Source organism: Gigantopelta aegis, chromosome 13 (assembly GCF_016097555.1).
Source record: "Gigantopelta aegis isolate Gae_Host chromosome 13, Gae_host_genome, whole genome shotgun sequence".
Classification (NCBI taxonomy): Eukaryota; Metazoa; Mollusca; class Gastropoda; order Neomphalida; family Peltospiridae; genus Gigantopelta; species Gigantopelta aegis.
The window spans coordinates 16677929-16822107 of record NC_054711.1 but is presented as its reverse complement, the minus strand read 5'-3'; the positions used below and the strand labels follow the sequence as shown (position 1 = coordinate 16822107).

The following is a 144179-nucleotide window of genomic DNA, read 5'->3' as shown; positions in this document are numbered from 1 at the left end:
TGGTTGATTTTGACAAAGTGAACAAAGTTAAACATTATTTCATCATATCGATCGTACATTACAATGCGCGTGTGCAGAAACCATCTCCTGTTAATAGGCCGGTTCACGGCTACTCAAGCATACATCAGTAGCGAAGTGTTCTAAAAACATTGTACACATTTTAGCTTCTCATGTTCTATTTTGTTGAGCTATGATTGTTTGAATGTATTTATAGCTAAATATAGTTACAGCTATATATTAGTGATTTTACGTCTCTGTTTGAAAAAATAGTAATTAAGTTACGACAGGACATTACGAAGTTTTCCGAAACCTTACGAAGTTTTCCGAAACTTTACGAGGTTTTCCGAAATATAACGAAGATCACCGAAAACAGTAATGATTTCAAAATGTTTATTTGCGTTTTGTTATTGTAATGTATGGTTTCTCTAGTGATGAAAACTAGCGTAAACTATTGCCAGAACTATTTTCTTCATAATATTACTGTTATGAAATGTGTGATTAATTATAATGTAACTAAATATAAGCATAATATGCTATGATATTAATGGTTGTAACTATTATTTATATATTTCTATCCACTTTTAAAATGTGACTGAAGTTCTGATGTTATTTTATTTATTATTGATTTATATACTGGAGACGTTGTGTTGTTGGTTCTCCTAATTCAAAATGGCTGAATGGATCTACGTCGTTGTGATATGACAATGAACTAAAAAAAAGTGCTATTTAAAAACATATATTTGATGATAGTCAAACATTTTCTATTTACAATTTTTATTTATGCTATGATTTCGATGCATATATTCATAATATTATATTTGTTTTAGACCAAACATAATTTCTAAGTCTGGTAAAATATAGCTGATGTGTTCAAACAAAAAAGTAATTATTAAATAATTCTTTTAACAGCTTAATCTCCATTTACAACATGACATGGTATTTCGTAATAAACTTAAGTTTTTTTCATGAAACAAATATTTTTTTTCACATTTGGTCAGCTGTACTTTATTTCCGAGTTTATAATCACCAACCCAGGCCGTACCCTCCGGGAGGGGGCAGGGATTGATCAGTTGCCCCCTGAGAATCTCACTTTTTTTCTCGTTTTTTTTTTAATCCAGAAAATAGCATACACATGTCAGGGTTTAATTTGTATAGTGTTTAATTTGTTTATTTTCAATATATGGAGTTTTTAGTTAATAACTTTATTAAAGGTGCATTATCATAGTTGCAAGTTCTATATTTTACTGTCTTTTTTTTAACATTTGTGATAAATAATTATATATTTAATTAATATATCAAAGACATAATATTTGCATAATTAAATCGACAATATTGAAATTTATATGTTCTGTTACCCAGCGTAAATGGCGACTTCCTTAAGAATTCTGGGCAAAAGCAAAAACAGAAAGTAACCAAAAGTCGGACATCAAAAAAAACCCAAGATTTTCTTTGCGCTTAAAGAATTATGGGTAGACATCATAGTTCCATCTGATTAATTTTGTTTTCTGGTATTAAATAACATCTGGTTCTAATTTTCGTCGGCATATTTTTCAAGGCATAATCTTTACATTTTAAAAGAAAAGTTAATACTTTTGGCAGGGAAGCAGCCATTATGCAACCTTTATATTAACCCTTTAAAAAAGTCTTTGAAAAGAGGTGGGAATGGTATGGTCTAACACTTTTATAAATTTGTACTTTTTGCTACATTTTCATAACTATTTACACTTTGAACTGCATCCGGTAGGGTTAGGATATATATATATATATATATATATATATATATATATATATATATATATATATATATATATATATATATATATATATATATATATATGCGTGTTTTCTGCACCTTGACGCTACTCCAGTACTGTAATCCATTCTGACCTCATAAAACAATTATATAATTACAAAATCTGTGATTCAGAGGCATAAATACATTATAAGACATAATATTTTTCATACTTATATTAGAAGCAGATGAGGTTTCTAAGTGAAGGATCTGCTGTGTGTGTATGTATCTGCATCCGGTATATGACAACGGAGTAACTATGTGATTTTATACTATAAAAAAATGGAGGGGAAGGGGTCAGTAATATATTAATTCGCTTTTCAGATGGAGGGGGGGGGGGGGGGGGGGGGTCAATGCATAATCTTAACATTTGAAAGCGAGACTGTACCCTTTACCCCACCCACCCACTTCCGGTTCCGGCCATATGTCCGAGGAATGAACTTGATTTGGAAGCTTTATTGACATGCCTGTTATCCAAAAGAGGTTCAGGTACTCTGAAATCATTAAGAATCATCCCATCCTTGTCTTGGATAGAACTTGCTGGCGCAAGCCAAGAGGTTGTGTCCACGACAGGCGTACCTGAATAGTTATCTGATGCTGGAAGCATTCCAGAAAAATTACCATCACCCACACACCCACAACAGTCATCTCGAGGTAGGCTACAAGTGATCATGACATTGTGATGTTTAAATTGACGTGGTCTCACTACAGACTTCTATTTAATAGCAAGAGTATGGATTATAATTCATTATAGCTCAGCTGTATAATTTAATTTAATTTTTAACTATGGGAGGCAATGCATTATTTTGAACTGCGGAAGAGCCCACCTATCCCCCACACCCCACACCCCTCACCCCGCTTCTGGCGCCTGTTATATTATCCCCAGCTTACTTCTGTCATTAATTATTAAAAAAATACAATATGCCGGCGGACACATACATTTGTGCAGTCCTCAAACTTGAAACTGAAACCTCAGTGGGTTTGTGTTGTTTACATTTTCTACTGGACAAAAAAAAAAGAAGAAAAAAACACAGAGAGAAGTTATATTATATTATATATATTTTCTATTAAAATAAACCCTTGTAAATATACACCACGCCTACTTCCTCGTGACAAGTGAGTCTTGTTCGCCTGTATATGACGTACATTGTGACGTGTGCATTGTGACGTGTACATTATCTGCCAATTTTATTATTATCTTCATACAGTGTTTGACACAATTGTTGTACTTTTTTTACTGTTTTGAAGTCACATGATGCATTATATGCGCATATCGATGCGCACAAGAGTTTTGTGTACGCTATTCAAATTTAAATATCTGTATACCCGGTAAATGGATTGTTGGTTTTTATGACTACCCCCGCCCTATCTTCCTCTCCGTCTGGCTGTCTATCTGTCTCTCTGTCTGTCTCTGTCTGTCTGTCTCTCTGTCTCTCTCTCTCTCTCTCTCTCTCTCTCTCTCTCTCTCTCTCTCTCTCTCTCTCTCTCTCTCTCTCTCTCTCTCTTCCCCACCGCTCTCTCTATCTTCCTGTCCATGACAACTGAAATGAAATCCATTATACTTTGTATATTTGCACTATGAATTTGATGTAGTGTTTTTGCAGCCAGTTATTTAATTTTGAAGTTTCATAATGTACTTTTAATGGCAATGATCGTTTAAGCAAAGCTTAAAGGCATCCCTGAATTTTGTACAGATAACATGGATGAGAAATAAAATCACAAAAGAATCCGACTTTCTTTGTTTGTGTTTATATACATGGCATGTTATCATTTATTTGTACACTACGTATATTTGTAGTAACTTATATTTGGTTGCTTGAGGTGCTTGCGTCGCAGAATCTAACCACCTCAGTGGATCCATTCATCTGATTGTTTTTTTTCTCGTTCCAACCAGTGCACCACAACTGGACAAAGTCCGTGGTGTGTGCTTTCCTGTCAGTGGGGATGTGCATATAAAAGTTACCTTGCTGCATTAGGAAAAATAATTTTCTTTGATGAGTACGAGTCTGAATTATCAAATATTTGACACCCAATAGCCGATGATTAATTAATCAATGTGCAAACAAAAACGTTTTACTCGGTAGGCACATTGGGCTATTCCTCGTTCCTGCAAGTGCACAACAATTGATATATCAAAAGCCGTGGTATGTGCTAGACTGTCGGTGGGATGGTGCATATAAAAGATCCCTTCTTACTACTGGAAATATGATGCGGGTTTCCTCTCTAAGACTATATGTCAGAATTACCAAATTGAATGTCGAGAGAGAGAGGAAGGGAGCGAATGGAGAGTGCGATATGGAAAGAAAGACAACCAAAGTCAACAATTCTACTCATCTCTTTGCGTTAATTTTCACCTTGGTCAGTAAAACACCACTGACGTCATTATGAACGTGTTGTTTCTTTAAACAAGCTGTGACTTCAAATGAGTAAACATGAAAATTGTTATTCTATGAAACGTAAATTAATCAATATCTGTCTGTCTCTCTCTCTCTCTCTCTCTCTCTCTCTCTCTCTCTCTCTCTCTCTCTCTCTCTCTCTCTCTCTCTCTCTCTCTCTCTCTCTCTCTCTCTCTCTCTCTCTCTCTCTGGGACGGGATAATAAAATGGTCCGGCAGGTGTGACTATTTTGTCACCGGTGACAAAATGGATCCTGACAGTGCTCACATTCTTATAGGGGTGTAGGCTGATTTTTGCCCGAATTAAACGAAAATGCCCGTGTTAGCGTCATTGGCAATATTGTGGGTAGAATGATGGAACTACGTGGAAACAAAATAGTTTCAAGCTGGAAACTTTTGCCTAAATATCTATATCGTTTTTGCCCGAATTATTTTACGATCAATTAGTTGTTGGGAAATCACAACGCAACCGTCGAGGTGGCCATCTTAGTCTGAACCTGGCGTCCCTAATTTAGCGCTAATTAAAGACCCCCACCACCACCACCCAGAACGTACGCGAGCGTTGTCCTTTACGTAGACCTACGTATGTTTGAAGGATTGGCTATTAAATGATGTTGGTATATGACGAATTCAAAGGGAAACAAAATATTACTTTTAATCCGTTTATATGTGTTAATTTAGGGATGGTAACATATTACTGATGTTGTTATTCTTCATCTTCGTCGTACGCGCAGACAGGGACCCCCCAGGAGTAGGGTCTCTACGAGTACTCGAGTACTTGGGAACGGGTCGAGTCTAGCAAGACTTGAGTCCCTTCACAGGACTTAAGTACCCGTACAACCTTTTTTTTTTTCTTTTTTTTTTACCCGTACAACTTGGAATACATTGTCATTGACCATCTATTTTGCAATGGACAATGTAGGATAATAATTTCAGCTGTAAATAATCAACGATATAAGTTACACAATAATTATATGGTCATATGCTAGTTTCTCTTATTAAACTGGCCGGCCGTCCGTCACAATATATCAGCCAGTTTCTAAATGCAATACAATGGCTTGATTTGGCACCCATCTTCAGCGCTGGAATTAACATACATAATGCTATTTTATTTTTACTCCTTAGTCTCATCATGTAAGTGTCAGGTACTCGGGTCCGGGTCGAGTTTGACCCTTGAGTACTCGAGTCCACTAGTTTGAACTCGTGGGGGCCCTACCCAGTGGCTCGAGCAAATGCTGCTGTATTCCGTAGGTTCTCCACGGAGCCAAAGAGTTTCTCCTTCAGGATGTTGATATAAAAGTGTTAATTCATCTAATACATTACAGCTCCAACTGTGATATTAAAAAGAACAAACAAAACATGTGTGTATGTTATGTTGCATGTAACTGGTATGATGTACGTGAATTTCAAGAACTGTTAAAAGGAGCAGCACAATAATAATAATAATAATAATAATAATAATAACAATATAATAATAACAATAATTTTTTTTTTTTAAATAAAACATTATATATATATATATATATATATATATATATATATATATATATATATATATATATATATATATATATTATTATTATTATTATTATTATTATTATTATAAATAATAATACTAATAATAACTGTTATATTAATTAAGAGCAGCAGCCAATTTATTTATTTTTAAATAAGAAAGGAATATAAATAAATAAATAAATAAACCACCAACAAATTTACTGAAGGCGACATCACACGATACGAATTTCTTCTACGACAACAATTAATATGACTATTATTAAGAGTAGTACTAGTAGTATTTTAATATTTCAGGGTGTGGTTTTTTAAATTATTATTATTATTCCTTTTGTTGTAAAACCTTTGTTAAAATTTTCAAAACCAATATTTGATATTGTAAAATACGTTTTATTAGTGCCTTATATTACACTGCGTATGGTAGTTTTCAAATAAAACCCCAAGTTGTGACCGGCCTCGGTGGCGTCGTGGTTAGGCCATCGGTCTACAGGCTGGTAGGTATTGGGTTCGGATCCCAGTCGAGGCATGAGGTTTTTAATCCAGATACTGACTCCAAACCCTGAGTGAGTGCTCCGCAAGGCTCAATGGGTAGGTGTAAACCACTTGCACCGACCAGTGATCCATAAATGGTTTAACAAAGGCCATGGTTTGTACTATCCTGCCTGTGGGGAGCGCAAATAAAAGATCCCTTGCTGCTAATCGGAAAGAGTAGCCCATAAAGTAGCGACAGCGGGTTTCCTCACTCAAAATCCGTGTGGTCCATAACCATATGTCTGAAGCCATATAACCGTAAATAAAATGTGTTGAGTGCGTCGCTAAATAAAACATTTCTTTCTTTCTTTCTTGAACGTTTTTCCTCACAGACATGGCATATTTGTTTTGAGGGGGCGGGACTTAGCCCAGTGGTAAAGCGCCCGTTTGATGCGCGGTCGGTCTAGGATCGATCCGCATCGGTGGGCCCATTGGGCTATTTCTCGTTCCAGCCAGTACAGTACGACTGGTATATCAAAGGCCGTGGTATGTACTAATCTATCTGTGGGGTGGTGCTAATCGAAAAGTGTAGCCCATGAAGTGGCGACAGCGGGTTTCCTCCTTCAATATCTGTGTGGTCCTTAACCATTACTGCAATAAACACTTGAATACATTGCTATAGATAGATAGATATCTAGTTTAACGTGCCCATATACCACTAGGGTTTCGAACACGCCCATCCCGAGTCCTGCCTCCGATAAGATCGATGGCCTGACTCGGGATTGGGGGGGGGGGGGGGGGGGGTAGAGTTGGAAATGGGCAGAAGTTTGAAAATAGCAATTAGTAAAAAAGTTAATAGAATTTTTTTAAAAAAGAAAAAAAAGAAGTTACAAGCCAAAAATAAAAAGAATTGACTGCTCGGCCAAAATTAAATAAGAGAAAGAAGAGAAGATCGGTCTATTTAATAATATTAAAAAAAGAAAGTAATTTCGACATAAACTTTTGAACGAAGGTCTAAAAGGTTAAAGTCCGATCTATATGTCCACGTGAGTGGCCTCGTTAAGGCCGTTTGCGTGCATAGCTTATAGGTACGAGATGGGTTGCATCCCGTCAAGAAAACCCCTGGATTGACAGTCATTAGAAGTTGAAGGTGTAGTGCTGTGCTGAAATACAGATCTTGAGAAGCCGGATCCGTCTGAAGGAGAGAGAGTATCAGACGGATATAGTCCAGTCGTCATGGGTTGGTATAGTGGTGCGGACGGGCTCGACTCCGGAGGATACGGGATGGTATCACTATAAAGCAAAGTAAAGTCTAGAAAAGAGTAGTAGGGGCCGACCCCGCTTCCTATTTCTTCTTAGAGTGGGGCGGTCAATCTTCCAGCGCTGCTAGGACAGGCTCGGATATGTAGAGACTAAACGCGAACAACCGTGGCGTTCTGCAGAATGGCCGTCATACGAGTCACGAAAAAACAAGTCGACATAGTCAGCCGGAGAAATGACGTGGAGGCAAGGAATCTCGCTAAAAAAAGAATCCAACCTGCTGGTGTAGGCTGTCGAAACGAGAAGCGTTCCAGCGTTCAATCAGTTCCAATGGCCACATACATCTCATTGGTATAATTACTACGGTTACAGGGTTGAAAATTATCAGTCGCCCGGTCGTCCGTGGCGACCTTTATTGGCTAAGGGCGACTACGAATTTTACAAAGGTAGTCCGTTGGGCGACCATCGATTTTAGAGTCTGGCGAGTATGGTACTACCAGTTAAAAAAGAAACGCACTGAAACTGAACCGAATGACCAATGTGACAAGACACCGCGTCTCTGCTGGCGCGAACAACAAACCTGGCAGGAGATATTATTGCACATATTCTATATTTTGACAGCGCAGGACTGACCAGACTCAGTCTTAGCTTCTACGATTTTGGTCTAGGGCTGTAAACAAATATAGTTCAAAACGCATTGCAGACACTTGAATTTTGTTTTTTAAATTTGTCGGCTTATTGTAATAGACTGGATACGCCATAAGTATCTAGTAGACCTACCTTTTGACATTATTTTATGATACAAATTAATCCTATTTAATTGGGTCACTAGTATATTCTGGAACAAAATCAAAATTTATCTTGTAGTTTAACTCACACTAACAATGACATTTTCCAGTAAATATAAAATTCATATAAAAACATATCAATCTATTAAATTGTAAACCCATACCATCTGAAATAACTGTTTTCAGTGTAAATAATAATTTTAAAATATCTATAAAACTGCATAGGTTAATTTGTTTCTGATACAGGTTTTAAGGCAATTGATGGCACATCCAAGGTAATCTGAATGACAAAATCATAATACATGATCAGGGCCGTATCTCTGCCGAATGACAAAATTGTGGATGATTCCACCAATCGTTGTCTAGTGCCTACAGGAGGACAGCCACTCCCAAAGAAATCCTTTACTGAAGAGTTCATCCCTCTTACATTGTCATGAAGAGGACTGTCACTTGTATAGTAATTTACTAAAACGCGAAGTTCTATCTTTTAAGGCTTCAGACTCTTTGTACTGCATTATCGAATACTTCAGCGACAATGCAAGTGAAGCTGCATACATTGGCTGTTCTAGCATTTTTCTTTACACCTGTATTAAAAATTATATTTAATCAGTATCATTTAATGGTTAGTTTGACACCCAATAGCCAATGCATTTTTTGTGCTGGGGTATCGTTAAACATTCATTCATTCTATTCTATTCATTTAATAGTAATTTGTAAAGAATTTTTTTTTTTTATATAATGGATTTCTTTTTACAAAAATGTTATTTGGGTTGGTATGGGTTTAAAACTTAATAATATTTTTTTAATATGAATTTTAACTTTATTCATTATGAAGTTACCTGTCAATTCATCGTTTTCCTTTTGGCACAAACGGACTATATGCATGGTTATTATTATAATAAAGAAAATTCTAGTTTTGATTTTCGCTAGTTAAATTTGAGAAGGGCCAGTAAGATATTTTGTCAACTGGCCCTGCTGGCGACCATGGTTTTCATGTTAATTTTCAACCCTGCGGTTAGTGTTTTGGCGTTAGCATTAGTAGTTTGTCTTTCGTGCTGGGGTGTCGTTAAACATTCATTCATTCATTCATTCATTCATTCATTAGTAGTTTGTCAACAATGTACATCGCATGCTTTAGTAACAGCGCTTTTACATGATATTTCTCCTTCTTTCAGTATTGGGTGCACATTAGGTTTTAACCAATATAGAACATTCAGCTTTGTTCTCTGTCCAATTACAATTGTTTTTGGTAAAAATATTAAAGATTTTATGATTTTACGGAACATTTTATGACAAAAGTTTTTCTTCATATGCAATTAACCGATATTTGTCTTTATAAAACTTTTCAATTATGCGATATAATTTGTATTGGTTTAATGCTCTTAGAGCATAATAATATGCAAATAACCGATTTATACTATAAACTGATATGCAGTAAAGTGGATTCGACTATATGGTAGTCTTCAGCTGAAACCCCAAGACCACTAATATATTACGCCCCCCAACCCCACCCAACCCACCAACACTCCCCACTAACAAAATACAAATGCAGTTCGAAACACATACAATGTAATTCTGGTCGTTCTAAAGGCGGCGCCACACGATTCAGCTGCCTTGTACGATAATAATTGACTGACGAGACACAATTACATTCGGCCATTTACTTACCAGGCACTCGTATCGTGTCATTTACATGTACTAGTATATATATTAATATATTTTAGTACGTACATACCTTTTGCGAAGTAATATTCAGTTTCAAAGTAAATATATATTTTTTGTATATACTTTAATTATATTCTTTCACCGGGGGCGGGATTTAGCTCAGTCGGTTGAGCGCTCGCCTGAGGCGCTTCCATGGCAGGATCGAACCACCTCCATGCATCCATTGGGTGCCTATTTTATTCTCGTTCCAACCAGTGCTCCACAACCAGCCAAAGGCCGTGGTATGTGCTTTCGTGTGTCTAGGAAAGTGCATATAAAAGATCCCTTGCTGCTAACGATTCCTTGCATATACAGACAGTCCTATTATAAGCAAGAAAATGTATTTGCTGTCTAATTATGGCTGTTAAAAGGATTTTAGTTAATCGACAAACCTGCAACACACATTGAGTACGGTTATAACAGAGAGAAGCTAAAGTATGTGATGTTTAAACAGGGAAATACCATAAAAATTTTTTAATAATAATATATATATAAAGAAAAAAAAGAAATAGAGCTTGTGTCGATAACGTGCTTTTTTTTTTAGAATTATCATGGAAAAAATGCATTGTGGGATATTGCTAAAACCTGGATGACCAGAACCACTTCATCTGTACGAAAATTAATATTCAAAATAATAAAATTTAAGTACTTCTAATTTAAATAATAAAAAAAACCCTGGCTTTAATAGGCTTACCTTTTATAACTAGGCCTACTGCATTGTCAGGATGGTTGACAACATCCAACAAAAGATAGATGCGGACAAATAAATAGTTTTAAAGTCACAGACCTTAGTCTCCAGCCGTGAAGATGGACACAAAATGTTGTTAATCTACAAACCTGTAACACATTTGGATAAAAATACAACAGCATCTTCTTCTTCTGTGTTCAAGCTATAGTTGATCATGCTTTAGATTTGAAGTCCGGTTGTGGTGATCGAAAAACCGCTAAGTCTTCTTTGGAACCCCAAAACTTGACAGCCAGTGTTGCTCCGTTCGGCCAGTGCTTTATCCTGGCTTCATCGTAGAGGAGGCAGAATTGCAGGATGTGATCTGGGGACTGTGGTCCTGTTTGACATGGACATTCATCAGTGCCTGCCAGTTTCAGGTGGTACATATGGGATTTGAGATGGCAGTGACAGGTTCTTAGCCTGAAAATGGTTGTCTCTTGGTATCTCTCCAGATGATGAATTGGATCCTTAGTTGTAGCGTGGGTGCATTGGAACTTTCTCTTAATTATGGTCTCTCTCTCTCTCTCTCTCTCTCTCTCTCTCTCTCTCTCTCTCTCTCTCTCTCTCTCTCTCTCTCTCTCTCTCTCTCTCTCTCTCTCTCTCTCTCTGAAGGAGATTGGATGATCTGGCTGTTCCAGTGTGCACAACAGAGTCAAACAAGAATCTGTGACGTTGAATCAGAGAGATAACATCTTTAAAATAGAGGAGCTTGTCTGTGATTATGGACACAATAGGTTGTTTACCTACAAACTTGCAACACATTTGGATAAAAATACAATAGATCGAAACAGAGAGATAACCTCGTAAAACTAGACGAGCTTGTCTGTGATTATTGACACAATAGGTTGTTAACCTACAAACCTGCAACACATTTGGACAAAAATACAATAGATCGAAACAAGAGTCTGTGACGTTGAATCGGGGAGATAACATCTTTAAAATAGACGAGCTTGTCTGTGAAGATGGGCACAAAATGGTGTTAACCTACAAACACATTTGGAAAAAAATACAATAGAGCGACACAAGAGTCGTTGACGTCTCCATAACCGTTACTTTTCAGAGGTACATGCGTGTTTAGAATTATAGTTTTTTAAACACTACGGCGTATTTTTTTTTACTGATAGAGCTGACCGGCCTCGGTGGCGTCGTGGCAGGCCATCGGTCTACAGGCTGGTAGGTACTGGGTTCGGATCCCAGTCGAGGCATGGGATTTTTAATCGAGATACCGACTCCAAACCCTGAGTGAGTGCTCCGCAAGGCTCAATGGGTAGGTGTAAACCACTTGCACCGACCAGTGATCCATAACTGGTTCAACAAAGGCCATGGTTTGTGCTATCCTGCCTGTGGGAAGCGCAAATAAAAGATTCCTTGCTGCCTGTCATAAAAAGAGTAGCCTATGTGGCGACAGCGGGTTTCCTCTAAAAACAGTGTCAGAATGACCATATGTTTGACGTCCAATAGCCGATGATAAGATAAAAAATCAATGTGCTCTAGCGGCGTCGTTAAATAAAACAAACTTTACTTTTTTTGATAGAGCTGTTTTTAATGATTGAAATCAAACATTACCTAGATTTTATTCTGTGGGAGGTCGTCTACCTAGGCACACCTAAGCATCGCAAGTCTCACGCTATATATGACGTATGTTTACAGGATTGGCCAGATAAAATGGTAGAAGACCACAGTTATTTCTTAAAGGGACATTCCTGTGTTTGCAGCAATTTTTAAGAATAACAGAGACTTTTTAGCGATTGTAATTGCATATCAAATATATTTTTCTGCATAAGATATTAGTGGCTGTATATTAAACGTGTTTCTGATCGTTCTAATATTTGTACTAGGTTAAATTTCATTTTATTTCCTAAAAGATATTTTTTTCGTACGTACGAAATTATTTGAAGACAAAATCCAGTTTGGGATTCTTACAAATATTTTGACAACCAGAAACGCTTTCGATATACAGACACTGATATTCTAAACAGGAAACTACATTTATCATGTAAGTTTAATCGTAGAAATATTTTATTAGTCGGAAACATTTTACAGTGCAGCAAATTCAGGAATGTCCCTTTAAGGTTACACACCACCATTAATTACTCCATGCAGTTCAATACACTTTCTATGTCAGAATACATTCAGTGAAAAATACAACACTGACGAGAGGGTCATGTGGCTACTAATTTTAGGGAGTGCTCTCAACTGACATGTACAATGTAAAAACAAAATCAACATAGGTCGACTACGAATTTTTTCAATTAAGTTGATAATCATGTAATATTTATAAAAAGAGCTATCCTTTGCTGCCAATCGAAAAGAGTAGCACATGAAGTGGCGACAGCGGGTTTCCTCTCTCAATATCTGGGGCGAGACGTAGCCCAGTGGATCGATCCCCGTCGGTGGGCCCATTGGGCTATTTCTCGTTCCATCCAGTGCACCACGACTGGTATATCAAAGGCCGTGGTATGTACTACCCTGTCTGTGGGATGGTGCATTTAAAAGATCCTTTGCTGGTAGTCGAAAAGAGTAGCCCATGAAGTGGCGACAGCGAGTTTCCTCTCTCAATATCTGTGTGGTCCTTAACCATGTCTGATGCCATATAACCGTAAATACAATATGTTGAGTGCGTCGTTAAATAAATGCCAAGACATTAGTTCACACATCCAAGGTGAACACTGGCCAGGTGAAGCCAACTGTGACATGTCGGGCATCGTGTTATGAGTCAGTAACTCGTATCGAACGCGACCTTGTCACACTTTCCGAGACCTCGTTCAGAACATCGACTGTACTGTCAACAAAACAAACGATCAAGCCAAACAGCTTACCACCCTTAAAGATGAAATGTCCGAACTCGTTCAGAACATCGACTGTACGGTCAACAAAACAAACGATCAAGCCAAACAGCTTACCACCCTTAAAGATGAAATGTCCGAACTCGTTCAGAACATCGACTGTACGGTCAACAAAACAAACGATCAAGCCAAACAGCTTACCACCCTTAAAGATGAAATGTCCGAACTCGTTCAGAACATCGACTGTACGGTCAACAAAACAAACGATCAAGCCAAACAGCTTACCACCCTTAAAGATGAAATGTTCGAACTCGTTCAGAACATCGACTGTACGGTCAACAAAACAAACGATCAAGCCAAACAGCGTACCACCCTTAAAGATGAAATGTCCGAACTCGTTCAGAACATCGACTGTACGGTCAACAAAACAAACGATCAAGCCAAACAGCTTACCACCCTTAAAGATGAAATGTTCGAACTCGTTCAGAACATCGACTGTACGGTCAACAAAACAAACGATCAAGCCAAACAGCGTACCACCCTTAAAGATGAAATGTTACCACCCTTAAAAGAACTCGTTCAGAACATCGACTGTACGGTCAACAAAACAAACGATCAAGCCAAACAGCTTACCACCCTTAAAGATGAAATGTTCGAACTCGTTCAGAACATCGACTGTACGGTCAACAAAACAAACGATCAAGCCAAACAGCGTACCACCCTTAAAGATGAAATGTCCGAACTCGTTCAGAACATCGACTGTACGGTGAACAACAACAAACGATCAAGCCAAAACAGCAGCTTACCACCCTTAAAGATGAAATGTCGTTCGAACTCGTTCAGAACATCGACTGTACGGTGAACAAAACAAACGATCAAGCCAAACAGCACCACCCTTAAAGATGAAATGTTCGAACTCGTTCAGACCATCCTTGTAAAAAACAAACGATCAAGCCAAACAGCGTACCACCCTTAAAGATGAAATGTCCGAACTCGTTCAGAACATCGACTGTACGGTGAACAAAACAAACGATCAAGCCAAACAGCTTACCACCCTTAAAGATGGAATGTCCGAATTCGTTCAGAACATCGACTGTACGGTCAACAAAACAAACGATCAAGCCAAACAGCTTACCACCCTTAAAGATGGAATGTCCGAATTCGTTCAGAACATCGACTGTACGGTGAACAAAACAAACGATCAAGCCAAACAGCTTACCACCCTTAAAGATGAAATGTCCGAACTCGTTCAGAACATCGACTGTACGGTGAACAAAACAAACGATCAAGCCAAACAGCGTACCACCCTTAAAGATGAAATGTCCGAACTCGTTCAGAACATCGACTGTACGGTGAACAAAACAAACGATCAAGCCAAACAGCTTACCACCCTTAAAGATGAAATGTCCGAACTCGTTCAGAACATCGACTGTACGGTGAACAAAACAAACGATCAAGCCACACAGCTTACCACCCTTAAAGATGGAATGTCCGAACTTTAAAAAAAACCCCGCTTACTGAGCAAAATAAACACTGCATGTCACTACAGCAAGAAAACAAACGAATGGAAAGCAAAATTAATTCTCAACAAGACTGTTTTAAAACAAACTCTTGCAGAATTTTAAAAAAAGACTAGACCAAAATAAAATGATACGGTCCGAATTTGAATCTCAAAATAAAGAACTAAATCGCCTCACTGGTGTGGTCAGTATCCTGTCAGAAGCAACAGAGCCGTTGAAGAACACACCACTCTTATTAAATAAATTTAAAACGGGCACAGGACGCCGTCAAGACAAATTCTGACCTTATTAAAAAGCAAGGTGATAACGGTTGTCTAAATATACATTGTCTCGATGACGAAAACAGCTTAGGTATTTCGTCCCTAAAATCAAAAGTGTTATTAATAAATTCAAAAGTGAAAGACATTGAACAAAGTATTGAACGCATGACAGATTTAATCAAATCAGACACAACATCAATTACCGATATAAGGAAACGTTTATCAAACGTTGAAAAGGATATTAAATGCGACACAAAAAAAGAAAACGTACTCTGAGGCAACGACCTCGATAACCAAATCACCCCAAAGTTTAAAACACCTTTGAACTATACACTGGACCAACTTACACATAATGTCCAGCATTCTGCAAATTACGACGGAGTCGCCTAACCACGCTATTTCAACAGACAGAAATCTTAGCCCTGACGATAACGTAGAAACTGTTACCAATCCTACGCAGACTGAGTTAGACATACCCATTTATCGCGACAACAACAGTATTGCAAATTCGCCTGATCCATCTAGACCTAAAGTGACGCCTGCGGAAAACAACGGTACAACACGATGAGATCACGAGAAAACGGCCACCGAGATTGGCAAGAACATCGGGATGTGGATCCCTTCGGACCAATGCTGTGCAACTCTGCCCTTACAAAGGGAACTCAGCGGGGTATCAAAACAATTGGCTATTTCTCGCTCCAGCCAGTGCACCATGACTGGTACACCAAAGGCCGTGGTATGTGCTATCCTGTCTATGGGATGGTGCATATAAAAGATCCCTTGCTGCCAATCGAAAAGAGTAGCCCATGAAGTGGCGACAGCGGGTTTCCTCCTTCAATATCTGTGTGGTCTTTCATCAAATGTCTGACGCCATATAACCCTAAATAAAATGTGTTGAGTGCGTCGTTAAATAAAACATTTCCTTCCTTCCTTTTTCAAAACAAAGAATAGCTCGGTATTACATCGGTGATATAAACAAGTCATCTACTAAGACCGTACTACGAAACTTTCTCAGCGACAGAGAGGTCAAAATAACCCATCTTAGATTTTTCAATCGTGAATATAGAAATTCGGCTTCTGCTCAATTAAATGTGTCTGTCGAATATCGCAAAATTGTCGAACATTAAAAACTTCTGGCCTAAAGGTGTATTTGTTAAACCATGGCTGTTGAAACAAAAGTTTCTCAGCAAATTCAACAACCACTCAGATAATGGTTTAGAAGAATATTAATTAACATTATGTGCTGGAACTGCCGTTATATAATGTCAACCACTCCTAATTTAGTCAACTGCTTAAAGTAGTATAGCATTAATATTTGTGGTATTAGTGAGCACTACTTACAGCTTTATAACAGTAACTTCTTAAATACAATAGATAGCAATTACTGTGCGTTTACAAAGTGTGCCACAGAACGTGACCCCACGCTATACCGAAACGTGACCCCACACTACACCGCAACGTGACCCCACGCTATACCGCAACGTGACCCCACGCTATACTGCAACGTGACCCCACGCTATACCGCAACGTGACCCCACGCTACACCGCAATGTGACCCCACGCTATACCGCAATGTGAACAGAGGCGGCGTAGCTCTTCTTATTCGTAAAGACGTGATTCATTGCACAAGCTTATTAGAAATAGATAGTAACCGCATAATAGGTGTTGAAGTTGTGCTTAGTGATTCTACAATTGTTTATGTTATCTGTGTTTATCTCCCCTCTCCCAACTTATCTGACGAATTATTCCATGAATATTTAGATATGTTAGAGGAGATTTACATTGCATACAGTTTAAATGATACTGTAGTGATCATTGGTGATATGAATGTAAAACTAGCAGGACCTAAGTATGTGTTCATCAGAGATAAAAGAAGTGATAATGATAATTTCAAAACGTTTATTACCAAACATAACCTATTATCGGTCAACGTCCAGACGTATTGCAGATGGCCAGCTTATACATACGAGTCATATGCCGGTGGGCCATCGTCGGCAATTGGCCACATCTTAGTTCCATGTGGCCTAATTCCATTCATTGTGTATGCTACTGTAGATAATGAATGTTCTCTCTCGTTGTTAGACCATAAACCAGTTATATGTTCAATATCAGCGAGTACGTTACCATGCAGCCAATCCAACCAAAAAGGGAAACCATCGTGGGAAAAGGCCATGAGATTAAACATAATAAGTGACTATACTTTCGCTGTCTCTCATATGTTATGGCCATTAAATATTCCAAAACGGAACGCTACCAAAGCTGAAATTATAATTTTTTATCAGAACATTATTAATACTTTACAAAGTGCAGCCTGAGAAACCATACCTACTGTCAAATTTAATAAACACACTAAGCCCTGCTGGACTAAGACTGTTAAAGAAATAAAGTAAAGTTTGTTTTATTTAACGACGCCACTGGAGCACATTGATTTTTTTTTTTATCTTATCATCGGCTATTGGACGTCAAACATATAGTCATTCTGACACTGGGTTTTTTAGAGGAAACCCACTGTCGCCACATAGGCTACTCTTTTACGACAGGCAGTAAGGGATCTTTTATTTGCGCTTCCCACAGACAGGATAGCACAAACCGAACCCAGTACCTACCAGCATGTAGACTGATAGCCTAACCACGACGCCACCGAGGCCGGTAAAGACAGTTAAAGAATGCCATGCTTAAATGTCTTTTGGTAGGAGGGTGCGGCAAGCTGAAGGCAGACCTCGTGGGATTCAATTCTCCACCTTTCAGATGTACAAGCAATCAAAAGACATATTTCGATCAAATCTAAACAAGGCGTACTTGAGCCACGAGACAGAAACATATGCGACCTTAGATGAAGCGTGTAGTCTCAGTCGTAAGTCGCTTTGGGCTAAACTGAGGAACAAAAAGAAAAGTAGTTCTATCATGTCTCTCAATATTGACGACAAAACAATTACTCACCCCGAAGATATTTGCAATCCCATGGCAGATCACTTTAGCAATGTATTTAGTCATACGACAGAAAACCATTTTGATGACAACTTCATATCGTACTTAGAAGAAAAGGTATCCGATTTTAAACGGCACGCATTAACCTCCGATGAAAAATTCTATATGTCTGCCTCTCTAGTCAAGAAAATATGCTCTAACCTACCAAACGATAAAGTCTGTGGTTCGGACGGAATATTCTATGAACACATCAAATACGGAGGCTCTTATCTTTTCTTTTGCCTGGCACGACTTTTGTCACTTATTTATTAACAATAATTGTATTCCCGATGAACTCAGTGTCGCTCTTCACAATCTTCCCGATTCTGTTTTTATCACTAAGATATTATCTTGTGAACCTACAGTTAATGTTGATGACTCGATAGAAAGTACTTACTGTGTGAAAGCGTTATCTATTACATTCATCTACTAAGCAAACAATACTTTGAAGTCACCAACAGCAGGCGATAATTGTATTATCCCATAAACTGTATGTGCTCGTATTTGAATCACTATGTACTCATGGTTCGATGCATGCTTTACTTACCCACATTTATCATAGTTTTATTTATTAATTTATTGTATGCTTGTATGTTGGTACATGTATGTATATAATGAAATGTATTTATATGTTACACCTCTCTGTTTAGAGGAATAAAGACTATATATATAACAGAATACACCAAAAATGCCAACTTATCCCGACCATCTGTCAAGGACCTTTAAATTATATTTTCAAAAACAACAACGGCTTTTGGGCCCCCTTTTAAAAAATCCTGGATCCGCGCCTGGGATGTGCATTTTTCCAACATATAAGGCTCATGTTTGAGTTGACTCTTCCGCTAAGGTCGTCGTTAGATGATAACTCAGTCTTCATATTACATTTGTATCAACTAAATATGGCGCACGGGAATGGTGTAGCGTTTCATAATAAGGTGGACAAAATTAAAGTTTGTTTTTATTTAACGACACCACTAGAGCACAATGATTTATTAATTAGCGGCTATTGGATGTCAGGTTCAAGTTCAAGTTCTTTATTGCTTTAAGTTTTTACAACTTATCAGCTGACTACAATGTACAACAACATAATATATATATATATTGGATATGTACAGGATTATGATGGGTAGTGATTTAGTAAATAATAATAATATTAATAATCATAATAACCATAATCATAATAATCATAATCATAATAATTAATTAATTAATTAAGGTTCTATTGACTTATATTATTTAATACATATATGTCATTATTAAGTATACTGGGAGGTACATGTATTATTGGTTTAATATACATGTAATCGAATAGTACTATACTGAATAAATAGAAGTAATGTTACTATTAACCAGTTTGCTCCAATAGCTGATCTCTAACGGCATTTGCTCCAAATAAATATTTCCCGAGATTATTAAGTTCTTCAGACACTGATAGCTGGGTAAGTTTGAAAACGCTTGGACGTCTATGGTAATATGTTTTAATACATTTCATTCTTACCATTCATGTCAAACATTTGGTAAAACATTTGCCGCCACTTCATGGGCTACTCTTTTTCATTAGTAGCAAGGGATCTTTTGTATGCACCATCACACAGACAGGATAGCACATACCAAAGCCTTTGATATACCAGTCGAGAAATAACCCAATAATCCCATCGACGGGGTTCGATCCCAAACCGACCGCGCATTAAGCGAGCGCTTTACCACTGGGCCACCTCCCGCCCAAGGCCGTGGTATGTGATATCCTGTCCGTGGATAACTACTAATGGAAAAATGTTGCGGGTTTCCTCTCTGAGACTATATGTTAAAATCACCAAATGGTTGACGTCCAACAGTCGATGATTAGTAAATCAATGTGCTGTAGTGTTAAACAATACAAACTTTAACTTTCAAACTCTATTTCGGTAAAACATATAATATATACACACTGGCGTAGGAAGCGCGGTGGGGGTAGGGGGAGTGGGTGGGCAAGGGAACATGTGCTCCCTCACTTTATAGCAGCAGCGATGGTTTATATGTATTTACACACACACACACACACACACACACACAACACAAACACACACACACACACACACACACACACACATATATATATAGAGAGAGAGAGGCAGAGAGGGAGGGAACCTTCCTACGCCCGTAATATATATGAGTTATGAGGAATAATTGTCCAATTAATATTTTACAATGACAACATAACAGCAGTTCTTCGTGGAATACATTTCCATACAGACATAATTCAAAATAGCCAAACGCACAGCCGTAATTAAAATGTGTACAGTGAGTCGTCAAATAAAACATATATCTACCATCCACTACTGGTCAGGTTACCAGGGCCGTAACCTGATCAAAATCCTGGGTGTGGGGGGTGGGGGGTGGGGGTGGGGTGGCACTACGTTTTATAAAGAAATGAAACACTATACAAATTAAACCCTAAGATGTGTATGTTATTTTCTGGAGTAAAAAGAAAAGATTCTTCGGGGGTAATTGCCTCCCCTGCCCCCCCCCCCCCCCCCCGGATGGTACGGTCCTGGCTACTCTACTATCTACCTACTAGCTCGTGAGTCCTCTAGACGTGATCTACTTAAACGTCTACTTACACCACGACTAGTGAACACTCGAGCTATCTACGTACATGTACTGCACTGTGCTTCTTCAACGTTGTGAAGGCGAGACGTAGCTCAGTGGTACAGCGCTAGCCTGATGCGCAATCCATCTAGGATCGATTCCCGTCGGTGGGCCCAATGGGCTATTTCTCGCTCCAGCCAGTGCACCACGACTGGTACAACAAAGGCCGTGGTATGTGCTATGCTGTCTATGGGATGGTGGATATAAAAGATCACTTGCTACTTAATCGAAAAGAATAGCCCATGAAGTGGCGACATCGGGTTTTCTCTCTCAATATCTGTGTGTGGTCCTTAGCCATATGTCCGACGCCATATAACCGTAAATAAAATGTGTTGAGTGCGTCTTTAAATAAAACATTTCCTTTTCTTTCTTCAACGTTGTCTCTAAATACATCTGTATTTCAGTACAGCACTACACCTTCCACATCTAATGACTGTCACTTATGGGGTTTTCTTGACGGGATGCAGCCCATCTCGTCCCTACAAGCTATCCACCCTAACGCCTTAACGAGGCCACACATGTGGACCTATAGATCGGACTTTAAATTTTTAGACCTTCGTTCAAAATGTTATGTCGAAATTACTACTTTAAAAATATGTATTATTTAATAGTCCAATCCTCTCTTCTTTTTCGTATTTATTTTTGGACTCTCCTAAAATGTCCCAAATTGTAATCAATATTCAGCCGAGCAGTCAATTCTTTTATTTTTGTTAATTGTTTATTTTAATTTTTTTAAATATATTAACTTTTTCACCAATTGCTATTTTTTAAGTTCTGCTCATTTTCAACTGTAACTCCCCACCCCTTCTGTCCCGGACCCAGTCACAGGCGAAGTCAGAGATTGTGCCCGGGAGAGACGTGCTTGAACTTTAATTGCATATAGGCACGTTAATATGTTATCCAATCCAATCTAAATACATTTTATGTGGGGTATAGCAAGCCAAATTTTGCGTTATGTAATTGTTGACAGGCACCTCACGGTGTAAATTATGCGTTAAAGTTTGTTTTGTTTAACGACACCACTGGGGCACATTAATTTATTAATCATCGGCTATTGGATGTCAAACATTTGGTAATTTTGACATAATATTATAGTCTTAGAAAGGAAACCCGTTACATTTTCCCATTAGTAGTAAGGGATCTTTTATATGCAGACAGCGTAGTACATACCACGGCCTTTGATATACCATTCGTGGTTCACTGGGTGGAGCGAGAAATAGCCCAATGGGCCTACTGACGTTCAAAGATATATGGTTAAGGAACATATTAGGCGTGTGTATGTGTGTGTGTCAAAACCCCTCTCTGCTAAAAAAAACAGAAAAGATAAAAGATTTTCTTTGTTCTTGATATATTTTCCGAGGGAGCATGTCTCGACCCCAACCCCTATTTATGAATGTTCATCGCCATAATGTCCTCACACACACATACACACATGTATAAATATATATTAAAAAACATCGCTGCTGTTACAAACTGCACCCCCGCCCCCCCCCCCCCCCACTTCCTACGCCAATGCTAGTAGTATATAATATATATCATGGCGTTAGTGTAACCTACGTTAGTGTAGGGAAAGCTTTCTCCCTGAACATTGTAGTTAACTTTCATTTAAAAACGTACTACCTCTCTGCGTCTACCCCTTGTTTCAATCAATGTAAGGGGTGGGGGTTTGGGGGGGGGGGGGGTGGCGTAGGGGCAAAAAAACCTGGCGTTGACAATGTATACATGTTCACATTTAATATGCGTTCAAACATAGAACAGCAATTAATTTAACGTCTCTAAACGTCCAGTAGCCTACATCGATAATCTATCAATTACTGCAAAGTAACTCTCGCACGTAGGCCTACACACACGCACGCACGCACGCACACACACTTTATATGGATAATGGGGGTAGCAACCACACTATTTATGTTTATCAATCAATCTTTAGCCTATTTCTTTATAATAGCCTATGAATAATAAAAAGAAGAAGGAAGGAAATGTACGTTTTATTTAACGACGCACTCAACACATTTTATTTACGGTTATATGGCGTCGGATAATAAAAAGAATATGCCACATTTTAAAACATAAGTAATAATATTTAAATAAGAACAGGTATATATGTATAATTTTATCAAATTTAATACAGTAAAAATAGGGTTTGATGGGGGAAGGGGGCGCATGGACGTACCCGTGCACCCCCCCCCCCCCTCCGCCACCCCACTGCGCACACCGTGACATAACGCACGCACCCACCCACTGTGGCTTCTTTATATTATTATTATTATCTTTATTGCTAATATTTTTTACGTTTATTATTATAATTTATTTCTCTATTTTATCGTTATTTATTATTATTATTATTATTATTCAGTTACTGAGTAAGTTTTACGATCAAGTCACGTTTGATCTTGGCGACAACAGAAATTCTGTTATACGATTATCACATCAAGGGAGATAACAATGTAAAAACAAGGTGAGTTTAGTTTTTTCCTGTGTTTTGATTGGCTATTGTGAATGACGCGACTGCCGCGGTTAAAGGTCAGGGGTCGAAAGGGGTCGAGGTCAATAGAACAGCCGTACTTTGAGCACATTTCAGTGTTTGGATACGTGCTTATTGCAGCATTTTTATTTTGTACCGGTCTTCTCATGTATTAATAATTTTTCGAAATTGTTGAATTGGGTTTTCACAAAGGCACAGTTATGTGTCGCGACACTAAAATAGAAGACACGTTGCCAATTTATTCGTTGGACGAAATCAGCAAACACAACTCGAAGACTGATCGCTGGATCGCAATCGATGGGCTAGTGTATGACGTCACACAGTGGAGTCGGCGGCATCCCGGGGGTGAGAAACTATTGGCAAATCATGCGGGGGAGGATGCCACGGTATGTTTTGATGATTATTATTTTTTAACGCTAATTTTATCAAACTTAGAAATTGATCATTTAAAAAAAATCCTTATAAAAATATTTTTTAAATTAAGAATTAGGCTAAAAGTAAAATAGGGTAAAATGGCCTTAGAGTTAGAATGCATCTTGATTGACCCAGCGATTAAAAAATTGTAAGAACAATTTCTGATCTTGTTTAAAGCTGCAATCATCCCATAGGCCCATTGGGGGGGGGGGGGGGGGGGGGGGCACAAATATGCTACCCCATCTCCACTCCAGGATCATCTGAGGATGAAATTGTAAGTTGTATTTTGTATCAATAAAGATAAAACATGGCTCGTGACCCCCACCCTACCCCATTTGAGATTAGCCCACCCCCACCCAGATGTCATTCCTACAGTATTATATTTAATCATTTAGAATTTATATTGATATTTAAGTTGTGTGTCATCCACACTACCTCCCCCGCACCCCGGATATAAAGATACATTTTATTTGCAAAAAAATTAGGTATGATAACCAATTATTCCATTTTACGTAACCCATGTAAATAATAGACCCCTGAGAAATGAAAATTTTTGTAAACCATTTATGGGTTACACAAAAACAAATTCAGGTAGCCCATTTTGTTTTTGCGTAACAGTCATGACCATGTAAATGAAAAATTGCTGAGGGTGGCCGCTCATGTCCGACCATTCGCCAACATCAGGCCGATGATGCATGCTTGCTGGGTGTCATAAATACAATGTACGAACAAAAAACGGTTTACACAAAACTATATTTACGCGAGCGACGCGTGAACGAAACTATCGCTCTCACAATTTTCAAAGGCCTGAAATAATTACCTAAATTTAAGCATGAAAAATAAAGTAGTAGTACAAAAAAGTTGTTTGGTTCTGGTTACCGGACTTACCCTAGATTTTTGGTGCCGACCCTATACTTTTTTTTTAACCTTTTTTCCTTTTGTTTTTTACCAGTTTTATTTAATTATCCATTAAAATCAATCCTAAATTTCGTCGATTCTAAAAACAACAACTGCAGAGAGATGCCACGAGACCTGGAACACTGTGCGATTTTACATATAATCTTTAAGCTTCCCAGAAGTTCCGAATGAAAAGCTTACGATATTTAATGTTTCTGCCAGAAATTTATGGGTATGACGCTATGGAATCGATTGCAACCACAGTCAACAGGAGGTATGGAGGGCCTCCTCAAGAAAGAAAATGGGTTGGGGTTAGGGTTAAGAAAATCATACATACAGTAATGACAAAAGTAATTAATTTTGTCAAAAGGTTAACTTTAAAAAAAACAAATCTGCAAAAGATTTGGGTATGGCGCCACGTCCGTTTTAGCCTCTGGCAGAAACCCTGATATTGAGAACCATTCGGCTGATTCACAAGTTCCGAGTCGTTCCGAATGAATTCCGAGAACAATGGTGTCTTCCAGTTCCATTTACAGAGTAGAATATTATGAAATGTATACACGTATAATATACCTGTATGCTCATGCTGACCTCCACTGATTCATTACCTTTGTCAGATTTCATATTTAACTTTTTTCCAGTGAACAAATTATAGTGTTATTCAGGGCTCGAACGGCAATTGCCGTCGTTGAGATATAAATTGCCGTAGGTAGAGTGCATCACCTTTGGCACTTTTGTGCCGTCTGTAAAGCAGCTCAACAATGGCGAAATATATACACCTGGTGTACATAATCTGCCAATATTTAACATTTGCACATTTAAAAGATGTCTACATATAACACGATGGCCTTTCAGTCAGGTTTATTTACTGCAAATGTCACTTTTTAAAAAAATGCCATAGGCAGGCTCAAAATTGTTATCGGAGGACTGTTTCACCCATGGCAATTCTTATAAAAATTGCCGTGGGAGACAAATTCTTAAGTTCGAGTGCTGGTTATTTTAGTGTCATCGTAGTTTAATTATTAGACTTGGGTGGTGTTTACATTACCGATTGTGGTTGGACTAGGTTTGGACATGTTTTGTTTTTTTGTCTCGAAAATAATTAATCATTCTGATTAGAGTTTGTATTGTCAATTGCACTGTAACACAAAGAAAAGAGCTTTTAAAATATTAATCTGGAATACTATTCAGCAAATATTAGCTCGAAAATGGGGGACCTTTTTTAAAAAAAATAAAAAGCTTTTCCTACCTACATGTACCTACCCTAATTGTTTTTAGCATGTAACAGGAACCAAACATTTTAATTTTTTTACTTGGCCTTATCCTGTGCATTTCCAAATTAGCTAATTTTTATACAAAATGGCTACAGCATTTAAAATGTTCCTTAATGTGACGGAACATGCTCTTAAATTTGTTTTCGCCTGTGGCGATTTTAATTGTGTTAGAGGGCCGTGTGCAGTTTCATTGCACTTAAGCCCAGATGGGCAACTTGTTACGTAATACTTCTGCGCGACAGTCCTCGATCGGTACGCCTAATACACTCCCAGCCAGGTGCGGAGGCCATGTGGCTAGTAGTTACGTAATATCTCCGGTAGTGCTGTTTATGGCCAGGAGATTGCTCGCGGTTGGCGACAGCCAGACTGACGATCAGAGAGAAACATACCGACTCTAGTAGAGGTAGAATATGAGATGATACGTGAGGTACCGCCTTGTACCCCCAGGCAAAATCCTGATTTATAATAAATAGCTAGTGTTTTAGAGATATCGAGGAGAAACATTTGGAAGGCGTCCAGGGGAAACGTTGTCCGTTTGGACTGGTAAATATATTATTTCTGCTCAGTGTATAACCTTGATGTGATTGATGTGACTTTAAATATTTTGATACTGTATTATACCAATATTCTTTAGACAGTGTCTTCGGTCATCTGACGAAGTAAATCGTAGACTTTTTGTTCTAACATTATATGAGTATTTGGTAATATAAAGCTTAGCCAGTCATCCTAGCGGACCTAGGTACACTGTAGGTTATTGTCTTTATTGTGATAGGTACCAATATTAATTCTGTGTCACAAGGTTACTGAATGAGTAGTTAGGGTTAATAAATAATTAACCAGTTAGGAATGGTGTTGTAATTCCTTTATTAATTAACTTCTCCTGGAAGCGTTTCTCAATTATCACACGTGTGGGTGTGGTGTAACGGTGAAGTGATTCGCATATTGTGTAACTAGACACCTAGAGATCAACTAATTAAGTGATCAGTTCTGGGTTGTTATTATTGCTGTTATTAATTATCTACTACGGCTGTACATTTGTCAGCGTAGATTAATACAGATTCCAAAGTGTATTGTGTTTTTGTTGTGTTTCTAGTGAGCTAAACGTGCTATAATAATATATACTTTATATAAGATCGTATCTCTGATCATACCTAGAGACGAGCCATACTAGGGTTTAACAGCCTGTTACAGAGAGATCTAATAGATATACAGTTAGGAGAGATATTTTGATAATCGTGTTTTATTCAGTTATGGGAATTATAGAATCCCCGTGACAGGAGTAGAAAATTGGGGCGCTCGTCCCGGATCTGAAACGGGACATGCATATTTTAAAAAAGTATTGTTTGTAAATGGGGGCTTTATAAATTATGTTTACAAATTTACCAGAAGTAGCACGTTGTTCACTAGAAAATTAATTAATAATAAGTGCGTCATATCTAAACATGGATAAGAATTTGCTGGATAGGCCTACGCTCAGTGTAGTGGAGATTAAGCGAGCACGTAAGGCCGAGTTAGTTGAAATCGCGGGTGAGCGAGAAATTGATTTAACATCAGCTAAAACCTTAGGTGATATAAAGACAATTATTATCCAGGAAGTTTTTGGTGATAGGCCTGTTATGGAAGACAGTGAGATTGTTCCAGAGATAGAGATAAGTGACTTGAGTATGGAACAACAGTTAGCTTTTAAAAAGCTTGAGTACGAAAGAGAAGAACGTGCATTAGATAGAGAGAGAGAGAGAAAGAGAAGAGAGGGATAGAGAGAGGGAGAGAGAAAGAGAAGATAGAGAAAAAGAAGATAGGGATAGAGAAGATAGAGAGAGGGAGAGAGAGAGAAATAGAGAAGATAGACATAGCGATAGAGAAAGAAGAGAGGGATAGAGAGAGAGAGAGAGAAAGAGAAGAGAGGGATAGAGAATTCCAGTTAGAAAAATTAAAAGTGGAACATGAGTTAAAGTTGAATACTGAAGAAGTTAGACGTGAGGCAGGAAATGGTTTTAACATGTCGGAGGCTTATAGATCAGTGCCTGTATTTGACGATCAGGAGGTAGACATGTTCTTCCAACTTTTTGAACGGGCCGCTAAGCAGCTAAATTGGCCGCAGTCTAAGTGGACATTGTTAGCCGTGTCTAAGTTTAAGGGGAAGGCTAGTATAGCTTATAATTCATTGAGTGATGAGCGAGCAAGTCAGTACGACCTAGTTAAGGCTGCAGTGTTGAGGGCTTATGAATTACGACCTGAGGATTATCGTTTACGGTATAGCGAGTTGAGAAAAACGCAGGGTCAGTCTTAGGCCAAGTAAAAAAAATTGTTTGGTTCCTGTTACATGCCAAAAACAAATAGGGTAGGTAGGTAGGGAAAACATTTGTGTTTTTTGTTGTTTTTTTTCCCCCCCATTTTCGAGCTAATATTTCCTGAATAGTATAGCAAATTAATATATTAAAAGCTCTTTCTTTGTGTTACAGTGCAACTGACAATACATACTCTAATGAGAATCATTAATTATTTTCTATAAAAAAAAAACATGTCGTAACCTAGTCAAACCACAATCGGTATTAATGTAAACACCACCCAAGTCTAATACTACACGGTAAGGTTATAAACTACGATAACACTAAAATAACACTATAATTTGTTCATTGGAAAAAAGTTTTAATATCAAAGGTCTGATCCACAACATGGTTACACCCCCTCACAACTACAGCAACAACACTGATCTTCCCGGCCTATTTCATTGCCAGTATTGCAGTAACAAAATGTACATCATGAACACAACGAAGATGTCAATAAAAATTAACAAAATAAGTTAACAAAAAGATCTCCATACTAACTATCCTCATAGCAGAGATATCAAAAGAAAACAACTATTTTCAGGAAAACAGTTTCCCTTTTGGTCGTCCATAAGGACACTGCACAGTATCTTTGCACTGTTGACAAAGAGGTAAAAACAGGTTTGTATTTTTGCTTTTAAAGGTCTGATCCACAACATGGTTACACCCCCTCACAACTACAGCACTGCAGACGCTATTAAATGTGAAAAGAGTTGTCATTTCTTAAGGTTTTGGGTACTACCAGTTCATTTCAAATGCCATGGATATCATATTTAATAATAAATACAGGGGTTATTTGTCAAACAAATGCAAAATATTGATAGAGTTGATGTCTAAATATTTAATTTAAGTAATCTTTTCAGCATAATCAGCTATTTTCATGTTTACTCTTTATGTTTAACATTGAATCGTAACTCGGTATTTCTAGAAGTTCGATTACGTTTTAGGGAATTCCCCTACCAAAATAGACTGGACATTTGTATCATTCTGCTTTTTAACAGTAAACTAGCGTAACATTTTGAAGATTGGATTCACAAGTTCCGAGTAGTTCCGAATGAGTACGAGAACACGTCCGAGAGCATGTGGTGTCAATGGCGTCTTCCATTTACAGAGTAGAATGTCAAAAATGTGCTCATTCAAATCAAATAATATTACACATGTATTTAAATCAATTTCAAATGAAACGACATTCAAGGAATCGGAACACCTCGTCACATTCCGCTACGCTTATATTTCGTGGTAATGTACAAGGAGTTCCGAATGGCTCTCGGAAGCTTTTCATTTGGAACTCTTCGGAAGTAAAATTGCGCGAAGTGTTCCGGGTCTTCTGGTAACGAGATCTTGGACTGACAGATCTCGTGGCATCTCTCTGCAGTTGTTGTTTTTAGAGTCGACGAAAATTAGGATTGATATTAATGGATTATTAAATAAAACAGGTGGAAAAAAAAGGGTGGGGAAAAGGTTAAAAAAAGTTTAGGGTCGGCACCAAAAATTTAGGGACGGTCGGGTAACCGGAACCAAACAATTTTTTTTACTACGCTTTATAGTGAGTTTGTGGCTAAGAAGGCAGGGATGTTTGATAAATGGGTGGTGTCTCATCAGGTAGAGTCATATACCGAGTTACGGGAGTTGTTGATCTTACAGGACATTAAAAATGGATTACCAGTTAGCTTACGGATTCATTTAGAGGATCGTGATGTCAAAAAGATAGAGGAGGCAGGCATAGTGGCAGATGATTACGTGTTAATACACAAAGCTCAGGCAGTACCGGGTAGCTCTTTACATCAGGGTGATAAGAAGAAATTTCAGCCAGGTTTTTCCCGGGAAAGTAACTATCGGGGAGAGTCATCTAGTTGGTCAGCTAGTCAGGCAAGGAATGCACCTGGTGGGCAAAGTAAGGATAGACCTGCATTATCAGCCAATGCACGAACTTTTCGTCCACAGTGCAGTTACTGTAAAAAGGATAACCATCTTATCGGAGACTGTTTTAAAAGGAAACGCGATAATGCGCAAGTGGTCGGTTTAGTGAGGTCAGCTCCGTTAGCGAGAGAGTTAATGGTTAGTCCCATGGCAGAGAAAATAAACCCGTATGTGTCCACGGGTATGGTTTGTGATGTGAAACAAGAGTTGTGTCCTAAGCCAATATCAATCTATAGAGATACCGGGTGTAGTCAGAGTCTGATAACGCAAGAGTGTTTAGCTGGTATTGAAAATTCAGACATAGGACGTAGTTTGGTTTTAACCTCGGTTACTGGAGAAAATATGGTTGTCCGGTTACATAAGGTTTTCTTGTGTTCGAAGTTTGTGACGGGACCAGTCGTTATGGGTGTTGTGAAGGACTTGCCTTTTGAAAACATAGGAGTTTTGTTGGGTAATGATTTGACTAGTCAATGTTGTCAGCCGCAATGTGACCAATTGTTAATTGAAGACAGCCCTTTACCCATAGAAGAGTGTGAGGTTGATGAGACTAGATATCCTGCGTGTGTAATGACTAGGGCTATGGCCAGTAGGTTAGCACGTGAGCCAGAGGATATTTGTGATTTGTCTGATACGTGTGTTAGCCATGAAATTGGAGTGGATGAGGTTATCAGTAATATGGTAGATAAGTCAACTGAGGAATTAAATGTGGTGGAACCTGTTGATCTCCCGCAGAGGGTAAATGAACCAGTTGTGTTTGATAGAGGGGACGTACCTTGTAATAGACAAGAGTTAATCCTAGAGCAGGGGGCTGATCCAAGTTTGTTGGCAGCTCACACTACATTGTTAACTGAGGGTGAGATGAAGGATCAGATGTCAGGGTATTATATGGACATGGGAGTGTTAATGAATAAGAGTGTGGAAAAGGTTGTGCCTGATAGTGAGGAATGTGTGACAAGATGTAGAATTGTGGTGCCTTCTAAGTACCGTCCGTCATTGTTACTGTTAGCACATGAGGACGTGTTTGCTGGCCACTTAGGGCGGAATAAAACTCATAGTAAACTTGCCTCAGAGTTTTATTGGAAGGGAATGTTTGCAGATGTCAGTAAGCATTGTATGTCATGTCATGTGTGTCAGGTTGTGGGCAAACCAAATCAGCTAATTCCTCCCTATCCCCTGCAGAAGGTTCCCATAGTTGGGGAAGCCTTTTCAAAAGTGTTGATAGATGTCGTGGGGCCATTACCGAAAACGCGTTCAGGCAACCAATTCTTGTTAACAATTATGTGTTTAACTACGCGCGATTCCCTTAAGGAAGGTTACTGCGTCGGTTGTAGCTAGTGCGCTGCTTAAGTACTTTACGTACACAGGTTTACCAGGTGAAATTCAAAGCGACCGGGGTACGAACTTTATGAGCAAGTTAATCCAGCAAGTACTGTCTATGTTAGATATACGACAGATTCGTTCTGCTGCATTCCACCCTGAGAGCCAGGGCGCCATAGAACGTTTCCACCAGAGCATGAAAAGTATGCTCCGCTGCCATTGTTTCGACAATGGTACTGACTGGGACCAGTCAATTCCTTTCGTGTTGTTCGCAGCACGGGATGCTAAGCAAGAATCCTTAGGATTCACCCCATTTGAGTTGGTCTATGGGCATTCAGCCCGAGGCCCTCTCAAATTGGTAAAAGATAGTTGGTTAGACAAGGATAATGCCGAAAACCTGCTGATTTATGTAGGGAGAGTTAGAGATAGGTTGTGGCAGGCGACCGAACTGGCTAGGAAGCATCTGAGCTATGCTCAGAGCAAAATAAAATCAGTGTTTGATAGGAAGGCTAAGAGTCGGGAATTTAAACCAGGGGATAAAGTGCTGCTGTACCTTCCCATTAAACGGGGTTCATTACAGAACAGGTATTTCGGTCCCTATGTTGTGCACAAACGGGTTAATGAGACAGGGTATGTGATAAACACTCCTGATAGGGTTAGGAAAAGTAGGTATTGTCACATCAATTTGCTAAAAGGTTATTTTGACAGACTGCCGATAGTTCCAGTGTTGCCTGTCCAAATTGAGAGTCACTCAATTTCCTGTGATGACGTCAAGACTGCGGACATCAAATTAACCAACAGCCAGATTCTAGCAGACTTGAGTTCCTATCTACAGCACCTTGACAGCCCCCAGCGAGCAAAGCTGACTACGTTGATACAAGACAATGTTTCCATTTGTCAGGACTTTCCAACGGTTACCAATACTTTAATCCAGGATGTGCGCTTGGAACCCAACGCTACACCGATTCGACAGCATGCCTATCGGATAAATCCTGTAAAACGTGCGGCACTAAAAAAAGAGATAGATTACATGTTGGAACACGACATTCTGGAACCATCAAACAGTCAGTGGGCATCACCTGTTATTCTGATTCAAAAGGGAGATAACAGTTTCCGGGTGTGCGCTGACCTACGTCGCGTGAATCAACTCATCAAGGCAGATGCCTACCCTCTACCCCGCCTTGACGATTGCATCGACCGAGTTGGACACGCGCAATACATCACCAAATTGGACTTACTGAAGGGTTTTTATGCCATTCCGTTAACGGAGGAAGCTAAGGACATTCTGGCGATCATCACACCTGACGGCCTCTTCCAATTCCGAGTCATGCCGTTTGGTTTGAAGACTGCCCCTGCTGCCTTTCAAAGGATGATGAACCAGGTGTTATCTGATTTAGAAAACGTCAGTGTGTATCTGGACGATGTGGTGTTAGCCACCGACACTTGGGATGAACATTTAACCGGGTTACAACTAATATTCAGTCGCCTACAGAAAGCTAACTTGACTGTGAACCTGGGCAAATGCGAATTCGTGAGAGCTTCAGTGACCTACTTAGGTCATACTGTCGGACATGGTTGCGTCGCCCCACTGCAGGCCAAGACACTAAGCATCAGCCAGTACCCTGCACCGACCAACCGTCTTGAAGTTCGCCGGTTCCTTGGCATGGCCGGTTATTATCGTCGTTTCTGCGCTAGATTTGCGACGGTAGCGGCCCCCATCACCTCGCTACTAAAGAAGGAAACGAAGTTCCAGTGGTCAGATGAATGCGAGAAGTCATTTAACCGTCTCAAGCAGATGCTCTCCTCGTCTCCCGTGATGGCAGCACCAGACTACCGAATGCCGTTCAAGCTAGCTGTGGATGCAAGTGACGTGGGAGCTGGAGCTGTGCTGTTCCAGGAAGACGAAAATGGACTGGACCATCCTGTAAGTTTCTTCTCGAAAAAGTTTGACAAACACCAGGTGAACTATTCCACTATAGAGAAGGAAGCTTTGGCCATGGTACAAGCTCTGAAGCATTTTCAGATCTACGTGAAATCGGCAGTGCACCAAGTGGTGGTCTTTACTGATCATAATCCGCTTACTTTCATTCACAGGATGAAAGCCACCAACCAGAGAGTTTTGAGGTGGAGTCTTCTTCTGCAAGAATACCCAATTACCATTGAACATATCAAGGGCACATCCAATGTAATCGCTGATGCCCTGTCCCGAAGTTGAACGTTATGATAATGTGTTGACATTCTTTATTTCTGTTTTGTTTATATATATTTTATTTGTATACCAGGGACTCAGAGACTCAGTGTGATTACTGGTAGTCACCTTATTATTACATGTGTTATAAATGCCCGTATGCGTCGGTTAACGCACCTTTTTGTTTAATGTAGTATATTTCCCTATTCCTAGAGTAGAGGAAATATCCCTTTTGAGGTGGGGGTGTGTGACGGAACATGCTCTTAAATTTGTTTTCGCCTGTGGCGATTTTAATTGTGTTAGAGGGCCGTGTGCAGTTTCATTGCACTTAAGCCCAGATGGGCAACTTGTTACGTAATACTTCTGCGCGACAGTCCTCGATCGGTACGCCTAATACACTCCCAGCCAGGTGCGGAGGCCATGTGGCTAGTAGTTACGTAATATCTCCGGTAGTGCTGTTTATGGCCAGGAGATTGCTCGCGGTTGGCGACAGCCAGACTGACGATCAGAGAGAAACATACCGACTCTAGTAGAGGTAGAATATGAGATGATACGTGAGGTACCGCCTTGTACCCCCAGGCAAAATCCTGATTTATAATAAATAGCTAGTGTTTTAGAGATATCGAGGAGAAACATTTGGAAGGCGTCCAGGGGAAACGTTGTCCGTTTGGACTGGTAAATATATTATTTCTGCTCAGTGTATAACCTTGATGTGATTGATGTGACTTTAAATATTTTGATACTGTATTATACCAATATTCTTTAGACAGTGTCTTCGGTCATCTGACGAAGTAAATCGTAGACTTTTTGTTCTAACATTATATGAGTATTTGGTAATATAAAGCTTAGCCAGTCATCCTAGCGGACCTAGGTACACTGTAGGTTATTGTCTTTATTGTGATAGGTACCAATATTAATTCTGTGTCACAAGGTTACTGAATGAGTAGTTAGGGTTAATAATAATTAACCAGTTAGGAATGGTGTTGTAATTCCTTTATTAATTAACTTCTCCTGGAAGCGTTTCTCAATTATCACACGTGTGGGTGTGGTGTAACGGTGAAGTGATTCGCATATTGTGTAACTAGACACCTAGAGATCAACTAATTAAGTGATCAGTTCTGGGTTGTTATTATTGCTGTTATTAATTATCTACTACGGCTGTACATTTGTCAGCGTAGATTAATACAGATTCCAAAGTGTATTGTGTTTTTGTTGTGTTTCTAGTGAGCTAAACGTGCTATAATAATATATACTTTATATAAGATCGTATCTCTGATCATACCTAGAGACGAGCCATACTAGGGTTTAACAGCCTGTTACAGAGAGATCTAATAGATATACAGTTAGGAGAGATATTTTGATAATCGTGTTTTATTCAGTTACGGGAATTATAGAATCCCCGTGACACTTAATTTAACCACATTTTTATAATTTTCAGTGAAATACTTTATTTAATATATCCAAAAATTGGTTAAACCAAAATTAGATTTGTGTAAGCCAAAACGGATCATTCTCGAGGCCTGATATGAACATTAGTTGGATGTTAATTAAATCATTATCTTAATAATTTTTCTGTTTTAGGATGCTTGGGTTGCTTTCCATGACAACAAGGAGAAAGTTCAAAAGTACTTGAAATCGCTGCAAATTGGGGAAGTCCGACAAGAAGACCAAAAAGAAGTATGCAGCAGATATTTTTGTTAAAAAAAAAAAAAAAAAAAAAAAATCAGGGACACAAACTAATGATTGTTCACTCACCCTAGGCTAGCAGAAATCACTAAAAAAAAACCCAACCCCAAAATGATAATAAAACAAGGCTTCTAGAATTTTTGTTAAATCCACTAGCCATGGGATAAGTAATTTAAAACATTTACTAGCCACGATTAAAAATCTACTAGCCCTACTTTACTTTAAAGTAAATACAATTTTACTAATAGTAATAATCAGATATGTTACCTGAAGAGGGAGAAAAGAGTTTAAAAACATTAAGATTTGGGAGGAAAGCGGGGGGACAGAATATTCATATTTACACAATAGACTTAAATGCAGCATTGGACAACTTTTTTTCACTATGTTTTTCAGGCATGGTAATAGTAGTTATTCACTAGCCCAACATTGAATATCACTAGCCACGGGAGTGGGGCTGCCATAATCTAGAAGCCCTGTCAGGCATGGCAATAGTAGTTATTCACTAGCCCAACATTGAATATCACTAGCCACGGGAGTGGGGCTGCCATAATCTAGAAGCCCTGTCGGGCATGGCAATAGTAGTTATTCACTAGCCCAACATTGAATATCACTAGCCACGGGAGTGGGGCTGCCATAATCTAGAAGCCCTGTCGGGCATGGCAATAGTAGTTATTCACTAGCCCAACATTGAATATCACTAGCCACGGGAGTGGGGCTGCCATAATCTAGAAGCCCTGTCGGGCATGGCAATAGTAGTTATTTACTAGCCCAACATTGAATATCACTAGCCACGGGAGTGGGGCTACCATAATCTAGAAGCCCTGTCGGGCATGGCAATAGTAGTTATTTACTAGCCCAACATTGAATATAACTAGCCACGGGAGTGGGGCTACCATAATCTAGAAGCCCTGTCGGGCATGGCAATAGTAGTTATTTACTAGCCCAACATTGAATATCACTAGCCACGGGAGTGGGGCTGCCATAATCTAGAAGCTCTGTCTGGCATGGCAGTAGTAGTTATTTACTAGCCCAACATTGAATATCACTAGCCACGGGAGTGGGGCTGCCATAATCTAGAAGCTCTGTCTGGCATGGCAATAGTAGTTATTTACTAGCCCAACATTGAATATCACTAGCCACGGGAGTGGGGCTACCATAATCTAGAAGCCCTGTCTGGCATGGCAATAGTAGTTATTTACTAGCCCAACATTGAATATCACTAGCCACGGGAGTGGGGCTACCATAATCTAGAAGCTCTGTCTGGCATGGCAATAGTAGTTATTTACTAGCCCAACATTGAATATCACTAGCCACGGGAGTGGGGCTACCATAATCTAGAAGCCCTGTCTGGCATGGCAATAGTAGTTATTTACTAGCCCAACATTGAATATCACTAGCCACGGGAGTGGGGCTACCATAATCTAGAAGCTCTGTCTGGCATGGCAATAGTAGTTATTTACTAGCCCAACATTGAATATCACTAGCCACGGGAGTGGGGCTACCGTAATCTAGAAGCCCTGTCTGGCATGGCAATAGTAGTTATTTACTAGCCCAACATTGAATATCACTAGCCACGGGAGTGGGGCTACCATAATCTAGAAGCTCTGTCTGGCATGGCAATAGTAGTTATTTACTAGCCCAACATTGAATATCACTAGCCACGGGAGTGGGGCTACCGTAATCTAGAAGCCCTGTAAAAAGCCTGTGGCTTCTCCTCTCAGGATAGACCAAAGATGTTGCTGCATGCACATCTCCAAATAACAGCCACGTGGATTTTGAGTCTACCCTAGTTAAGGGGGTATGGATGGGGAGGAGGTGTCTATTCAAGGGTCAAATTATTTATTTTGGGGTAGACTAGTAAATGTTTCTATGCTACTAGTCCCCAGACAATGGAAATATTCCTTTATTTCCTACCCCTGGTATTCAAATCCAGAATATGGAAATATTACATGAGTTTCTCAAAATTGCAGACCGTTTGAATTTAACAACTGCACCTGTGGCAAATGCCTTGGTTGCCCTCCTTCAGGGCTTCTAGATTATAGTAGCCCCACTCCCATGGCTAGTGATATTCATTGTTGGGCTAGTAAATAACTACCATTGCCATGCCCGACGGCTAGTGATTTGTTTTTGCCAAATGCATCATTTAAGTCTTATTTTGTAAATATGAATATCTTGTCCACCCCCACCACCCAATCTAAGGGTTTTTAAGCTCTATCTCCCTCTCTAGGTATTATATCTGAATATTACTTAAAGTAGGGCTAGTTAATTTTGAACCATGGCTAGTAAATTTTTAAAATCACTGATCCCATGGCTAGTGGATTTTTGTACAAATTCTACAAGCCCTGCCTCCTTGCTTGTCATTGCATCTAAAAAATCGAATGTTATCGACGACAAGAAAAATGTGGTGCTCCATCTGGTTTTCCATATATATCACATACATGTATATTCTTAATTGTTAAACATAATTTGTTACAGAATTAACAGTTTGGCAAAATACAGTTTGTGAAAGTCTTGTATACATATGTTGATGTGGTATTGATTTTTAGTAATTAAACACACCAGTTTCGTTTTAATGCCTCTCCAACTTGCCTTGGAGCCCTAATTTGTGTTATTAAACACTTACCATGCCCCCAAATACAACCCCTGCAATTAAAAAAAATTCTGCAGTGAAAAAGAAATCAAGTATAGTCCACAACAAAAAAAGTGTACAGACAATTTAAAAAAAACCTCCACAGCATGGCATGTTGCCATAGGGAATTGCAGGGGCTGGAAATGGAAATGTCATTCATCATTATTCTAGACTATTTGGCACTAAGCAGAACTCTTTCGTTGTTTTACAGTCGGAGTTGGATCGTGACTGGCGCGAGCTCCGGAGGAAGTCTGAAGAGATGAACCTGTTTGATCGGAGCGTTCCATTCTTCCTCGTGTACGGGGGACAGATCTTCTTCTTCGAGCTTCTCGGCTGGCTCACCCTCTACTACTTCGGCACTGGCTGGATACCGTACATTGTGAGCGCCCTCTTCCTTGTCACGGCACAGGTGAGTTAACAACAAGACAATTTAAATGTTTTGGAATCTTTTAAATTCCATCCAGAATTAATTGTAAAGTTTTTAAAAGGCTTTGACTTCTATACAAAGTACTAAAATTTACTTACCTTGATTTTTGTATTGTATTATACTTTTCCCCACAGCGCCTTACACTGCATCTTCATAAATCAAGGCTAATATTCGTTCCTCGTATTCAGCCTTGATACATGTCGTCAAGAAATCGTGCCACAAAATGCTTAAATTTCATTGGATGCGATGAGATCTGATTGCAACGAATCGCAACGCTCCTAATAGATTCCCTTGTTATTGTAAACAAAGATGGCAGCGTCAGCGTCTGGCGGTTAATTTTTGATATTGCTTTCAAGATTGTCACATGTTACCGATGCTGTGATTGGTCAGCGATGTCATCGTGTAAGGGACATAATCGGTGTTACAAATTTTCTTCCAATAGAGGGCGCTAGTAGTGGATATCAGTAATCTTGACTACATGTATCAAGGCTGAATACGAGGAACGAATATTAGCCTTGATTTATGAAGATGCTTACACTGTGGTTAAACATAATTATATGTAAATAATATATTCATATACTTAACATTTGTGACATCCAATAGCCGATGTGTATTTATGCACTGGAGTGTTGTTAAACATTCATTCATTCATTCCAGAGTGACTGATTTCTTTAGTTTGTTTTGTTTAACGACACCACTAGAGCACATTAATTAATCTTTGTCTATTGGATGTCCAACATTTGGTAATTCTGACTTGTAGTCAACAGAGGAAAGCCACTACATTTTTCCTAATGCAGCAGGGTAACTTTCATATGCACTTTCCCACAGACAGGAAAGCACATACCACAGCGGTTGTGCTGGTTTGAACGGGAAAAAACCAACTCGGTCGTACAGATCCAGTGAGGTGTTTTGATCCTGCTACGCAAGCCCCTCAGGCAAGCGTGCAACTGACCCTGATGTTATTTTTTCAGTGACTATAGGTTGACTATTGTTGTCATGCACTGTACAATAAGCCAGCTATGGATCACAAGTTGACTTTATTGTGATGTGTACGGTACAAACAAATCAGCTATCTGTCTTTAATGTGAGATGTATTGTATAAACAAATCAACTATAGGTCCTTAGTTCACTTTATTGTGACGTACTGTACTATTGTTTTTATTGTTGTGCCAGATACTTGTAACAGAAAAATCAACCTCCACTAAGGAGATTCGTACCATATTCTCTCAGTAAATAAAATGTGTTGAGCACGTCGTTAAATAAAACATTTCTTTCTTTTTTCTCTTGTTTCAGCAACAAGCCGGTTGGTTACAGCATGACTTTGGCCACCTGGCCGTGTTCAGATCACTCAGGTGGAACCACATAGCGCATATATTCCTCATGAACTACTTTAAAGTGAGTCAGTGGAGGGGAGGGGTCCAACCATATACAGTGAAACCCCTCTAAACCAGACACCCTAGTAACCAAGACAAATGTCTGGTTATAAGAGGGATCTGGTTTAGAGAGGTTAAGTTCTGTCCTGGTTTTTAAAGAGGGACTCTGTAAAACGTCCAGTTTTCAGGGAATTCTGGTTTACAGAGGGTCCGGTCTTGAGAGGTTTCACTTGTCTATTTACTGTTAGCCCTTTTAATCAAGGAAATTGGCTTCACTAAAACTGTTAGTTTGTTTGTATTGTTTAAGAATACCACTACAGGGTTTCATACTTTTGACATGGGGGGGGGGGGGGGGGGGGGGGGGGGGGGGGTGGGGGGGGGGGGGGGGGGGGGGGGGGGGGGGGGGGGGGGGGGGGGGGGGGGGGGGGGGGGGGGGGGGGGGGGGGGGGGGGGGGGGGGGGGGGGGGGGGGGGGGGGTGGGGGGGGGGGGGGGGGTGGGGGGGGGGGGTGGGGGGGGGGGGGGGGGGGGGGGGGGGGGGGGGGGGGGGGGGGGGGGGGGGGATATCCCACCCATCAATCTGCAGAGCAGTGTTTTTGTACATCAGCCAATCGCATGAATGACATGCCTCCCGCGTCGTGCATTGCATGCTAGACTACTAGCACTACAACGAAAAGCATGTTCCTGGACATAGACGCAGCTCTGTAAACGATCGTCAGATGTTGATTTTGGATGAATTACACACCTCACCCACGGGTGCTCCAGTTTCCATTCAGGCTGGAACAGTATCTAGGTCAATGGCCATTGGCGGCTCCGCCTCTGAATCCGAATTTGAGGACAAGCTAGGTGCAGCAGAGTTGCTGTCGCTCAAGCGTGGTCTTTTGAATTTGATAATGAATTTATGGATGTTCTTTTCTTCATATGCAAATGGCGGAATGAATGAGCTACACGTCGCAGAGCGCGCCGCTGATTCATATAAAAGTATTTGTATAAACTGTTATATTTGTGTACTAAATATTTATTAGATGACAAGGAAACAAAAACACGATAATTGTATACAACTGATTTTATTTCACAAGATACATGAACAGTAACGATAATTTGTGATTGTAAGTAGAGAAACTAAAGGCGGCAGAGAAGTAAATCAACCAATGAGCGTTAGGTTGTATACGAATGTAGGATGATGTTAATTCAGCTCATTTAAAAAAAAAATTACCAATGTGGTTTGCAATTGAGTAAGAAATTTGATTTTGACAATAATTACACCTTTTTGCTTTTATGTTAATATAGTCGACAGTATATTATTATTTACTTCTCCGCCAGAGGAAATTTTTAAATGTATAAATTATCAGAATAAAAGTTATAAGATGGAATACATAATTTATTTTGGCGAAATTTGTGACGATTTTCACGGTTAGTGCATCAGAATCGATCAATTTCGCCGACTGTTTTGGCTGCTGGATTGTGTTCCGAGATGCCAGGAAATCGCATCTCCGGTCGTCTAAAATCCACCCTGTTCGCGATGCGCCTATAGCATGCGGTCCAATCCCCCACCTCCCATCATTTTTTTCTGGCGGAAACCCTGCACTAGAGCACATTGATTTACTAATGATTGGCTATTGGATGTCAAACATTGGGTAATTTAGATATATAGTCTTACAGAGGAGACTCGCTACATTTTGTCCATTAGTAGCAAGAGATCTTTTATATGAACCATCCTACAGACAGGATAGCACATACCACAGCCTTTGATATATACCAGTTGTGGTGCACTGGCTGGAATGAGAAAAAGCCCAATGGGTCCACCGACTGCGCATCAAGCGAGCAGTGTACCACTGGGCTACACCCTGCCTGACTAAATCAGATGCTAAAGCTTAAAATTGTTTCTGGGAAATAGACTCTACTTGAAAAAATAGCTCAGCCTTAATTGTTTTTTCTTCATTTTTCTGTCTCGTATCGGTTATGTCTTGGCGTTTTTCCATATCTTATACTTCGTTCATGATCCAGCATGATTTTAAGTACGTTTATTGTATTTCTTATGGTGCTAAAAATTCTTAGTGATATCATTTTAATTGCATTAACATTTTGGGGTGGGGTGGGGGTTTCATGTCAAGATAATTAAATGGTATACTAAGTATTGAAATGCACTGATCCATTCATCCAGCGTTTAGTACAAACAAAAGAAAGAAATGTTTTATTTAACGACGCACTCAACACATTTGATTTACGGTTATATGGCGTGTCGGACATATGGTTAAGGACCACACAGATTTCGAGAGGAAACCCGCTGTCGCCACTACATGTACTACTCTTTCCGATTAGCAGCAAGGGATCTTTTATTTGTGCTTCCCACAGGCAGGATAGCACAAACCATGGCGTTTGTTGAACCAGTTATGGATCACTGGTCGGTGCAAGTGGTTTACACCTATCCATTGAGCCTTGCGGAGCACTCACTCAGGGTTTGGAGTCTGTATCTGGATTAAAAATCCCATGCCTCGACTGGGATCCGAACCCAGTACCTACCAGCTTGTAGACCGATGGCCTAACCACGACACCACCGAGGCCGTTGTGTTTAGTACAAATCATTCTAATTGGCAACCTGTTTTGGCTTCTAGTTGAAATTTCAAAACTTGAGTGATAATCGAATTGGTAACAACTGAGAAATACCACGTAACCGGTTAAACAGAGGACAATATTTCAAAATCTGAGGTAACCGGAAGTCTGTTCACATGGTTTTTACCTAGGTAACCAATTGTTCGGTTACGTGAATTATATATGCGTAACCTGTGGGTTAACTGATCGGTTACCTCAAAGTTACATTGAAATTATATTTAAAATGCATAATTTTTAGCTCAAACAATAAGTTAAAACAACATAGAAAAGAAAACATTTGATAAAACAGTTTCTTTAATGCTGGCTAAAGTTAACAATATTGTAAAAGGACTAAATATCCGCCCAAATATTAAAACAAACTAGATTCCAGATTCCTTTTCTCGTTTTGTGATGGTCAAGTTACTTTCACTTTATCGATGGTACTTCTATACTACAGTGATGTTCCAAATGTTTGTTTTTTAAAGCTCATTATGCGATGTTAGTATTTTTCAACTTTTGCGACACTTTTGGATTCCTGTTTACGTTAAAACAGTTTTCAACATTTGTAAAATAGTATGGCTAATATACATTCCTTTAGAGATTAAATATCAGTAGATAATGTTGTATTAATATTAAGGTGGAAAAAAGTACATTATAACATTTTATCTGGACTTTTAGGGATGTTTGTAGTTTTAAAAAAACAAAAAAAACAAAACAGAAAAAAAGCTAATTTACCCTACCTAATTTTTCCCAGCAGATAACTGAAAACACATTTTTTTTCAGGCCTGAGGCCAAGACAAGTACTTAATTTGGAATACCCCCGGTATGCTTTGCCTATATGCCTATATTGTTAATGATATTCAGTTGGGGTACGATATTTCACGCAAACCTGCCACATTATCAACAAGTGATCTTTTGCATACACAGAACAGTACATACCATGACCTTTGATATACCAGTTGCAGCCAGTGATCCACAACTGGTTTAACAAAGGCTGAGGTATGTACTATCCTGTCTGTGACAACAGCGGGTTTCCTCTCAATATCTGTGTGGGCCTTGACTATATGTCCGACGCCATATAACCATAAATAAAATGTGTTGAGTGCGTCGTTAAATAGACCATTCCTTCCTTGATATACCAGTCATGGAGCACCGGCTGGGACAGGAATTAGATGATGGATCCTCTCGGGATTTGATCCTACAACCAAAGCAGGGCTCAAATCTAACGGCGACACCGACGACAATTGCCGTCGTTGAGATATAAATTGCCGTAGGTAGAAAGCATCACTTTGTGCCATCGGTTAAGCTCCTCAACAATGGTGAAATGTATACACCTGGTGTACATTATCTGCCAACATTTAACATTTGCACATTTAAAAGATGTTTACATATAACAAGATAGCCTTTCAGTCAAGTTTATTTGCTGCAAATGTCACTTTTAAAAAAATTGCCATAGGCAGGCTCAAAATTGCCGTCGGTGGACTGTTTCAATGCAAAGGGCCTAACGGCCCTTATTTACCAAGACTCATGCAATTGCAAACATGGGATGTTGTATAGAAATATAAATTGCTAAAAAGATTATAGGTAGAAAGCGTGTCTTTTCTGCCATCGGTTTAAACTGGCTCAAACAGCATTTTGGCACTCTGCCTATGCACTTTGGAGTAATGATATGAAAGCCAGCAAACCGATTTAACAGGTCATTAGCAGTTGACATAAATATTCTCAATATAACCACCACTAAATGGCTTTCAGTTCACCAATTTATTTCTGTCAAATGTCACAAAAAAAAAAATTGCCATTATGCATGTGCATAATTACTGACAGTTCCAGCTGTGATGTTTCACACAAATTGTAATTAATTCATATGAGTACTTAAGACCTGAATGAACAATGTACCGGCCAGTATTTATTGTGAAAATCTCTCTGTCTGTCTGGTCTGTCTGTGTGTGTGGGTCCTCTCTCTCTCTCTCTCTCTCGCCAAAAAAAAAAACTCCTCTCCTCTCTCTCTCTCTCTCTCCAGATTATAGGGTAGGTTTTTCGTGTCTCTCTCTCTCTCTTTCTTGCCACCCAAAGGAAAATGGCTCAAACAGCAATTTATGGCACTATCCTAGCCACAAAGCACTTTGTACAGTAATGATTATGAAAGCCAAAAGGGTACAAAATAACCGATTTTACAGGTCCTAGCAGCTTGACATAATATTTTGCAATATGTACACATCCACCACGGTTACATGGCTTTTGTGTTCACCAAAGTTCTACAATTCTATTCACCAGCCACGTGCAAATCAAAACCACTGCACGTATTATGTATGCACGTGCATATGAACACTGACAGTATCCAAGTGCAGGGTGTTCGCTTGCCTGGCCTGTGTATCTGTAATTAATATCCATATCTCATGTACTAGATAAAGATTGCCATCGAACTAGACGCAATGTAATCCAGCCCATAGGGCATTCCATGTGAAAGCACCTCTCCAGACTGTGGACCTCCCTCTCATCTCAACACTCCCTCCCTAGATCCGGTCGACCACCACTACCCCCGGGCAGCTCTACACGGGGTACGCCATTCGGGTAACGATTATTTACAGCCGCATTACCAGGTTTGCGCAGGATAGTCAAAACTTACGGTACATAATATAGGTAGGAATGATGCCAGACGTCCATTACCCACGTGTCATCAACACCACAACACCGTGGTATGCAGTGGTGCCAGATTCATCACAATTTATTTTTTGCTTCTCAACTTGTGTGGTTCAGTGAACCTAACTACACACGTATGATGGAATTATTTGTATTCATATAAACGTTTGCGGCATGCGTGCAGAAACATTCTATAGGTATATACTTCAAATCTCAATAAACAGACCTGGTCCACGTGGTAAAACCTGAATCAGGGACATTGATAGTCCCCCCAAAATTAGGCCAACAAATGTTCCATCATTTCAACGCCATTATAGCATTCTCGAGGTTGAATTGGCTAATATAGCAAATTGCAGTTTTTGATATCTTTGATTATCTAACGGTTGCCCGAAATCACATGACACAGACGCAAATGTCACAAATGGGGCAACCAGGACGTCATCCGTACTCTGGTTGCTTGATCAATGGGCAGGCGGTAATTTGTCAAAACTAATTAGAATTTGACCCTAAAAAAAATTGGGACTTGCAATACCTCCATTGATTTCCTGCATAATTATCGGAAGTATCAAATCTCCAAATGTTACGACAATGTGGTTTTAAAGTTTTCTTCTTTTGAAAATATATATAGCATGATGCCCGGGAACCTCATGGTCAAATTGACCCTGGTATGCAGGTGTACCCTCTCTCAATTTACTCTCTCTCTCAACTCTCTCCTAACTACACATCCCTCCACACTTCTCTAAGTCGTTATATCGTTCTATGGGTATATACTAACATCAAATAACATTTGTATCTGTGGTAAATAATCAGGGAGTAATAGTCCCCCAAAAGAAAATATTTTCCAGATAAAAACCTAATTAATTAGGGTGTTTTTGGTCACCCTTCTCTACTAAAAGATAGTACAATTTAGATTCTCAAGCATTGACTTGGCTAATATAGCAAATTGCAGTTAGGTTTTTATTATAAACGGTACCCGAAATTTGACACAGTCAAATGTCAAAATGGGACAACAGGCCCTACATTTGGTTCAACGTGTCTTGTGAAACAATTAGAACCCTACTTTGCAACCTCCATTTTTAGGTTCCGTGAAAACAATAAAATTTGTAGGAACCCATTTTGGTACCAATTGATTTGGAATGATCGATTTTCACCAAAATCTCATACAAAGAGACATTTTTCAAACAATATAAATTGATTTTTGACATGCCCTCATGTACATTATATTAAAAAACATGCAGGGTTTGAAAAACTAGATTGAATTACCATGGTCCATGGTCGCCAGCAGGGCCAGTTGAAAAAAAATCTTACTGGCCCTTCTCAAATTCAACTAGCCCTCCAATTTTCACACTGTAATTTAACTGCAAAGCTAAAATTAAAATTAGAGTGCTTTTTGTTGAATAATAACTGTTTGCGTTAAAGACAACCGATGAATTGATGTTTAGCTTCATTATGAATAAAGTAAAAATTCATTAAAAAAGAATGTTATTAAATTTTAAACCCATACCAACTCTAGAAAAAAAAAAAAAAAAAAAATTAAAAAGAAATCCAGTATATATAAACATATTTCTTTACGAAGTACCATTAAATTAAACGTATTAAATCTCATTTTCAATACAGGGTAAAAGATAATGCAAGATGGATGGAATAAACTTTGTGGTGATGCAAGAGGGGTGAAATTCCCAGCAAATTATTTCCTCGGGGGTGGCTGTTCTCCTAGATAGAGATCCATGGAATCATCCACTGTTTTACACAAATGCCCATTCGACTCTGCTTTGTGCAGAGATACAGCCCTGATCATGTATTACTGCTGTGTTATTCAGATTACCTTGGATGTTCCATCAATTGCCTTAAAACTTTTATCATAAAAAAGAGTTAACCTATGCAATTTGATGGTAATTTGTAAAGAAAATCTGTTTTAATTTACACTGCACTTTTACCCCCTTTAAAATGTTATTTGAGATGGTATGGGTTTAAAACTAAATACATTAAAGGGACACACCCTAGTTACGGCTAGTTGTTAACCATTACGGCGTTGTTTTTCGCTATTAAACTCATTTTTTCACAAATAAAATTGCACATTTACATACCATTTATTATTTAGAATATACATTTCCATTCACCTGAAGTGTTTTTTGGTAATCCTGGTTTTTTTAATACCACAAAATGCATTTTTCGTATTTCATAAATCGCACGCACGTCTGAGAAAAAACCGTTGAGCAGACAAGGTCTAATCTATTTTTAGAGGGGATATTTCCATTTCAATGTCACAGACGTTGGTATATCACGTGACCGTTATCATTTTGGTTCGGTTTGTTTTCTCAACATTGTTTGCGCAATCAACATCCGATTTGTTGTTGTTCATTTGTGAGATTTTTCTTCACAGTTCGTGAACATTTTCAGTAACAATAAAGTTCAGACAAGTAAGTGTCTCAATACAAAACGTTACAAACCCTTAAAACCAATAATTTTGCTAAGTCTTTCGATATCTGGAGAGGGGATACAACCAGGACAGAACAGTTGGAACATGTCCAGGAGAGGTGAAAGAAACGCACCCCAAGTCTGTGAAATTTGTCGTGACGTAGGCATTGTTGTGCTTCGAGCGACATCTACCGGTGACATCAGAATACTAACTTTCAAAATTATTTCAAGCAATTGGGACATGTGGATTCCCATGGTATTTATCGATATAAAACCTGCTTTTTCACTCCATTTGATAGAAACGTGATCTAAGTGTGTTACAGGTTTGTAGATTAACCAAATTATAATTTATTTTCGCTGGATGGAACTAGGGTGTGCGGCTTTAATATGTTTTTATATGAATTTTATCTTTATTCATTATGTTGGCTCTGTCAGAATATTGAACATGTTCTAGGTCTTCTGCTGCCAGATCTGTCGTGTGTTTTGTCACATTCGATTCAGCATAAGTGTGTTTCTTTTTTTAACTACCATACTCGCCAGACACTGAAATCGCTGGTTGCCCAACGGACTACCTTTGTAAAATTCTTAATCGCCTTTAGCCAATAAAGGTCACCACGGGCGACCGGGCGACTGCTAATTTTCAACCCTGCGCATGTTGATATAATAATCATGGGGAAACAAAATTTCGGTTTTGTGATTTTACCGACACAATTCCGGGTACGATTGTTACTGTGAAATCCAAACGCCTGCTTGTGCTGTCTTGTTTGTAGGGTGGTGCATACACATGTATAAAAGATCCCGTGCTACTAATAAAAAAATTGTAGCATGATTTCCTCTCTAAGACTATATGTAACAATTAGCAAATGTTTGACATCCAGTAATCAATGATTAATAAATCAATGTACTCTAGTGGTGTTGGTAAACGAAACAAACTTTAACTTTTCATAATTTCGATACACATATGTTAATTTTCGTTCTACAGGGTGTTTCTTCCGAGTGGTGGAATTACAGACACTACCAACATCATGCAAAACCAAACATCGTGAGGAAAGATCCTGATGTTCGACTCGAGATGGTCCACATGATAGGGAAGACAATCCCAGTTGAGGTCAGCATATTTTTTATTATTTGTGTTATTATCATTTTAAGTTGATAGGGGAGACCATTGCATACTTTTTACTATTTATGTGATATCATTTTAAGATGATAAGGGAGACAATTCCAGTTGAGGTCAGCGTACTTTTAATGATTATTCATGTTATTATCATTTAAAGATGATGGGGAGACAATTCTATACTTTTATTTGTATTTTATTGTCATTTTAAAATGATATGGGAGACAATTCCAGTTGAGGTCAGCATACTTTTAATGATTATTCATGTTATTATCATTTTAAGATGAAGGGGAGACAATTCTATACTTTTATTTGTATTTTATTGTCATTTTAAAATGATATGGGAGACAATTCTATACTTTTATTTGTATTTTATTGTCATTTTAAAATAATAAGGGAGACAATTCCAGTTGAGGTCAGCATACTTTTAATGATTATTCATGTTATTATCATTTTAAGATGATGGGGAGACAATTCTATACTTTTATTTGTATTTTATTGTCATTTTAAAATGATAAGGGAGACAATTCCAGGAGACAATTCCAGTTGAGGTCAGCATACTTTAATGATTATTCATGTTGTTATCATTTTAAGATGAAGGGGAGACAATTCTATACTTTTATTTGTATTTTATTGTCATTTTAAAATGATAAGGGAGACAATTCTATACTTTTATTTGTATTTTATTGTCATTTTAAAATAATAAGGGAGACAATTCCAGTTGAGGTCAGCATACTTTTAATGATTATTCATGTTGTTATCATTTTAAGATGATGGGGAGACAATTCTATACTTTTATTTGTATTTTATTGTCATTTTAAAATGATAAGGGAGACAATTCCAGTTGAGGTCAGCATACTTTAATGATTATTCATGTTATTATCATTTTATGATGAAGGGGAGACAATACTATACTTTTATTTGTATTTTATTGTCATTTTAAAATGTCGTTAAGCATTCATTCATATATGGGTGCAGGATGTAGCCCAGTGGTAAAGCGCTCGCTTGATGCGCAGTCGGTTTGGGATCGATCCTCATCTGTGGGCCCATTGAGCTATGTCTTGTTCTAGCCAGTGCACCCCATCTGGTATATCAAAGGCCATGGTATGTACTACCCTGTCTGTGGGATGGTACATATAAAAGAACCTTTGCTGCTAATCGAAGAGTAGCCCATCAAGTGGCGACAGCAGATTTCCTCTCTCAATATCTGTGTGGTCCTTAACTATATGTCTGACACAATATAACCTTAAATAAAATGTGTTGAGTGCATTGTTAAATAAAACATTTCTTTCTTTCTTTCATTTAATTTTAGTTTGACAAATATTGAACAGCAGTTCTGTTACTAAAATTTTGTAAAAATTATTAAAATGTATCCATTAATTTTCAAGATTTTAGGATACCGATATGAATTTGTTACCCTTTGTACCCTTTGTATGAGCAAAATCTGAGATGGTGTGGTCACTGGTTGATTTGATATGGAATGGCCTATGTATTAAAAGTGTAACACAAATTTAATATGACTTACTTGGCATACTTGCTCATAATTATTAATCTCTTTTTCAGTGGGGGAAAAAGAAGAAAGGTTATTTGCCTTATCAACATCAACATAAATATTTTTATTTCAGTAAGTATATTTTGGGTTTTTTCAATTTAATAATGAAAGTTACAATACACGACACACAGAGGTGCAGAAATGGAAAATATCTCACTAGTCTGTCAGGTCAATACCAACTAAAATATACTGGTCTAACAACATTGCTTAGGTCTCACTACACAGATGTCATCTGCCATTGAAATCCATGTTAAATTGCCCATCTTCAAATGAAGATTCCCAACATACACCATTGCGAACATACATGATGTAAGCATTTATTTTCACTCCAAAATTGAGAATATTTCCATCTCAGTTTTTTTGCTATATGACCGCATCTGGCTGTAGTACCGGTCCGAACAGGTGGTTCATTAATTATCCAATTCATTCCGGCTGTCTCTTCCGCTATACACCCATGTCCCAAAAAGTCAATGCACAATATTACAAAATAACATGGGGGGGAAAAAAATACAGCCAGCAGGTTACCATTAACCTTTAGACTACTGGATTAATTTTTAACAAAAACCACGTTGAATGGGTACAAGTTTATAATTTTTACTCACATATATTCACTTAAATGTTTCATAAATACATGAAATAAAGTTCATATATGAATCGGTAAGTATTATTTTCGTGTCTTTTTTTTGTAATTTTTATTATTTTAGATCGGCTAATGGTGATTAAAATTAGGCAAAAAATCGAAAAAGTTGCGTTTACGTACGGGCATTTGTGGCCAGCTGTCCAGTATTTATGTCCATTATTCCCGATAACAGTGGTTTTCTGACCAGAATTTTTTTTAAAACCCGAACTACGATTCATATTGCAATATTTGGTAATTTTCGTTGTTGGTAAAACGATCAAATTTATTATCAAATTAGCTGTTACAATCAGCTATCGATCCCTGAAAATTACCGCGACGTGCCGCCATTGTTGTCAAGCGAAAATACTTGCCGAAAACCACTTTTTTAACTCAAAATTTCAAGGTATTTTCAATTGAAAAAATCAAAACAAAAACCACCATTTTGAAAAAAAAACTTTTTTCTTTAATTATATTTCCGTTTCCGGTGAGTGTCGTGTGCAAAACGGCGGGGAAATATGAATTGGGGAATGCACTGTATACAGTGTACAGTATATCGACTGACGTGACGTCGGGCGAGATATCTCGCCTGCAGTAGTCAGAAGGTTAAACATACATATTGTTTTAATTCTTAATTCCTAGAAGTGAATATGTGAAGCATAACATGTGTCACAATTAAGAACTATAGTGGACCATGGTGAATGAACTCTCACCCGGAAGTGATCTGTGTAGTGAGATTTTTGTCCATCAGTCTACAGCACAATATTTTTATAATACAAACTGCACTTTAAATGATGAGTCGGTGAAATCAATTTACTTTTTTTTATTCCAATCTTTGATACTAATTTTAATGTCTGAAATAAACAGAATAAAGTACTATAAAATACTTTTATGTTCACAAGATTAAATTTTCACTTTAATAAAAATGAGTCAATTTGTGAGCATTAATTTTTGCAAATGCCCCATTCTCTCAATAAAAAAACCCCAACTAAATATACTCTTCAAAAGAAGAAACGCAAAACCACATTGTCGTAACATTTGGAGAATTGATTTAATTATTGAATGGTGAGTCCGATAATTACCAAATGTTGCAGGATTGTTCACAATTCACTCTAGTCCATTGTGAGTAAGTGATAGGACACACCACCAAGGTCAAGGTCATCTGGAGTCAATACCGGGTGTGGCCTCCGCGTGTGTTGACAACTGCCTGGCACCGCCTGCCCATTGAAGCAACCAGAGTACGGATGACGTCCCGGGGGATGGTGGCCCACTCGGCCTGCAAGGCTGCTGCCAGCTCGGGCAGGGTCTGGGGCCGTGGTTGTCGCTGTCGGAGGCGTCGGTCCAACTCGTCCCATAGATGCTCAATTGGGTTCAAATCCGGTGATATCGATGGCCAAGGAAGGACATTAATGTTGTTTGTTCTGTAGGAAAGCCGTGCTGTGAAGGCCTCGCGTTGTCATGTGTGGAACACTGCGTTGGCGTTGGCCATAACTGGAACGATGTGTGGCCGGAGGATCTGGTCAAGTGTAGCCCTGTGCATTCAGGTTGCCCTGCACGTGGACCAGGTCAGTTCTGCCAGTGTGTGAGATGGCTGCCCACACCATGACACTACCCCCGCCGAATCTGTCCACTTCCTGCAACGCAGTTTCACCCGCATAACGTTCACCACGACGCCTCTATACACGCGACATCTTCCATCATGACGTCGGAGCAGAAATCGGGACTCGTCACTGAACCACACCTGTCTCCATCGCAGTTGAGGCCATTGTCGATGAATCTGGCACCACTGCAGTCGGGAGTCGACGGTGTTGTGGTGTTAAGATGACACCTCGAACTGGACGTCTGGCACGAATTCCTACCTCATGTAGGCGGTTCCGTATGGTCTGGGTCGGATATCCTGCGCAAACCTGGTATTGCTGCGGCTGTGGAGGTGGCAGTAGTCAATCGTTCCCGAAGGTGGCGTACCCGGATGTAGCGGTCCTGCCCGGGGGTAGTGACCCGTGGTCGACCGGATCTAGGGAGGTCACGTGTTGATCCATGTTGCTGGTAACGGTCCCACAGTCTGGAGATGGTGCTTGGGGGACACATGGAATGCCCTGGCAACGGCCGTTCTGGATTCGCCTGCGTCTAGTCGGCCGATGGCATTGTTTCTCTGCGGTTCACTGAGACGTGGCATGTCCTGGATTGTCAACTGTCGGCCAGATACAGAGGCCAGGCAAGCGAACACCCTGCACTTTTATACTGTCGGTGTTCATGTTGCACGTGCAGACAACGCACGTGCAGTGGTGACATGGTTTGCACGTGGCTGCGTTTTTGCGAATATTCACATTTTGGAACTTTATTGTACAGTAGCTGCGTTTTATCGAATGTAACCGTGGGAATGTGTTTGGGACATGCAATGACCTTATATTCACAAAGCATGAACCGGTAGGAAACATAAAATCGGAGTTATAACCCATTTGTACCCTTTTGCGTTTCTTTTTTTGAAGAGTATATTAAAAAAAACTAATAAAAGAATATTATCTCAGAAACTGGCATATGAATATTTTATGTGTTTTTCTTCTCTTTTTTTCAGTTTTACCTCCATTGCTTCTACCCATATATTTCAACTTTGAAGTTCCTTTCTTTTTACTAAAGAGAAAACTGTGGATGGTAAGATAACTTCAGGTGCTTGTTTTAGTGCAGATCATAGAACAGAGCTCAAAATAGCAGCCTCTGAAAAGCAAAAAAGTAGTTCTTTTTTTCAGACCATACACCCCTACTACCCCCCCCCCCCCCCCCCCCCCCCCCCCCCCCCCCCCCCCCCCCAAATTGCAGGTCAATTCTGGAGAGACCGATATATGTACGATTATCTCACCTGCTATTTAGCTTATCATTATCTTATATTTTATTCTTGCTCCAGCCAGTTCACCATGACTGGTATATCAAAGGCCGTGGTATGTGCTATCCTATCTGTGGAATGGTGCATATAAAAGATCCCTTGCTACTAATGGAAAAGAGTAGTCCATTAAGTGGCGACAGTGGGTTTCCTCTCTCAATATCTTTGTGGTCCTTAACCTTTAGACTACTGGATTAATTTTTAACAAAAACCACGTTGAGTGGGTACAAATTTATAATTTTTACTCGCATATATTCACTTAAATGTTTTATAAATACATGAAATAAAGTTCATATATGAATCGGTAAGTATTATTTTCGTGTCTTTTTTTGTAATTTTTATTATTTTAGATCGGCTAATGGTGATTAAAATTAGGCAAAAAATCGAAAAAGTTGCGTTTACTTACGGGCATTTGTGGCCAGCTGTCCAGTATTTATGTCCATTATTCCCAATAACAGTGGTTTTTTAACGTTGTTGGTAAAACTGATCAGATATTTTTTGTCACAAACCCGAACTTACAATTCAAGCGGAAAATATTGCCGAAAATCATTTTTGGGTACATTTTTCGTTGTTGGTAAAATCGATCAACAAAAGCCACCATTATTATCAAAAATCTTTTTTTTTTCTTTTATTATATAGCTGTGCAAAACAATATGAATTGGGGAAGCTGTATCGTGTCCCTAAAAATTGACGTCGGGCGAGATGCCGCCATTGTCAGAAGGTTAAACAATGTCCGAAATAACTTAAAAAAAATGAAAAATTACCGCGACGTGCCGCCATTGTTGTCAAGCGAAAATACTTGCCGAAAATCACTTTTTGAACTCAAAATTTCAAGGTACATGTATTTTCAATTGAAAAAATCGAAACAAAAGCCACCATTTTGAAAAAAAATCTTTTTTCTTTTATTATATTTCCGTTTCCAGTGAGTGTCATGTGCAAAACGGCGGGAAATATGAATTGGGGAATGCACTGTATACAGTGTACAGTATGTCGACTGACGTGACGTCGGGCGAGATATCTCGCCTGCAGTAGTCAGAAGGTTAACCATATGTCCGACACAATTTAACCGTAAAAAAAATGTGTTAGTGCGTCGTTAAATAAAACATTTCCTTCCTTTCTCTTATATTTTTATTTCAGTATGCTTTAAACGACCTAATTTTGTTTTACACACCATCACAAATCCTCCCTTTACCCTCTGCTGTCTTATATCTAACATGAAAACGGAGACTTTTTTGTTGTTTTACTATACAGACATTAAATTGGGGGATTGTGTTATAAGGATTTTACCAGACTCATAAATATGATTTAATACAGATCTTTTGGGATTCCGCCTTACAATCTTACGTTTCCAACCCAGAATCTGGGATTTGCAGAAGTACAGTCGTGTTATATTCGCAGCCTTCTAAATATATATTAAACAATTTTAAATGTTGTTGTGGCACCCGCTACCCCACCACCACTATATCATTCCTGAAAATCTTCTGAAGTGTTGTTTAAAAGAACATTCATTTTTATTTGTTCATAATATTATGAATGTTTACAGTATAAACTGCCATTGAATCTTGTTTCATGTTGTGTTTTTCAGGAGGCGTGTATAACTGTAACATTCTTCATCCGGTGGGAAATCATGTTTTCATCGTTTCTAGGATATGGGGGTGCTTTATTATACTACTTATTTGTACGGTAAGTCCACCGGTATTAAATTAGACTAAGGCTTAAGCTGCTTTCTCATATACCTAGTGTGCGACAATGACAAAATCATTCCGCATTTTAAGGGCCTATCACATGCATGTGCAGATATGCATACATTTTTCATATACCTGCGTTTGCCTTGGATGTACGGAATGATCAGGAAACTTACAAGTAAACAGATATGATAATATGTGTGTCATTATGCTGTGTAACAAAATTTGCTACATAATTTAATTTTTAAAAGAGCACTGCGTGCTGCGTGAAAAAATATTTCACAAATTTAGTGAACAACTATTAAATGCAGACCTTGCCGTTAAGTTTATTCAGTGGTAGCCAACCGGGCTACCAGGTTATAAAATCTAGTAGCCCTCAGTAAAAATTGATAACCCCATAACTTTTTTTTTTAAAAAGAGAAAAAAAAAAAAGGAGAAAAAAGCAAAACCGCGATTGAGTTATGGTTTAGTTTAGACTTCAGTTGGCGGCAAATAGTCTTGATAATACAAAGTGTTTGTTATAAGAAGGCGTAAATACAACAGGCTGTGTTGTTGATTGTCATAAATGACTACGAATAGATAACCCATGATCCAAATGAAAATTCCATGACCCGTACGAACCATGTATATCTGGTTACTGAACTACATCAAATTATTTGTAATTGTCCGCTATGTTACAAAAAATACTACCACTGGCAAATACACATATATACTCCTTTATTTCACTAAATCATATTGCGCAACTGCCACCGGTGGGTCATGCTAAGGGAACAGTTAACAGTTACAGCGACTCCTGGCAGCAGAGAGCGCACGCACATGAAAGGTGGAATTTCAGACACTGATTCATTAAACATCTTGTTGATTGTGGAGTGACTGGACATGCCAAAACATTTGGTAGTGCGGCAGACTACTGAGGTTAGACAATTGGTGAGTCTGAGTGAGAAATCGGTAGCCAAAACGCCCCGGTCTGCTGCTAAGGTCAAGGGGAAAATTGTAACCAGACTAAAGGTACATGTAAAAACAACCTGAATCTGTCGTTCACTAAATAATTACTTTTGGGATGTTCGGACCAGTCTACTTTACATAGGGGGAATATATGCTATATGTTGAGATCCGGTTATGTTGAAAAGAAATTAGTTATATTGAATATTATGTGATAGAATCGGGGTTAATACTGCAGCCTAAAAAGACCCTATTTCATTATTTTATCAGAGACAACATTCAAACAACTAGATGTTTTTATGTGGTCTTTTCAAACCATGCATCTTCTATGCTTTATTGGGTTGGTTGGATGTGTGCTGTAGGGGAGACATTTAATGATAGTTGTTTTTTTAATTCAGTATTTTCTATGCATTTGTGGGTAGGTTGGGGGTATGCTATTGGTGGGGACATTATTATTTTTTCAAATTGTATCTTGTATATCCAGGTTTCTAGAGAGTCACTGGTTTGTGTGGACGACCCAGATGAACCATATACCGATGGAGGTGGACCACGAGAAGCACCGCGACTGGGTCCCCATGCAGCTCGCGGCCACCTGTAATGTTGACAGCTCGCTCTTCAACGACTGGTTCACCGGACATCTCAACTTCCAGATCGAGCACCAGTCAGTGGCACCAGTTTCTTATCTTACAGGCATTCACTTAGGCTTGAATAATAATATAACTTGTAGAAGCATCACGAGGGGTATATGGCTTTTTATGTACCCTCTGTGTGTAAAAGAGCACACAGAGGGTACATAAAAAGCCATATACCCCGAGAGATGCTTCTACAACGAATTTATCTTGCCGACATGTTAAACCATATAGCCAAATAATCAAAATAACACCAAACAATAATTGTTAACAATTTATTAACGGAGCCGTACCACGCGGACGCGAACGAAACCACTTGCCAGTGACGAAAAATAGTTCCATCGATAAACGAGTTTTTAACTTCAAATGTTTGTAATACGAAATTGTCTGAAACAGATAATAATAATTTTAAAAAACTTTATTTATTTATAATCTAATTATTGCTTTAGCATTAACTGGGGTCTAAGGGATTTGTCCAGTGACAAACAACCAATGAGATAAAAGAATTTTACATGAAGGTGAGATAACACAATTTTCGTTCCATATTTGGAGTGGGACGTAGCTGACTGGTAAAGCGTTCGCTTGATGTGTGGTCGGTCAAGGATCGATCCCCGTCGGTGGACCCATTGGGCTATTTCTCGTTCCAGCCAGTGCTCCACAACTGGTGTAGCAAAGGCTGTGGTATGTACTATCCTGTCTGTGGGATGGTGCATATAAAAGATCCCTTGCTGCTAATCAAAGAGTAGCCCATGAAGTGGCGACGGCGGGTTTCCTCTCTCAATATCTGTGTGGTCCGTAACCATATGTCTGATGCCATATAATCGTAAATAAAATGTGTTGAGTGCGTCGTTAAATGAAACATTTCCTTCCTTTATTTAATAATTATAGTGGTTACAAATAACAGGGAAATTATATTAATTACCAACTAACTGGTATTGAATTTGGAAATTTCATTTTAGAAAAAATCGTAAAAACGATATTCATCCAGGGGTGGGACGTAGCCCTGTGATAAAGTCCATTGGGCTATTTCTCATTCCAGCCAGTGCTCCATGACTGGTATATCAAAGGCCATGGTTGTGCTATCCTGTCTGTGGGATGGTGCATATAAAATATCTGTCTCTTGCTACTAATGGAAAAACTTTGTGGGTTTCCTCTCTAAGACTGTATGTCAAAATTACCAAATGTTTCACATCCTATAGCCGATGATTAATAAATCAATGTGCTCTAGTGGTGCCGTTAAACAAAAACAAACTTTAACTTCATCAACATGCACAAATTAGATTGTAAAAATATTGGTATTCGGTCGAGAGAGAAGCATTGTAAAAAATATTGGTATTCGGTCGAGAGAGAAGCATTAATAGAAAGCAATGTTTGTGTCAGGTGAATAACATGATGGTACTTTGCTATCATTTTAAAAGTAAGGATGTAGTCGACGTTAAATTTGATGCATGATTTCCAGCCACGTAATTTTTGTGTGTTTTACTTTCAGTTTGTTTCCGACCATGCCACGACACAACTACATCAAAATTCAGCCCCTTGTGAAAAGTTTGTGCAAGAAACATGGACTAAACTATGAATCAAAACCTTTGTTGAAAGCTTTCCAAGACATTGTCGGGTTAGTATATTCAAATACAAGTCTTAAACCTTTGTTGAAAGCTTTCCAAGACATTGTCGGGTTAGTATATTCAAATACAAGTCTTAAACCTTTGTTGAAAGCTTTCCAAGGCATTGTCGGGTTAGTATATTCAAATACAAGTCTTAAACCTTTGTTGAAAACTTATGATGTAAATCAAAAACGTTTATCGATATTCCTTACCTTTTGATTTAGGAGTGGAGGTCTAGCTCAGTGGGTAGAGCCTGAGGTACATGGTATGTAGGATCAAACCCCCTCTGTGGATCCGGGGCGGAATTTAGCTCAGTCGGTTGAGCACTTGCCTTGGGTGCTTGCGTCGCAGGATCGAACCACCTCAGTGAATTGGTTCAAACTGATTGGGGTTTGTTTTCGTTCCAGCCAGTGCACCACGACTGGTCAAAGGCTGTGGTATGTGCTTTCCTGTCTATGGGAAAGTGCATATAAAAGATCCCTTGCTGAATTAGGAAAAATGTAGCGGGTTTCCTCGGATGACTTTGTCACAATTGCCAAATGTTTGACATCCAACAGCCAATGATCAATTAATCAATATGCTCTAGTGGTGTTGTTAAACAATATCAGACCAATTTCCGACACTAATTCTCTTTTATTTATTATTTATATCCATCATGATTGCATCTGAACATTTCTGATGATGGTGGATCTAAAATACAGGTATTAATAAACTGTTAAATAAAACATTTTGTCTTTATTTTCAGGTCACTGAAAAAATCCGGTGAACTCTGGTATGAAGCTTACAACCTATGAGCATCCCTGTGTTTGAAACAATCAAAACCAGAACACTGTTATAGCTGTATCACTGACTAGCCAATCTAATGAACAAATAGATTATCATCACTTTGTTACAAGGTCTCACCGAAGACTTGATTTTTTCTTGGAGTCACTGATGTAAAATTTTCTTCATGACACCAAATGGGCTTTCAGTGTCCTTTTCTTTTCTTTTCTGGTTGTTTTTTTTTTCAGTGTTTTACCGGTGAACCTAAATTTATTTTAATTGGAACTTGGATTGCAATTTTTTTGGACAATTCTGGTTCATGGTCTGTTATTGTGATGCAAAATACTGAACATTTGTTGATGCAAAAAACAACAACTTTTTAAACAAAAATCAAGTTGGTTAATTGGATGAACAACTGTGAGTCCGGCATTATATAAATTTGCTACCGGTGAGAACATTAAGTTTTAGCCTGCAAATCAGGGGTTTTTTTGTTATTTTAGTATGTACCAAAATACTGAAATTCGGTTGTTGCCAAAAAATTATGTTGATTGATTGGAATAATGGCAGACCATCATGATCTGATATATAAATTTGATACCAGTGAAAATATACTGAAATAAAACAATAAGGGAACAATTGATGTTGTAGACCAAATTTTAGTCACTATTAGAATCGAAGCACACCGGGTCTGGGTCTGGCAAAGATGTCATGGCTGGTGTATTTTGACGTCTGGGTCTGTAACTGTTATGTGTTTTTAATATATATCAGGGCTAACTCTGGGGGAGCAAAACAATTCGCCAAATTGTCTATTAAACTTAAACATTTGCAGACATAGTCAGTTATTTTCTAAAAAAAATTTTAAAATTATTACCGTATATCGCTGTGTATTAGCCGACTCCATGCATTAGCCGACCCCCTAGTTTCACCCTCCAAATCGGCTTTAAAATTATCGACCTTGTATATAAGCCGACCCCCCTATATAAAACTAACCAAGTCAGATGTCTGTGTGGTCTCTACAAAATGACAAAGTACATCTGCTTTCAAACGTCATTTGTCACAGCAAACTTATCCGGAAGCAGTAGCCGATTTCTATTTATAGAAACGGTGTCCGGTTAATTTATTTCTCGTAAAATATAAGTACCAAGATAGCGAAATATACCTAAACATTCTTGATTGCAGCCACACGTTAAAAACACAGTGACTGTTTGCATTGTTGATTGTGCTAATCGGTCTTTTCATTACTAGTCGGCTATACCCTACCATACCCAACCACCCGTGTCGATTAATCCCAAGCCGACAAACAAAACAAATGAAGCTGGAACAATTAACGTGTTCACCGGTTTAGTAAGCAGTTTTGTAATGACACGTGACCTGCGAAGTTTTCCGAAATTGTTTTGATCGGTCACCATTTATTGTTGTTTAAACAGATAAATATTACTAAATAACTTTTAAACACCAACATTTATTAAAGATGAACATATATATACAATTTTAATATCTTTTATTTGTAATAGCTTGTGTTAAAATGCAATATTAAACCTTTATGAAAGCGGAAATGCAGAGCACAATAATGACAATAGATCGAGTCGAGCCGTGACGTCACTATTCTAACTTTACATTTCCAATAAAATGTTGACTCCTTAGATAAGCCGACCCCAGCCTTTGACTTGATAAATTTTGTATCAAAAAGTCGGCTAATACACAGCGATATACGGTACATGAAATTATTTCGCCAAACTAAAATAAAATTCACCAACTGCTTTCAAAATTCGCAATTGGCGAATTTGGCGAGTGCCAGAGCTAGCCCTGTATATTAATATGTTCATATATTTAGATAAATTACTTATATAAGCATCAACAATACGAAATCCACATTGATTAATATACACCTTTCCTGTTGGTGGTTATGAAGATAAATGAATGAGTAAGGTTCGAACATCGTGCAGCTGCCAGTCTGGCAGTGTGAAAATATAGCACATATTCTACGACGTCGATTGTCAGGGGCCCAATTTACAACAGTCTCTTAGGCTCTGCTAGACAACAAAGCATCCTTTTTGCAAGTCTTTTAGCATAGCACTGCGAGATCGCAAACTTGCTAGAGTTTAGTGAATTAGGTCCCAGATCTGTAGTTGACATCAACACAGACGTGGCGTGTTTTGTTACATTTGATTAAATGCGTTTTATTTTGAACTGGCACCATATTTGCCAGACCCAGATCCGGTGTGTTTTGGGCCTTAGCGTGGTAATGTTTGTACAAGTACAGAGATGTGATGTGAGGTTGAATGTCAGTAACTCTGTTAACTTTCCTGACACTATGGACGAGGCTTTTTGTTGCAGTCACGCTTTCCTATTAGTATCTGTGTGATCCCATATTTTTTTCTGTCGGTATAGATATATAAATTTTATACCAGTGAAAGACCATAAGGACTACTTTACGTATATGGATGTGAGCATGGGTTTGACCATTTGGGGGTGATCAAGAATGCATTCAGAAAGGTGAGATGGGTGAGATGGGTGTGGGGAAAATACCTTGAAAAATCCAACTTAATTCATGATAATAATATATTGTCACAGCAAAGATACTTCACTGCTACTTAAAGTAGTTTCGTTATGCACCAATCATTGAATAAGTTGACTGTTAATTCTAACCTGAGAAATACAACTACATGTATTTGCCAATTGATGTTTTATTAAGTTTTAGTTTTTTTCTCTCAGTATTTTAGCCATTTCTGGACTCAAGCGTAACTTTTTAAGTTACAACATGTATGTATATTTCTTGCCAAATTAAGTTATGTTTATTTCTTACCAATGTTACTTAAGTTTGAGCCCTGAATTTAGTTACATTTTGTGAGTTTATATCTTTGATGAAGTTCAGGTTTTGATATAATGGGTATAAAGTTAAAGATTATGCTGCTGTAGGTGAGTAACACTTTTCTTGGTGCCTATTCAAAAATGTTGTGCCATTGGAGGCCAGTAATTTCAACCCCTGAAGTAGTCATATTTTCCCTTTTTTTTTTTTTTTTAGCAAATTGAGACCTCTGTGTGTGTGTGTGTGTGTTTGTATGAATGTGTGTACATGTATGTGTGATTAATCGAGTTTGTCTACAATGTGTTATGAACTGATTTCATTTTACAAATTGCAAGAAGAGAAGAAAAAAGTGCTATTTTGAGTTATATTTGTATGCTAATATATACATAGCATTCCATGTCTTATATCAAAACCCAACAATATTTTTATTTTGTTTTGTATCATTTTATTAATGAAGAACTCCCTAAAATGAACTAATTTCCAAATGATAAAGTAATGGTGTGGTATAGTCCCAGAACAAGGGAGGTATGTAGCCCAGTGGTAATGTACTCGCTTGATGCGTGCTTGGTCTAGGATCGATCCCCGTCGGTGGACCCATTGGGCTATTTCTCGCTCTGTACAGCCAGTGCACCACAACTGGTATATCAAAGGCTGTGGTATGTGCCATCCTGTCTGTGGGATGGTGCATATAAAAGATCCCTTGCTACTAATGAAAAAAATGTAGTAGGCTTCCTCTCTAAGATTGTCAAAATTACCAAATATTTGACATCCAATAGCCGATGATTAATAATTCAATGTGCTCTAGTGGTGTTTTAAACAAACAAAACTAGTCCCTGAATCAGTCAATACTCAGTTTGTACTGTTCATTTGCTTGAAACAAAACTGTATTGTTATAACCATTACTAAACAATCCACCTTCGGTAGCCCTAATATGCAGGGTATGCTTCAAAAGGGTATTTTTGTTTATTTGTTATGTCCAAGTGTGAAATAAATAAATGTAAATATGATGATGCAATGAAGATAATCATATTAAATCCGAAATTGAAGAATTGTTGCAATAATGATTTGTAGATATGTCTTAACGTTTTAAATGTACAATTAAAAAATAAATAAAAAATTGGTGAGTGTATTTAATAAAATATTTAAAACCTTTATGAAGAAAATTTGATTTATTTTATTTTTGTTATGAATTTCAGGGTTTAAGCTGGAGCCAAAGGTTATTAGCAGTTTGGCAAATTGTGTCGGAAATGATGTAGCCAATTTCAAGTTTGAGATGGTCAAAGAAAATATTAATAAATTAATATTTTATGGCAGTGTATTTCTTTGATTTAAAAAAAAAAAAAAAAATCAAATTAATAATGAAATATTGTCACCAGATACAACTTCACTCAATATTTGGTGATTTGGCTGACAGTTTTAAACCCTTGATTTCCTAGCATTTGTTCACAGAAATTAATTGTTCTTAATAACAATGTGTTTCATATATATTTTTCCTGAAATTGACCAACATTTTGTTTGAAATAAAATGAAACATTTTGGCAACTAACGAACTGTATAGTTGGGTTTTCATTGTAAGTAGCTGTTGTAAATAATACAAAAATAAACTCTTAAAATTATTTTTAAAAATTATAATAATAAACAAAAATTGTAATGATAGTTAAATGTTGTTTAAAGACACCTAAGCCCATAAGAGGAATACTTGCTGGTAGGTACTGGGTTCGGATCCCAGTCGAGGCATGGAATTTTTAATCCAGATACCGACTCCAAACCCCGAGTGAATACTCCGCAAGGCTCAATGGGTAGGTGTAAACCAATTGCACCGGCCAGTGATCCATAACTGGTTCAACAAAGGCCATGGTTTGTGCTATCCTGCCTGTGGGAAGTGCAAATAAAAGATCCCTTGCTGCCTGTCGTAAAAAAGTAGCTTATGTGGCTACAGCGGGTTTCCTCTAAAAAACAGTGTCAGAATGACCATATGTTTGACGTCCAATAGCTGATGACAAGATAAAAAATCAGTGTGCTCTAGTGGCGTCGTTAAATAAAACAAACATTACTCTTTTCTTTGAAAAAAAAAAGGTCATCTGCTACAGTCTCCTTCATAGGTTATTCCTATAGAAAAAAAGGCTACACATTTTTTTTTACACAACTTTTCCATAGGCAGGACAGTAGTTACGTCAATGTTTGATGTACCAGTTATGGGGCAATGGTAGGGATGAGGGGGAAACCCAAATCCATCTAACCTGTGTGAACACTACCACAAAGCCCGACACTGCCCATTTTACTAGGCAACAACTGGGTGTCCAAGTAATGATTGTGTTGTAACAAATTAGACACAAATCGTGAACCACTACCCTAAATTCACCAATGTGTGTGTGAATCCCTTAAGCATTTGTGTCCATAGAGAATAATACAGGAGTGGCCGTTAGATAACATTTATCTCACGAGTTGTTGTAAAATGTATCTAACAAGCTAACGAGTTTGATAAGTTTTTAAACAACGAGTTGTGAAATAAATAGTATCTAACATACATGAATGTATTATTCTATTTGTTATATATACTCAAAAACCAGGTTTTACCTACATTATAACAGTTTTATTGACTAAAAGATTTTTTACAACCCTTTGTACTTGTAGCTGCCTTATGCATCACAGACACATGATTGCCAGGTTAACTATACATCACAGTGTAATCGAATTCCACCGTGTTGTTTTCTTATTGGACCTATGGCATTGGTGACCTGGTCATCACCTAGGAGCAGCCAGTCGTATGTCTGGAAATTGTTAACATGCATACGTGTGAAAACAACTATGTGTTATCAAAAATAACATGATGTTCTCACCAACAGGTGTGTAAGAAATTAAAATTTTCAATCTTGAACATTTTAAGCCTTATTTAAAAAAGATTATCATGGAAAATATACCCATTATATACATGCTGAACTATACTAGTCACAAGAAGTTACGGACCACATGGACACTGCTGTCTTGAGATGGGAAGCCGAAATCGCTGTGCCAGTGGTATGGAAACACTCTTGAAGTTGTTGGATGATGGAATGGCTCTCGCTTGCAGGCATCTCGATACTCATCTCATTCAGATATGGCAGGGCTTGACCACAGTCCGGGTTGGGACATAGCCCAGTGCTACAGCGCTCGCTTGATGCACGGTCAGTGTGGGATCAATTCCCATCGGTGGGCTCATTGGGTTATTTCTTGTTCCAGCCAGTGCACCACGATTGGTACATCGAAGGCCATGGTATGTGCTATCCTGTCTATGGGATGGTGCATATAAAAGATCTCTTGCTGCTAATCGAAAAAAGACTAGCCCATGAAGTGGTGACAACGGGTTTTCTCTCTCCATATCTGTGTGGTCCTTAACCATATGTCCGACGCCATATAACTGTAAATAAAATGTGTTGAATTCGTCGTTAAATAAAACATTTCCTTCCTTCATTCCTGCAAATGACCCATGGCAAAGTCCATATAGAGATACTTTTTACCCATCAGTCCAGATCCACAATTTGTCCACAAACCATGCATTTTTTGTTTTCGGAGCCTCTCTAGTGTCCGTATCGGACACAAGATGCTACAATATGCCAAATTAAAAAATCATCACGTGTCAAGTGAACATTGTCCGATTACAGCAATAAAAACCTGTGAGTGCGGGATGTAGCCCAGTGGTAAAATACTCACCTGATGCATGGTCAGTTTAGGATCAATGCCCGTTGGTGGATCTGTTGGGCGGTTTCTCGCTCTATCCAGTGCACCATGACTGGTATACCAAAGGCAATGGTACATGCTATCCTGTCTGTGAGATGGTGCATATATAAAAAGATTCCTTGCTGCATTAGGAAAAATGTTGCAGGTTTCCTCAATTGACTATGTGTGTCAGAATTACAAAATGTTTGAAATCCAATAGCTGATGATTAATTAATCAATGTGCTCTAGTGATGTCATTAAACAAAACAAAGTTTAAAAACTATCGACAAAATATGCAGAACAGTGGGGGAGTTTATTCAAATTAAGCAGAAGGACAGCAGTTTCGGATATCACTGAAATACGGAATTCTGGCAAAGTGGAGTTTTTTGTTTTCGTTTTTTTTTATCCATGGTCATGTGCCATATCTTTATGTCTTGATACCCCAAATGTTGATTATTTATCACATCTGTAGGTTGCCTGCCTCATTGTTAGGTCATCTGTCAACTTAGGTTGCCTGCCTCATCCTTAGGTCATCGGTCGACTTAGGTTGCCTGCCTCATCCTTAGGTCATCTGTCAACTTAGGTTGTCTGCCTCATCTTAGGTCATCTGTCAACTTAGGTTCCCTGCCTCATCCTTAGGTCATCTGTCTCATCCTTAGGTCATCTGTCACACCTATGTCATCTGTCAACTTAGGTTATCTACCACATCAATCAAGTACCACACTTTTAGTTTGTCTACTATGCGTCCCATATTTTATGTCATCTGCCACATTTATAGGTCATTGTGTGTGTCCCATAGATTAGGGTCTCCACGAGTACTCGAGTACTCGGGCACGGGTCGAATCTAGCAAGACTCGAGTCCGTTCACAGGACTCTTAGTACCTGTACAACATGGAACACAATGAGCAACTACAATACAATGGACATTATGTAGGACAATAATTTCAGCAGTAGATAATCAACAATATTAAGTTACACAATCATATGATCATGCACTTGTTTATTTTTTTAAACTGACCGTCAGTCCGTCACAACAATTCTAAATGTAATACAATGGCATGATTTGACATCCATGTTCAGTGCTGGAATTAAGATGCATATGCTAGTATTTTACTTTATTCACTAATCTCATCATCATCTAGTGTAAGTGTCGGGTATTCGGGTCGAGTTTGATCTTTGAGTACTCGAGTCCAATATTTGGACTCATGGACTCATGGAGGCCCTACCATAGATCATCAGCCACATTTATATGTCAATGTGTGCTTTATCTTTGCATTGCCATCTGCCACAACTTAAGATCACCGTATACGACAATTCCAAGACCACATGATTCTGGAACATGTATGTAATGTATGGAACAGTCCGAGTTAACACGTGACGAAGTTGCGTCATAATTTCTGCAGACATTTCAGCAGCGTGTCTCTGAGTCGTATACGAATGGCTTCGTCTCCTTCACAGATGATGTGCGTCGAGTCGCCCTCCACTTGTATCAGTGTGTCGTCATTCGGCTGAAACGGAAATCAGATGATTAGCAAATTAATTTCGTAATTAAAGGTGCATTATCAGGTCTCTAAGAACTGAAAATCTGCACAAGTCATTTACGGATTATGCCAAAAATAAATTACAGGAAACCCCATTTCATTTTGTGCAACTGTATCAATGATGCCCGAAACTCTGTTGTAATAACAGTGTTCAAGATTAAAATTTTGGGGCAGTATCCCAGTTGGATACTAACATTTCAAAATCTGGTATCCTACATGAGAATTTAGTATTATATGGTATCCTGGTGGGATAATGGGTTCTTGAAGTCTGGTATCCAAAATTAAATTCTGGTATCCCCAGGATATCAGGATACCGTTAATCTCGAACACTGAATAACAATATAATGCATCAGTCTGATACCTATTGCGCGAACCATGCAAAAGAAAACAAATCTCATGCAGTTTCAAGCATAACAGAGTTAGGAGCATATGATAAACGATAGCTTCATTTAATGCATGAACAAAAAATAGGTTAATTCAAAACTAAGATTTGCATGAGTTCTGGGCAAAGAAAACTAAGACCTCTGTTAGGTATAGCCCTGTGCAAATAATATACCGTGTCATGTTATACACCAGTTCTTTTCAAGATAATGGGGAGGGGTGTGTCGGGCCATAGGATTTCAAACTATCAAAATAGTTGAATAGTTGTACTCTATATAATAATAATCATGAGAAAAAAAAAATTGGTTCCGTGATTTTGCCGACACGGTACCGGAAACCGATTGTTACTGTGAAATCTGAAGGCCTGTGTGTGTGTGTGCCCATGTGCATGCAGGCAAGCATTATGTACATTATACAAGAGGTGACTTACCAAATCAATGATGGATCCGTTTCCTGTGTCTTCCACTTTAATGGACGAGATTCCTTGCTGGAAAGTAAAACGAATATTTCTTTAACCAATATACCGTGAGCAACACATTTTGAACTAAGGATATCTGAACATTAGGTTATTCAGCCATCGAAATATACAGAGTGGGTGGTAATCAATACACAGGTAAGGGGTGGGACGTAGCCCAGTGGTAAAGCGTTAGCTTGATGCGTGGTCAGTCTAGGATCGATCCCCAGTCGGTGGACCCATTGGGCTATTTCTCATTCCAGCCAGTGCTCCACAACTGGTCTAACAGGCTGAAGTATGTAGTATCCTGTCTGTGGGATGGTGCATATAAAAGATCCCTTGCTGCTAATCGAAAAGAGTAGCCCATGAAGTGGCAACAGTGGGTTCCTCTCAATATCTGAGTGGTACTTAACCATATGTCCGACGCCATATAACCGTAAATAAAATGTGTTGAGTGCGTCGTTAAATAAAACATTTCCTTCCTTCCTTCAATACACAGGTTAGGACAAATTTATCAAGTTTACAACTCCTACTATTATTTACCATAGAATTATTTCACAGGCACACCGATACTTTACTATTCATTAATATCACAATATCACTTTTGTCGGACTTCGACATGAAAAAAATTGAGAGGTGATCTTTTATATTTACTTTCTCCACAGACAGGACAGCACATACAACAGCCTTTGTTGTGGTCCACTGGTTGGGATGGGAGAAAGAAAAAAACACCCCAAAACTGGGTCCACCAAAGACTGATTGTATGAGCCTTCGAACCTCAGGTGTTGGGAGTAAAACTAAACAATTAAAGTGGATGAGAATGGAATATTTGTTTAATGACCATGGAAAAAACAAACAAAAAACCCCACCTGTGTGATGACCTGGGTTGGTGTGGGAAATTTGGGAGCTCAAGGGGCCTGAACTTGTTACTATTCCCCCGAGAAAGTATTGAATTTTGAGGCCCCCGTTCCACGAAGCGATCTTACTGCTAAGATCACCTTAAGTGCATAAGGTAGTTATGCACTTAAGGTGATCGTAGAGCTAAGAGCGCTTTGAGAAACAGGGCCCAGGTGTTCAAAAATGGTATTACTAGTCTTCTGGCTAGGGATTTTCGAAGCTATCTTAGGTTTACAAAATTGTAACACTTCTGTAGGCTAAGATGACACTATCGCGTACGCCATAGTGATATAGCTTGCAATAGTTTTACGATTTCATAACGCTAAGATAGCTTCAAAAATATGGGCCCTGGGTACCATATCATGAACAAATAGGGGGTGGGGGGGAGCATGGATTTATCACCCAATGTTCTGTACTGCAGCTCCTAAAACAGTGACTGAAGCTAACCTGTTTCAGCGCCTCCACAAAAGACTGTATGTTTGGTGATCCAAAGATATATGGTTTGTTCGGCACTTTCGATCCATCCAGTCTTCTTTTTATGCCCAGCCTTTCCTCCTTTGACAAAAGCTGCAAGAAAATATTTATTTGTAAATCTATAATGAAAATAATGAAAAAAAGATGTTCAGTTTGTATCAGTGAAGGAGAAAGAAAGCAGTGGTGATTTTGTGACCAGAAATGGTACTTACAAGAAAATGTAAGACTATGTCTGATTGGCTGTTGGAAAGACCAGTCTATCTGAGAGTGAGGCATTCGACATGGGTGGGAGGTCAGTATGACCACAAATAAACAGTAAAATAATGTTTTTAAAGAGAATGACAAAGTAAATAAATTATGTTCTTGTAAGACACACATAAGGGACACCACTAAAATTAGAGCGACAGTTTTCAGTGACAAGGACACTTTCATCTCTGAAAACGAGCAGCTTTATTTCTCTCTCAATGTTTTGTTTTCCTGGATGGGTGGTGGATTTAATTTGAGATCGAGGTTTTATAGTATTTTTATTTTTGCTGTGTATGTATGTAAGCATGAAAATAACCAAAAAATGTTTGTATGGTCATGAAAATATGGGGTTATTGTGAGCATTGCAACAAACAATTTTAAAGTTAAAAAAAGTTTGTTTTATTTAACTACACACCACTAGAGCACATTGATTTGTTAATCATCATCTATTGGATGTTAAACATTTGGTAATTTTAACACATAGTCCTAGAGAAGAAACCCACTATTTATCCCATACCATAGACAGGATAGCACATACCACTGCCTTTGTTACACCAGCTGTGGAGCACTGGCTGAAATGAGAAGTAGCCCAATGGGCCCACGACTGGGATCAAATCTTAGTACGACTCCACATAAAGTGAGCACTTTACCACTGGGCCCGCCCCCCAAGAACTTGAATTACCTTCAGCTGGTAAGTGTTGTCTTTAATAACCAGCGATGCTGTTACTATGGAAACTGCAGCACCAGGTTTGACTTCCATGGGTTCCAGGGTTGCTGCAAGCTAAATAAACACAAAAGTAAACTGTTAACGTAAGGGAAAAAACAGAAGGATGGTTATCTGCAAATAGTTCTGAGAAAAGTCAAATAATAACTTTATAATAAAATAAAATTAAAACCAGGAGGCAGTGAGATAAAACTTTTTTAGTTTTTTCCCTGTGGTTGTGATGGATGCAAGTTCTATGAATTAAAAAAATAATAATAATAATACAAAATACCCCAGAAAAACAGAAGAAAAAAAAGAAGACTACATGCATGTCTGCTAAACCCCAAAACAAACCCAACAAAAAAAATTAAATTAAAAAACATTTTTTGAAAGAAAAACCGATTTAAAGGTTTTTCCCCTTCACCTCAGGATCTATTTCTATTGTTTCAAACTGTCTCTTGACCGGCAATGAGATCACTTCTCCTCTCTTGTACGTCAGTGGCGATGGTTCCTGCAAACAAAGAGAACAAAGGAATGCTTATAATATCTAATAACACCCCAGAACATTTTCTCCTTGTTTAAAAAAAACCCCAAATACACATTAAATGTCTTGCCTACCATAAATCTTTTCACTGCACTGTTACGAACATCCATAGGTGCTCCTATAAACCAAGTTTCACTGATCTACGACTTACAGTTTGTGAGAAACTGTTCTAAACGCGAAACTTGAATGCAAAAGTTGCCGCCACCACTACAGACAGGAAAGCACATACCACAGACTTTGATCAGTTGTGGTGCACTGGTTGAAACAAGACAAAACACAATCAGTTGAATGGATCCATTGAGGTTGTTCGATCCTGCAATGCAAGCACCTCAGGTGAACACTCAACCGAATGAGACAAATCCCACCCCCACAAAGAATTTTTTTGTTAGGACATCACAGACAGACACTGAAGATGACAGTAACACGAGAATGAAGCTGCAGCATTCCAAACTAAAATCTGTGAATCAAACATTGTTTCCCACTCCAAAAATGAAGTTTGATCCTTGTGCCTAGTCGATTATATAAAGAATAACTAGTTAATGACATCGAATATCTGCTTCAACCTGTGAAGGTAAGAATGGAAAATTCTGCTTGGAATAGCCTCGTGGAATTTCTCATTCGGCCTGAACAAGATAAAGAAGATATCCGATGTCAGTAACTAGTTATCATCTTTATCCTGCAGACCATAAAAATTAAGGGAAAAAGCTATTATTTCCGTTATTCCAGCCACATTGTACAATGACTTAGAGTTCAAATGAGCTATTTTGTAATGTAGCTATGTGTGTAATGTCACATAAGTGACATCAACAGTCATATCCTGCTACTATACGGATATGACTTTGCTTTATCTGGTACCAAATTCTGTCAATAGAAACGGTGGTTGCAGGCTAAATGGCTGGTTTGCGTGCTGCACCTACCCACACAATTGTCAAGTCGGTTCGGTTTGGGGCGAGGACCGGAGGTTTGGTGTAACTCTCGGCAACCACCAGACTGAGCGGTCTCAAATCTCGAATCAACTTGTTGGCTTGTGCGAAATTCAGACTTGTGTCGATAGGACAGTAACAAACCTGCAAATATGAAAAACATTATTATTGTTATCACTACTACAACTACTGCTGCTGCTGTTAATAATAATAATAACAAGTATTCTGAAAATACTGCTAAAGCAATGCATGTCCACTACTGTGCCAAACAAATTTTCGAATCTCCTAAATTCAATGCCCATAATTCTGTCAAAAATGGGTAAATCGCTATGAAAGTCAAACTTGATTTGTTAAAAAACAAGTTTTATTTCTATCAATTTGTTTTTTTGTCTTTAATGAAAATTAAAGTGCCCTAAAAATGAAGAAAATTCCCCCGTGTTTAGTGTACCATGTCTTGCTAAATGTCTGGGAAAAAAACTATAATCTTATTATTAATAATGGAAAAAGAAATCTGATTTCATAGAGTGCCTCTACCCAACCCATTTTTACTTCCATCACCTTTTTGAATCATAGAAATAAAAAGGTTTATTAATCTTACTACATTTTGTTTGTTTGTTTAACAACACCACTAGAGCACATTGATTTATTAATCATTGGATTTTGGATGTCAAACATTTAGTAATTCTGACATATAGCATTGCAAGGGATCTTTTATATGCACCATCCCACAGGCAGGATAACACATACCACAGCAATTGATATACTAGTCGTGGTGCACTGGCTGGAATGAGAAATATCCCAATGGACACTCTGACGGGGACTGATCCTAGACCGACCACGCATCAAGCAAGCATTTTACCACTGGGCTATGTCTTGCCCGTACTACATTGTGAGAAGTTAAAAAGCGTGAAATGAATGAATACCCGCATGTCCAAAGGTTGGAATGGTCCTAGTGCATCAAGATAGTTTATATCAGGTTCTGAAAAACAAGACAGTCACAGCAGGTAATTAAATAAATAAATAAATAAATTTAAAAAAATAAAATAATAATAAACAAACTAAATAAATAAATACATATACATGAACATATTATATCCTAACTTCTTAAATTTAAATCATATTTTCATACTGGGTAAATACAAGAAACTCCAATGAAAGTGAAGACAATCTGTTTTAAAGCTGTTATTATTTTTATTACAAGCCTCTGAAAATTGCGAGAATGATCATTTCGTTTGTGCGTTGCTCGTACAAATCTAATTTTGCATAATCTGTATTTTTTTCGCGCACAATTTTGAGCACCATTTACTTGGATATAAAAGGTCACACAAAAAGGAAATGGCATACCTGGATTTATTTCTACATAACCGATAAATTAGTCACACAAAAAGGAAATGGCGTACCTGGATTTATTTCTACGTAACCGATAAATTGGTCACACAAAAAGGAAATGGCTTACCTGGATTTATTTCTACGTAACCGATAAATTGGACACACAAAAAGGAAATGGCTTACCTGGATTTATTTCTACGTAACTGATAAATTGGTCACACAAAAAGGAAATGGCTTACCTGGATTTATTTCTACGTAACTGATAAATTGGTCACACAAAAAGGAAATGGCTTACCTGGATTTATTTCTACGTAACTGATAAATTGGTCACACAAAAAGGAAATGGCTTACCTGGATTTATTTCTACATAACTGATAAATTGGTCACACAAAAAGGAAATGGCTTACCTGGATTTATTTCTACGTAAATGATAAATTGGTCACACAAAAAGGAAATGGCTTACCTGGATTTATTTCTGCGTAACCGATAAATTGGTCACACAGATTTTCAATTCTCAGAGGGCTGTATCACTTTTTTTTATTTCAGATTGAATTGTTAAAATAACAATCATACAAATCATTAATTCGTCAAAAGGCTACCTTCAAAATTGCACACCCTGTGTAGATCAATGGTCAGGCTGTTTGGATACTTGAAATTGGAATCTAGCTACTGATTTTCTATCTGAATTCGTTAATTGCTAATAACGATTTGTCTCCAGCTTAAATCTTACATAACACACCTGTGAAAATAATGGTATTAGATGAAGATTTCCCCCACATCTCTATAAAGTGAACGACGTCTCCCATTCTTAGAGATGGGTGACCCGAGAAAACGATACACGGATTCTTGAAGTCTGTACTCAAACCTTCTGGAAAACACAAACACACTGTCCAAATAAAACATGAAAGAAAAGAAAACACAAACACACTGTCCAAATGAAACATGAAAGAAAAGAAAACACAAACACACTGTCCAAATAAAACATGAAAGAAAAGAAAACACAAACACACTGTCCAAATAAAACATGAAAGAAGGAAAACACAAACACACTGTCCAAATAAAACATGAAAGAAGGAAAACACAAACACACTGTCCAAATAAAACACGAAAGAAGGAAAACACAAACACACTGTCCAAATAAAACACGAAAGAAGGAAAACACAAACACACTGTCCAAATAAAACATGAAAGAAGGAAAACACAAACACACTGTCCAAATAAAACATGAAAGAAGGAAAACACAAACACACTGTCCAAATAAAACACGAAAGAAGGAAAGAAAGGAAGGAAAGTTTTATTTAACACTGCACTCAACACAATTTAATTGTGGTTATATGTTGTCAGACATATGGGCCCGTGCTTGTAAAACTTAAAGTCTACACTTTAATAAAGTCCGGACTTTAACGTAATGCTATTTGAATGGTGTTGCCATGACGTTAAAGTCGGGACTTTATTAAACTACGGGGCCAGGTTATGGATCACACAAGAAGTGAGAGGAAACCTGCAGCCACCAAGCAATGGGCTAATCTTTTTAATACATTGAGAATAACATTCATAGATGTAACCATAAACCAAATTTCATTGGTGCAGGACTTTAAAGTTTGTGAGAAATTAAGCTACATGCGAAACTTTAATATCGAGCTAAATGCCATAATACCTAGTATACAGTTGGAACCTGCTGGCTCGAACCCCGTCGGTGCTCAAGAAAGTGTTTGACCCATCGGGTAGTTCGACCTAACCATTTGGTCAATATCGTGTAAGTGTAACTCAAGACTTTGTTTGGTTCGAGCGCTGAGGTGTATCTGACCCTCCCGAGATTCTACTGTATCTCGCCTTTTTACTTGGTAAAAATGAGACAGAAATTACAATAAGTATAAGGTAAATCTTACCATGTAAACTTTTAAAATTCTTCAGTCTTCCTAAACTGACAAGCTGAAAAAGAAAAGAATTAGATGTACATTCACAAAGATAAAACAAAATCAACGTATCAAGACTGATACAACCCGAAAAATTATTAGCTCTTCGTTGCGAATTTGGTCCGAAAATCCGTAGCCTTTTGATTGTATTTACCTCAGCATGGGGGAATGGAGGTTCAGGCAGGTACACTTTGTTCTGTTTCGCTTGTGACAGCCTGAAAGTACAAAATTACGTCAATAATTATTTTTGGAAATAAATGACAATTATATTACTAAATATATATATATACATATGACAACATAAACTAAGAACATGTACAACCATAATAAAAATAAAAATACAGCAATAATAATAAACAAATGACAAAAATTATCTTAATTTTTATCTCTATCTGTCCCTCCCTCTGTCTTCTATTTTGTCTGTCTATCTCTCTGCTTCCCTCCCTCCCTCCCTCCCTCTCTCTCTCTCTCTCTCTCTCTCTCTCTCTCTCTCTCTCTCACTCTCTCTCTCTCTCTCTAAATCTCTAATAAATATAAATCTCTCTCTCAATACAACAAACTATTTAAAGCATTAAATAAATATAAATATAAATATAATATAAAAACTATAAAAACAAATAAGTAAATAAATAAATAAATATAAAACCTGAGTAGTAATACAAGTCTAGTTGATCTGTTGTGTGCCTTCATATAAGAAATATTCCTGTCACTGTACATGTACCTGCAGCTCTAATTATTATGAGACACGGAAGGAGGAAGAAAGAAATGTTTTATTTAAACGGCGCACTCAACACATTTTATTTACGGTTATATGGCGTCAGACATATGGTTAAGGACCACACAGGAAAAAAGAAATGTTTTATTTAAACGGCGCACTCAACACATTTTATTTACGGTTATATGGCATCAGACATATGGTTAAGGACCACACAGATATGGATAGAGGAAACCCGCTGTTGCCACTTCATGGGCTACTCTTTTCGATTAGCAGCAAAGGTTCTTTTATATGCACCATCCCACAGACAGGGTAGTACATGCCACGGCCTTTGATATACCAGTCGTGGTGCACTGGCTGGAATGAGAAATAGCGCAATGGGCCCAACGACGGGGATCGATCCTAGACCGACCATGCATCGAGCGAGCACTGTACAACTGGGCTACATCCTGCCCCATAGACACGGATGAAGGCAAACTGTACTTTTAATTCTTACCACTCTGCAAAGATATTGGAGTAAGCTAGCGTGCTGTCTGACACCGGAGACAGGAAGTACATCGGCACGTTTGAAAGTCCGCACTGGTCCATGTGACCCGACAAACACTCGAAGAGGTCGTAGGTCACGCCGGATGGGTTGCATGGCACCAACACATTTCCACCATTTTTAATTGTCACTGCTGTAAATGAATAAAAACTCCTTATTGTAATAAAACAAGATAAAAAAGAATATAATTTTTTTTTAAGGCTGACAAAAGAAGATTGGATAGGACTAATTATTATTAAAACAGAACTAACCAATCAAAAGAAGGATCTTACCAGCGTTGACACAGAACTCTCCAATCATTGGATAGGATTCATTATTATTAAAACAGAACTAACCAATCAAAAGAAGGTTCTTACCAGCATTGACACAGAACTCTCCAATCATTGGATCCGGATTGACTTGCGGCGTCTGCGTCAGACTGCTCAGTATCAACACATCACTGTTTCGCAGTGGGGCCTGTTCCATCGGCTGAAACAATTTCAACAATAACTATTTGTGATGACAAAATAAAAGAAAGGAATGTTTGTTTAACAACACCTCAGCACATTTTACTTATTTATACTCTGTTTCAATGTTTTATTTAATGACATGTTCAACATATTTTACATGGGGACAAAATGTCAAAATCCTAGGTAACTGCAAGTTGGTATGCATAATATATACCTAGATATCCAATTTCTTAGTTAGAATAATAATATAATTGGTGAGCAGAGCTCGAACTTAAGAATTTGTCTCCCACAGCAATTTTTAAAAGAATTGCCATGGGTGAAACAGTCCTCCGACGGCAATTTTGAGCCTGCCTATGGCAATTTCTTTTTAAAAGTGACATTTGTAGAAAATAAATAATACTAAAAGGTTATTTTGCAATATGTAGACATATTTCAAATGTGAAAATGTTAAATATTGGCAGATATGTACACAAGGTGTATATATTTTGCCATTGTTGAGGAGTTTTACTGATGGCACTATCGGTACAAAAGTGCCATTGGTAATGCTCTCTACCTACGGCAATTTATATCGCCGTCAGTGCTGTCATTAAGTTCAAGCCCTGGGTGAGTAACATAATCATAACACATGTAGTAATGTTCTGTGCCACACTGACATTCCAAATGTATTTTAAATAGATTGATTTTGCAAATGATATACATGTACAGGGAACATTTTGTTCAGTGTCATGTTGCGATTAGCTATGCAAGTGTCAGAGATCGCTACACAATTTTAAAACATTAAACAGTAGTTGCTAATCAATATTCAGTTGACCAGAAATATCACCAAAATATTGACCAAAATGTTCCCGGATATAGTATTTTAAGTGTCTAAAATCAGTGTAAATTGTTTTTTGAAGCAGTCTGCAATTATTAAATATAAAATGTAATGGTTTACGGTGTAACCTACTGGTGGTTTGCCAGAATTTAAATTTGCGTAACTGATACATGAACAGAACAATGATTCACATGAAATATTGCACCCCGATTTTAGTCTGGTTATATGGTGTCGGACATAAGGAACGAAGGAAGGAAGGAAATGTTTTATTTAACGACGCACTCAACACATTTTATTTATGGTTATATGACGTCGGACATATTGTTAAGGACAACACAGATATTGAGAGGAAACCCACTGTCGCCACTTCATGGGCTACTCTTTTCGATTAGCAGCAAGGCATCTTTTATATGCACCATCTCACAGACAGGATAGTGCATACCATGGCCTTTGTTACACCAGTTGTGGAGTACTGGCTGGAACGAGAGAAATAGCTCAATGGACCCACCGACGGGGATCGATCCTAGATCGATCACACATCAAGTGAGCGCATTACCACTGGGCTACATCCCGCCCCCGTGCCATATGGATAAGGATCACACAAATAATGACAACAAAACTCACTGCTGCTATTTACTGGCTGTTTTTTTCAAATAGCAACAAGGGATATTTTATATGCATCATAGTACTTGATAGTACATATAACAATCTTTGTTACACCAGCTGTGGGGCATAGATTGGAACAAGAAATAGCCCAATCGGCGTACTGATGGGGACTGATCCTTCGTTGATAATGCGAGTGCTTTACCACAAAGATACAGCCCACTCGGGTTTACTATATAGAGGGTATTTCATGTTTTTTGTCAAATATGATTTATATCTCATCGAGTGAAGTTTGCACGACTCGTGAGACATGACTGCAAACTTCACAAGATGAGATATAAATCATTTTTGACAAAAAACATGAAATTTATTATATAAATTTTGTCAATTTACCTTTATTTTTAAAACTGCCAGCAGCAAAATAGTTCTGGCTTTCTTACAGTGAAGATAACACTTTCTACAGTGATGATAACACATTATGGAGTGAAATAGTGAAATTTTCACTCTGAAATGTGTTATCGTCACCAAGTGACTAATAACACTTTTATTTCACTGATATTTTAAGATATTTCACTAAATGCTATATAATAAATTAACAAAATAATAAGACTATAAATTAGTATCACTGCCTACCTTTGGATGGGTTGTCAATGTGGAGGACCCTGATATGTAGCACACCTAAAATCAAAATATACACTAAGTATGAAATATTAAACGGATATTAACAAATAAAAGTTTACAACAATTTGACTGTGCCATCAATCCATTAAACACCGATTTGGTTTTATTCAATATAAGGAAAGAAGGAAACGTTTTATTTAACGACGCACTCAACACATTTTATTTACAGTTATATGGCGTCAGACATATGGTTAAGGACCACACATATACATGTATTGAGAGAGGAAACCCGCTGTTGCCACTTCATGGGCTACTCTTTTTGATTAGCAGCAAGGGATCTTTTATATACACTATCCTACAGACAGGATAGTACATACAGCGGCCTTTGATACACCAGTTGTGGATCATGGCTGGAACGAGAAATAACCCAATGGGTCCACCGATGGGCATCGATCCTAGACCGATCGTGCATCAAGCGGACACTTTACCACAGGGCTATGTCCCACCCTTATTCAATGTAAACTTATTCATTCAAGTTCAGTGTTGGTTTTGTTTTGTTTTATTTTTTGACCAGACTCTCTGTGATAAAAAATACCCCATTAAGTCTAAAAGTTTAGACTCAAAGACTCTCACATATATAGAGCAGACTTTGCTGATGGTCTTGAGTCAAGACTTGAAGTTTTTACTAAGAAACACAAAGGAAAAAAAAAAAACAATTTAAAGAATCCATTAAAAAATAAAAAAATTAGTAGATAAAAAAACAATGAAATTTTTTGATATTTATATTTACCATAAACACTTGCCTAAATTAGATTGGCATACAACAAAAAGATACCTTTTCATATGCTGACTGAATGACCCAGTTACAGCTTCCTAAACAATACCCCGAGCTTGATGGGATTGTTTTTACCGCACCAAACACATCCTGGAACAGACAATACAAAACAAAATAAGAATGACAATAATGTGTGCACTGTAATTATTATTATTATTATTAATTTTTCAATTAGCAGCGAGAGGGATCTTTTATATGCAACATCCCACAGACAGGATAGTACATACCACAGCCTTTATTACACAAGTTGTGGAGCACTGGCTGGAATGAGAAATAGCCCAATGGGTCCACCGACGGGGATCGAACCTAAACCGACTGCTTGGCTATGTCTCGTCCCTAGTAGGCAGTGAAAGAGGAGTCAATAAAATGGCTGTACAACTCCATGCTCAACAATTAAAATTCACCCTAGGTGGGAAAGAAACAATTTCTTATTTTATTTAATGACACTCAATTTTTGTTTTATTTACAGTTATATGGAGTCTGACACATGCTTATGGACCACACAGATAATGTGATAAAAAAAAACACTACCGTAACTTCACAGGCTACTCTTTTTTTATTAGCAGTAAGGGATCTTTTATCTGCACCATCCCACAAACAGGACAGTACATACCACAGACTTTGTTACACAAGTTGTGGAGCACTGGCTGGAATGAGAAATAGTCCAATGAGCCAACGAATGAGGATTAATTGTAGACCAATTGCACATCAATGTTGGTTGGTATTAACAACACACACTCACCTTCTTTTGATTGAACCCGACAATCTGCACTTTACTCAAAGATGAATTTATATCATGTAGAGTGTAACACTGGCGCCATTTTGATGGTTCTACGATGTCTTTTAGTGGTGCTGGGAGATTCCTTTAAAACAGAAACAAAATTAAATTATATTAAACAGCTATTCCTAAGTGAAAATAGACATCACATAGACTGCCAAGAGAATTATTTCTCCCATCCCTAGCCATGCAAGACAGGCATGACGTCAGCCCATGCGGAATAAATCGGTCTTGCATGACCACATGACTGCTATTGTTTGACCTGATATTAACATTGGGTGACGTCACGTAAACGGCAAAATAATGCAAGAAATGTTTTTTATATTTCTTAAAAACAAGGAAACCTGCTGTCATAATGAAATTATACTATCATTTTCGGTTTATTCTTTTAGTACAAACCATTTTGGGTACGATCTTTTCAATGGTTAAGATTATTTTATTGTAAGATAAAAATAAAAAATGTAGGTTTTTCACGTTTTCCCAAAATGCTTGTTTTTCATCTCCTGGATGGGAGAAAAATAATCCTCCATTAATGTATCCACGTGGGACAGGGCTCTTCCACCCTCGGGTACATAATATGATGTCAGGGACTCAGCAAGCCTCATCCCTGATAACAAATTATGTACCCTCGGGTGTAACAGCCCTGTCCCACATGGACACATATGAAGGATTCTTTTAGGTCCCCTGATGAAGGCAATGTGATGCTGTCAAAATGTTGGGTAGAAATTGAAACTATAACAGTGAAATATTTATCTTTTTCCAATTTGGGATTTTCAGATGGTATGTTAAAACAAATTTAGTTTTTAACGCACATACATGTACATGTGCTTCATATGCTGTAGCTGTCTGACATTTTACTATATTGACCCTCACGTTTAAATAAAATTGTGAACTGGCTTATTGATAATGCAGTGATAGAAATATGCAGAATATTTCACCAGTTCACCTGATAAGTTTATCAAGAAATCTATTCGTACATCATTTACACATGTCATGTTTTATAAAATTTAAGGGAGACGTTTTGATTGCTCGAAATGAAACTGCACCTGAACAGTTTTACTTGTCCACAGGAGAACAATTTAGGTATATGTTGCTCTTCCGAGCAGATTTACCCCTGTCAGAACAAATGGACAAGTGCTATAATTTCGAACTTTGTGTATGTATATGTGTATGTACTCCTAGTATTTAGCGTGTATAATTTAATTCATCTTCTGTAAGGCGATGAATCAGGGCACCCCAACCCTGCCATTGTTAAAATGAGCTGGGGACAATAATTAGTTTTTTTTTTAAACCTGAAAAAAATTAAACATTTTGAACATTGTAATGTAAAGTACTATATATACATGTATAAGCTACAAGCTCAGCATAGTCCATTTAATGTAAAGGTAAAAGTTAGTACACACTTCAGTATATCAGGTTTCTTCCACTTGGCTGCCATGGATGTTTTTGGGTTTCTCTGGACGTACATCGCCACTTCCTCCATGTATTGTCTGCAGGAGATAAAATAATTCGACATAATTTAAATTTTAAGCTCAAAATTATCCACTGGTAAACTTCATCCAACTACATCACAAGTTGAAATAACCATCAAGTACTATCATTTGAAATGTGCTATGGAAGGAAGGAAAGAAATGGGTTTTTAACGACGAACTCAACACATTTTATTTACGGTTATATGGCATCAGACATACATGTATAGTTAAGGACCACACAGATACTGAGAGAGGAAACCCACTGTCGCCACTTCATGGGCTACTCTTTCTGATTAGCAGCAAGGGATCTTTTATATGCACCATCCCTTAGACAGGCCAGCACATATCACAGCCTTTGATGTACCAGTCGTGGTGCACTGGCTGAAATGTGTTAGGGGTCATTTCACGAATATTCGGGGGCGAGATGTAGCCCAGTGGTAAAGCGCTCGCTTGATGTGTGGTCAGTTTGGGATCGATCCCCGTTGGTGGGACAATTGGGTTATTTCTCATTCCGACCAGTTCACCACGACTGGCATATCAAAGGTCATGGTATGTGCTATCCTGTCTATGGAATGGTGCATATAAAAGATCCCTTGCTACTAATGGAAAAATGTAGCAGGTTTCCTCTCTTAGACTATATGTCAAAATGACCAAATGTTTGACATCCAATAGCCGATGATTAATAAATCAATATGCTCTAGTGGTGTTTTTAAAGAAAAGATAAATGGGAGAAGTTATTGGCCGAGGTCTAATGCATAATATTAAAACCCCACTTGGTTCAGTGTAGGAGACCACTTCACAGAATAATATTAAAGCCCCATTTACACCTCTTCATCATTTTTTACGATATTTTAATAAAAGTCTGGCGAAGTTACCTGTTGATCTGAAATATCTATTCTGTACAGTAGAATAATATTAAAGCCCCATTTACACCTCTTCATCATTTTTTAAGATATTTTAATAAAAGTCTTGCAAAGTTACCTGTTGATCTGAAATGTTGATTCCGTGCAGAAGAATAATATTATAGCCCCATTTACACCTCTTCATCATTTTTTAAGATATTTTAATAAAATTCTTGCGAAGTAACCTGTTGATCTGAAATGTTGATTCCGTGCAGAAGAATAATATTAAAGCCCCATTTACACCTCTTCATCATTTTTTAAGATATTTTAATAAAAGTCTTGCGAAGTTACCTGTTGATCTGAAATGTTGATTCCGTGCAGAAGAATAATATTAAAGCCCCATTTACACCTCTTCATCATTTTAAGATGTTTTAATAAAAGTCTGGTGAAGTTACCAGTTGATCTGAAATATCGATTCCATGCAGCAGAATAATATTAAAGCCCCATTTACACCTCTACATCATTTAAAGTCAGGTCAGGTCAGGTCATAGGGTTTAACGTGCACATTCAGAGCAAGCTGTTGTAGCGCACGCCTGTCAAGGGCATGTCCAGGACAGGAAAAGGTTGGGGTGGGTGGGAGAGGGAACCGCCTGCACTGGCAGGGTGCTAGAGAACACCAGCAGCCTGACCAGGGTCGGTAACAGGCAGTGTTTTAAAGTGACATACCCTTGTTTTTAAACACTATGACATACCCTTGTTTTTAAACACTATGACATACCCTTGTTTTTAAACACTATGACATATTTTTCACTGAAGTTAGACATTACTTAGATTTTATTGTTTAGATTATCAATTTGCATATATCCAAAGTGGTCCTTGTCATAATGGTGTTTCTGTATTTTAAAAAAATGCACATATCTCTGAGAAGTAAGGGTTATGAAGGAAGGAAATGTTTTATTTAACGACACACTCAACACATTTTATTTACGGTTATATGGTTAAGGACCACACAGATATTGAGAGAGGAAACCATGCTGTCGCCACTTCACGGACTACTCTTTTTTATTAGCAGCAAGGGATCTTTTATATGCACCATCCCATAGACAGGATAGCACATACAACGGCCTTTAATGTACCAGTTGTGGTGCACTGGCTGGAGCGAGAAATAGCCGAATGGGTCCGCTGACGGGGATCGATCTAACGGTTATGAAGACAAATGTCTAGTCTATTTTAAAGGGTATTTTCCCCGTCTTTAGATCACAGACTTCTGTTTCACTCAATTGTAACTTTATCCAAATGTGTTACAGGTTTGTAGTTTAACTAAACTTAGTGTCCATTTTCACAGGTTAAAACTAGGATCTGCACCTTTAACATGTTTTAATGAAAATCTTGCATAGTTACCTGCCGATGTCTAGAGTGGGTTCAATGCAGTAAATATTTCCATGGAATAATATCAAAGCCCCAATTTCACCCCTGTCATTTAACATGTTATAAAGAATGTCTGAGTAAGTTACCTACTGATCTGCAGTGTGTGGGTTCGGTTAAGTAGAATAATATCAAAGCCCCAATTTCACCCCTGTCATTTAACATGTTATAAAGAATGTCTGAGTAGTTACCTACTGATCTGCAGTGTGTGGGTTCGGTTAAGTAGAATAATATCAAAGCCCCAATTTCACCCCTGTCATTTAACATGTTATAAAGAATGTCTGAGTAGTTACCTACTGATCTGCAGTGTGTGGGTTCGGTTAAGTAGAATAATATCAAAGCCCCAATTTCACCCCTGTCATTTAACATGTTATAAAGAATGTCTGAGTAGTTACCTACTGATCTGCAGTGTGTGGGTTCGGTTAAGTAGAATAATATCAAAGCCCCAATTTCACCCCTGTCATTTAACATGTTATAAAGAATGTCTGAGTAGTTACCTACTGATCTGCAGTGTGTGGGTTCGGTTAAGTAGAATAATATCAAAGCCCCAATTTCACCCCTGTCATTTAACATGTTATAAAGAATGTCTGAGTAGTTACCTACTGATCTGCAGTGTGTGGGTTCGGTTAAGTAGAATAATATCAAAGCCCCAATTTCACCTCTCCATGGCTAGCTCTGGCACTTGCCAAATTCGTCAATTGAGAATTTCAAAAACAATTGGCGTCATTTTATTTAATTTGGCGAATTTCTGATGTAGTAAATGGGTTTTAAGTCAATAATATCAAAGCCCCAATTTCTGAAATGTTTTAAGTAACGTAGATAATCTGGCTGAAAGTTACTTCTGCTGACCCATCATTCATATCATGTTTTAAAACAAAGTCTGGCATAGTCACCTGCTGATCTGCAGCGTGGGTTCGGTGCAGTAGATGACGCCCCTGACATGTTATAAAGAAGTCTGGTAGTACCTACTCGGTGATGTACGGTAGAGCCAGCATGCAGTTTTAGTTATAAAGATGAGAATCACGTCAATCTGAGAGATGTCCATCCCCATACCCCTGTCATGAAAAAAAAATGTGAGTAGTTACCTACTGGCAGTTGTCTTTTACAGACAAACAAAGCCCAGACCCCCATTTAACTTGTTATAAAGGACTGGGTTATCCAGCGTTTGCACGGTGCTAGAAATAATCTGTCTGACCCAAGGGCATTTAACATGTTATAAAGAATGTCTGACCTACGACCCGCAGGGCTAGTATAAATCGGTCTGACCCGAGGGCTAGACGATTTCTACATACGCGTGACATCATAACTCATGTTTTATGACAATTGACGTCATAACTCATGGTTTTCAAAAAATTTATTTGCCATTTCACGTGGTATCATCGTTTATAAAGAATATTTGAAGTTACCTACTAATCTATTTTCAGTAAACCTTGGCCCCTGTCATTTAACAAAAACAATTTTGTCCCTCAGGTTGGAATTGCCGTATCTATACCCCAATCACAAACGGTGATAGATGTCTAGTTACTCTCAATGTGTGATTCGGTTATGTCAATAATTTCATTTCAATTTCAACTGTATTTAACATGCATATATCCAATGTCTGAGGTTCAAGCATCGCTGTCCTGGGCACACAATAATCAGCTATCTGGGCTGTCATGTCCAGGACAGAGGGTCTGAGTTGTTACCTACTGGTCTGCGGTTAGTGAGTTCGAGAAAATAATGTCAAAGGCCTTACACCTTACCCACATGATAAAGAACTTAAGAATCTGCTCTGGGTGTGGAGCCGGTTACCGGGCTGCGAACCCCTGTACCTACCAGCCTGTAGTCCGATCGCTTAACCACTGCACCAGTGAGGGGTCGGTTGTTACTAATTGAAAGCCCCAATTGCACACTAATTGAATGTATAATTGACTAAGTAGTTATCTACTGACTTTTGTGACGGTGACCGAGAATGACTGAAGAATGGACCCCTTGAGTAACATGACGAATGGACTGACCTACTGACTGACGAATGGACTGACTGAGTGACTAATATCAAAGAATGGACTGACATGAGTGACTGACGAATGGACTGATTGAGTGACTGAAGAAATAGATCTGATTTCAGTGACTGACGAATAAAGACTGATTGAGTGACTGACGAATGGACTGACTGAGTGACTGTAAAAAATGGACTGACTGATTTACTGATAAAGAATCTGGACCTGACTGAGTGTGTGACGAATGGAATGATTGACTGACTGAACCCGAATGGAACTGTTTGAGTGACTGACGAATGGACTGATTGAGTGACTGACGAATGGACTGATTGAGTGACCCAAGAACCTCTGATGGAGTGACTGACGAATGGACTGACTGAGTGAAAAACTTGAAGAATGGACTGAATGAATGACTGACGAATGTGACTGATTGACTGACTGACGAAATGGACTGATTGAATGATTGACTGATATCACTGATTGCAGTGACTTCGACAAATGGACTGACTGAGTGACTGACGAATGCACTGATTGACTGACTGAAGAATGAGACTGATCATAGTGACTGACAATGTGAGAAACTGTTACCGATTGACTGACTGAAGACCCGGGGCTGATTGATCTGACTGACTGAGTGACACGTGACATCAATGGTTTGACAATTGAGTCACTGACGAAAAATGGACTGACTGAGTGGTACATGACGAATGGAAACTGAATGAGTGACCTGAAGAAAGGACCCTGAGGTTGACTTGACTGAAGATACCTCAGACTGATAGAGTGACTGAAGAATGATCTGATTGATATTACTGAAGAATGGACTGATTGAGTGACTGACGAATGGACTGACTGAGTGACCTGACACATGCTACTGACTGAGTGACCAGAAGAATGGTTAGTGATTGACTGACTGAAGAACAGAAGAGATTGAGTGACCTGAAGACCCATGATCCCTTAAGAGTTACTCTGGAATGGACTGATACCGAGTGAACTGACCTACCATGGACTGATTGAGTGACCACTGACGAAGGTGGACTGATTGACTGGCTGCACACTAAGTGAATTATAATTGATTAAATTATTATCCTGACTTTTGGATGAAAAATGGACTGACTGAGTGACTGAAGAATGGACTGATTGAGTGACTGACGAATGGACTGATTGACTGACTGAAGAATGGACTGATTGAGTGACTGAAGAATGAACTGATTGAGTTACTGAAGAATGGACTGATTGACTGACTGAAGAATGGACTGATTGAGTGACTGAAGAATGGACTGATTGAGTGACTAACTGAATGAATAACTCATTGACTGACGAAATTCAGGCCTCTGCAAACTGAAAACAATGGTTTTATCTGTGTGTCACTCATGCAAATCTATAATTTTGCCCAACACATTATTTGTTTGTGCATTAAATTTAGGATATCATTCACATGGACATAACTGTTTACGCTAAAATGAAATGGATGATCTGAATTTATTTTTGCACAACAGATAAATGAGTTATAAAAAATTTCAATTCTAAGGGCCCTGCAATTTGATTTATTACGGATCTCATTCTTCATGTGTATCATGATATATCTGTAGCCTAATGTAGAGTAATGTCCTCTTTTGAGGTAAAAAATAAACAAACAAAAAACCCCACACTGAAGACTAAACAAGAATTTTGTGGAATTAAATGACTTGCCTACCATAAACTTATTTGGTGTTGATGATAGTTGCATCCATAATTCATCTTAATGAATGATTAAATTTTTCATCTTCTAAATTTTTATTTTTTTTCAAAATGGATTAGATGAATATTCATAAATGTAATTATAAACCAATTTTCATTGATGTAGGATTTATGTTTGTAAGAAATGGAGCTAAACATGAAACTTTAAACTTGAGCTACATGTAACTGTCGTAAGTGCAAAAGTTAGCACCTTCTTCGCCACTCAGAAAAGAAATACCTAAACTCCCTCCCACAGGAAACACCTTTTTTCATACTATGGAATTTACTAAAAGTTATATATTTCTGAGCCAATTGCACACAAAAAAAATAGGTGGGTTTTTTCATTATTTCCAAAACTCTTTAATTTACTTTTCTTCTTACGTCAAACCAAACTGAAATCATTGACAAAAAACATTTTTGTAGGAGGATATGTCAGTCTTGTCGTTTTACTTCGTAATGGTGAGACAAAAATGAAAAACACATAATTCTTTTTAATTAAAACTCAACTGACCTCTGGGACGGAGAAATATGGCTGACCATCTATAAAGACACGCCCTCCGCATTCTTTTAGCTCATGACACTGGAAAAAAAGGAAAGGAATGTACACTTATTCACTGTCACTTCCAGAAACATTGTTTAATCACTGGCTGTTAGTATTAGCTATAAAACAAATAACAGACAAAGGACACAACTAGAGCACATTGATTTATTAATCATCAGCAATTGGTTGTCATACCTTTTGTAATTTTGACATATAGTCTTAGAGAGGAAACCCGCTACATTTTTCCATTAGTAGCATGGGATCTTTTATATGTACCATCCCACAGACAGGACAGCATATAAAACGGCTTTTGATATACCAGTTGTGGTGCACTGGCTGAAATGAGAAATAGCAAAAATAGCCCCACTGACAGGGATCGATCCTAGATGGACCGCGCATCAGATGAGCATTTTACCACTGGATACATCCCACCACCAAATAATAGACAAGCCTGGTGGTGAAGTATTTCAACCAACATTTACTGGTAGGTACTCACTGGTTACGTCTTGCCACCAAATAATAGACAAGCCTGGTGGTGAAGTATTTCAACCAACAATTACTGGTAGGTACTCGCTGGCTACGTCTTGCCACCAAATAATAGACAAGCCTGGTGGTGAAGTATTTCAACCAACAATTACTGGTAGGTACTCGCTGGTTACGTCTTGCCACCAAATAATAGACAAGCCTGGTGGTGAAGTATTTCAACCAACAATTACTGGTAGGTACTCGCTTGTTACGTCCCACCACCAAATAATAGACAAGCCTGGTGGTGAAGTATTTCAACCAACAATTACTGGTAGGTACTCGCTGGTTACGTCTTGCCACCAAATAATAGACAAGCCTGGTGGTGAAGTATTTCAACCAACAATTACTGGTAGGTACTCGCTGGCTACGTCTTGCCACCAAATAATAGACAAGCCTGGTGGTGAAGTATTTCAACCAACAATTACTGGTAGGTACTCGCTGGTTACGTCTTGCCACCAAATAATAGACAAGCCTGGTGGTGAAGTATTTCAACCAACAATTACTGGTAGGTACTCGCTGGCTACGTCTTGCCACCAAATAATAGACAAGCCTGGTGGTGAAGTATTTCAACCAACAATTACTGGTAGGTACTCGCTGGTTACGTCCCACCACCAAATAATAGACAAGTCTGGTGGTGAAGTATTTCAACCAACAATTACTGGTAGGTACTCGCTGGCTACGTCCCACCACCAATAATAGACAAGCCTGGTGGTGAAGTATTTCAACCAACAATTACTGGTAGGTACTCGCTGGTTACGTCCCACCACCAATAATAGACAAGCCTGGTGGTGAAGTATTTCAACCAACAATTACTGGTAGGTACTCGCTGGTTACGTCCCACCACCAAATAATAGACAAGCCTGGTGGTGAAGTATTTCAACCAACAATTACTGGTAGGTACTCGCTGGTTACGTCCCACCACCAAATAATAGACAAGCCTGGTGGTGAAGTATTTCAACCAACAATTACTGGTAGGTACTCGCTGGTTACGTCCCACCACCAAATAATAGACAAGCCTGGTGGTGAAGTATTTCAACCAACAATTACTGGTAGGTACTCGCTGGTTACGTCCCACCACCAAATAATAGACAAGCCTGGTGGTGAAGTATTTCAACCAACAATTACTGGTAGGTAGTCGCTGGTTACGTCCCACCACCAAATAATAGACAAGCCTGGTGGTGAAGTATTTCAACCAACAATTACTGGTAGGTACTCGCTGGTTACGTCCCACCACCAAATAATAGACAAGTCTGGTGGTGAAGTATTTCAACCAACAATTACTGGTAGGTACTCGCTGGTTACGTCCCACCACCAAATAATAGACAAGTCTGGTGGTGAAGTATTTCAACCAACAATTACTGGTAGGTACTCGCTGGTTACGTCCCACCACCAAATAATAGACAAGCCTGGTGGTGAAGTATTTCAACCAACAATTACTGGAAGGTACTCGCTGGTTACGTCCCACCACCAAATAATAGACAAGCCTGGTGGTGAAGTATTTCAACCAACAATTACTGGTAGGTACTCGCTGGTTACGTCCCACCACCAAATAATAGACAAGCCTGGTGGTGAAGTATTTCAACCAACAATTACTGGTAGGTACTCGCTGGTTACGTCCCACCACCAAAAATAGACAAGCCTGGTGGTGAAGTATTTCAACCAACAATTACTGGTAGGTACTCGCTGGTTACGTCCCACCACCAATAATAGACAAGCCTGGTGGTGAAGTATTTCAACCAACAATTACTGGTAGGTACTCACTGGCTACGTCCCACCACCAAATAATAGACAAGCCTGGTGGTGAAGTATTTCAACCAACAATTACTGGTAGGTACTCGCTGGTTACGTCTTGCCACCAAATAATAGACAAGCCTGGTGGTGAAGTATTTCAACCAACAATTACTGGTAGGTACTCGCTGGCTACGTCTTGCCACCAAATAATAGACAAGCCTGGTGGTGAAGTATTTCAACCAACAATTACTGGTAGGTACTCGCTGGCTACGTCTTGCCACCAAATAATAGACAAGCCTGGTGGTGAAGTATTTCAACCAACAATTACTGGTAGGTACTCGCTGGTTACATCCCACCACCAAATAATAGACAAGCCTGGTGGTGAAGTATTTCAACCAACAATTACTGGTAGGTACTCGCTGGTTACGTCTTGCCACCAAATAATAGACAAGCCTGGTGGTGAAGTATTTCAACCAACAATTACTGGTAGGTACTCGCTGGTTACGTCCCACCACCAAATAATAGACAAGCCTGGTGGTGAAGTATTTCAACCAACAATTACTGGTAGGTACTCGCTGGTTACGTCTTGCCACCAAATAATAGACAAGCCTGGTGGTGAAGTATTTCAACCAACAATTACTGGTAGGTACTCGCTGGCTACGTCTTGCCACCAAATAATAGACAAGCCTGGTGGTGAAGTATTTCAACCAACAATTACTGGTAGGTACTCGCTGGTTACGTCTTGCCACCAAATAATAGACAAGCCTGGTGGTGAAGTATTTCAACCAACAATTACTGGTAGGTACTCGCTGGCTACGTCTTGCCACCAAATAATAGACAAGCCTGGTGGTGAAGTATTTCAACCAACAATTACTGGTAGGTACTCGCTGGTTACGTCCCACCACCAAATAATAGACAAGCCTGGTGGTGAAGTATTTCAACCAACAATACTGGTAGGTACTCGCTGGCTAAGACCTGGTGGTGAAGTATTTCAACCAACAATTACTGGTAGGTACTCGCTGGCTACGTCTTGCCACCAAATAATAGACAAGCCTGGTGGTGAAGTATTTCTTACTGGTAGGTACTCGCTGGCTACGTCCCACCACCAAATAATAGACAAGCCTGGTGGTGAAGTATTTCAACCAACAATTACTGGTAGGTACTCGCTGGTTACGTCTTGCCACCAAATAATAGACAAGCCTGGTGGTGAAGTATTTCAACCAACAATTAGGTAGGTACAACCACCAATAATAGACAAGCCTGGTGGTGAAGTATTTCAACCAACAATTACTGGTAGGTACTCGCTGGCTACGTCTTGCCACCAAATAATAGACAAGCCTGGTGGTGAAGTATTTCAACCAACAATTACTGGTAGGTACTCGCTGGTTACGTCTTGCCACCAAATAATAGACAAGCTGGCTATTTCAACCAACAATTACTGGTAGGTACTCGCTGGCTACGTCTTGCCACCAAATAATAGACAAGCCTGGTGGTGAAGTATTTCAACCAACAATTACTGGTAGGTACTCGCTGGTTACGTCTTGCCACCAAATAATAGACAAGCCTGGTGGTGAAGTATTTCAACCAACAATTACTGGTAGGTACTCGCTGGTTACGTCCCACCACCAAATAATAGACAAGCCTGGTGGTGAAGTATTTCAACCAACAATTACTGGTAGGTACTCGCTGGTTACGTCTTGCCACCACCAAATAATAGACAAGCCTGGTGGTGAAGTATTTCAACCAACAATTACTGGTAGGTACTCGCTGGCTACGTCTTGCCACCAAATAATAGACAAGCCTGGTGGTGAAGTATTTCAACCAACAATTACTGGTAGGTACTCGCTGGTTACGTCTTGCCACCAAATAATAGACAAGCCTGGTGGTGAAGTATTTCAACCAACAATTACTGGTAGGTACTCGCTGGCTACGTCTTGCCACCAAATAATAGACAAGCCTGGTGGTGAAGTATTTCAACCAACAATTACTGGTAGGTACTCGCTGGTTACGTCTTGCCACCAAATAATAGACAAGCCTGGTGGTGAAGTATTTCAACCAACAATTACTGGTAGGTACTCGCTGGTTACGTCCCACCACCAAATAATAGACAAGCCTGGTGGTGAAGTATTTCAACCAACAATTACTGGTAGGTACTCGCTGGTTACGTCTTGCCACCACCAATAATAGACAAGCCTGGTGGTGAAGTATTTCAACCAACAATTACTGGTAGGTACTCGCTGGTTACGTCCCACCACCAAATAATAGACAAGCCTGGTGGTGAAGTATTTCAACCAACAATTACTGGTAGGTACTCGCTGGTTACGTCCCACCACCAAATAATAGACAAGCCTGGTGGTGAAGTATTTCAACCAACAATTACTGGTAGGTACTCGCTGGTTACGTCCCACCACCAAATAATAGACAAGCCTGGTGGTGAAGTATTTCAACCAACAATTACTGGTAGGTACTCGCTGGTTACGTCCCACCACCAAATAATAGACAAGCCTGGTGGTGAAGTATTTCAACCAACAATTACTGGTAGGTACTCGCTGGTTACGTCCCACCACCAATAATAGACAAGCCTGGTGGTGAAGTATTTCAACCAACAATTACTGGTAGGTACTCGCTGGTTACGTCCCACCACCAAATAATAGACAAGCCTGGTGGTGAAGTATTTCAACCAACAATTACTGGTAGGTACTCGCTGGTTACGTCCCACCACCAAATAATAGACAAGCCTGGTGGTGAAGTATTTCAACCAACAATTACTGGTAGGTACTCGCTGGTTACGTCCCACCACCAAATAATAGACAAGCCTGGTGGTGCAACCAACAATTACTGGTAGGTACTCGCTGGTTACGTCCCACCACCAAATAATAGACAAGCCTGGTGGTGAAGTATTTCAACCAACAATTACTGGTAGGTACTCGCTGGTTACGTCCCACCACCAAATAATAGACAAGCCTGGTGGTGAAGTATTTCAACCAACAATTACTGGTAGGTACTCGCTGGTTACGTCCCACCACCAAATAATAGACAAGCCTGGTGGTGAAGTATTTCAACCAACAATTACTGGTAGGTACTCGCTGGTTACGTCCCACCACCAAATAATAGACAAGTCTGGTGGTGAAGTATTTCAACCAACAATTACTGGTAGGTACTCGCTGGTTACGTCCCACCACCAAATAATAGACAAGCCTGGTGGTGAAGTATTTCAACCAACAATTACTGGTAAGGTACTCGCTGGTTACGTCCCACCACCAAATAATAGACAAGCCTGGTGGTGAAGTATTTCAACCAACAATTACTGGTAGGTACTCGCTGGTTACGTCCCACCACCAAATAATAGACAAGCCTGGTGGTGAAGTATTTCAACCAACAATTACTGGTAGGTACTCGCTGGTTACGTCCCACCACCAAAAATAGACAAGCCTGGTGGTGAAGTATTTCAACCAACAATTACTGGTAGGTACTCACTGGTTACGTCCCACCACCAATAATAGACAAGCCTGGTGGTGAAGTATTTCAACCAACAATTACTGGTAGGTACTCACTGGCTACGTCCCACCACCAAATAATAGACAAGCCTGGTGGTGAAGTATTTCAACCAACAATTACTGGTAGGTACTCGCTGGTTACGTCTTGCCACCAAATAATAGACAAGCCTGGTGGTGAAGTATTTCAACCAACAATTACTGGTAGGTACTCGCTGGCTACGTCTTGCCACCAAATAATAGACAAGCCTGGTGGTGAAGTATTTCAACCAACAATTACTGGTAGGTACTCGCTGGCTACGTCTTGCCACCAAATAATAGACAAGCCTGGTGGTGAAGTATTTCAACCAACAATTACTGGTAGGTACTCGCTGGTTACATCCCACCACCAAATAATAGACAAGCCTGGTGGTGAAGTATTTCAACCAACAATTACTGGTAGGTACTCGCTGGTTACGTCTTGCCACCAAATAATAGACAAGCCTGGTGGTGAAGTATTTCAACCAACAATTACTGGTAGGTACTCGCTGGTTATATCTTGCCACCAAATAATAGACAAGCCTGGTGGTGAAGTATTTCAACCAACAATTACTGGTAGGTACTCGCTGGTTACGTCCCACCACCAAATAATAGACAAGCCTGGTGGTGAAGTATTTCAACCAACAATTACTGGTAGGTACTTGCTGGTTACGTCCCACCACCAAATAATAGACAAACCTGATGGTGAAGTATTTCAACCAACAATTACTGGTAGGTACTCGCTGGCTAAGTCTGCATGAGCTGAAAATTTAGCCAAATTATCTATTAAATTGAAACAATTACAGAAAAACAATTATGTTCTAACATGTGGCATGTGTAATCAAACTATAAGATTTAGTTTTCTAAGGTCAATTACAGTCACTTTTCACACCTTTATTTTAACTTTAAACACAATAAATATATCCTATATTAACATAATTTCACACTTCAAATCCATAGTGCGTACAATTTTTTTATTACAAACTTTTTATCAAACACAGTCAGGTGCTTTAGTAATTTTTAAACAAAAATATTGAATAGGAATGTAGCACTACAATTTCTTCAGGATTGTGAAAATGGAAAACGTAATGCACCCAGTTATTGTTATAAGAAGATACAAAGTGACATCATTGGAATACTGACGCTATTCAAATTCAAAATTAGCTATATTATTAGTCCTTCGCCACATTAAATAAAAACAGGTCTACTAACATTGGGTCTACTAACCTTGACCCGTCAAAATCAATAACAAGCAAAATAATTCCGAGGTCTACATTGTATGCTGAGCAGACAATGTCATTTACATGTTGGCATGTTGGGTTGTTGTTGTTTGGTTGTTGTTGTTTTTTTTTTTTGGGGGGGGGGGGGGGGGGGGGGGGGTGTTAATGAAATATTAAGGGTTTTTTTAAAAGATGAAAGAAATATAAAAAAAAAGACCAATCGTCAAATATATCATATAAAAGAAAATACCCATATGATATGACAAAACAAGGGTGTGAAAAGTGACTGTGTTTGACCGTAATAAAATACTCATTGATCTTACAACATCTTCTCCTAGTTTTGATTTCTTGTCCACCCCAGGATTCCAGCTTCTGATTTTTGACATCTGAGACCTGAAAAAACCACATTATAATTTAAAATTTGCCTGTGATGACAATTTGATAAAATAATCGTACGCAAAAATAAATGTTTAATTAATTTAAAATAATTAAGAAATATCAGTAATAAATTAATGTTACACTTTAAAAAACATATAAATATCCATCCATTCAATAGAACCAAAACAGAGTTCAACATTAATGGTATGACCTGACCAGATGCTTTTATATTTAAATTACACGGATATGTGATAGCTGTCTGGTGTTTTAATCCCGTTTCTGTGTGCATGTTGTGTACACTCTGTGGTGCGGTGGTTTTCAGTGGTAGTGTTTCCACACGAGTAGCGTGGTTGTCTATAGTCGAGCGGTTAATGTTATAATACAGGCCTAAATGGGCCACTGAATCCTCTTTGAAAACGGACCCATAATTCACTCAAATCTTTCAAATTCACCACCTCTGTCTAACAGACTTTAAATAAATCATAATGTTGTTTTGGGATGTGATATGTTTCTGAATTGAGAGAAACTAAATTTATGCTTACCCTGGCACAACAGGCAAGGGGAGATAATGCTGAATTTGTGCGATATCCAGTCCGCAGTCCAACATCAAGGTGACACCTTTGAAGTACAGCACGAAGCATGGCTTGCTGGGATTGCTCGACAGACACATCTGTACAGGACAAAAACAAAAACAATTAGCTGTAGGTATCACTGAAAATCGTCTGCGCTGAAACGACAACACTGACCGAGCTTTTTTGTAATATCAAAACTAATAGTGGCATACAGTGCACTGTCAGGCCATGAAAGGGTTAACCAGGGCTTCTAGATTGTGGTAGCCCCACTCCCATGGCTAATGATATTCAATGTTGGGCTAGTAAATAACTACTATTACCATGCCAGACAGAGCTTGTAGAGTATGGTAGCCCCACTCCCATGGCTAATGATATTCAAAGTTGGGCTAGTAAATAACTACTATTGCCATGCCAGACAGAGCTTCTAGAGTATGGTAGCCCCACTCCCATGGCTAATGATATTCAATGTTGGGCTAGTAAATAACTACTATTGCCACACCCAATGGCTAGTGAATTTTTTTGGTCAGAGTTGCTTCTATTTTGTAAATATGGTATCCTGTCCCCACTCCCATGGCTAACGATATTTCACTCTCTATTTAGGTGGCTAGTAAATTGTACTAATATAACCATGCCAGACAGAGCTTCTAGAGTTTTAATGGTAGTAAATTTTAAATCCCATGGCTAATGATATTCAAAGTTGGGCTAGTAAAATAACTAATATTAACCATGCCAACGACAGCAGTCTTCTAGAGTCCCTCCACTGGTAGCCCTGGCACTCCCATGGCTAATTGTGAATAAAGCAGTTCAATTTTGGGCTAGTAATTTCATGTAACTAATATTTTTTACCATGCCAGACAGTGTAGAACTTCTAAGAGTATTTGGCGAATTGTTTTGCCCCCGACTCCCATGCTAATGATATTCAAAGTTGGGCCCCAGTAAATAACTATTATAACAATGCCAGACAGAGCTTCTAGAGTATTTTGGTTTTATAAATACAAAACATGGCTAATGATATTTACAATGTAAAGGGCTAGTAAATAACTTTGTATTACACATGCCAGACAGAGCTTCTAGAGTATGGTAGCCCCACTCCCAATGGCTAAAGCGATATTCAATGTTGGGCTAGTAAATAACTAATATTACCATGCCAGACAGAGCTTTTTAGAGTATGGTAGCCCAACACTCCCATGGCTAACGATATTCAATGTTGGGCTAGTAAATAACTAATATTACCATGCCAGACAGAGCTTCTAGAGTATGGTAGCCCCACTCCCATGGCTAACGATATTCAATGTTGGGCTAGTAAATAACTAATATTACCATGCCAGACAGGGCTTCTAGAGTATGGTAGCCCCACTCCCATGGCTAGTGATATTCAATGTTGGGCTAGTAAATAACTAATATTACCATGCCAGACAGAGCTTCTAGATTATGGTAGCCCCACTCCCATGGCTAACGATATTCAATGTTGGGCTAGTAAATAACTAATATTACCATGCCAGACAGAGCTTCTAGAGTATGGTAGCCCCACTCCCATGGCTAATGATATTCAATGTTGGGCTAGTAAATAACTAATATTACCATGCCAGACAGAGCTTCTAGAGTATGGTAGCCCCACTCCCATGGCTAACGATATTCAATGTTGGGCTAGTAAATAACTAATATTACCATGCCAGACAGAGCTTCTAGAGTATGGTAGCCCCACTCCCATGGCTAATGATATTCAAAGTTGGGCTAGTAAATAACTAATATTACCATGCCAGACAGAGCTTCTAGAGTATGGTAGCCCCACTCCCATGGCTAACGATATTCAATGTTGGGCTAGTAAATAACTACTATTACCATGCCAGACAGAGCTTCTAGAGTATGGTAGCCCCACTCCCATGGCTAATGATATTCAATGTTGGGCTAGCAAATAACTACTATTACCATGCCAGACAGAGCTTCTAGAGTATGGTAGCCCCACTCCCATGGCTAATGATATTCAATGTTGGGCTAGTAAATAACTACTATTGCCATACCCAATGGCTAGTGAATTTTTTTTGTCAAATGTTGCAGTTGTCTATTTTGTAAATATAAATATCCTGTCCCCAACCCCCACCCAAAATGTTATGTTTTTTTACGCTATATTTCAGAGTATGACAAATATTTTGAAAAGTCACTAGCCACAGGGCTAGTGGTTTTGTGAAAACCACTAACCCACCAAGATAAAGCACTAGCCCAAATTCTTGATCAATTATAACTGGATTTTTATCTAATTTTTGTAAGATTACACATTTACGAGTATAACAGTAAAATGAAACAAACACTTAAATTATGTTTTAACTTTCAGTTTTGTCGTGTTGTACGTTTGGTCTTTTGTCCAGTGTGATCCATCGTTATTGTCCCGTTTTCGCTTTTGCCCACTCCCGGGGAAAAATAATTGATTAAACTCATGGTTGGTATCTAAAACCACTATCAAAATAATTAAATTTAAATGAGGGTACGACAGTGTGACACACGGTAATAGATGGTTGAGTGTATTTGGTAGTGGGTTATGCTTTTGCGGCCTACTATTCATGTCGCCAGGAACAGTACTGCCAATTGCTCAAATACAGGGCATTATCCCATGTCAGACCGATATCAAAAGAATAGAACGGCGACATCTAATCCGTTGTTAATTGATGAACAAAAAAGGTATTATCTTGTATCGGCAGCTGTGAGACATTATCCAAATGTAATAGCCCAAGCCGAGTCATTGCATGTGCGGTTACCATTAAAGTAAATTGTTTTCCTGGTTGCCGATAACCATATGTAAGCAAAGTGTTAAATTAGAAAACAATAGGTAAATAAAACAAACACTGAAATTCAAAGCATGACTGGGGTTTACTTGACTGAGATTAACCTGTCGTCGCGATTGGTAATTTCCAAGTTAGCCTAAAACATAATTATGTGCGAGATTAACGACCACTTGACGTGTCCAACCAATCAAAACACGCATGTCATTAGACTTGATTTCCTGTGCCAAAAACTTGAAAGGGAAAAGTAAACAATGCATTCTGTAACCGTAACGATGTAGAGATAGCAGGTTACTGCAGTTTGCAGACCTAGTTCAAGTGGATTATTATTATATACTGATGATGTTGTTGATATTAATCTATGACAAACGTCACAATCAAATTTATTAAACGAAATTTCAGCCGAGAGAAAAAGAAAAAAAACAAAAACAAAAACAAAAACACGATCGAGCGATAAGGAGAGGGGGTGGGAAACCACTAGCCCACAGGGCTAGTGGTTTTGCGTTTCTCACTAGCCCGAACTTAAAAACCACTAGCCACGGGCGTCGGGCTAGCGGATTTGTCGAACTCTGTATATTTCACTCTCTATTTAGGTGGCATCTGATTTTTGCTATTATCTAGTACAAATGTAATAACTTAAAGTAAAGTAGGGCTAGTGAATTTTTAATCGTGGCTAGTAAATTTTAAATTGCATATGTTAAATTGTCTTTTAAAATGGGGGGCTCAAAACCTAATATTCTATTCATCTCAACTTCGTTTTTTTTTGGGGGGGGGCCAACGCAAAGCAGTCTCCCCCACAAATCCCTCCACTTCTCAGGGCTAGCTCTGGCACTCGCCAAATTCGCCAATTGTGAATTTTGAAAGCAGTTGGCAAATTTTATTTTAATTTGGCAAGATAATTTCATGTAATACTGACATTTTTTTAGAAAATAACAGACAATTTCTGTAATTTTTGAACTTTATAAGACAATTTGGCGAATTGTTTTGCTCACTCCGAACTAGCCCTGCTTCTGACATATGATTTACACCCCAGCACACTATTTTAACAATCAGCAGGGTTTGTTGGTGTTTTTTGGTTTTATAAATACAAAACATAGATCTACATGTATGATTTACAAAGTAAAGAAGGCAATCATTTCTTATAAATTTTGTAATACACTCTACGTACCAGTTTCATGTTTTTTGCTGATTGATGGTTGTTCACACTGTTAATTAACACACCCAAGCTATCTGTAGACAATAACTAGCTGAAATAATAAAGAAAGAAAAAAGTTAATTACAACAAAACATTTTACAATAAACATACATTTTGAAATGAATGTAATCATCACTGTGTGTATTTGAACTAACAACCCTCATTCAAGAGTTCAGCATTACACCAGGGCTTCTAGATTATGGTAGCCCCACTCCCATGGCTAGTGATATTCAATGTTGGGCTAGTAAATAACTACAATTGCCATGCCAGACAGGGCTTCTAGATTGTGGTAGCCCCACTCCCATGGCTAGTGATATTCAATGTTGGGCTAGTAAATAACTAATATTACCATGCCAGACAGGGCTTCTAGATTGTGGTAGCCCCACTCCCATGGCTAGTGATATTCAATGTTGGGCTAGTAAATAACTAATATTACCATGCCAGACAGGGCTTCTAGATTGTGGTAGCCCCACTCCCATGGCTAGTGATATTCAATGTTGGGCTAGTAAATAACTAATATTACCATGCCAGACAGAGCTTCTAGATCATGGTAGCCCCACTCCCATGGCTAGTAATATTCAATGTTGGGCTAGTAAATAACTAATATTACCATGCCAGACAGAGCTTCTAGATTATGGTAGCCCCACTCCCATGGCTAGTAATATTCAATGTTGGGCTAGTAAATAACTACTATTGCCATGCCAGACAGCTAGTGAATGAAGGAAATGTTTTATTTAAAGGGACATTCCTGAGTTTGCTACATTGTAAGATGTTTCCAATTAATAAAATATTTCTACGATTAAACTTACATATTAAATACATTTTCTTGTTTACAATATCAGTGTCTGTATATTCAAGGTGTTTCTGGTCATCTTAATATTTGTAAGAAGCCCAAACTAGATTTTGTCTTCAAATAATTTTGTACGTACGAAAAAATTATATTTTATGGGAGGGTCGGGGAGGGGAGGGGAAGGTCGAACACCCACAAGAAGTGAATCTTCATTTTGGGTTTTTTCAAATATAATTTCTGGGGGAGCATTATGATTCACCCCCACCCCCACCCCAAGAAAAAAAAGAGAAGTTTGTTTTGTTTAACGACACCACTGGAGCACATCGATTAATTGATCATCGGCTATGGGATGTCAAACATTTGGTAATTCTGACTCGTAGTCATCAATTGATCAAAGAAAACCTGCTACATTTTTTTCTAATCATAATGCAGCAAGGGATCTTTTATAAGCACTTTCCCACAGACAGGAAAGCACATACCACAGCCCTTGTCCAGTTGTGGTGCACTGGTTGGAACGTGAAAAAACCAATCAGCTGAATGGATCCACCAAGGTGGTTCGATCCTGCGATCCAAACACCTCAAGCGAGCACTCAATCGTCTGAGCTAAATAGTAAATAACCCCCCCCCCCCCCTCCCCCAAGAAAAAATGTCGCTCGCCAGTCTGGAAAACGGTCAAAAAACCCTCTCACCGCAGCATATATTCCTGAGATTTTGTAATGTTGTATATTTTCACTTCAATAATAATAACAAACTATATAATTTTTAAATGTATCAAATTAAAATACAGATACAAACTTAGTATTAATCTGAGATCAAACCATTTCACTCCAAGATTGTGTTTTTAACTTTCATAAGAAGTACACTCTTGATGTAAATTATCTCCCTTCTATCAACTTCCGGAATGTTTTTGTTTTGTCAATAAAATAAATAAAACGTCTTGTTTTTTCATGTCTCCGATTGTAGCAAGGGAAAGTACACCCCAAATTTATGAATATAGAAGGTAATTTATTCATCAATGCGGCTGTCAGTTCCAGTTTTTTATTGCTTCGTTTGAAATTTGAATCTCAATAAGATGGAATGAGGTGGGGATCAGGGACACAATAAGTGACAGTAGCCTGAGTAGGCCTACGCAGTAGTTCAAGGTAAACATCTTACAGCATAGCAATCAACATCGGAAGGACTTTCCTTTGGCACTGCAACTAATACTAACCCTAACTCTATTTATTATAAGTATTTATAATGTTCTTTATACCTGACAGTGCCAAAGAAAAGTCCTGGGCGGGTGTGTGTGTCACTGTGTGTGTGTGTGTTTGTGTGTGTGTGCTATGCCTATGAAGTATGGAGTATGGTTATTTTATAATACTATTTTAAGTATTTAATATATAACATATCCATAGCACCATCGGCATTGTTTGGGGGTATCTGTGGTCAGGGGGTTCTTGTGAGGGTCGTGCGAAAGATGGGCAGAGTATTCTGACTGTATGAGAGCAAGTGGCATAGTGAGGGGGTGGGGGGGGCACAGATCCATGCCCCCCCCCCATCAAAACCTTTTTTTTACTGTTTAAAATTGAATAAAATCATACATACATTTTGTACATACATGTATATTTATGTTATTGTTACTGTAGATAAATGTATATTATGTTGTTTTTGCTCTGCCAATATACAGGTGTTATGCAAATAAAACAAATAAAAAAAGAAATTTTTATTTAACGACGCACTCAACACATTTTATTTACAGTTAAATATGGCATCAGACATATGGTTAAGGACCACACAGATATTGAGAGAGGAAACTTCATGGGCTACTCTTTTCGATTAGCAGTAAGGGATCTTTTATATGCACCATCCCACAGACAGGGTAGTACATACCACAGCCTTTGATATACCAGTCATGGTGCACTGGCTGGAACGAGAAATAGCCAAATGGGCCCACTGACGGGGATCGATCCCACACCGACCGCGCATCGAGCGAGCGCTGTACCAGTGGGCTACGTCTTGCCCCATATGCAAATAAATTATTCTTATTCTTATGCCCGGCACAGACTCAACGCAGACGGATGCGTCTCATGTGCGCCTACCTGCGATGTGTTCCAGCGATCCACTGACGATTTCTTTTATTAATTAATTTAGTTATACTTTACTCTAGGAAAAATAACAAAGATTTAATGTAATTTATTAATACATTTTAAAACATAATAAACTTTATTTAAAACATTATGTACAATATACTATTACGATATAAATCTTTCTTATTTCACAGTTGTTTTAATTATTATTATTAGGCATAGTACAATGAATGCAATAATTTATATTTTTTAATTTCATCTATTTAGAAATGTCATTAATTACACATGCCTATAGTCTTTGTTTCAAAGATGAGCAGTTGGAAATTATTTGTGTTGAAACATTTACGTTAGTCATTTTTAATGGTCGTGTCTGTTTTCACAGTTTTATTCATCACTGAAACCAATAATTGTTAATTTCGTTATATGCTGTTTCACACTGATATATGACATTGGCTTTTTTTTTTTTCACTCAGGGTTTGGAGTCGGTATCTGGATTAAAAATCCCATGCCTCGACTGGGATCTGAACCCAGTACCTACCAGCCTGTAGACCGATGGCCTAACCATGATGCCACCGAGGCCGGTATGGCCAAAGAAAACTATATCAAAACTACATAATCTGTACCTATATCAAACAGTAGTCAAAGATTCCCACTCTAATATGTACAACAATCCTATGTTTTATGTTGAATACCTTTACATCAATCATGTTTGAGTTAGCTGATAACAAACTTTTCACATATTAATCACTAATACACACACTACATGAAGAAACCTGACAGGACCACCTTCAATAATGTTTTGGTTATATACGTAGGTGCTGATGTGTTCTAGTACCAGGAAGGTTATCTTAGTATCTATTCTAATCCTAACCAAGCAAATTTGTTATTAATATATCATATCTCTTTGTAGAGGGGTGGGGGTCAGTCTATGAAAGCATTTTTGTAATTGCATTATTTTAATTTATAATTGCGTTATTTTAATTTATAATTGCTTGATTTTAATTTATCATATCTACATTTTTTTTCACAGATGAGTTAGAGTGGATGTTATAACCCTTTGACCATGGGAACAGGAGGATCATTTCTCCGTTCCCAAGATGACGACGACATCTTGGGGAGTGACCTCGATGGAAATGGAGTCCTCAAGAGAATTCCCATCGAGATGAAACCTCGAGGAAAACTCGGCCTGCGTAGCGTCGGTTCCGAACGCAGGAAACCAAAGGGTGGGAGTCTCAGGTCGGCCCTCTCGTTCGACTTGGAGAACCCAGAGGCCGAGCAGATTAAAAAAGACTTCGACTTGTACCGGCTGGACAAAGAGCAGGAAATCGCCAGCATGCAGAAGAAGGAACAGAAGTTGGAGATGGAGAACAAACGAATGCGGGCCGAGCTCCTGGCCATGCAGAACACGTGCATGAAGCTGAGGAACGAGAAGGAGGCGTGTCTGAATGTCGAGAAGCAGGCGATGGCTAGGGCTGCGGCGTTTGAAAGTGACAGAGACAAAGTACAGCGTCAGTTCAAGGTAATTTACAGTCGTTGAGCCAATAATGTTTGTTTTCTATATTTGGAAATATGGATTTTTCTTTTCTTCTTTTCTTTAAATTCTCTTTCATCATATATTTATTCTGTTATTAATTTTTGTGCTCCAAATTTGACTGTTTCAATTAACTAGTAATTTTATTGAATGCACTTTATATTTATGTATCTATTGTAACATAGATACCGGCCTCGGTGGCGTCGTGGTTAGCCATCGGTCTACAGGCTGGTAGGTACTGGGTTCGGATCTCAGTCGGGGCATTGGTTTTTTAATCCAGATACCAACTCCAAACCCTGAGTGAGTGCTCCGCAAGGCTTAATGGGTAGGTGTTAACCATTTGCACTGACCAGTGATCCATAACTGGTTCAACAAAGGCCATGGTTTGTGTTATCCTGCCTGTGGGAAGCGCAAATAAAAGATCCCTTGCTGCCTGTCATGAAATAGTAGCCTCTGTGGCGACAGCGGGTTTCCTCTCAAAATCTGTGTGATCCTTAACCATATGTCTGATGCCATATAACCGTAAATAAAATGTGTTGAGTGCGTCGTTAAATAAAACATTTCTTTCTTTCTTTCTATTGTAAGATAATGATTTCAGGGCCCCAACCCTGACATTATCAACATATAAATATCTGGGGCAATAAATAAAAATAAAAAACTTTACAGTGGTAGAAATACTTCATTCATTCATTCATTCATTCATTCATTCATTCATTCATTCATTCATTCATTCATCAATTAATATATGTGAATATATGTTTCAGATATTCCGTGAAAACAAAGAATATGAAATACAGAATCTGTTGAGGGCGAAGCGTGAGCTGGAGAACAAACTGTCGAAGATCGCACACGGCTATTTCCCAGAGGACAACGACACGGCTTCCAGATCTGGGCTTGGTGACTCATCAATCGGTAATAATTAGAATTAATTCTCTTTGTGACAGTTGCTGTGGTAGGACACTTAGAAAACAAAAGTGTCCTGTTATTGCAGAATTGTGGAATACCAGGACCCGTCATTTTCGAAGCTATTGTAGCGCTACAATATTGTAAAATCATTGTGGGCTATGGCATGAAGTTTGCCTTGTTTGCCTTTTGGCCCTAATGCCCTCAAAACATCTCATTCAGTCAAGGCCATATGACCTTTTTCTCTTCTTTGCCAATTTCGAGTCCTGACATTAGAATACAAAGCCAGCACCAGTTAGCCTTAAATCAGATAATTTAATCAAATATTGAAACTTGAAATTCTAGAAACATTGTGAAAAACCTGTGTACGTTTGTTTTGTTTTAACGACACCACTAGAGCGTATTAATTTATTAATCATCGGCTATTGGATGTCAAACATTTTGTAATTCTGACATAAAGTCTTAGAGAGGAAACCCACAAACATTTTTCAATAGTAGTAGCAAGGAATCTTTTATATGCACCATCCCACAGGTAGGATAGCACATACCACAGCCTTTGATGTATCAGTCGTGATGCACTGGCTGGAGCGAGAAATAGTCCAATGGGTCAAGCAAGCGCTTTATTACTGGTCTATGTCCTGCTCCCCACCCACCCACCCACCCCACCCCCCCCACCCCACCACATGTGTATGTGTATGATTTTAGAAACATTGTCAAAAACCTGACAGTATGTATGTGTATGATTTCAGAAACATTGTCAAACACCTTTGTATGTGTATGAGTTTCAAGGATGGGAATAAATCACGCTAAAATAAACATTAATTTTTAACTGCTGTTTCAGCTGGTACGTCTAACCCAGGCGACTGGTGGACAGCCCTGGAAAGTGAACCATCACTCGGAAGTACCATTCAGTTACACCAGCCGGCGTACCTACGAGGTCCGGAGTTCGCTCACAGCCTTCTTGAACTAGAGGGACCGTTCATTAACGTAAACAAAGGTATGGACATTTCCTTCTCCTCTTTATCTTGACTGGGCAGTCATATATCTTTTCAAACATTAAAGTCGCATACAATATATCTTGTTTGTGTCTAAAAGTTAGTATTTGTGCTTGAAACAGATAAAAGAAATTCTGATCTAGTCAAGTAAAATTCATTTGATTGCAAATATTCTTCTGGTATTCTACAACTAAAGTGGGTTTTTTAACCTTGACTAGAGTGAAGCTTATTTTTGTAATCAGTTAAAGCATTTTGTCGTGTCACATATCCTAACAATTGACTGGGATGTATTTGTGAAGTGTACTTTAAACGGTGGGACGTAGCCCAGTGGTATAGCACTCGCTCGATGCGCGGTCAGTGTGAGATCGATCCCCGTCGGTGGCCCCATTGTGCTATTTCTCATTCCAGCCAGTGCACCACAACTGGTATATCAAAGGCCGTGGTATGTACTACCCCGTCTGTGGGATGGTGCATATAAAAGATCCCTTGCTGCTAATCGGAAAGAGTAGCCCATGATTGGTAATAGCGGGTTTCTTCTCTCAATATCTGTATGGTCCTTAACCATATGTCTGATGCCATATAACCGTAAATAAAATGTGTTGAGTGCGTTGTTAAATAAAACATTTCTTCTTCTTAAACGGCCCACTAACTGTCAGTGGAGTACTCGCCTGATGAAATTCTTCAGTCACAGGATCAAACCTCCTTGGTGGACCCATACTCTGATTGTGGGTTTTTTTTTTTTTTATCCCAACCAGTTCTCTACAACTGGTATGCCAAAGGCTGTGGTATGTGTTGTCCTGTCTGCTGAAAAGTGTCATATAAAGTTGGGGGGTTTTTGTGTCTAAAACTTAGTATTTTTGTTTGAAATAGCAAAAAATTTTCAGATCTATTCAAGTGAAATTTATTTTTGATTATACATGTATAAACAAAATTAGAATTATTATTATTTGTTTTTCTCTCTGACGTGCTTTTAACTTTAGAAGATCTAGTATCATCAACATTATGGCATGTGCCAAACGTGCACATAAAGCATTGTCTATAGACATGCATTTGTATCTATTTGTTTGATTCTTGTTTGTTTCAGAGGATTGGAGCACGGCACTAGCCAATATGACGAGGAGTCCCGCTACTCTTCCTAACCACACCATCAGTCAGGTGGTTCGACTTTACGTGATGGCTACACCCGACATGATGACAGAAGTAGACATTTTAACAAAGGTGAGTTCGACCAAGGCCCGCTACTTTGCCTAACCACACCATCAGTCAGGTCTTTCGACTTCACGTGATGGCTACACTGGACATGACAGTTAAAGTAGACATTTTAACAAAGGTGAGTTCCGTCAAGTCCCACTACTCTTCCTAACCACACCATCAGTCAGGTGGTTCAACTTTATGTGATGGCTACACCCGCCATAACAGCTGAAGTAGACATTTTAACAAAGGTGATTTCAGTCAAGTCCAGCTACTCTTCCTATGGTCTCACTACACAGATGTCATCTGCCATTGAAACCCATGTTAAACTGCCAAACTTCAAGCGAAGATTGCAAATAGAACGGGTTCTCATTGGCACTAACAACATACACCATTGCGAACATACATTATATAAGCATTTATTTTCACTCCAAAATTGAGAACATTTCCGTCTCAGTTTTTTGCTATATGACCGCATCTGGCTGTAGTACCGGTCCGAACAGGTGGTTCATTAACCGATTCACTCCGGCTGTCACTTGCGCTGTATACCCATGTCCCAAAAGGTCGATGCACAATATTACAAAATAACATGGGCAAAATACAGCCAGAAGGCTTACCATTAAACATGCATATTGTTTTAATTCTTCACCATTTCCTAAAAGTGAATATGTGAACCATAACATGTCACAATTAGGAACTATAGTGGACCGTCATCAATGAATTCTCACCCGGAAATCATCTGTGTAGTGAGACCTAACCAAACTACATGACATTTTAACAAAGGTGAGTTCCACCAAGTTCCGCTACTCTTCCTAACCAAACTACATGACATTTTAACAAAGGTGAGTTCCACCAAGTCCCACTACTCTTCCTAACTAAACTACATGACATTTTAACAAAGGTGAGTTCCACCAAGTTCCGCTACTCTTCCTAACCAAACTATATGACATTTTAACAAAGGTGAGTTCCACCAAGTCCCACTACTCTTCCTAACCAAACTACATGACATTTTAACAAAGGTGAGTTCCACCAAGTCCTGCTACTCTTCCTAACCAAACTACATGACATTTTAACAAAGGTGAGTTCCACCAAGTCCTGCTACTCTTCCTAACCAAACTACATGACATTTTAAAAAAGGTGAGTTCTGCCAAGTCCCGCTACTCTTCCTAACCAAACTACATGACATTTTAACAAAGGTGAGTTCCATCAAGTCCTGCTACTCTTCCTAACCAAACTACATGACATTTTAAAAAAGGTGAGTTCTGCCAAGTCCCACTACTCTTCCTAACCAAACTACATGATATTTTAACAAAGGTGAGTTCCACCAAGTCCTGCTACTCTTCCTAACCAAACTACATGACATTTTAAAAAAGGTGAGTTCTGCCAAGTCCCACTACTCTTCCTAACCAAACTACATGACATTTTAACAAAGGTGAGTTCTGCCAAGTTCCGCTACTCTTCCTAACCAAACTATATGACATTTTAACAAAGGTGAGTTCCACCAAGTCCCACTACTCTTCCTAACCAAACTACATGACATTTTAACAAAGGTGAGTTCCACCAAGTCCTGCTACTCTTCCTAACCAAACTACATGACATTTTAAAAAAGGTGAGTTCTGCCAAGTCCCACTACTCTTCCTAACCAAACTACATGACATTTTAACAAAGGTGAGTTCCACCAAGTCCTGCTACTCTTCCTAACCAAACTACATGACATTTTAAAAAAGGTGAGTTCTGCCAAGTCCCACTACTCTTCCTAACCAAACTACATGACATTTTAACAAAGGTGAGTTCCACCAAGTCCTGCTACTCTTCCTAACCAAACTACATGACATTTTAAAAAAGGTGAGTTCTGCCAAGTCCCACTACTCTTCCTAACCAAACTACATGACATTTTAACAAAGGTGAGTTCTGCCAAAAACTACAATAATCAGTTATCGAAAATTGTTCATTTATGAACCAACGATGTAATATCCATTATAAAAATCTATAATCTATTGCTCCTTCAGTTTAGGTGATGGAATTGCTATACATTTGCTGGGGTTTGTGTTTGTTCTTATATGTATATTGAATACGTGTAAAGGGTCAAATAAGCGAAGATGTAGGGTCTATCTCAGTTAACAGCAATAGCAGGGATTCTAGAATTTTTATAAAATCCACTAGCCATGGGATCAGTGATTATAAAAATTTACTAGCCACGATTTAAAATTCATTAGCCCTATTTTACTTTAAGTTAATACAATTTTATTAAATTATAGTAATAATCAGATTTCTCACCTAAAGAGGGAGATAGAGCTTAATAACACTAACATCGTGGGTTGGAGTGGGTCAGGATACTCATATTTACAAAATAGACTTAACTGCAACATTTGATCTCCTTTTTTTTTCACTAGCCATCAGGCATGGCAATAGTAATTATTTACTAGCCCAGCATTGAATAGCACTAGCCATGAGAGTGGGCTACCATAATCTAGAAGCTCTGACAATAGGTGCATTGTTGTAATAATTTACATCCTTCTTATGTTGTATAATTCTAACCATTTGTAGAACCAAAAGTTGATCGGTTGGTGCAAACCAGCGAACTGGTTCTAAATGATGAGTGATGATAAGATTCCAACTGATTCCCAACACTAATAGACACCCATCATATGTGATCATGTGGGATAGAAAAAGTACACATGAGGTGGTGGAAATTTTGACCCGGGACGATGCTTGCAGAGTTCCATGGTCGAAATTTCCACCACCAAGGGTGTACTTTTCTATCCCACATGACTGCATATGATGGGAGTCTTTTTCTCCCATCCATTCGATAAATAAACCGTTATTTTACACAAACAAACAAAGGTGGCTGAAAAAATAACTTCTTTATTTGACCATTTTATCATAAATAAACTACACTGTCATATTTGTCGTGTCTATTTCATGTGTTAAATGTAATGTAATTTAATACTACAAATTAACAAGACAGCTTTTATAATGAAGGTTTTAATAACGAAATATCAATCTAAAGCTAACCAACTCGCATTAATATGATGTCATATATAACCAATGAAGTAATACTCGCCATGTTAAATGCAATGATGTCATAGCCCATGCAAAACAGATTTATTCCACATGGGCTGATGTCATGGGAATGGATATGTCTTGCATAACTCTCAAAATGCTTGTTATTATTTATGTGTTTTTTAAAGGAGTATTTGCCTGACTTGAAGAAACTGTGTGAGTCTAGAGGTCGGAGTTTCGTCATTGTGTATCTGCCATATGATGACTCGCAGGTTCTCTCGCAGCAAGTAAGAAATTCTATTTTCTACATGGTTCAAAATATCTTGGTTTGAATCACAATGGTATATTATAATGGGATTTCTATTACATTATGTACCATTGTCTGATGTCACTGGATTTGACCAGATACTTTGTCTGTTTCAATTCCTTATACAGGCCCATAGGAATGATAATTGGAGTTGGGGTTGGTGTGTGTGGGGCTGTGTGTGCAATCTCTATTGGGGGTGCCATTGTCTCTATTGGGTGGGTGGGGGTGGGACAAAAGCAAGATTAGGACAAGAAAAGGTACATTTTTGTCCTCAAGTGGGTGGACATAAATATGTGTTATGTACATGTAGCTGTTACGTTTTCGCTTGTAGATCTAGTTCTCACAAACTATTAGTCCTACTTCAATAAAACTTAGGCTTTAATTACATCCATGTATTTTCAACATTAAACATTCATGTTAATTTTTTATTTATTTATTGAATTTAATTGAATTGAATTTATTTTAATTTCTTTTAAGCACAACTTAGTTGTGAATATTACATGATGGAAAAATATCTGCCCGGTTCCCCCCCCCTCCCCCAACCCTAACCCTAACCCATACCCTAACCCATACCCATACCCCTAACCCCTAACCCTAATGCTAACCCTAATCCTAACCCGAACCCCTAACCCCTAACCCTAACTAAAAATAATAAAGGGGGGACCGGGCGGATATTATACCATCTGCATGTCACTGGTTTTGACTTAATCTATTGTGTACAATTTTAGGCCATTGAAAGAGAGAAAAGGATGAGGAAACAGCAGATAGAAATAGCCTCCTTTTTGGCCGTGTTTTTAGGAGATACTCTTCACAGGTGACCTTCAGTATACATGTTTATTATATAACATTTAGTGAAATATCTTAAAATATCAGTGAAATAAAAGAGTTATCAGTCACTCAGTGATGATCACACATTTTAGAGTGAAAATTTCACTATTTCATTCTAAAATGTGTTATCGTCACTGTAGAAAGTGTTATCTTCACTGTAAGAAAGCCACAACTATTTTTCTGCTGGTATTTTAAAAATAACGGTAAATTCCTAAAAGTTATATAATAAATAGAATATCTCATGTTTTTTGTCAAATATGATTTATATCTCATCTTGTGAAGTTTGCAATCATATCACACTCTTCATGCAAGCGCGACTCGTGAGATATAATTGCAAACTTCACTCAATGAGATATAAATCATATTTGACAAAAAATGTAAAATATCCTCTATATATCAGTGGTAGATCACGAGTGTTTGGCCGACCCATTGGGTTTTTCCTATTCCAACCATTGCCCATGACTTATATGTAAAAGGCTGTCACAATATTTCACGTGTACTTCTGTTCTGTTTATGTGTCGGTTACACAAATTTAAATGAATGAATGAATAATTAATGCAAAATTTAATTTAAATTCACACAGACAACCAATCACTTGTAACATGGATCAAAAGTTGCAAACAAGCATTATCAAAATTTTGTTCATGTGTTACAAATTTCCATGTATTCCAAGAATGTTCTAAACTAGTCCAGAGGGACGTAGAAAGTGTGGTCCTTACTATGTCCGGATCTTGTTACATGATGTATATATAGCCTGTATACTAGTGGCATCATGTTTCAACCATTTCTCAACTGAAATAGTGCAACAAAAGGACACACAAACCAAAGATGTATAACCTACCTTACTCACAAAATCTTGATTGAATCATTAACAAAATAAATCTTCAACGACAACCTTGACAAATATCCCCACCATTTTAAATTTGCTAAGTATAGAGGGAAGTAACTCACTGTGCACGTTGAGAAAGGCATTGACTTATTTTTGGACCAGGGCCCATGGAGTGTATTTGAAAAGTGGGGTGGGGCTATGGCATGAATGATGGAAATTGAAATTGAAGGCTAAAACGTGATATTTCGCAGTTTGGGGGCATGCTTCCCTGAGAAACATTTGAATTTCAGGTGTTCAAATATAGAATTTCCAGCCTTCTCAGAAAATTAACTTGGGAACATGTGGGGGGGGGTAGGTCATGGACCCACAGCCCCACCTCCTCCACTAACTCCCCCATAGAAACTCAATGCATAGCAACATCATTACTCAAATGGAAATATACTATCTTATTGCAAATCTTTCCTTTTATTTTACATTATGTATGTCAGTGTGGTACAGAATCGTAGTGCAAAAATTTAATGTGTTACAATTAGGTAACCCAGCCGGAAATTATTTGGTTTAGTACTGCCAGAAGAAGTATTACTGTGTGTGTTACAAGATATCTAATCTACGTCTGTCCTTAACTAACCTCACGAGAGTCTTCACACGTGGTCACCTGTGTGTTTTTTTCCAGTTACAGTGCACCACACTAGGATTGGCACACTATCAAATATGATGGGTTTTCTGTGGGATGGTTACAGGGGCCTAGCTTCTATATATGCAGGTACGCAGCTGCATACCACCTGAGATTACAAATTGTGTGTGTGTGTGTGTGGGTAGTGGGGGGAGGGGGAGTTGGGCACAACCAAAAGCATTTCATTCCATTGCCAAAAATGTCTACGTACCACCTGAGAATCCCAAGCTAGGCCCCTGGGTTACCTTTGAGAAATTACACCTGAAAATCCCAAACTAGGCCCCTAGGGTTAGACTACTTTTGAGAAAGTACACAACATTTTTTAACTGACTTTACTCATCAGTTACGCAAAATAATTTATACAACCGAACAAGCAGTTACCTGGGTAAGAATCTTGTAAACCAAGTTTCGATTATCCAAGATTTTGAAATATTGTCCTCAGTCCCTACAGAAAATTCAGCATGTTTTTGCCTTGATATTCAGACTCATGAATGTCTAACACCGTTTCAAGATTCATAATTATTTTGTGGTTTGAACCCAATGCTGGGGAGTCATTGTCCAAACAGGGGGCGGGACGTAGCCCAGTGGTAAAGCGTTCGCTTTATGTGCAGTCGGTCTAGGAATAATCCCCGTCGGTGGACCCATTGGGCTATTTCCCGTTCCAGCCAGTACTTTACAACTGGTGTAACAAAGGCAGTGATATGTACTATCCTGTCCGTGGGATGGTGCATATAACACATTCATTGCTGTTAATCGAAAAGCGTAGTCCATGAAGTGGCGACAGCGGGTTTCCTCTTTCAATATCTGTGTGGTCCTTAACCATATGTCTGACATAAATAAAAAGTGTTGAGTTTGTTGTTAAAATAAAACTTTTCCTTCATTAACCAAACATTACTGGGGGTTTTTCAATTTATTTCAGATTTACAAGTTACGAGGTTAACTGTGGCCATCTAGACTTGCCGGGTTCAAGACCCATGATCTGTTGCTTTACAGACAGTACAAACAAAAGGTAGAGAGTTACCTCCCTTCAAGTCCTGTGAGTGTTGATGCTATAATGATACATACTGCTAGGAGTATTATAAAAGCTGCAACATTAAGGTATCTGAACAACAACCATACATGATAGCCACACAGAATGTCACTGGTTCGAATCTCCCGTGGAGGTCAGTTGTCTGTTACATTAATGAACATAGTGTATTCAATATTCTTGATGGTTGAGTTGGTGTCCCCGCTGGAACTGCGACTAGAAATAACGTTCCCAGTGTAGTGCACCTCACTCTCCTTAATCTCCGTCAATCTCTTGTACAACTTGGCTGCATTGTCATAGTCTTTCTGTCAATACAAAATAAAAATAATTTTAAAAAAAAGAAGCATTTTGAACTTACCATAAAAGCAATGTATGTATGTATGCCCAGCCTCGGTGGTGTTGTGATTAAGCCATCAGAAATAAGGCTGGTACCAGCTCCCACCCAGAGCAAGTTTTAACGACTCAGTGGGTAGGTGTACGGCCACTACACCCTCTTCTTTCTCACTAACCGCTAACAATTAACAACTAACCCACTATCCTGGACAGACAGCCCATATAGCTGAGGGTTGTGCTCAGGGCAGCGTGCTTGAACCTTAATTGGATATAAGCACCAAAAATAAGTTGAAATGAAATGATACACGAGGAAATGAAATAGTATTTGAAATATATTTAAATTATTTTATCCAGCAGATTTAGAATCCCATAAGACAATGTAGATTTAAATCAATATATATATATATTTTTTTTTTATAACCTGCCCTCCTCTTCCAAAAAAAAAAAAAAAAGTGCCTGAAACATTTTAACACAGACATTGGGGAGGGAGACATTGTAAATATATATATTTATGATGATGAGATGAATGGTGAAGCTGCTGTATTTCCATTTCGGTATGGGACTACTTGACAGGGCCATGCTACATGCTTGCTGTCAGTTGAGCTATTTCGGTATCACCTGAGCCTGGGGTACACGAAACCTGCAGTGCATGCTGGGTAACCATCCCCCCCATGTGGGGTCATACACTTAGGAGACACATCCAAAATGACACCCGTGAAACTCGCTGTATGTGGCTTTACACCTCCCCATTGATTCCATCATATCACTAATTGAGCTGGTATTGGATTGAAAAATCCCCAGTTGCCTCAGGTGGGATTCAAACCCAGTATCTACCAGCCATAAGTCTGATAGCTTCAATTTTAATCGATCATTGATCGATCACTGATTGGTATGTGAAAACTGATCATCGATCACAATATTTCATCTGATTGTCAATATTGCATGCACATTTTCACTCCTTCATTTGGCTTGCGCATGTATAATTTAAAACTAAATTTTTTCCCACACATAGACATAATCCTGATGCTAAGGAACTGAAGTGTAAGCTGCGGGAGAACAACGTGGTGAAAATCGTCTCGGAATGCGGCAGTCCCAGTGATAGAGCACAACGTGTTTTTACCGAGGTGGAATCCAGACTCAAAATGGTGAGAGAAGATTTTCCAAACTTTTACGTGTAACATTTCAATCAACACATACACCATGGACATAAACACTATCACCTTGTAGCTACATGCAACATTTCCTACCACCTTGTAGCTACATGCAACATTTCTACCACCTTGTAGCTACATGCAACATTCCTACCACCTTGTAGCTACATGCAACATTTCCTACCACCTTGTAGCTACATGCAACATTCCTACCACCTTGTAGCTACATGCAACATTCCTACCACCTTGTAGCTACATGCAACATTCCTACCACCTTGTAGCTACATGCAACATTTCCTACCACCTTGTAGCTACATGCAACATTCCTACCACCTTGTAGCTACATGCAACATTTCCTACCACCTTGTAGCTACATGCAACATTTCCTACCACCTTGTAGCTACATGCAACACCACCTTGTAGCTACATGCAACATTCCTACCACCTTGTAGCTACATGCAACATTTCCTACCACCTTGTAGCTACATGCAACATTCCAACATTTCCTACCACCTTGTAGCTACATGCATGCAACCACCTTTGCAACATTCCTACCACCTTGTAGTAGCTACATGCAACATTTTCCTACCACCTTGTAGCTACATGCAACATTTCCTACCACCTTGTAGCTACATGCAACATTTCCTACCACCTTGTAGCTACATGCAACATTCCTACCACCTTGTAGCTTGTAGCTACATGCAATATTCCTACCACCTTGTAGCTACATGCAATATTCCTACCACCTTGTAGCTACATGCAACATTCCTACCACCTTGTAGCTACATGCAACATTCCTACCACCTTGTAGCTACATGCAACATTTCCTACCACCTTGTAGCTACATGCAACATTCCTACCACCTTGTAGCTACATGCAACATTCCTACCACCTTGTAGCTACATGCAACATTCCTACCACCTTGTAGCTACATGCAACATTTCCTACCACCTTGTAGCTACATGCAACATTCCTACCACCTTGTAGCTACATGCAACATTCCTACCACCTTGTAGCTACATGCAACATTTCCTACCACCTTGTAGCTACATGCAACATTTCCTACCACCTTGTAGCTACATGCAACATTTCTACCACCTTGTAGCTACATGCAACATTCCTACCACCTTGTAGCTACATGCAACATTTCCTACCACCTTGTAGTTGGTAACCTGACACTAGTTCAGATTACATTATAGGACATTATTGACCATAGGAAACATTTTATTCTGTAACTTACCCATGATATCCATGCTATAAACCCATTTGATAATTTAGTGTATTAACCTGTGTTATAATGGTATGCAAATTTAAAGGCATATATGCAAATTTGTAAGGTCTCTAGGTAATAAGGTGTTACAGTTGATGGGTCATTTGTTTACAAGCCAACAAGACCTGTATACCTTAGGGTAATGTTTTCATAAGATTTAGTAATGACATCATATTACCGATGGAGGTGACTTTAGTTCTGTAATTTACTAAATTGTATTAACTTAAAGTAAAGTAGGACTAGTGAATTTTTAATCATGTCTAGTAAATTTTTTAAACCACTGATCCTATGCTAATAGATTTATAAAAATTCTAGAAGCGCTGGTACTATATTGTGTCGTTGTTTTCTCTCCATTTTTGTTTTATTTTAGGAGCTTGGTATTGAAACAAAGGATAAGAATCCTGGTGACGACCTTCAACTTGGAGACAGTCCTGAGCAGCTGTGTTGTGGTGCATTGTGGGATATCCACTGTGACTATGAACAGATGGAGCGACTGAATTACGCCATTCATTCAAGTTGTGAACTGGCTTTCGAGAGGGTAAGTGTGCAGGCCTCAGTATGTCCTGAAATTTGCTATTGAGTGAAAATCAGGCTATCGACGAACATTTTATGAGCTGGGCTTGCATTTGTTTTGGGTTTTTTAACACTGGAACATAAAATAAAAGTGGGGGAACCTCAAACACTATACTAAAGTTTTAAAAAATTGAAAAAGTTTCAACATTAAAAGACCCCCCACCCCAAAAAAAACCCACAACCCCCCCCAGCTAAAAACAGAAATCATGTTGATTAAAGAAAATTTCTTTTGTTTTCTTTTTTTACTTAAAAAATATGAATAAAAATACTTAAAATTTAATGATATTTATTTAGTTGCAGAAATCATGTGAAGAGTAAACCTTTGTAACAGATTCAGTAAATATGATTAATTATCTGAATACGGAATCCTGGTTGTTAAAGAATCATTCGTTTTCTTTTCAGTATTATGAGCGTCTGAATGCCCACGTGTCTGCGGCCGGTCCGCTCCCGCCTGTCTTGGTGAACGGTTGTTCTGGGTCAGGAAGATCTCTGTTACTGTCGAAATGGTAACATTATTTTTCAAGTTGCAAACTTTGTCTCTGTCTGTCTTTCTCTCTCTATCTTTGTCTCTCTCTCTTTGTCTGTCTTTCTCTCTCTATCTTTGTCTCTCTCTCGAGCTCTCTCGCTCTGTCTGTCTGTCTGTCTGTCCGTCCGTCCGTCCGTCTGTCTCTCTGTCTCTCTGTCTCTCTCTCTCTCTCTCTCTCTCTCTCTCTCTCTCTCTCTCTCTCTCTCTCTCTCTCTCTCTCTCTCTCTCTCTCTCTCTGTCTCTCTGTGTGTCTTTCTCTCTGTCTCTCTCCCTCTCCCTCTCTCTTTGTCTCTGTCTCTCTTTCTCTGTTTTTCTCTGTGTCTCTCTGTGTCTTTCTCTCTCTCTCTCTCTGTCTTTCTCTGTCTGTCTGTCTGTCTGTCTCTCTCTCTCTCTCTCTCTCTCTCTCTCTCTCTCTCTCTCTCTCTCTCTCTCTCTCTCTCTCTCTCTCTCTCTCTCTCTCTCTCTCTCGTCACAATAACTATTATTGTTAGGTACCAATCAACAATAGTTTAAAATATGCTGGTGCATCATTAATCATTAAACAACTATTCCTTTTCTTTGTTTACTCAATTTGACTGTATTAAATTATTTTGTGTTTTTTTGTGTTGCAGGATTCACCTCCAACAGGAGAGATGCCCTAGCACATTGGTTCTGTATCACTTTGTAGGGTCGGAGTCGTCCATCAGTGCTGACCCAATCGTCATGATTCGAAGACTCACCGCTCAGGTAGAAACTATCCATTCACATTTTTCAGTATTAAGCAAGAGTTCAACCAGACCGAGTAGAAAAATATTTGCTAGACTGGTTTATGTACATCACATTAAATGAAATGACTATATTTCAGACCAGTCAAATAGTTCACCAAAAACAATCTGGTAAAAATAGTTGAAACTTACCCGTTATTATTTTTTTGACGTTTTAAGTATGTAATGGGTGCAGAATGGTATTACACAGCCTCTAGATTTCAAAATTTCCAGGTGGCATGCCTCCGGACACCCTAGTGTCTTGCACTTTCCATGCTTGTCATTCCAAGAATTCATCTGCTGCCCCACTCCCAAAAAAAAAATCCAAGCTACGGCCCTGACACCAATTTCTCTCTCGCTATTCACTAGCAACTAACAACTACCCCACTGTACTGGACAGACAGCCCAGATAGCTGAGGTGTGTGTCCAGGACAGCATGCTTTAACCTTAATTTGATTTATTGCTAAAATAAATATAATGAATATATTAAATTAATTTCTGTTTTATTTTTCCCAGTAGCTGGGGTGAGACATAGCCCAGTGGTAAAGTGTTCGCTTGATGCGAGGTTGGTCTGGGATCGATCCCCGTCAGTGGGCCCATTAGGTTATTTCTCGTTCCATCCAGTGCACCACAACTGGTATATCAAAGGTTGTAGTATGTACTACCCTGTCTGTGGGATGGTGCATATATAAAAGAACCCTTGCTGCTAATCAAAAAGAGTAGCCCATGAAGTGGCGATAGCGGGTTTCCTCTCTCAATATCTGTGTAGTCCTTAACCATATGTCCGTCACCATAAATAGAATGTGTTGAGTGCGTTATTAAATAAAACATTTCCTTCTTTCCCTGTAGCTGATGCAACATGTGAGTTCTCCGCCGGCCTTGACCTGTGACTCTGTTCGTCTGCAGGAAGAGTTTCCAAGATGGCTGGAGAAAGTGTCGGCGAAAACACCAGGTGGCTCCATTCTCGTTCTTGACTCCATTGACAGAATGCCAGTAAGTGTGGTCATTTTGACATGCTTGTAAAGGTTGTACTATACAAAATAAAACCCCATAGGCGACCATGTTAATGTTTGTGCTTAAAAACACTATATGCAATATATCAACCAAACTATGACCCAAAATTATCAGTACTACAACCCCTACCTCAAAGTATTAACTGCAGAAAATGGTACCTTTCATGGCTCATTTTCGGTATAACCAGACGTTTTTGCAACACCCCTAGTTTCGCACAAAATTTGAGTACTGGTTTTTTTTACAGGCACCGGATACATGTTTCAAGCACATGGCTACTTGACACAGTAGTACTAGATGAAATAAAATTGCATATAATTTTAGCCCAGATGTTTTTGACATCCAGCACACTTACATTTATAACCAATCACAGGACTTGTGGTGTTAACTTCTCTATCAAAAGTTTGCTGCACCTCAAACTTTGACCCAGCCGGAAATTATTTGGTTTAGTGCTACCTATAGGAAAGGAATGTCTGTTTAGAGACATCTTAGCTCATTGTTTTTGTTTATTTGTTTGTTTGTTTGTTTGTTTTATCCCACTGTCCCCTTTCCTTTCTCCTTTGAATTCCAGGAAATTATAATCCACTTTTTTATATTTCGGGCATTTTTAATTTATATTCATATGATGTAATTGCTTTTATTGAATTAATAAAGGTATGTATTTTTTAAAAGCTTATATATATCATGACACAATAAAGAGAACATAAAATATATATATATTTTTTTCTCTCAGCAAGCTGAAGTCCATCTGAAGTTTCTGTTGGACCCTTTACCTGTCGACTGTCGAGTCATCGTGTCATGTCACGACGACACCTGTCAATCATGGAGGTAAGTTGAGTTTTTTTATAATGGTGGGTTTTTCATGCCAGTACCAGCTCCATCCCAGAGTGAGTGCCCTGCTAGTCTCAGTGGGTAGGTGTAAGGCCACATACACATGTGGTAGTGTTGGTATAAAGTGCTCCTACTGGCAGTAGCTAGTGGGAATTTCCCTATTAGCTTAGTTGGTAGAGCACTGGACTGAGAGTCCGTGGTTTGGATCCCCTCAGTGGAGGTTGATATTTTTCTGTTACATACAGAGTTTTACCCACTTCATGGGTGCGATTATGGGTGTGTCTCCCGAGTGTTGTGTTTTATCACACCTGTCATTCGTGGAGGTTAGTGTTGTCTTTTTATTACACCTGTCAATCGTGGAGGTTAGTGTTGTCTTTTTATCACACCTGTCATTCGTGGAGGTTAGTGTTGTGTTTTTATCACACCTGTCATTTGTGGAGGTTAGTGTTGTGTTTTTATCACACCTGTCATTCGTGGAGGTTAGTGTTGTGTTTTTATCACACCTGTCATTCGTGGAGGTTAGTGTTGTGTTTTTATCACACCTGTCATTCGTGGAGGTTAGTGTTGTGTTTTTATCACACCTGTCATTCGTGGAGGTTAGTGTTGTGTTTTTATCACACCTGTCATTCGTGGAAGTTAGTGTTGTGTTTTTATTACACCTGTCATTCGTGGAGGTTAGTGTTGTGTTTTTATTACACCTGTCAGTTGTGGAGGTTAGTGTTGTGTTTTTATCACACCTGTCAATCGTGGAGGTTACTGTTGTGTTTTTATCACATCTCTCAATCGTGGAGGTTAGTGATGTGTTTTCATTGTTTTTAATTTATTTCTATATGAGTTACATGATCATTTCTGGGATCAAGTTGTGTTGGGTTGCCAGTGATTTTAGTTCTGCATGAACCTGTTTGTGGGTGGATTACTTTATGAATTAACGAGTAGACTGCATGCTATTTAGCCACAGACTGGGAATAATCAACTGACCAGGGCCCCTGTTTTCAAAGCCATCTTAGCGCTACGAAATCGTAAAACTATCGTAGGTTGTGATGTCACTACAGCACACGCCATAGTGACGTCATAGCTTATGATCATTTTACGATTTCTTGGGCTAAGATGGCTTCAAAAATATTGTCCCATAGTATTTGCTTTGGCCCTTGAATTTAGGAGATACGAAAGCTGGTTGGGCCCGGTAGGTATTGCTCAGAATGCTTGTTCATTATTGACTTTACATGCAAATTCATCTGTTCCAAGAGGCGGGACGTAACCCAGTGGTAAAGCTCGGTCTGGGATCGATCCCCGTTGGTGGGCCCATTGGGCTATTTCTTGTTCCAGTCAGTGCACCACGACTGTGGTATGTACTACCCTGTCTGTGGGATGGTGCATATAAAAGATCTCTTACTGCTAATCGAAAAGAGTAGCCCATGACGTGGCGAAAGCGGCTTTCCTCTATCAATATATGTGTTGGTCCGTGACCATATGTCTGATGCCATATAACTGAAAATGAAATGTGTTGAGTGCATCGTTAAATAAACCATTTCCTTCCTTCTCTCAATATCTGTGTGGTCCTTAACCATATGTCTGATGCCATATAACTGAAAGAAAATGAAATGTGTTGAGTGTGTCTTAAATAAAACATTTCTTTCTTTCATCTGTTCCATTTTGACACAAATGTACTTAGTATAATCTGTGTTAAAACTTGGGGTTGTTTTCAGGTCGTGGCCCACCCTGAACCTGGAAGCTCTGAGTAACAAGAACGTGAAGGAATTACTTCACGCCGAACTGGCCACACTGGACGCGACAATCAGCCCCGACAACGAATCAAAAATACTCACTCACTGCCGCAACAGTGCCACCTGCTGTCCACTCTACGTCATGGTGCTGTCTCATTACGTAGCCAGGTCGGTTGTAATAAGGTTTAATATGTATTTATCAAAGGCCGTGGTATGTGTTATCCTGTTTGTGGGATGGTGCATATAAAAGATCCCTAGCTGCTAATCGAAAAGAGTAGCTCATGAACTGGCGACAGCAGGTTTCCTCTCTCAGTATCTGTGTGGTCCTTAACCATATGTCCGACGCCATATAACTGTAAATAAAATGTGTTGAGTGCGTCGTTAAATAAAACATTTCCTTCCTTATTGATATGTATTAGCCACAGAGAGTGAATAAAAAACGGTCCCCCAATATCTGTATTCACAAAGATAACAGTGGTAAAGTGCCCGCTTGATGCGCAGTCGGTTTGGGATCGATCCCTGTCAGTGGGCCCATTGGGCTATTTCTCACTCCAGTCAGTGCACCATGACTGGTACATCAAAGGCTGTGGTATGTGTTATCCTGTCTATGGGATGGTGCATATAAAAGATCCCTAGCTGCTAATCGAAAAGAGTAGCCCATGAAATGGCGACAGCGGGTTTCCTCCCTCAATATCTATATGGTCCTTAACCATATAACTAAATAAAATGTGTTGAGTGCATCATTAAATAAACAATTTCCTTCCTTCCTTGTTCACAAAGACAAGTTTACATGTTATTATTAACATGGCGCAATGTCTGATTTAGCTTAGTCGGTAGAGTGCTCGCAGATATGATAATTGTTGTTGGTACTGTTGTCAAGTTAGAACCTTGAAATATTTGTTTTTGTTTTTAGTTTTTTCCAAGATGAAGATAAAATTAGTCGAGACCTTGATGAACTTCTGTCCTCGTCTGACGTAGAGGAATTGTACACGACTATCTTAGACTACCTCAAGGTGGAATACGAAGAGACAGACAATGCAGGATTATTCAAAACAGTAAGTTTATTTTTTTTATAATGGGGGATTTTTCATACCAGTACTTGCTTCAACCCAGAGTGAGTGCACAGCCAGGCTCAATGGGTAGGTGTCAGGCCACATATACATGTAGTAGTATTGGCAGTAGCTAGTGGAATTTCCCTATTAGTTCAGTTGGTAGAGTGCTGGACTCTCGTACTGAGAGTCTGTGGTTTGAATCCCCTCAGTGGAGGTTGATATTTTTCTGTTACATTTGGAGCCGACATAGGGACTGGTGTGTTCTTAACACAAGAATACAATTATAACCCAGTCAGGACCCATAACAGTTCAACTACCCGTATAAATGTGTTGAATGTTATTTCTGGTTTGATTACACTGGAAATGCAATCAATCTAAAACCATATCAGGGCTAATTTATTTTTACAAGAATCCAGCAGAGGCATAATTATGTAATATTCCTGTAAACTGAAATCACTAAATCCAATTAGATTATCTTTTCTTTCTTCTGTTTTCATTCTTTTATTTTTACAGATTTTAAAGCTGCTCTGTGCCAGTCGGTGTGGTCTGCAGGAGAGTGAGTTATTCGCCCTTGTTCCCGGGCTCACATGGTCGACGCTGTGTCCTGTCATTGAAGCCCTCTGCTCACACCTCATCATCAAGTATAACTCGGGAGTACTCTCATTTGCTCACTATCAGGTATAGAATTTGAATACCTTTGGCGTTTTTTCCAATTTTTTAAATCTAAGACTTGAGGTACAGTAGGATCAAAAACTCCCATACATATATTTGTAAGGGGACAGGCTGGTTTTTGCCTGAATTAAATGAAAATGCCCGAATCAGGAAAAAAGATTTTAATCATATTTTATTTCCAAACAGCTACATGTATATAGGGTTGCAAATGAATCACTACGCATTTTTACATGTATTACAACTAATTTTGAGGTTTGAATGATGGAAATACATTGCATTGCATATCTGGATCATTTTTGCCTGAATTTGAAGTTTTGCTCCAGCACTGGGGGGGGGGGGGCGGAGGCAGAAATAAAATCAAGGCTCGAAATTGAGAAGAAGCAGGCAGCAAATGCTGCTTAAAATGTACACTGTGCCTTCTGGTAATCAGTTTAGCAAATAGCCTAAAATTGCTTTCCACGTTATTTTTTACAGTCTTCCAGATATAACCAGAATTGTTCACTTTCAGGAGTAATAATATAAATTATAATTGTTTATCCACAAAGATTCACAATCAGTTTAGCAAATAGCCTAAAATTGCTTTCCACCTTATTTTTGACAGTCTTCCAGATATAACCAGGGCCCAATTTCACAAAACATCGTAAGCCTAGTTTTGCACGTAAATGTAAATCTATGACTAAACCACAATTCTTTTTACTATTATAGTACAACAAATATAGTTAGAAGAACAGATTTTTTATTTTTTATTTTTTTGTCTTTAAAATACTCTAGCTTCTGTAATCATGTAATTTTCTCAGTGAAATTGATGCCAAACGTGTAAACACACGACCGGTATAACTGCTAGTAGCAGACGTAAACGCACGACCGGTATAACTGCTAGTAGCAGACGTAAACGCACGACCGGTATAACTGCTAGTAGCAGACGTAAACGCACGACCGGTATAACTGCTAGTAGCAGACGTAAACGCACGACCGGTATAACTGCTAGTAGCAGACGTAAACTTACGATGTTTAGTGAAATGGGCCCTTGAATTGTTCATTTTCAGGAGTGATAATACAGTGAAACCCCTGTAAACCGGACACCCTTGGATCCAAGACAAATGTCTGGTTTTAAGAGGGATCCGGTTTAGAGAGGTTAAGTTCTGTTCTGGTTTTTAAAAGGGAACCAGGATGACCAAAAACACTTCGAATGTACGGAAATGGATAATTAAAATCTAAGTAAAGTATGATTTCAGTTATCAAAAAAGGGCTTTAATAGTCAACAATATGCCTAAGTGTTTAAAAACTAGAGTATGTCCCTTTAAAGAACTAGTCACATGGCATAAAATGGATGCTCCTTACACAATAGAAGTTTCTTGTCATTTCATTGGCTGTTGGGATGTTCGGTCCACTCTATTGGTAAGGGAGGAATACTTTAAGTTGAGACATATGGGTTAAATATTAAGAGAGCAAAGAATCAAAGATTTCTTCAATTTTCATTATAACAGGCTGAAAAGTCTGTGTTCGACTGGTGTTATGGCAAAGAAGACACTCTGGATCAGGAAAGGACGGAACTGATTGCGCACTTTTCTCAATTTTTGAGGTACGTTGTATTTCATAAACACTTATAATTGTGTACAAATAATAGGAATTAAAACTAACTGCTACCATTTCATTGCCTTCTTTATTCTTTCCATGGGAGCGGCATGTAGCCTAGTGGTAAAGTGCTCGCTTGATTGTACAGTCGGTCTAGGATTGATCCCCATTGGTTGGCCCATTAATCAATATATTAATGTGCTCTAGTTGTGTCATTAAACAAAACAAACATTAACCTTCTTTCCATGGTTTCAGTTGTCGATCATCAGCTAAGAAGGGGCAAGACGTAGCCCAGTGGTAAAGCACTCGCTTGATGCATGGTTGGTTTGGGATCGATCCCTATTGATGGGCCCATTGTGCTATTTTTCGTTCCATCCAGTACACCAAATATCAAAGGCCGTGGTATGTGCTATCCTGTCTGTGGGATGGTGCATATAAAAGATCCCTTTCTGCTAATCGAAAAGAGTAGCCCATTAAGTGGCAACAGTGGGTTTCCTCTCTCAATATCTGTGTGGTCCTTAACCATATGTCCGATGCCATATAACTGTAAATAAAATGTGTTGAGTGCGTCGTTAAATAAAACATTTCCTTCCTTCATTAGATAAGAATGGAAGTTTAATTTACCAGTTATGTTTCTTGAAGTATTCACCGAAGAACTACTTCCCTAATTAAATTATATTTGAAGAGGTAGCAGAAGTGGAGGTGGGTGGGAGACATATTTTATTGAATTATCAGGATGTTTGACGATTCAGCACTTTCCAGCTGATTACAGTTCAGTACAACTTATTTTTTGGGCTTATATCCAATTAAGGTTCAAGCATGCTGTCCTGGGTACACACCTCAGCTAACTGGGCTGTCTGTTCAGGACAGTGAGTTAGTTAGTGGTCAGTGAGAGAGAAGATGGTGTCTTACACCTACCCACTGAGTCGTTGTTCTTAATCAAACATTTCATTTCAACTTATTTCCATGTTTATATTCAATTAAGGTTCAAGCACACTGTCCTGGACACATACCTCAGCTATCTGGGATGTGTGCCAAGGACCGTGAGTTAGTTGTTAATTGTCAGTGGTTAGTGAGAGACAAGAGGGTGTAGTGGCCTCACACCTACCCACTGAGTCGTTAAAACTTGCTCTGGGTGGGAGCCGGTACCGGGTTGCGAACCCTGTACCTACCAGCCTTACATCTGATGGCTTAGCTACGATGACAATGAGGCTGGTAGCTGATCACAAATATAAGCATAATTACAGAACTGTATACTTGTTTGAGTTCAGATTAGAAAATGTTGCCAAAGGTGTGAAAATTAAAATCATGGCATTCAAATTATTATTTTTTCATCTAGGCCGGACTCTGTGACATACCGTGTGACCGATGAGTTACCATGGTTACTAAAAGAGATGGAGGACAAAGAAACTCTTCATTCTTGTATTCTCAATCCATGCATCTTTCAGCAGCTCTATGCCAAGTAAGAGTTGTCTTTCCTTCAAACTGTTATAGTGCACGATTGCTCTTTTTAATGAGGTAGGGGTGGAGAACAGAGGTGTGTTTCTTTTTATTTAATTAAGGGTAAGAAAACAATAATTACATGCTGTCATTTTATACATATTAAAATGCTTGATATTCCTTCAAACACATTGCATTTCCTGGCACCCTTAGTGAAACCTTTGTTAATGTTGATGACAGACAATTTCCACATGATAATAGTTTTAGCTTTGTACACAATTTTTTTCAATTTAACAGTTTAATACATTAGTAAAGTTCCAAACATTTTCGTTAGCAATTTATATTAATTTTGCATTTGAAAGTTTTCCAACATTCTGAAAACGGAAGCATCAGGTCACTTTAATAGTAAGAAGATGCAAAATGACATCATTTGAATATTGATATCACCATAATAATGTTTTGAGGTAATAAATTATCCAAATGTTTATAAGTTTCACTTAAAAAAATAAAAAATGCAATTATAGCAATTTTGCATTGAAAGTTTACTAGAATTCTGAAAACGAATGTGTCGTGTCCCAGTTTACTTTAATTGTAGGAAGATGCAAAGTGACATCATTCGAATTCTGATATCACCATAACCTTTTATCATAATCAGGTATCCAAATGTGTATAAGTTCACATCATTCGAATATTGATATTACCATAACCTTTTTGTCATAATCAGGTATCCAAATGTGTATAAGTTCACATCATTCGAATATTGATATTACCATAACCTTTTTGTCATAATCAGGTATCCAAATGTGTATAACTTCACATCATTCGAATATTGATATTACCATAACCTTTTTGTCATAATCAGGTATCCAAATGTGTATAAGTTCACATCATTCGAATATTGATATTACCATAACCTTTTTGTCATAATCAGGTATCCAAATGTGTATAAGTTCACATCATTCGAATATTGATATTACCATAACCTTTTTGTCATAATCAGGTATCCAAATGTTTATAAGTTCACATCATTCGAATATTGATATTACCATAACCTTTTTGTCATAATCAGGTATCCAAATGTGTATAAGTTCACATCATTCGAATATTGATATTACCATAACCTTTTTGTCATAATCAGGTATCCAAATGTTTATAAGTTCACATCATTCGAATATTGATATTACCATAACCTTTTTGTCATAATCAGGTATCCAAATGTTTATAAGTTCACATCATTCGAATATTGATATTACCATAACCTTTTTGTCATAATCAGGTATCCAAATGTGTATAAGTTCACATCATTCGAATATTGATATTACCATAACCTTTTTGTCATAATCAGGTATCCAAATGTGTATAAGTTCACATCATTCGAATATTGATATTACCATAACCTTTTTGTCATAATCAGGTATCCAAATGTGTATAAGTTCACATCATTCGAATATTGATATTACCATAACCTTTTTGTCATAATCAGGTATCCAAATGTTTATAAGTTCACATCATTCGAATATTGATATTACCATAACCTTTTTGTCATAATCAGGTATCCAAATGTTTATAAGTTCACATCATTCGAATATTGATATTACCATAACCTTTTTGTCATAATCAGGTATCCAAATGTTTATAAGTTCACATCATTCGAATATTGATATTACCATAACCTTTTTGTCATAATCAGGTATCCAAATGTTTATAAGTTCACATCATTCGAATATGATATTACCATAACCTTTTTGTCATAATCAGGTATCCAAATGTGTATAAGTTCACATCATTCGAATATTGATATTACCATAACCTTTTTGTCATAATCAGGTATCCAAATGTTTATAAGTTCACATCATTCGAATATTGATATTACCATAACCTTTTTGTCATAATCAGGTATCCAAATGTTTATAAGTTCACATCATTCGAATATTGATATTACCATAACCTTTTTGTCATAATCAGGTATCCAAATGTTTATAAGTTCACATCATTCGAATATTGATATTACCATAACCTTTTTGTCATAATCAGGTATCCAAATGTTTATAAGTTCACATCATTCGAATATTGATATTACCATAACCTTTTATCATAATCAGGTATCCAAATGTGTATAAGTTCACATCATTAGAATAGACTGCTAATTTCAATCCATGTTCTTATGAATAACTCAGGGCTTCTAGAAATTTTATAAAATCCACTGGCCATGGGATCAGTGATTTAAAAAGGTACTAGTCACTATTAAAACTTCACTAGCCCTACTTTTCTTTAAGTTAATACAATTTTACTAAATAATAGTAATAATCAGATATGTCACCTACATGTAATATGAGATAGAGCTTAAAAACACTTATATTGGGGGTTGGGGTGGGGACAGGATATTCATATTTACAAAATAGACTTTGACTAAAAAAAAACATTCACTAGCCGTCGGGCATGGTAATAGTAGTTATTTACTAGCCCAACATTGAATATCACTAGCCATGGCAGTGGGGCTACCATAATCTAGAAGCCCTGGATAACTCATGTATAATGTCTGTGGGTTTTTTGCAGAGGTAGAAGCTGGGAGTTGCTGGGTTATTGGCAGTTCTTTGGAGCTGACAAAACAACCATGGCGCAGACGTACTTTAAAGCAACCAAGAAAATGGAGGAAGGTGTGTAGTATTACATGTATTATTATTTTTTTATTTTTTTAAATTGTGGTAATCTCAAAAATAATATTATTGTTATTAGGCACTTATTATATTTATTAATTAATTAATTGATCATATTATTAATCAGTTAATTTTAACCATAGTAGTACTCAGTTGTTATGAAATGTTATCTTCACTTAATATAATGGAAGACGTGGAATTAATATAGTAACAAAAACACCACACATGAGGCTAAGTGACAGCATATCGGAGTTCTCAGTATTTTGTCATCGTGGTAAATCCTGGTTGCCCATGGCAGCATACATCTATGGTCTGATTTATCACGGAAACTAACCATTGGAAAGAAGGCTTATATGAAAGTTGTATTAGAATTAATATTAGTCAGTAATTATTATAATAATCAGGTATTATTATTATTTTCATCATAATTGTCATAATCATCATCATCATTATTAATTAATTATTATGACTATTATCATTACAGCTGTTGGTCAGTTTGACGGTCTGGTCACGTTACCCAAAATAGCCGACCTGTATGAGACTCTGGGACGATTTCTCAAAGACATGGGACTGTTGAAGCAGGCAAGTTCTTTAGTTTGTCACCAAATTATGCAAAGGTATAATCAAATACATGTAAACATTCCTTTTCTTTCTTAATAGTAGGAATGGTTGTAGCGGCCGCAGAAACCCATTTTCATCTAAGATGTGTCTAATGTGGGATTACAGCTCAATATCTATGTGGTCCTTAACCATATGTCTGACGCTATATAACCGTAAATAAATATTGTTGAGTGCGTTGTTAAATAAAACATTTCCTTTTTTCCTTCCTTCAATATCCTAAGGCAGTAACAACAGGTACTCTCTATTTCCTTTCTATCCCCAGGCTCTACCGGCATTACAGAGAGCTCTAGAGGTTGGAGCCTCCTGGCATTAATTATAATTATTGTAGCTTTTACAGGATAAAGTCTATTTGCTACTAGATATTCTCTATTTCTACCCACAGGCTCTACCAGCGTTACAGAGAGCTCTGGAGGTGAGAGAGACGGCACTGGACCCAGACCACCCTGTCGTGGCGAGATCGCTACACCAACTGGCGGGGCTCCACGCGCAGTGGGGGAAGTTCGCCACCGCCGAGGCGTATTACAGGCAGGCACTCGACATCTATGAGAACGCGTACGGCAGCGATCACGTATTGGTTGCCAAGGAGCTGGATGCGCTTGCACTGCTGTACCAGAAACAAGACAAGTGAGAATTCTGGTTGCTATGGTTATCAGTAAAGTGTTTGATCTATGTTTGTGCACGAGTAGCTTTTGGATAGATGGATGGGTGGGTGGATTTTGGGTGGGTGGATGGATGGATAAAAGGATGAATGGATGGGAGGATGAATAAATGGATGGATGGATAACAATTTGTGCTGGCTGAGGATGAAGGGATAAATGGAAGGATGGATGAATAGATGAGAGGATGGATAAATGGATGGATAGATCAATGGGAGGATTGATGGATCAATGGATTAGAGGGTGAGTGGATGGATGAAAGGATGGAACGATGGGAGGATGGATGGATGAATGACAGGATGAATGGGTGGAAGGATGGATGGATGAATGGGAGGATGGATAAATGGATTAATGGAAGAGAGGGAGGATGGATAAATGGATGCGAGGAAGGCAGAATAGATAGATAGATGGGAGGACGGATGAATAGATGGGAGGATGGGAGGATGGATGAATGGATGGTAGGATGGATGAATGAATGAATGGGAGGATGGATAAATAGATGGGAGGATAGATGAATGGATGGGAGGACGGATGAATAGATGAGAGGATGGATGGATAAATGGGAGGTTGTGTGTGGGTTAGTGAATGGATTGGACTGTCACACTAGTCAGTGAGGTTTTTCTTGTTCTAACCAGTGTCTCATTAATGAATAAAGGGTCGTGGTATGTGCTGTTCTATCTTTGGGGAAAGTGCATATCAAAGACCCCTTGCTGCTAATGGAAAAATGTAGCAGGTTTCCTCTGAACACTATGAGTCAGAATTACCAAATGTTAGATATCAAATAGCCGTTGTTTACTTAACCAGTGTGCCCTAATGGTGTTAAATAAAGCAAATGTTTACTTTATTCAACTAGGCAATACATTAACAATAAAACGTTATAGTCTTGTCTGGTATGCAATTGTGGGTGGGGAAACGCTAACTTGATACACTGCATTAAACAAACATTGTAACAATTTGTTTTTTCTTTTCTTTTTATATTACAGACATGACTTAGCAGAACCTCTAAGGAAAAGAGTTGTATCCATTAAGAAGAAAAGCAAACCATTGCGATTGCAGTCTGTAAGTTTGTTTTATAACGATCATATAGTCTTTGTTATGAATGGTTTTGTTCTTTGAACCCTTATTTTAATTTTTTGCATCCAATTAAGTTTTTTATTTTATTTTATATTGATGTTGGCAATTTGTGACACCCAATAGTCTTTGTATTTTTCATGCTGGGGTGTCGTTAAAGAGTCCTTCATGTCTTTCAATTAAGCTCACTTGATGCACGGTCAGTTTAGGATCGATCCCTGTCAGTGGGCCCATTGGGCTATTTCTCGCTCCAGCTAGTGTACCATGACTGGTGTAACAAAGGTCATGGTATGCACTATCTTGTCTCTGCGATGGTGCATATAAAAGATTCTTTGCTGCTAATCGAAAAAAGATGCCCGTGAAGTGGTGACAGTGGGTTTCCTCTCTCTATATCTGTGTGGTCCTTAACCACATGATGCCATATAACCATAAATAAAATGTGTTGAATGCGTCATTAAATAAACAATTAGTTTCATCCTCATTTTGTTTTAATTCATACGGTGAAGGTCGCTTGGGTAGCCTTTTTTCTGAGTTTGCAACTTGTAAATACATGCTTTGGATCATTTCAGACACTATTTTCAAGTCAGAAGGTTGTCAATATGGTAATTTCGAGCACATTTGAATGCAGCATTATTACTGTACCACAGGGACCGATCGTAACGGAAAGACATTAGTTCCCATTTGAGCTGTGTATTCAGTCTGGGTTTATTGGCATTTTAGATATTTAAATGTTTTTATATGTTATTGGGATTAAAAAACGAGGCTGATAAAGTAAATTTTCTCGACTGTTTTTGTTTCAGGGACAGCCTCGTGGAGTTGACCCCCTTCAAAGAAGAACTCTCCATCTCGAGGAGTTAGCAATTGGTCCCGACTCCCCAGATCTCGCTAGAACACTGAATGAACTGGGCGTGCTCAACTATCTTCAGAACAACTTCGAGTAAGGAGCGAAAATCATGTTTAATTAATTAATTGCATTGAATCAGAACCAGCTGAAATAAACTTTCAATCTTTAATAAAAACTTTTTAAAAGCTCAGTGCATCCCATCCCTAACAGGCGGGACGTAGCCCAGTGGTACAGCATTCGCTCGATGCGCGGTTGGTGTAGGATCGATCCCCGTCGGTGGGCCCATTGGGCTATTTCTTGTTCCAGCCAGTGCACCACAACTGGTATATCAAAGGCCATGGTATGCACTACCCTGTCTGTGGAATGGTGCATGTAAAAGATCCCTTGCTGCTAATCGGAAAGAATAGCCCATGAAGTGGCGACAGCGGGTTTCCTTTCTCAATATCTGTATGGTCCTTAACCATATGTCCGATGCCATATAACCTTAAATAAAATGTGTTGAGTGCGTCGTTAAATAAAACATGTCTTTCTTTCTTTCCCATCCCTAACAGGACTCGACCTTAGCAGTAGCCCGGGGTGTTTTGACTACCAGTTTCTCGTTCGGGCTACCAGATATCTAAACCTGGTAGTCTGACAGGCTACTAGATTTTTTTTTGGTATGTCCAGTTACTCTGCAATCAACAAGATGCTTAAACACCTAAAAAAAACACACACCTAAAACAATGTTTAAATAAAAATAAATGATTTTGCTTTTTTTCTCTCCTTTTTTAAAAGTTTATTAAAATTTATGGGCTACCAATTTTACTGAGGCCTGCTAACTCCCACCCAGAGTGAGTTTTAATGACTGTGTAAGACCACTACACCCTCTTTTCTCCCACTAACCACTAGCAACTGGACAGACAGCCCAGATAGCTGAAGTGTTTGCCCAGGACAGTGTACTTGAACCTTAATTGGATATAAGCATGAAAATAAGTTGAAATGAGTAGGAAAATATAGTTGATTGGTTGATTGATTTTTATTTTAGTGGTTGATTGATTTTTGTTTTAGTAGTGCCCATGATCTATAGGTCAGCCTGCTTAGATCTTTAGTGACTGAAAGCACGTCTTTTGATAAATTGTTCCATTGATTGTACTTTTTAATTTCACCCTCTAGTACTGCCGAGTCTTTCTTCAAGCGTTCTCTTGAGATGAGGGAGGTAACTCTTGGTCCTGACCACCCAGACCTCGCCCAGTCGCTCAACAACCTGGCTGCGCTGTACAATGACCGCAAACAGTTTGATAAGGCTGAGCCGCTGTATGAACGCGCACTGGAGATACGACTCAAGGTTTGTACGATGTGTTAGTTGTTGACACACTTTTCATATTGGTCTTGTAACAGGCTTTGATATACGTTTTTGAATAAAATTCACCTCAGCTCCATACACTGTTTCATTCATATATCTGACACCCAATAACCAATTACCCTGTGTTGTTAAACATCCATGCATGGCTATTTTTTGCTCCAGCCAGTGCACCACAACTGGTATATCAAAGGCTGCAGTATGTGCTATCCTGTCTGTGGGATGGTGCATATAAAAGATCCCTTGCAGCTAATCATAAAGAGTAGCCCATGAAGTGGCGACAGCGGGTTTCCTCTCTTAATATCTGTGTGGCCCAAGGTTAACTATATGTTTGACGCCATATAATCGTAAATAAAATGTGTTGAGTGCATTGTTAAATAAAACATTTCCCTCATTGAAGTAAGTCAAGAACAATTGTTCAGGTCACTAGGTAAATATACAAAAGTATCAAAGCCATAAGAATGAAAAACAAAGTATTGCACATCTGTGAAAAGGGCTTTAATAATAATAAAAACATAATTTCACTTGTAAAGATAGATATCTAGTTTAACGCCCATCCAGGGTCCTGCCTCCGATAAGATTGGTGGCCTGACTCGTGATGGGGGGGGGGGGGGGGGGAGGGTAGGGTAGAGTTGAAAATGGGCAGAATTTTGAAAATAGCAATTAGTAAAAAATTTAATAGAATTTAAAAAACAAAATTTGTAAACTTGATAAATATGTCATAACGTAGAACACATTGATGTTTCCATTAGAAGCAAGGGGTCTTTAATTTGCACGTTCTCAAAGTCGTGATAACACATACCACAATCTTTGATATACCAGTCTGGAGCACTGGTTAGGATGGGGGTGGGGGGGGACAGTCAGAGAATGGGTCCACCAAGAGAGCTAAATCCTATGACTCAAGTGCTAGATTCCCCCCCCCCCATCCATTAATTTTCCATACCCTACTGTATATCTTTGCCTGTATGTCGACCCTGCCTATATGTCGACCCCCCATATTTCAAGCCCTGAAAACAGATTTGTTTTTATTGACCCGTTTATAAGTCGACCCATAAGAAATTACCAATACATTTTAATGTATTTCTTTCAGCAATCAGCTTTGTACATCGCGGTATTCCATATTCAATCAAATCTCATTGATTACATGTGGCATCAAAAGGGAATATGTCCTGAGGTACATGTATAAACACTGGTATAATTCAACAGTAAAAACTTGCAATACCTTCCCCAAACTGCTAAAAACAAAATTGTGTAATTTTCTGACCCCCTTATAAGTCGACCCTCTAAGTTATAAAATAATATTTTGATGCAAAAAAACTCGACTTATAAACGAAGATGTACAGTATATTTTCAGTACCCTATATTTGAAATTTAACTGTGACATACTAACATTCTTTTTCTCTGTATTGTTTTTCCAGTTCCTAGCACCAGACAGTCCGGGGTGTGCTGGGATTATTAAGAATCTTGCTATGCTGTACAAGAAACAGGTTCGTATATCAGTGATGGTCTTTTAGAATACAGTACACAAACCATCAACAAAGTCAGTGAGGCATAGTTTCGTATATCGGTGATGGTCTTTTAGAATACAGTACACAAACCACCAACAAAGTCAGCTAGGCATAGTTTCGTATATCAGTGATGGTCGTTTAGAATACAGTACCCAAACCACCAACAAAGTCAGCTAGGCATAGTTTCATATATCAGTGATTAGAATACAGTACACAAACCACCAACAAAGTCAGCTAGGCATAGTTTCGTATATCAGTGATGGTCTTTTAGAATACAGTACCCAAACCACCAACAAAGACAGCTAGTCATAGTTTCGTATATCAGTGATGGTCGTTTAGAATATAGTACACAGACCACCAACAAAGTCAGCTAGGCATAGTTTCGTATATCGGTGATGGTCTTTTAGAATACAGTACACAGACCACCAACAAAGTCAGCTAGGCATAGTTTCGTATATCGGTGATGGTCTTTTAGAATACAGTACATAACCCACCAGCAAAGTCAGCTAGGCATAGTTTCGTATTTCAGTGATGTACTTTAAAATACAGTACGCAAACCACCAACAAAGTCAACTAGACATAGGTGGTTGGATTGATTGTTTTGACTTTTTTCACAGATTGGCTGTGCAGATACTGTACCAGTGTCAGGGTTCAATTTGTCCACTGCCAAGTTAGCCAATTGTTAATTTGTATACAATATGGCTATAACATTTATTGTTTGGAAATTTATTTAAATTATTCACTTTTGAATAATTTCCAAGCAAATAAACTACATCCAGTGATCATGCTGAGGACATAATATTTATCCATTTTTAGGCAGAATTCTGTGTTTAGAGAATCTCATTTTAGGATTCAGAAAATAAGAGACCAAGAAACTTGGCTGGTTTTAAAAGGTGTCTAGTTTGTTCAGGGTCCGGTTTAGATACGTTCCTCTGTATCTGAAAATTGGTTAAACCGAAATTCGTTCCAATGTGATCCCTGAAAGTATGAACCTTAAGAAACGAACTATCCGTGTTTGACTTAGCAAGTGTTGTTTTGTGGACTTGTTTTACATTGATTGAAAACATATTTTATTGTACAAAGAACAAAAGAATCGGGCACAAGTTTGGCATACAATACAATATTCATGGCGACTGATATTACATAACTGTATATTTAAACTTCATTTAAACAGTCAAAGATAACCAGTGGAAGGAAATATACTCTTCAAAAAAAGTAGGGGAACTTTAATAAGAATTTACAGTTGCCAAAATTGTAAGGTATATTAGCTGTGGGGAATGGTTATGTGATAATAGTGAATTAATTGGGCAAACATTACAACCGCTAGGTCAGAAGTGAAATTTGAAAGTTGACATTTTTTATCAGTAAATCGTAAAGTCAAACAATAAAAATGACTAAAAACAAAACAATAACAACTGTATGATCATCGGAATGAAAAAGATTGACAGAAATAATGTTCCACAGTGATTAATCGAAATTCCTGGAAATTGTCAAAATCGAGAATAATACCCCACGCAAAAAAGCGTGATGCATGTGCAAACTATGGAATGTGTTTCGGTGTGTTGATAAAGAGACCTGAATGTTCTCTACTAGGATGTCTGTGGTCAAAACGTATGTTTTGATATTTCAGGTTCCTCTACTTTTTTTGAAGAGTGTATATTACGCACAAAGTAATATGAAAGAAAAAAGAAGAAAAAAAGAAATAGTGATGCAAGAGATTACACAAATAATACTTCACGTGCAGTCAAACACTCATTATCACACTTACAAATAATCCACATGGTCATTTAAAATATACTTTATTAATCAAAATGATGAGTTTGTTTGATATCTATTTGAACACAAATAGGGCCTATATATTGTGTTGTTTTTCCTTATTCATGTTGTTAATTAATTTCAATTTATTTTCGTGCTCTTATCCAATTAAGGTTCAAGCAAGCTGTCTGTCCAGGACAGTAGGTTAGTTGTTAGTGGTTAGTGAGAGAGAAGAGGGTGTAGTGGCCTTACACCTACCCATTGAGCCCTTAAGAAGTCGCTTTGGGTTGGAGTTGGTACCGGGCTGTGAACCCTGTACCTACCAGCCTGTAGTCCGATGGCTTAACCACTGCACCAACGAGGCCGGTCTTCATGTTGTTAGTGTTTTTGTTTTGTTTTTCAGGGTAAATTTGACAAAGCAGAGCCGCTGTACAAACAGGCTGTAGAGATTCGAGAGAAGTCGTTTGGTCTGTTCCATCCATCTGTCGCCACCGCACTCGTCAATCTGGCCGTGCTGTACTCGCAACAGGTGAGAGAATCAATCTTATTGTCTCCCCTTGATGAAGTTAAACATGAGCTATAGGCACTGTATTACCTTTCCGATGATATCAACGTTTGTGTATAGCTAAACTTTTAAGATTTTGTACTTAGTTGTAGAACAGGGCAGGACATAGCCCAGTGGTAAAGCACTCACTCGATGTGCGGTCGGTCTGGGATCGATCCCCGTCTGTGGGCCCATTGTGCTATTTCTCATTCCAGCCAGTGCACCACAACTGGTATATCAAAGGCTGTGGTATGTGCTATCCTGTCTGTGGGATGGTGCATATAAAAGATCCCTTGCTGCTAATCGAAAAGAGTAGACCATGAAGTGGTGACAGCGGGTCTCCTCTCTCAATATCTGTGTGGTCCTTAACCATATGTCTGACGCTATATAACCGTAAATAAAATGTGTTGAGTGTGTCGTTAATAAAACATTTCTTTCTTTAGTTGTAGAGCAATAAAACATGATTTATAGTTGCATTTATGAATGTTCATCTCAGTGTTTAAATTTTTTTATTTAATTTATTAAATTTAAAAACAATTATTTTATAGAATTTAATTTTAAAATTTAACTTATTTTTAAAAACAATTACATTAGGCTAATCATACATTTGCATAAACACATTTTTTTAAATCAAATGTTTCCTACTATTTTGTTAATATGTACAGGACTATAGTCCATCCCATCCTCCTACAAAAATGTTTGAATAATTTCAGTTTGGCTTGGTGTAAGAAAAAAGTAAAAGTGTTTTGAAAAAAAAAATTGTGTGTGCAATTTAGAAAACAATTGGCTCAGAGATAAATAACTTGTAGTAAATACCACAGTATGATAAAAGACGTTCCCTGTGGGAAAGACTATATACCAGAATACTTGTCTTTTCTAGGGGCTGGACGTAGCCCAGTGGTAAAGTGCTCGCTCAATGCGCGATCAGTCTGGGATTAATCCCTGTGGGCGGGCCATTTCTCGTTCCAGCCAGTGCACCACGACTTGTATATCAAAGGCCGCAGTATGTACTACGCTGTCTGTGGGATGGTGCATATGCTGCTAATCGAAAAGAGTAGCCCATGAAGCGGCGACAGCGGGTTTCTTCTCTCAATATCTGTGTGGTCCTTGACCATATATCTGATGCCATATAGACATATATAAAATGTGTTGGGTGTGTCGTTAAAACATTTCCTTGTCTTTTCTATTTAACAGAACAGATTCGCCGAGGCAGAGCCTCTGTATGAACAAGCACTGAAGATATACGAGGAAAATTTCGGTCCACATCACTCAACCATCGCAGAGACGCTGAGAAACCTGGCAGTGATGAAATACGAAATGGTGAGTTTGTCTCGTGAATTTGACCAAGATAAATTAGCTCCGTGGTCCAGTGGATAAGCTGATGGACTGTGAAACTCATGACACTGGTTCAAGTCTCATCAAGGCCTGTACACGTTACACACCTTACCAACAGAATGGATTATATGTGTTTACTTCTATCTGCATCTCTCTCTTTTTCTCCACTCCTATTCTCTCACCAATATGCAAGCATAGATGCTGTAACCAACCCCCCCCCCCCCCCCCCCCTACATGGAATCATGTATTAATAGCAGTCTCTCTCTCGCTCTCCCTCTCCCTCTCCCTCCAGTGAAATCTCTGTAAACCGGAATTCCCTCTACACCGGACATTTTTCACTGCCCCTTTTTAAATATATGTACAGAAGAGAACCTCTATAATCTGAATACCTCTTAAAACCAGACATTTTACTTGGTCCCGAGGGTGTCCAGTTTAGAAAAGTTTCACTGTATAAAACGAAATTTGACTACATTAATGAATGATTTAAATTCACAACAACTTGACCTGTGTTGCTCTGTAATGTTTACTGGTAATTTGACTACATTAATGAATGATTTAAATTCACAACAACTTGACCTGTGTTGCTCTGTAATGTTTACTGGAAATTTGACTACATTAATGAATGATTTAAATTCACAACAACTTGACCTGTGTTACTCTGTAATGTTTACTGGTAATTTGACTACATTAATGAATGATTTAAATTCACAACAACTTGACCTGTGTTGCTCTGTAATGTTTACTGGTAATTTGACTACATTAATGAATGATTTAAATTCACAACAACTTGACCTGTGTTGCTCTGTAATGTTTACTGGTAATTTGACTACATTAATGAATGATTTAAATTCACAACAACTTGACCTGTGTTGCTCTGTAATGTTTATTGGAAATTTGACATTAATGAATGATTTAAATTCACAACAACTTGACCTGTGTTGCTCTGTAATGTTTACTGGTAATCCTAGGACTTCAGAGAGCTCGCCCGAGGTGCTTGCAGCTTAGGATCAAACCCCCTCAGTGGACTCTGATTAGGTTTTCTCATGTGTCAACCAATGCACTATATCTGGTTATATGTGCTGTCCTGTCTGTGGGGAAGTGTACATTAAACATACTTTGCTGCTGATGGAAAAATGTAGCAGATTTCCTTGAAAACAGTGTCAAAAAGTATCAAATGTTTAGTATCTTAATAGCCGATGATTAATTAGGGTGCTCTAATGGTGTTGATGGAAAAAAAAACCTTTTACTTTTACATATTGACTATTGTTGCACCTATTCTTCGACATTGTTTGCAAGTCCCCTACTTGTCCAACCGGAGGGGACTATAGGTTTCGTCTTCATCCTGTCTGCCTGTCTATCTTTCTATCTGTCTGTCTGTCTGTTCCACATATAGTTTTCCATACTTGTTTTCACAGTGCTTCAATGCATTGAGCAGAAAATGTAGTTACAGATCAAGTTTGACTTTGTGGCGGATTTACACATTTTCTGACACAATTATGGTCAGATCATGGTTGACTTTCATGGGAATTTGAAGGCAGGACGTAGCCCAGTGGGAAAATGCTCACTTGATGCACAGTCGGTCTAGGATCAATCCCCAACGGTGGGCCTATTGGGCTATTTCTCGCTCTAGCCAGTGCACCATGACTGGTATATCAAAGGCCATGGTATGTGCTATCCTGTCTGTGGGATGGTGCATATAAAAGATTTTTTTTTTTTTTTTTCAACTTTATTTTTCATGCTTATATCCAGTTACGGTTCAAGCATGCTGTCCTGAGCACACACCTCAGCTCTCTGGTCTGTCTGTCGAGGACAGTGGGTTAGTTGTTAGATGTTAGAGGCAAGAGAGAGAAAAAAAGGATGTAGTAGTCTTACTTCTACCCATCGAGTCGTTAAAACTTGCTCTGGGTGGGAGCCGGTATCGGGCTGTGAACCCTGTACCTACCAGCTTTAAGTCTGATGGCTTAACCACGACACCACCGAGGCCAGGCATACATACATACATTGCTTTTATAGTAAGCTCAAAATGCTTGTGTTTTTTTTTTTTTTTAATTATTCTTATTTTGTATTGTCAGAAAGACTATGAGACTGCAGCCAAGTTGTACAAGAGATCGACGGAGATTAAGGAGAGCGAGGTGCACTACACTGGGAAGGTTATTTCTAGTCGCAGTTCCAGCGGGGACACCAACTCAACCATCAAGAATATTCTACAGACTTGAACACGCTAAGTGCATTAATGTCACAGACAATCAACCACCACCGGAGATTCAAACTAGTGACCTTCTGTATAATTCATCCATCAAGAATATTCTACAGACTTGAACACGCTAAGTGCATTAATGTCACAGACAATCAACCACCACTGGAGATTCAAACTAGTGACCTTCTGTATAATTCATCCATCAAGAATATTCTACAGACTTGAACACGCTAAGTGCATTAATGTCACAGACAATCAACCACCACCGGAGATTCGAACCAGTGACCTTCTGTGTAATTCAACCATTAAGAATATTCTACAGACCTGACACGAAGTGCATTAATCTCACAGAAATTCAGCCTCCACTGAAGAGATTTGAACCAGTGACTTTCTGTGTAATTCAGCCATTAAGAATATTCTACAGACCTGACACGAAGTGCATTAATCTCACAGACATTCAGCCTCCACTGAAGAGATTTGAACCAGTGACTTTCTGTGTAATTCAGCCATTAAGAATATTCTACAGACCTTACAACATGAAGTGCATTAATGTTGCAGATAATCAATCTCCACTGAGGAGATTTGAACCAGTGACCTCCTGTGTAACATAACCATCAAGAATATTCTACAGACTTGGCCTGGTGCTTATAATAGTCTGAGACGTGAACGTCATGGCAACGCCATACAAACTGTATGCATGTAACGTCATTACAGATTAAGTCTGGACTCAAGTTTTATAAGCACGGGCCCTGAACCCATGAAGTGCATTAATGTCAGACAATCAACCTCCACTGCGGAGATTCGAACCAGTGAATTTCTGTGTAAGTGTCCAGTGCTCGACCAACTGACCTAGTAGAAAATGTTTAACTAGCTTCTACCAGTAGGCAGTTTTCACCACGAGTAAAATCAACGCAAGCTGAAGATCACTCTCCTAAAATAGTGTTAAGGCAGGCAGTCACACAAAGTTTTAAAGGCATACTGTCACGGATATAAGGACCTTATTTCTCTAAAAAAATTGATAATAAATATAAATTACATTAATTGTTGGAAACCAAATCTATCTACCACATCACCTTAACTGAACCATGATGGAGTGAAAATTCAGAAATCCATGTCATCCCTCTCTGCAATTTTAGTTTTTGAATTATGGACCATTGCCATAATTCAATTATTTTTACAAAATGTCATTAATAAATGGAGTATGGTGGTTATGAAGATGGTTGAATAAAGTACATTTAGGGACAGATCAAATTATTTTTGTTCAGGTAATACTTTGTTAGACCATTTAAATAGGTCAGTGGTCTGTGACAATATGCCTTTAAATAGGTCAGTGGTCTGTGACAATATGCCTTTAAATAGGTCAGTGGTCTGTGACAATATGCCTTTAAATTAATTTCACTGTACTTTTTATTGCCAAGCGATCAATTTACTGCTCCAGGTGAGTGTGTGAACAGCCCTACGCACATTTTCTCCAGTTGTGTTCAGTACATAATCATTTGTTATGCAAGAAGAAAATATTGAATATGTAATGTTTAAAATCCAACTGTGATACATGTATATTGATGTATTTTGATCATACACATGTATATATTTTCTACAATGTGCCATTTTCCATTTAGATAATTGTGGACACTGTGACTTGTCATAATGTTAATAATTATTATACTTGCAATATTTTAACATTATATTCTATTTTGCATTTGAATTTATTTTTAATTCAACAAAATATGAATATATTTTGTGGCCAGACAATTTTTAAAAGAAATAATAATTTACAAGTTGTGTAGAATAACCAATTTTTTTTTTTTTAAATTGGTAAATTATCTCCCTTGAGATATTGTTTTGGCAATGTGGTTGGTTTGATCAGACCAGCCTCAGTGTCGTAGTTAAGCCATCAGACATGAGGTTGGTAGGTACAGGGTTTGCAGCCTGGTACCGGCTCCCACCCAGAGCAAGTTTTAAAGACTCAATGGGTAGGTGTAAGCCCACTACACCCGATTCTCTCTCACTAACCACTAACCCAGTGTCCTGGACAGATAGCCGAGGTGTGTGTCCAGGACAGCGTGCTTGAACCTTAATTGAATATAAATACAAAAATAAGTTGAAATGTTTGATGAAGAGAGAGAGAGAGAGAGAGAGAGAGAGAGAGAGAGAGAGAGAGAGAGAGAGAGAGAGAGAGAGAGAGAGAGAGAGAGTGTGAGAGTGAGAGAGAGAGTGTGAGAGTGTGAGAGAGTGAGAGTGAGTTGACAAAGATGGAGACATTGCTGC

The 144179-nt window shown here is 38.5% G+C and overlaps 4 protein-coding genes across 4 annotated transcripts; 2 read left to right on the top strand and 2 right to left on the bottom strand.

Moving 5' to 3' along the window:
• Positions 1–23359: 23359 nt before the first annotated feature.
• LOC121387746 (acyl-CoA 6-desaturase-like) lies at positions 23360–59805 on the top strand. Its single transcript, XM_041518947.1, has 11 exons — positions 23360–23684; positions 35217–35312; positions 38162–38359; positions 39671–39772; positions 48381–48506; positions 50076–50136; positions 53256–53332; positions 55144–55241; positions 56670–56846; positions 58304–58429; positions 59164–59805. The coding sequence occupies exons 1-11, from the start codon at positions 23499–23501 to the stop codon at positions 59210–59212; spliced, it is 1296 nt and encodes a 431-aa protein (XP_041374881.1). The 5' UTR covers positions 23360–23498; the 3' UTR covers positions 59213–59805.
• A 6840-nt stretch (positions 59806–66645) lies between these two features.
• On the bottom strand, positions 66646–81940 carry LOC121387806 (integrator complex subunit 9-like). The gene is made up of 16 exons (XM_041519018.1): positions 81856–81940; positions 80417–80537; positions 79675–79764; positions 78852–78896; positions 76709–76820; positions 76305–76485; positions 75248–75308; positions 75067–75109; positions 73917–74045; positions 72772–72827; positions 71843–71992; positions 70806–70892; positions 70361–70459; positions 69406–69525; positions 68038–68094; positions 66646–67193 (listed from the first exon to the last, which is right to left on the bottom strand). Exons 1-16 carry the CDS (start codon positions 81933–81935, stop codon positions 67074–67076), a joined length of 1551 nt encoding a protein of 516 aa, XP_041374952.1. The 5' UTR covers positions 81936–81940; the 3' UTR covers positions 66646–67073.
• Positions 81941–88388: 6448 nt separating this feature from the next.
• Positions 88389–101982, bottom strand: LOC121387173 (integrator complex subunit 9-like). The gene is made up of 5 exons (XM_041518199.1): positions 101923–101982; positions 100311–100389; positions 96336–96463; positions 95739–95808; positions 88389–88466 (listed from the first exon to the last, which is right to left on the bottom strand). Exons 2-5 carry the CDS (start codon positions 100317–100319, stop codon positions 88389–88391), a joined length of 285 nt encoding a protein of 94 aa, XP_041374133.1. The 5' UTR covers positions 100320–100389; positions 101923–101982.
• Positions 101983–102041: 59 nt separating this feature from the next.
• LOC121387533 (nephrocystin-3-like) lies at positions 102042–142988 on the top strand. The gene is made up of 29 exons (XM_041518686.1): positions 102042–102269; positions 104227–104715; positions 105492–105639; positions 106472–106627; positions 107710–107843; positions 111008–111106; positions 111855–111940; positions 114376–114465; positions 115829–115961; positions 117608–117775; positions 118213–118316; positions 118948–119062; positions 119929–120072; positions 120824–120918; positions 122628–122813; positions 123559–123700; positions 124211–124375; positions 125857–125951; positions 127284–127406; positions 129941–130041; positions 130526–130623; positions 131045–131286; positions 132302–132377; positions 133190–133326; positions 134386–134557; positions 135991–136059; positions 138239–138364; positions 139574–139699; positions 141787–142988. The coding sequence occupies exons 2-29, from the start codon at positions 104260–104262 to the stop codon at positions 141928–141930; spliced, it is 3930 nt and encodes a 1309-aa protein (XP_041374620.1). The 5' UTR covers positions 102042–102269; positions 104227–104259; the 3' UTR covers positions 141931–142988.
• Positions 142989–144179: the final 1191 nt, after the last annotated feature.

Excerpts from the sequence above, each read along its gene's own strand:
- LOC121387746 (XM_041518947.1), top strand. The coding sequence starts at position 23,499 with ATGTGTCGCGACACTAAAATAGAAGACACGTTGCCAATTTATTCGTTG. Across the intron at positions 35,313-38,161 it reads GACAAGAAGACCAAAAAGAA|TCGGAGTTGGATCGTGACTG; the intron begins GTATGCAGCAGA and ends GTTGTTTTACAG. Across the intron at positions 50,137-53,255 it reads ACATAAATATTTTTATTTCA|TTTTACCTCCATTGCTTCTA; the intron begins GTAAGTATATTT and ends TCTTTTTTTCAG.
- LOC121387806 (XM_041519018.1), bottom strand. The coding sequence starts at position 81,935 with ATGGAGGAAGTGGCGATGTACGTCCAGAGAAACCCAAAAACATCCATG. Across the intron at positions 78,897-79,674 it reads TTCAGTCAGCATATGAAAAG|GTGTGCTACATATCAGGGTC; the intron begins GTATCTTTTTGT and ends TTTTGATTTTAG. Across the intron at positions 70,460-70,805 it reads CAATAGAAATAGATCCTGAG|CTTGCAGCAACCCTGGAACC; the intron begins GTGAAGGGGAAA and ends GTGTTTATTTAG.
- LOC121387173 (XM_041518199.1), bottom strand. Across the intron at positions 95,809-96,335 it reads CCCTTGCCTGTTGTGCCAGG|GTCTCAGATGTCAAAAATCA; the intron begins GTAAGCATAAAT and ends TGGTTTTTTCAG. Across the intron at positions 88,467-95,738 it reads CAAAACTAGGAGAAGATGTT|TGTCATGAGCTAAAAGAATG; the intron begins GTAAGATCAATG and ends CTTTTTTTCCAG.
- LOC121387533 (XM_041518686.1), top strand. The coding sequence starts at position 104,260 with ATGGGAACAGGAGGATCATTTCTCCGTTCCCAAGATGACGACGACATC. Across the intron at positions 130,042-130,525 it reads AACCAAGAAAATGGAGGAAG|CTGTTGGTCAGTTTGACGGT; the intron begins GTGTGTAGTATT and ends TTATCATTACAG. Across the intron at positions 134,558-135,990 it reads CACTGGAGATACGACTCAAG|TTCCTAGCACCAGACAGTCC; the intron begins GTTTGTACGATG and ends TTGTTTTTCCAG.